The sequence below is a fragment of the Argopecten irradians genome, chromosome 2 (genome assembly GCF_041381155.1).
Source record: "Argopecten irradians isolate NY chromosome 2, Ai_NY, whole genome shotgun sequence".
Classification (NCBI taxonomy): domain Eukaryota; kingdom Metazoa; phylum Mollusca; class Bivalvia; order Pectinida; family Pectinidae; genus Argopecten; species Argopecten irradians.
This window is the reverse complement of record NC_091135.1, coordinates 57592646-57704249: the sequence shown is the minus strand read 5'-3', so window position 1 is coordinate 57704249 and position 111604 is coordinate 57592646. Positions and strand designations below refer to the sequence as shown.

At 36.2% G+C, this 111604-nt stretch overlaps 3 protein-coding genes and 1 long non-coding RNA gene across 8 annotated transcripts; 3 read left to right on the top strand and 1 right to left on the bottom strand.

The window, feature by feature from the left end:
• Positions 1 to 359: 359 nt before the first annotated feature.
• On the top strand, positions 360 to 11014 carry LOC138316047 (uncharacterized). Its single transcript, XM_069257518.1, has 11 exons — positions 360 to 751; positions 1212 to 1354; positions 4960 to 5132; positions 5451 to 5601; positions 6312 to 6478; positions 6759 to 6901; positions 7120 to 7325; positions 7633 to 7724; positions 8427 to 8622; positions 9009 to 9116; positions 10126 to 11014. Exons 2-11 carry the CDS (start codon positions 1268 to 1270, stop codon positions 10381 to 10383), a joined length of 1581 nt encoding a protein of 526 aa, XP_069113619.1. The 5' UTR covers positions 360 to 751; positions 1212 to 1267; the 3' UTR covers positions 10384 to 11014.
• A 2-nt stretch (positions 11015 to 11016) lies between these two features.
• Positions 11017 to 111344, bottom strand: LOC138316048 (uncharacterized). 5 transcript variants are annotated; one of them, XM_069257523.1, is made up of 9 exons: positions 111273 to 111344; positions 98031 to 98195; positions 20032 to 20252; positions 17647 to 17746; positions 16704 to 16849; positions 16057 to 16153; positions 15474 to 15638; positions 14865 to 14935; positions 11017 to 11340 (listed from the first exon to the last, which is right to left on the bottom strand). In XM_069257523.1, the coding sequence occupies exons 3-9, from the start codon at positions 20223 to 20225 to the stop codon at positions 11301 to 11303; spliced, it is 813 nt and encodes a 270-aa protein (XP_069113624.1). In that variant the 5' UTR covers positions 20226 to 20252; positions 98031 to 98195; positions 111273 to 111344; the 3' UTR covers positions 11017 to 11300. The 5 variants fall into 5 exon arrangements, with proteins under 5 accessions (XP_069113624.1, XP_069113625.1, XP_069113623.1 ...); XM_069257524.1 differs by lacking the exons at positions 98031 to 98195; positions 111273 to 111344 and adding an exon at positions 33760 to 33782; XM_069257522.1 differs by lacking the exons at positions 98031 to 98195; positions 111273 to 111344 and adding an exon at positions 33764 to 33782.
• Positions 34010 to 41268, top strand: LOC138316049 (cytosolic iron-sulfur assembly component 2B-like). Its single transcript, XM_069257525.1, has 5 exons — positions 34010 to 34169; positions 37855 to 37934; positions 38961 to 39086; positions 39602 to 39647; positions 40178 to 41268. The coding sequence occupies exons 1-5, from the start codon at positions 34049 to 34051 to the stop codon at positions 40276 to 40278; spliced, it is 474 nt and encodes a 157-aa protein (XP_069113626.1). The 5' UTR covers positions 34010 to 34048; the 3' UTR covers positions 40279 to 41268.
• On the top strand, positions 55344 to 56558 carry LOC138316046 (uncharacterized). The gene is made up of 2 exons (XR_011207588.1): positions 55344 to 55804; positions 56480 to 56558. It is a non-coding gene; the product is annotated as an uncharacterized lncRNA (long non-coding RNA).
• Positions 111345 to 111604: the final 260 nt, after the last annotated feature.

The window sequence follows — 111604 nt, the reverse complement described above, 5'->3', positions numbered from 1 at the left end:
TATGTAAACAAAAAGAACATCATTGAGCATCCGGAAGTATTCGTTCCTTCACAGAACCGGATATATAGAACAGCCTGCCATCGGAGGCCGTAACATCACAAACAGTCAGATCATTTGAAAATAGGCTTGACCGCCATTGGAAGCAGAATCCATCAAAGTATTTCATACATACCCGTAATTGGGATCAAACTCTTACGGAATTTATCAAATCTTAAAATAATTTAAAACAAATACCGTATATAACAGATAATTAATTTATCATATCCAATGTCTGATGTATGTACAACAGTGCAGCTATCTACAGAGAACTTGATAAATAACCAGAACTCGTATTGGTAACATTTCCAACAATTTAACTTTTTAGCAATTTAAAGTGTGTGTATGTTCTATTGCTTGTAACTTTAACAATAGAACTGACTGCTGAGGAAATATAAAATCTGTGTACCTGTGTATAGTTTATTTGTGGCAATTTACTTTTCCTGGTTATAGTGAAATATCAAAACGGTACAGGTCACATGGGTCTCTTGTTTGTACCAAGCATCTATTGTTATTATTTACGTAATAAAGAAATCGGTCACGATAGAGATGATTGATGTGATCACAGGTTTTCATCCTACACGTGGGCTACAACAATTATCGTGAAGGTCGGGTATTATCAGATATAATACAGATTGGGTCTATGCTCTAGAAGACAAAGATAAAGACAGCTCGGATAATAATTCACTGATATCCGTATTGTTACATCCACAAGGTAAGTACGGTATATAAAGTAAATGTTTTACATTAAATGTCTAACAATAGTATAGCATCATCTTCGTTCCTAACACATCAAATGTTCGGTGTATTAAATGTATTACCCGTTATAGAACTTCATATACAATGTATCTTAGATATTAAACGAAATACGCAAAACATAAATATTTGCGGATATACTTCTTTTAGATGATCCTCGATAGCGACGATTAGATTATGTAGATCAATCTGTGTAGTAACGTGAAAGTGACATTTTCTAAGAAACTTATTATTATAACTTCAAGCTTATTGTTAAAATGACGCAATGAAATATCAATTAATTACGCTATATTGAGTTAAAAATCATGTGACCGCAAGGCATATAAGACTAAAAAATATATAATACTTGTATAGAATAAACAAATGTAGTTCGGCTTGTGATGGAACAAAATATTGTTTTTTCCCATATTTTGTTCCAGCACAAGGATAGTTTTGCAAGTCAGAAAGAGTACAGTTTTACAGGTCAGAAAGAAACATGACGCTTGTCGAGTCGTTCCTTTGGCTGCCTCTAACAGTGCTTGGACAGTTAGCCAAGGTCATTGAAGTCTTCTTGTTTCTGATGGTAAGTAAAACACCATTACATAACCGTATGTTTAGTATCTTTGCTGACTGAAGTTGAATCCATCTCCTATGTCTTTTTGTAGAGTTATATTTCAAATTTAACTTTTTTGCTTTCTTGCATCCATACAAAAGAATCGATAGCAAAAGCATACAGTAGATTAAAACAACAACTTATAATGTAAACGTTTATTAAGCTAGCTTTCGACAAGTCAAAGACTTTTTTAATAAAAATGCCTAAATCCCGTAGCAGTTGTAGATTATTAGAAGACAAGAGTATCGTTCTCAAATTGTTAGATGATGGTTGATTACATCTTTATGTCTATTAAATAAAAATGTTCTCATGGTAGAGTTAACGGAACACTTAAAAATGAAATGGGGTTCATCCTCAATGTTGTTACAAAATTTTCATAACCGCAGAGGACGGGAATTCTATTATACCCTACCCGCAACGATTTATAAACTGTGGTTGCTAATTAGCAGTTTTGCGCGCAATTTTCTTAATTAAAAATCCTTTATAGAAAGCTTGGTTTCTTCCTGGTACATGTATTTAAGTTAAGTTTACAAGAAAAAACAAGGACATAGTCATTCAGATCCCCCGCCAATGGAGATATCAAAGCTGAAATAAGTTTGATTGTGGAGACTTATGTGTATGAAAAAAAAACCAGGAAAAAGGAAGTTGAGCTAAAGAAAGATGGAGTATAATTCAAGTAGAGCGGGGCTACAATTGTTGAATCAGGTATACAGCCTTGACATTTATATTAGACTATATACACAAAGATGGGTGGAGTTTTGCAAAGTAACATTTACCATTTACCATGATATTTTCAGCAATGTTTCCAAGGTAACGGAAAAAGTGCAAAAATGAAAACCTAAAAATAGCAAAAGGTACTACTAGACCATAAAAAGAATGTGTTTATGAAGTTTCGTGGAAATATCTCTGCTGGTTTTAGAGTTGTGCTCCGGAAACGATTCTTACACAAAAATTTGCCATTTTCAGCAATGTTTCCATGGTTTCAGAAAAAAGTACAAAAAGTGAAAACCTTAAAATAGCAAAAGGCACTACTAGACCATAAGACCAATGTGTCTATGAAGTTTCGTGGAAATATCTCTTCTGGTTTTAGAGTTATGCTGCGGAAACGAGCCTGGTACAAAAATATGATATTTTCAGCAATGTTTCCATGGTTACGGAAAAAATGCATAAAATGAAAACCTAAAAATAGCAAAAGGCACTACTAGACCATAAGACCAATGTATGTATGAAGTTTCGTGGAAATATCTCTGCTTGTTTTAGAGTTATGCTCCGGAAATGAACCTGCTACATAAATATGATATTTTCAGCAATGTTTCTATGGTTACAGAAAAAAAGCACAAAAAGTGAAAACCTAAAAATAGCAAAAGGCACTACTAGACCATAAGAACGATGTGTCTATGAAGTTTCATGGAAATATCTCTGCTGGTTTTAGAGTTGTGCTCCGGGAACGATTCTTACACAAAAATCTGCCATTTTCAGCAATGTTTCCATGGTTACAGAAAAAAGTACAAAAAGTGAAAACCTTAAAATAGCAAAAGGCACTACTAGACCATAAGACCAATGTGTCTATGAAGTTTCGTGGAAATATCTCTTCTGGTTTTAGAGTTATGCTGCGGAAACGAGCCTGGTACAAAAATATGATATTTTCAGCAATGTTTCCATGGTTACGGAAAAAATGCATAAAATGAAAACCTAAAAATAGCAAAAGGCACTACTAGACCATAAGACCAATGTGTGTATGAAGTTTCGTGGAAATATCTCTACTGGTTTTAGAGTTATGCTCTGGAAACCATTCGTACGGACGGACGGACGGACGGACGGAACCCATTTGTATATCCCCCGCCAACTTCGTTGGGCGGGGGATAAAAATACTATTGTTATCTGACTGATTTATCTTGGTTGTAAAAATGGCTTTGAACGTACCTTGTATCGATTCCTCAAATAATCGTTTCTGACTACATTTCAACGTCCTACTAGGGTTGTCATTTAAAAGTTTTAAGAAATCTTATTTTCCTTAATAATATTCGAAACATAGGAATACCAAGAATACGTTCCATTTGCATGTATATTTTTACTGACAGTCAGTGCTTCTTTCACCAGGACATAGATGTCTTTTTGTGAAGTCCTTCTTAAATAGCATAAAGCTTGTGTATTTATGAAACAATCTAAAGTAAACTGTCCTAATTAAGTCCTAGAAGCTATATTCACTGCATACTGTCCAACACTCAAAGCCATTTTGCAGAATTTCAAATTAATTTGCTCGAATGGTGTTTTATCAATTATGGAAAATGGATCAAACCGTGTCGTGTTCGAGCAAGCTCTTTTACTAATATTCGCTATCTTCATATAATAATCTGCATACCAAATTTCAGAGGTTTTTTTTAGTTTCTCACAAAGTTCCTTAACAGCAAGCGAACATTTTCCGTCATCACATAATTTTGAAGCCAAATATTTATACTCATTGACTTATTCACTCATTGACTTATTCACTCATTGACTTAATCACTCTTATTCACTCATTGACTTATTCACTCATTGACTTATTCACTCATTGACCTATTCACTCATTGACTTATTCACTCATTGACTTATTCACTAATTGACTTATTCACTCATTGACTTATTCACTAATTGACTTATTCACTCATTGACTTATTCACACATTGACTTATTCACTCATTGACTTATTCACTCATTGACCTATTCACTCATTGACTTATTCACTCATTGACTTATTCACTCATTGACCTATTCACTCATTGACCTATTCACTCATTGACTTATTCACTCATTGACCTATTCACTCATTGACTTATTCACTCATTGACCTATTCACTCATTGACTTATTCACTCATTGACTTCACTCATTGACTTATTCACTCATTGACCTATTCACTCATTGACTTATTCACTCATTGACCTAATCACTCATTGACTATTCACTCATTGACTTATTCACTCATTGACCTATTCACTCATTGACCTATTCACTCATTGACTTATTCACTCATTGACCTATTCACTCATTGACCTATTCACTCATTGACCTATTCACTCATTGACCTATTCACTCATTGACTTATTCAATTTCTTTACCATTAATCAGAAAGGGGCTAACTTTAATTCATTTGTTTTTAGTGGTGCTTCTCGTTCGGAAAATCATCGTTTTCGTTTTTGTTGTAGTTATTGATAGCTACCACTATGCATGGTAGATTTCATATACTAGTAAGTGATAAGGTGAGAACTGTGCATTGATGGGTCTATCTAATCCATCGTTTTCATGTTCACGATATTTTTTTAGTCTTGATAGTTTTATATCAATGTTTGCATAATAATGGTCCGATATACATATAGTCTATACTGATCATTTTCCACCACCATTGGTAACTGTGATTATGGCTTTGTCGTTTGAGGCAATGATCATTATTTATCACCATCTAATAGATATAGTCTACATAAAAGGTAGTACAAACAAAAATATTCACTTTATGTAGCGGGAAACACACGCTATTTATTATTTAAAATTGTACACGATGTTTCCTTTAAGATACAAAACACCATTTTTTATTTTCAGATAGATTGTTACGACATCTATGTATACTCACCATTACAAAGATGGCTCTCGCCAGTGGTTGCTACAATACCTCGTTCCTTGACCATAAATGGACGTGTCTGCGATGTTTTCACGGCTAATATTGTATCATGGTCGCGCACAGTTTTGGTTATCCCAATAGCTGTTAGTCTCAAGTGAGTATGATGTTTAGACATATCCATAGCCTCAAGTAAGTCTCCAGTAAGCAAGTTATATGCCCATAATGTTCATTATAATGGTCACCCTCAAAATATTCCTTTCGCTAAATTCTTAGACGTATTTTATGAAAAATACCAGTACAAATGACACATCGTTATCTTGAAAAAAATGGTTGTTGTATTCGAAATATGACATGATTTATCTCTACTTCTGATACGCTTAAAGCCATTGGCTTTGTTAGACACGACGGCATGTTTAAAAAGTGTCTGTGCTGTACCTCAAACATTGTTGATTAAGTTCCCGTCTCCTCACAGGTACCAGTACTCGGTTATAGGCTTCCTGTTGGTAGTGGTGCACGACTTTCTGGATCATGTAGACGGTATTGTGGCGAAACAGCACAGGAAAATGTTCGGCCAGGTGGACGATCCTTTATTGGGAGGTTTCATGGACGCTTTCTGTGACAAGGTAAGACAGAGCAAATACCATAAGGACTATAACACGTAATGGGAGTAACACCATATCCTCATTACATTAGATTAGAGCCCTATTGTACCATCGATTCTGCCAGTCTCTCTCAGAGCTCTTTCTCCTCCCCTAGAGACGATAATGAACTACGATTCTGTATAATTATATCCATGCTACCGTTACTTAAAATGAAATACATGCTATAGAATACATTGCATTACTAATACTAAATGTAAGGATCATTAATCACCATCTAAAATCAAAAGTCAAAACATCGACATATAAAGTTACGAGTTAGTAATTATTTTGGTCACCTTGTTCTTATTGTTTTTGCTAGCCTTTAGTATTAATTATTTTGGTCAGCTTATTCTTGTTGTTTTTGCTAGCCTTTGTCATTATTTTGGTCACCTTGTTCTTGTTGTTTTGCTAGCCTTAAATCATGACATAATTAAGGAATTGATTGTTATCAATGATGTCCCCTAATCCACACTTTATACTTCCTTCATTCCGCAATTTGTTCTCCAAGTTATATTATATATAAGAAAAGTTTTGTGCTTCTTTGATTTTCATCCAATGATTATTGATATTCTTTATCCTCTATGCAATAGGTTGGAAATACCTCGAATCGTTTTGTCATCTGCCGTTTGTTCCATATCTCCCGTTACCTTAGGCATGTGTCCAGCCTTTCCCTTTTTTTGTCCTCCCAATAGATCGTGAATGTTCTGAGCCTCTGGACGATACTGATGGTCACCGATTTCGCCACTATGACTTTCCAAGAGTCGCTGTTATTGCTTTTCTCCTGCGTCGTCATCATGGGATACGAGTTCGTCATAGGCGTTGTACGTGTACAGGACTACTTTAGGGCCTATTATCAAAGGTATGAATTACTTAAAAACGTGCAAAAGTCCTTGTTAGATCAGGAAACCCAAAGGAGTTAAATGATACCACAAGTGCTATACCGCAGCTTATACCATTTAGAAGCGAAATGACCGTAATCGTAACATTTGACCTTCTTAGGGTTTGCATTGGATTGTATATAAACCAAACGAGATACTGCGTGCATTCATGGTCACTGAATTCGACCCAATTTTGACACAAAAACGTATAAAAGATAATTATGAATTGCATTTATCTTTAGGTGCTTTGCCTTATTTCAGAGAACACAGTATACCAACAACCAGCGATCACACCGCCAGCACAACGTCTGTCATGGAGGGGAAACTGAAGGAAAAACTTGAGTCCATGGGGATCGCCTTTCTTTGTCTGGGTCAGAGTTCACACAACACAACGACATCTTTCTGTAAGTGTTTGTTAATGACCTAGAATTTCCAAAATACCCCAAATCAATAGCTTGCCGACGAAATACTTTATGTACTTTATGTGGGTGACATTTAATATATCCAAGTTGATGAAAAAGTACCTTGTTTAAGAGTAACTATATATAACATAGGCGAGTTTTGATATACTCTTAAATGTTATTTGCGTGATAATATTACGAATACAATACTTTATTTATAGCTGGAATTGTAGGAATCGCCTGCCTTCTTCTGTCGGTTCGCCTCGCACATGCGTCATTATGTCAGAAACTGAATGCCAGGAAAAATCCCAAGAAAAGTCTAGATGGGTCAGATTCTACCGTTCAAGCGGAAGGTAAAAGACGAACAAGGAAAATTTCACAATCAGACGATAGAAAGAAACGGACAGATCAGAAATACAGTCAAACCGTGAGTTATATATACATCATGCATGTTCAATCACATACGCATTCTTTATAGATATTGAATTGATCAGCTAATTTTCTTTGTTCTTTTGCTTTCTAAACAAATACGACATACGCAGGACGTCTCTAATCAGCTAACTAACACATTGTTCAAATGTGACTTTGCTAAAGATGATACATTTTTAATGTGAACTACTTATTTACATGTGAATGTTATGTTCTAGCTAAACTTACATGTAGTATAGTTCATCATACTACTGCATGTATTATGAACCAGATTTTCATTACATTCAGTGTAATCTGTTCAACAGGAAGAAATCAAACTGGATACAGCTCCCCCACAGACGGAAATACCGGTCAAATTCGACAGGAAACTCTCTTACGAGGACTTTGGGAATGACAGGTAGGGTTGGGCAATTCATCCCAAATGAACATAAATTAATGCTTACTTCTCTATAGGTTGTTTATGGTAAATTCTTTGACGACGATTAAAACCGTCCTAGGATACTACTCCACCATACTAGATGCCCTGCTCGATACAGGCGACTTGTCAAACAGTAAAAGGAAGACTACAAAACTGTTTTTCAGAGCTTGTATAATTGAAGATCCTGTTTCCTGTATTTACCCTGGTGTCTACAAATGCAAAAAAACCTACATTCTTTAGCTTTTCCTTGTAACGACAATTGTCCAGGATATCATCTGGTACCGCCGACAATCTTCCAGCGCGTCTTCTTATAATGATGTCGACTACTTTTTAAAATGTCTTCATGTATATTCATGAATAAACATGTTCATCGTCCTCGTTGCTTTGACTCCAAATTCAATCTTCTATGGCGAAAAACCACACAAATTACAAGCTCCAATACCGATAAAGGCTAGCGATATTATAAACAAGCACATTTTTGTGTCACTGTCATCTTCGTAATATCTTAATCAAAACCGTGCAATCTACTACAGGGAGACAAGTCATTGTTCGTCTATTTGTGACACATTATCTGTCGTGCTCCTGTTTTAGTCACCTCTAAAAAAATGTTACTGTTACACAATTTATCGTATTTTCTCTTATCCATCTTTTCATAATCAGTACTTTCTCTTTTTCGCAAAGTTCCAGGTCGTATGAGGATATTTTAGAAAATGATCCTCATTTAAAGGACATGCTCCACCGTCTGGTTCGACAGAACTCTGTGCCCACTATAGGTCTTGACGGACGTGTAGACAAAGTGTATACGGTGGGATGTTTCGACCTGTTTCACGACGGTCATCGCCGTCTGCTGCATCGCTTGAAAGCCATCGGTAAACATGTAAGTTTGTGGTAAATGTGGATACTTCAAAATAACGAAGAACCTTTACACGTGTGCGAGGGGAGAGAAAAATTACGCTTTTGTAAATTTTGTACATATTTGTTTTATCCTTCAAGTGTATCTAGCTTGCTCTACACATGGAAAAAAAACTTGCACGGCGGTCACAATACTTTATCAAAAATTTTCGCAAAATTTCTTTGATTACTGATGGTGCATATCACTACATGAAAACTATGTCGATGAATTTCGTTATTATGACCGAAAATTTTGAGCTCGACAGGTTTAAGCTTCGAAAATGAACTAGCTAGTTATCGCATAAAATGGAATTATTCGAGATACCTTATAGCAATGAATGTTTTATAAGTTGACTCTCTCGTGCTGTGTAGGTGATTGTGGGAGTCCACGACAGCAGAAGTATCTTCAAACTGAAGAAGCGAGTGCCAATTGATAGTACGGAGAGACGGATGTTCAACGTGAAAGAGATAGCAGATGTCGTAAGTCAAATGTCAATGAAATGGATAAAACTCATTACAAGTGTGTGCGTTAACATCGCATAGAAAACATGGCATAAGCGTTCGTTCTTACCGACTCCAACATGTACATCAGTTCATATTTAATGGCATACGAATTTTAGGTAGGACATGTATGTAAGGACAAATCCATTTTGATGATAAATATTGAAAAGCATCAGTTCTGAATCTGCATGAGCTATCATTAAAAGAAATGTTTAAAAATATTGAACTGAAAGCAAAATACTTCTTTTCCTCAATAATGGATACATAATCTGTACGTCATCTATCCCATAATTATATAATTTCCTCACGCTAACAAATCAAACTGTAACTCTGAAGAGGTTTTCCCTTCTTTTTTTCCCACGTGTACTCTATTGCTGGATCTGTAGATATGTCACCTCTTTTCCCAGGTGTACTGTATCGCCGCGACAGATCTACTAGCCTATATAAAATCTGTAGATATGTCACCTCTTTTCCCAGGTGTACTGTATCGCCGCGACAGATCTGCTAGCCTATATAAGATCTGTAGATATGTCACCTCTTTTTCCCAGGTGAACTCTATCGCCGGGACATATCTACTAGCCTATATAAGATCTGTAGATATGTTACCTCTTTTCCCAGGTGAACTCTATCGCCGGGACATATTCCATTATCGTAACTTTCGCTATTACTAGCTATATAAATCTGTAGATATGTCACCTCTTTTCCCAGGTGTACTGTATCGCCGCGACAGATCTGCTAGCCTATATAAGATCTGTAGATATGTCACCTCTTTTCCCAGGTGAACTCTATCGCCGCGACATATCTACTAGCCTATATAAGATCTGTAGATATGTCACCTCTTTTCCCAGGTGTACTGTATCGCCGCGACAGATCTGCTAGCCTATATAAGATCTGTAGATATGTCACCTCTTTTCCCAGGTGAACTCTATCGCCGGGACATATCTACTAGCCTATATAAGATCTGTAGATATGTTACCTCTTTTCCCAGGTGTACTGTATTGCCGGGACTGATCCCACGCCGTTCTTATCGTGTATCATCAACACCAACGACCAATGTTCCAGTGTCTACGTCCGAGGTGATGATATGGAGAAGTTCCCTGCACGAGAATTTTGTGAGAAGTTGATGCCAGTCACATTCCTGCCTTATTCTACAGGAGTTTCCTCGACCAAGATTCGCAAAGAACAACATAGCTCGTCCAGTTTCGGGCCTCACGTCAAAGCAGACCATGAAGATATTCTATACTGAAATACTGGTACTAAATTGACGTTCTAAGGCTATATTAACATGGAAACATGAAGTTGGTTGGAACTAGGAACTCGCACAAACTTAATGTTCTCTATTTTAAATGTCCAAGTCCTCATGAATTATCTACTGGCCAAAAGTGTCACTAATCAACACAAAAAGTATAAAGAACAGACAATCTTTGTTTACGCTACATCCAGTTCCCTTACCATTAGGTAATAATCGACTTTGTGGTATGTTCAGAATGTCAACACTTTTTTTCCACGGTGCCTGTTAATTATTAAGTTTTACTGTAGACATTTCGAAAGTGTTGACCTAGTAGCTTCAAATAACATTAAGATGGTGTTAAAATCTCTAATAGTCACTTCAATTTGGTACATCGGTAAGCATACTGAAATATTTAATTATCATGGTAGAAGGTATAGGTTTCGGCATAAGTGATCAATATTTGGCAATTAAAAACAAATTGTGTTCATCTCAGCTTATGTTTCAAAATATGTTATTTCATAATAGAAACAGCAACAAAATAGTTCCGATGTGACCTTATTAAAACCATGGTAAACCAAGATCAAAAGACAAACGTTGTAATATAAGACAGGAAGTATATGGAATTAAAATTTTAAATGCAATATGATCCTTATTTTGCAAACTTTTATTTATAACAAATTTTTATATTACATGTATAACAATTAAAACGAAGAAGGGTCCGGAATGTCTTGTACTGTGGTCCTTGTCATATATACACTCCCGTCATACTGTTGGTGGTAACATTTTGTATATACATCAGGTACTGCACTATCGTGTACTTTGTATCTCTGCAGGCCAGACGCGACCCCTTTAGGTTTGCTCAGACTAGCCTTTAATGGATGGCTTCTTATCACCAGAACAGCTGCGTAATATTGTCAACCAGCATCCGACTTCTAATGTGCCAATTTGAGAGCTGATATTTCTTCCCTTAATCTGAAACATCCAATGAACACCAATGAATAAGTTTTAAAGTATTCAGCAGAGTTTATACATACATGTATTGGTTTGTTGATACTTTGCTCACCATAATCAGATGGTTGGCTATTCAAATCGCTTATCGCCTTTACCCTTCGTCCGTCGGTCCGTTAGTCCTTCCGTTCGGTAACGTTTCTTGTTACCGCTATTTCTCAGAAAGTGCTGAAGAGGTCCGTCTCAAATTCATATTTAGGTTCCCCTAGGGCCCTAGTTGTGCATATTGCAATTTGAGACTGATTGGTCAATAGATGGCCGACCGGCCGCCATCTTGGATTTTGGTAGTTGAAATTTGTTACCACTATTTCTCAGAAAGTCTTAGAAAAAGCTGAAGGGATCTCTCTATATTGCAATTTAGAACTGATCGGTCAAAAAGATAGCCGACAGTCCGCCATCTTGGATTTAGATAATTAAAGTTTGTTACCGCTATTTCTCATAAAGTACTGAAGGGATCTGTCTCAAATTTCATATGTAGGTTCCCCTTGGGCCCTAGTTGTGCATATTGCATACTGTAACTGATCGTTCAACAAGATGGCCGACTGGCCGCCATCTTTGACTTTGATTGATACCTTCATTTCTCAGAAATTACTGAAGAGATCTCTCTCAAATTCCATACGTAGGTTCTCCTTGGGCCCTTTTTGTACATAATGCCTTTTGTGACTGATCAGTTAAAAAGATGGCCAACCGGCCGTCATCTTTGATTTCATCGTTGAATTTTGTTACTGCGATTTCTCAGAAAGTACTCAAGAGATCAGTCTCAAATTTTATATGTAGTTTGTTTGAAAAAGTTTCAAAAGCAGGTAAAAGGTCCCTCTTTCCTTTGTCGGACATAAATCATTCTTTGGTGGGCGACAAGATCCCTCCGGTTTAGCTTTCCATTTAGTCCAAATATACCGTATATCTATATAGTATATCTAGGTCCAATCAGTGCTTTGTAAGCAACAGCAGTTATAAGCTTTGATTGGCACATTACAAAATTGTCTTCTATAGGAGATTATCAAATTGTCTTCTGAATGGTATACTTAACTAGGATCAAGGGAAACAACAATACCTACATACACTACATAATGGTAAGTTTTAAATTGTCTATTTAGAAAAGCAACTACAGATCAGGATCAAGACACAATTTGAATCGCATCCCATCAAATGATGATGACTTCAAAACTTGACGCCTGGTTGCTTAAAAAGGTTATTTTAATAGCACATATTAGTGAAATTTACATCATATTTGCTGCAAAATCTTTGATTATATAATCTCAAAAGTTAGCAAGTACAAAACTTAAGGTAAACAAGAGGCCCATGGGCCTTAACGGTCATCTGACTCATGGCACAAAACAACAAAGTCACAGTATAAAGTATTGGTTAACGATTAATATAAACAATACAAGGAACTCCTTAGTTGAATATGTAAGTTTCTGAAATAGGTAAATGTCATTTGTTGAACAAACTTGGTAGCCCTTCATCCATATATGGTTGTAACCCATTCAAGGATTAATATAAGGAGGAGTCAGATTTTAAAGCCAAATTTCAGCAGAGCTCCCATTTTGGACCTCGGTCATACTATCCCCATGGGTCTTACCTCGGTCCTTTATAAAATATGATTGTCCTTACCTAAAGTACCCCCTTCTGAATCAATTAAAACCACTATAGACCAATTTTCATTGAGATCGGAGACTGAAACCTTAAAACAGGAAATGGGCCAGCGGCCATCTTGGAATACCAAAATCTTTACGAAAATGTTTGCATGTTGTTTGGCATCAATTAAAACCCCTACAGACCAATTTTCATTGAGATCGGAGACTGAAACCTTAAAACAGGGAGTGGGCCAGCGGCCATCTTGGAATACCAAAATCTTTACAAAATGTTTGCATGTTGTTCGGCATCAATTATAACCCCTATAGACTAATTTTCATTGAGATCGGAGACTGAAACCTTAAAACAGGGAGTGGGTCAGCAGCCATCTTGGAATACCAAAATCTTTACAAAATGTTTGCATGCTGTTCGGCATCAATTAAAACCCCTATAGACCAATTTTCATTGAGATCGGAGACTGAAACCTTAAAACAGGAAGTGGGCCAGCTAAAATTAAGAAAATTTGCCCTTTTGGGGCCCCACCCCTCAGTTCCTAGGGTTCGGACCAGACTCATTTATATAAAATATAATTGTGTTTCCCCAATGATGTTTCACACCAAATATGGATAAAATTCATCCAAGGATGGAGGAGGAGTAAGATTTTAAAGCTAAAATTAAGAAAATTTCCCAATTTGGGGCCCCACCCCTCAGCCCCTAGGGGTCGGACCAGGCTCATTTATATAAAATATGATTGTCCGTCCCCAATGATGTTTTACACCAAATATAGATGAAATCCATCCAAGGAATGTGGAGGAGTAGGGTTTTAAAGCTAAAATTAAGAAAATTTGCCCTTTGGGGGCCCCACCCCTCAGCCCCTAGGGTTTGACCATGCTCATTTATATAAAATATGATTGTCCGTCCCCAATGATGTTTCACACCAAATATGGATGAAATCCATTCAAGGATGAAGGAGGAGTAGGATTTTAAAGCTAAAATTAAGAAAATTTGCCTTTTTGGGGCCCCACCCCTCAGCCCCTAGGGGTCGGACCAGGCTCATTTATATAAAATATGATTGTCCGTCCCAAATGATGTTTCACACCAAATATGGATGAAATCCATCCAAGGATGAAGGAGGAGTAGGTTTTTAAAGCTAAAATTAAGAAAATTTGCCTTTTTGGGGCCCCACCCCTCAGCCCCTAGGGGTCGGACCAAGCTCATTTATACGAAATATGATTGTCCTTCCCCAATAATTTCACACCAAATATTGATGACATCTGCTTAGCGGTTAAGGAGGAGTAGCGTTTTAAAGGGAAAAGTTTACGCACGACGGACTGCGCACGGTAACAGACAAATCACGATGACTATAGGTCATCTGACCCTTCGGGTCAGATGACCTAAAAATGAAGTTCTTAAAAATATATCAGTTTTATCAGGTTATCTTTAACAGAAATTATTTGATCTTGATTTGAAAATGTTCGTTTAAATGACTAAAGCTTATCCCTTTTTAAAGAACTGGGCCAAGGTGATGGTTAAAGATGCTCCATCGCTGACAAAAAAATATTTTTTTCCTTCAAAAACAGGAACAGAAAAATTGGTATTTTTCTTCAGGTAAAAAAGTTCTTTACTTTACACCATTACCACCACTGAAAAGTTTGAGCTTCTCATTTTACTTATATATAAAAATATCAAAAATAATTACCGGTAATTTAATTGCATCCCGTAAAAAAACTGTGCTACTATATCCTAAATGGAATGAAGTACTGCTTGTGCATGCAACAAAGGCAAAATAAATTATTTTATATTATTTTTGTGTTGATTAGACATATATATATACAGAATTAAACACAAATTATTGTTCAAATTATCAGAATGGTTTTTTTTGCTCCGTTGGAAAATCTTTAATAAATACAAACCTTTTAATTGTTTCTTCACACCTTTCTCTGGCTTCTTGTTTAGTAAGCATTGCCATTTCTGTCATAGTATACTGAAACACACCATAACAGTTAAACTTAAACTGTTATTGTACAAGGAAAGCAATCAAACTAAACTACAGAGAAACATATTTACAACGAACATGATTACAGCAATTTCATAATAATAACATTCTTTTCATTCTCATTGCCAATGTTCCTTTTAGTTGTAAAATGAACTAACTTTAAAACAAAGAATCTCTGATGGTTCTCACAAGTTCATTATAACTATTTTGCTGCATGTATACTGATATTTAGGAGACACACAGGTCACAGTATACTGAAGCAGACCATAACCAGTTACCGGTAAACTTATATCAATGAGATATCTATTCTGGTAAAATTTAAAAGGCTGTAACTGCTATACTGATATCAACTCTCACAGTACAAGTTTATTGAAACACTATTATTGTAAAATTTTCCACCCGACATTACTAAAATTTTACTCGCTTTTGAGACCACAGTTGTGCTATCATGATTGCATTCTTGAGGAAGACTTCTATATCTTATATGACATGACATGTTCGTGTAAACAGTATATGATGTACTCACTCTAGCCAGACTAGCTTGACGTCGAAAGTAAAGATGTCCTTCCTCATCTTCATGATACGGGTGAAGACATGAAAAGGATCCACATCCATCGTCATGGTTACGTGGGTCTAAAGAATCCCATGGTTTAATAGATATCTCGATGACATAATCCGTTGGAATAATGCCCTAAACACATTAGACATAACTTTAATCTACTGAATGTTATTTCATATATTCATCTAGACCATAAATTCACCACTTGGTAATCAGCATTCAAAATTCTGCCACAAAAACAAGAATATGATAATTTCTATATCAATAGAGAGTAAGACGTCATATAAATATAAATTAGCTCTAGATATTTATTAACAAACTGGAAACCACTCAAAATTCAAACAGTGATACAACACAAATCATTTGTTTCTGCTTTTTTTCTTTCTCTTATCACTTGATAACATGGGTAACAAAATCAAATTTCATTATGGCAAATTGAAACTTTTATCCTTTCTCGCAAGCTCCAAAATTCAATATGAAAAACTTGCAGACTTCCTTGGCCTTCTAATTGGACAAAACACATGTATATAACACCTTGGTAAGTACTTACACAGTTATATTGGGCCCTCAGATCTTTGTCACACCAACAGTATTTGTGGGAGCGGAACTGATGAGGTCTTTGTCTCTCTTCTAAAACGCTTAAGTCACTGCAATAACAGAGAGAAGGGTAAAACTCGCAGTCAGATATCTGTGTAATAACATTCAATAGGTACAGTGCCTAAAACATGTTTATAATGAACATGCTTACCGGAAATTCATAGTTATGACAGTGATTTCTATTCAATGTCAACTTAGTGTCAAGGTCCATATCGGCATTAACTGTATAACAATTAAACTATGTTTATAATAAAGTGATTTGGTTGATCCATAGAGGTTCATTATAACCATGTTTTACTGTATACTGAATATGAGTGAACCAGTCAAACTTCAAATGCTGTATGCCTGAGCAAAAATGGTTATAGATAGTTTTATAGGGGCCTAAGGTCTCCATCTACCACAGAGCCCAAATTCTAGATTCCTGCAAAAGAGCAACAAAAAAGCTAGAATAGAGGTCAACCCAAGGAAGATATTAGAGAGGGAAAAGAGGTATTATGCATATTAACGCTGGGAAAGAGATACACCCAAGGAAGATATTAGAGAGGGAAAAGAGGTATTATGCATATTAACGCTGGGAAAGAGATAATGCCAGAGACATACCCGTCATTCTGTGATTGTTGTAGTATTTCAGCTTCTGTAGCATCCTGATCCACCACTGGTACAAACCGTACTTTGTAGCGGTGCCGCTTCACCGGTGGATTGTACCTATTCATCAGGTCGTCAAGGTCACCAACCACATGGTCCTTCTGTATAACAGTACATGTAATTCAATAGGTCAGATATACAAGACTTACTCTAAAACCAGAAGGATCTTGGCGCCGACCAAAGACTGATCTACTTCTGACAATGGAAAGAGGGATCTTTTCTCTGCTTTTCAAACTTTTACTACATATAACATATGAAATTTAGTACTTGCAGTAGAGATATATGTAGCAGTAACAAACAACTGTCAAAATCCATGATGGCTACTTGTCAGCCATCTTGTTGACCGATTGGTCCTTAAATGCAATATGCACAACTAGGGCAACCTACAAATGAAATTTGAGAAAGATCCCTTTAGTTCTTTCTGAGAAATAGTGTTAACAAACTTTAACTATCAAAATCCAAGATGGCTGCCGATCGGCCATTTTGTTGACTGATTGGTCCTCAAATGCAATATGCACAACTAGGTCCCTAGGGGAACCTACATATGAAGTTTGAGAAAGATCCTTTCTGTACTTTCTGAGAAATAGCTGTAACAAACTTCAGTTGTGAAAATCCAAGATGGCTGCCTGGCGGCTGTCTTGTTGACCGATCAGTCCCAAAATGCAATATGCACAACTAGGGTCCTAGACGAACCTACATATCAAATTTGAGAAAGGTCCCTTTAGTAATTTCTGAGAAATAGGGGTAACAAGAATTGTTTGTGGGCGGCAAGCCGCACGACGGACCAATGACGAAAGGTGATTTGAATCAGATGGTGGGCTAAAAACGGCAAAACTCCTCCAAGTCATATAACAAACTCTAAAATAATAATAAAAATATGACCAACAGTTAGACATACCTGATATCCTGTGAGTTTGAGTCCATGAACCACACCTTTGTCTGTCACTCCGAGGTAGCATGTTCCACCTCGACCAGTGTTCAGGAAGCCATTCAGAGCCCTGCAATTAATTCAGCATAGTGCTTTTAGCATTTTTGTCAAAAAATTTAAACTTTTATCCCAAATGGCAATATATCATCTAGCTACTAGCTAGTATAAGATATTTTATTTTTCAAAGATTTGCAATTGGTTTCCAGGACTGTTGTATGCAAAATTTCATTTTTGTTTTGAGGGTCAGACATTTTTATTCATTTTAAAGGGACAATTCAGTGAGGATACTTCTGTTGCATAACAGCAAAGCAAAATATAACTGTATTGTTCTACATTCCTAATGAAACATATAACAAGAAATATTGACAAATTTCATTACAATGTATAAGTATTTTGATTGATACCATTGAAATTCCAAATTGTTGATCAATACAATCAAGCAGGTATAACATATATACGTACCTTGTACCCATACTCGAGTCAAAGTCACGCACGTTAAACAAATGAAATTCATAAGCACTGAAGAGTTGATGAAATTATTTTTAAACAAAAACATGCATCTAATAAGGTAAACACACTAATGTAAGAGCAACTTAAGTAGTTCTGGATAAAAATTCCTAGAGTTCGGCATACAAGACCTCCGACCACTATATGTGTAATGTGAGTGAGTTTGAACATTTCACATACATTTCACTACAGTGGGGTTTTCTGGCATATTACAGTAAAACCAACTAATCTAATTTCTATAAGAACTGGTATACCGGAATATATATAAATTTTAAGGTACTCTTAGACTGATTTGTTCCTTTAATGTCCATAGGAACCCTATCATTTTATCCTATTCCTAAATATTGGAACAACCACACTACTTTATGTAAACATTACACCAATTTTAATTCTTTCTTTAATAATTCAGATATTGAATCAATAATGTATGTATGCAATTTATCCTATTCCTAAATATTGGAACAACCAAACTACTTTATGTAAGCATTACAGCAATTTTAATTCTTCCTTTAACAAGAGGCCCATGGGCCTTAACGGTCATCTGACTCATGGCACAAAACAACAAAGTCACAGTATAAAGTATTGGTTAACGATTAATATAAACAATACAAGGAACTCCTTAGTTGAATATGTAAGTTTCTGAAATAGGTAAATGTCATTTGTTGAACAAACTTGGTAGCCCTTCATCCATATATGGTTGTAACCCATTCAAGGATTAATATAAGGAGGAGTCAGATTTTAAAGCCAAATTTCAGCAAAGCTCCTATTTTGGTCCTCCACCATACTATCCCCATGGGTCTTAGCTCGGTCCTTTATAAAATATGATTGTTCTCACCTAAAGTTCCCCCTTCTGAATCAATTAAAACCCCTATAGACCAATATTTATTGAGATCGGAGACTGAACCCGAAAACAGGAAGTGGGCCAGCGGCGATCGTGGAATACCAAAATCTTTACGAAAATGTTTGCATGTTGTTCGGCATCAATTAAAACCCCTATAGACCAATTTTCATTGAGATCGGAGACCGAAACCTGAAATCAGGAAATGGGCCAGCTAAAATTAAGAAAATTAGCCCTTTTGGGGCCCCAACCCTCAGCCTCTAGGGGTCGGACCAGGCTCATTTATACAAAATATGACTGTCCTTCCCCAATAATTTCACACCAAATATGGATGAAATCCATCCAAGGATGAAGGAGGAGTAGGATTTTAAAGCTAAAATTAAGAAAATTTGCCCTTTTGGGGCCCCACCCCTCAGCCCCTAGGGGTCGGACCAGGCTCATTTATACAAAATATGACTGTCCTTCCCCAATAATTTCACACCAAATATGGATGAAATCCATCCAAGGATGAAGGAGGAGAAGGATTTTAAAGCTAAAATAAGAAAATTTGCCCATTTGGGCCTCCACCCCTCAGCCCCTAGGGGTCGGACCAGGCTCATTTATATAAAATATGATTGTCCTTCCCCAATAATTTCACACCAAATATGGATGACATCCATTCAAGGATGAAGGAGGAGTAGAATTTTAAAGCTAAAATTAAGAAAATTTGCCCTTTTGGGGCCCAACCCCTCAGCCCCTAGGAATCGGACCAGGCTCATTTATATAAAATATGATTATCCTTCCCCAATGATGTTTCAAACCAAATATGGATGAAATCCATCCAAGGATGAAGGAGGAGTAGGCTTTTGTATAAATAGTCTTACGCACGACGCACGACGACAGACTAAACATGATGACAATAGGTCATCCTGACCTTTGGTCAGATGACCTAATAATTTAAATATTTAATCAATAACGTGTGTATGTGTACACAAAATATGTCTAATAATCTGTATAACAGACAAACTAACCTTGATACTGCCCGTCTGGATGCACGGTCTGAACTGGTCCTGCGTTCCTGTGTCCATGGAGGCAAATCCTCAACACTTATATCTCTATGTCCCTTGAATTCATGATATGCATCCTCTTCAAATGGCATGATGGATCCATTTTTGTAGTACAAGTGCACTTTTGCTTTTGTTGGAGAAACTTGGTTTTCTGTCATTCCCTAAAATCCAAATCTACATTACACCTATAAGTAGACAAATAAATAAAGTATAACTAGAAGGTAACAGCAATGAAATGATACATCAGTTAGGAATTTTTTTTAGCTTGCATTTGTAAAAAGGCCAAAAGGTATGAAGTGATAATGGTGCATGGCTAAACAGGAAGCAGTCTCACCTGGATAGCATATACAGAAGTGTTCTGTCAATAATATTTAACATAATTATATAAAAAATATAGTTTATAGGGGTAGTTTTTTCTATACTGATGTTATATATTATTGTCAGAACATCCTGTGATTATAGATACAGCAATAATTTGGACATATATACATATGACTGTAATTACTAGTCTTCAATGGGTGAAGATTATGTAATGTCAGATTGGAATCGCAATGACAATCTGCTAGCTATCTGGTCCAGCATTTTAACAAAACTCAACATATTTTGATGGTGATTGATAGCAAATCTGGCAGCTTATATTAATTATCATTTACCAATTGACCTGATCTACATTTTTTTTTTGAGATGGGGATTCCATACTAAGCTCAGTGAGCTATATATATAGATGTATTCCAATGTATCAAGGGCTAAATAGGTCACTTCCTCAATCATATATGAGGTCCCCACCTTCCCAAGTGGATAGAAATTTGTCTTGGTCATGATCATTTTACAAGGAAATTACGTACATCACAGGTGAATGTATGCAAGATACACAATAGTATCATCAGTAAAGAGCCTGACTGAGGAAGATTGAAATACTGTCAACAATGTCATTGATATAGAAAAGAAACAAGCTGGATCCAAGGAATGATCCTTGAGGAATGCCATATATATACGGTATATACATTGTAGAGTAAAAAGTGGAATAGTGTTAAGATTCACTATCCAGGACAGCTGTTTCTGATCTACCTTTGAGAAAGTATTTTCATTGCAGGTATTTGTTTCACCTGAACACCATAATGATTTAGCTCATGGACCAAAAGTAGGTGACATGGTATACAGTAAGTATTAGTTTTTCACCCAAATCTAATTTTTGAACACATGTATTGAGGAGGTGGTAAACTGATAATATTAATATAATTGGCATATGATAAGTCATTGTACAGTACATGTATGCGTAATTCACATGTAGATACATAACATATTGTACAGTGTATGTCAGAAACACAAAATGTTAACAGTAACTCAGTGTTGCCCTAAATAAAGCGCCAATACTAAATTAAAGGTTAAATAACTATGTACAAAACATATTGTATACATAATTTGTAAACACATGCTAAACCATCTAGAACATCCAAACATCTTAACATTGTCAGTGTCAGATGAGAGTAGCCCTTGAAGGAGATTATCTCAAGAAGCCTGAGTAGATTCAGGGAGTCCTTTTGGGAACTGTACTACTCCAACCGCTATTGCTTTTCTGTCACATCAATGATCTACCTGACTGTGTTAGTTCAAAGGTACAAATCTTTGCAGATGACCTTCTCCTATACCGGGAAATCCACCAATACCTAGACTACAGTTGGTAGTAGACTAAAGGTACACCCTTGTGTACACAGAGTGCACAAGGTTTAGACTACAGGTAGACACGGAGTGCACAAGATTTAGACTACAGGTAGATACGGAGTGCACAAGATTTAAACTACAGGTAGACACGGAGTGCACCACGTGTGAACACAGTGTCCACGACGAGTGGACATGGTGTCCAGGTACATTAAGACCTAGACAGACATGGTGATGTGCTACAGCTAGGGATCGGGGGAAGAATACATTCTTCAATTTGAAATAATACATAATTATAATTTTTTAGTGTTTAATTTTTTTAATTACAACATCTACAAGTAAGTGCACAGTACATATAACTATACGGTATTTTTCTTACTAAATACATCCCTGCTACATACATAAAACCTTTTCACTGCAAAAATAACAAAGATTAGTTTATTTTCATTAAGTAAATGTCTATTTAATTTTATATCAGTAGTTTCTATTTCAAATCTAAAATATTTGGTTTTCAAAAGTCAATGTCTTATGGGTAGATTGCATTAAATATATATATCATTTACATGAAATAAATGCATTTCCATAAGTCACAACAACTTTGAATTGCAGCAAAAACCAGTCTTATTGTGCTTTTGAAACACTTTTTATTTCATTTTTATTTCATAATAAGCTATCAGTAATATATACATTCATATACCGGATAAGACATCAGTTTTTAAATAAAAAGATTTGATGCATATCAATCAGTTATCTAGCACTTGTAGATCGTCTTTGATTAAAATATATACACTTGTATATTATTTTTCTTTGCAAGTTTAAGTTCTAAAAGTAGTGTACGTAAAATAGCTTGATTACGTATCCTTCATTAACAAGAGGCCCATGGGCCTTAACGGTCATCTGACTGATGGAAATGTAATCCATTCAAGGATGAAGGAGGAGAAGGATTTTAAAGCTAAAATTAAGAAAATTTCCCCATTTGGGGCCCCACCTCTCAGCCCCTAGGGGTCGGACCAGGCTCATTTATATAAAATATGATTGTCCGTCCCCAATGATGTTCCACATCAAATATGGATGAAATCCATCCAAGGATGAAGGAGGAGTAGGATTTTAAAGCTAAAATTAAGAAAATTTGCCCATTTGGGGCCCCACCCCTCAGCCCCTAGGGGTCGGACCAAGCTCATTTTTATAAAATATGATTGTCTTTCCCCAATAATGTTTCACACCAAATATGGATGAAATCCATCCAAGGATGAAGGAGGAGTAGGATTTTAAAGCTTAAAATAAGAAAATTCGCCCTTTTGGGGCCCCACCCCTCAGCCCCTAGGGGTCGGACCAAGCTCATTTATATAAAATATGATTGTCGTTCCCCAATAATGTTTCACACCAAATATGGATGACATCTGCTAGCGGTTAAGGAGGAGTAGCGTTTTAAAGGAAAAAGTTTACGCTCGACGGACGGCGCACGGCGGACGACGACGGACAAATCATGATGACTATAGGTCATCCTGACCCTTCGGGTCAAATGACCTAAAAACTGAACGTCTATAAAAGATCATGCAAAATTAAATCCACTTCAAACTATGTGACGTCTTCCACTTATTGTAGGCTATTTGTTTTGATTCTTAATCACTGGTAAATACAAAATATTTATGATCCCAACCCCGGTAGGCTTTCTTGACCGTATATTGCGTAATGGTCCAATAATCACAATTTGTCAAACATATAGGTAAGCCACAGTATCCAGATATATTCAGGGACCTCAAGGTGACCTTCGATAGATGGCCAGAGGGCAGAATTGTTGCCTTCTGTGTTTGTACGGCTTTATCTGAATGGGGGCAGTATCTTTGTACATGTGATTTTTTAATTGTTTCAATGGAAGTTTGTTAAGACCAACAAATATACTTTACTGTTTAAAAACCATATATGTAAGGCCAAAAAAATGTCTGTTTAGGGTTACCTGACCGACCCTAATTTTTTACCCTCGACCCTATTTTTTTTTCCACTTTTCTACAAAAAAAAAAAAAAGTCGGGATTTCGATCTCAGACTACGGTTCCGGCCATCATTTTTGAGTGAAAGACACTAAAACAAATAGAAGAAAAAAATCCTCTCGACCGACCGACCCTAGTTTTTAGGTCACTTGAGACGAAGAGTCTCAGGTGACCTATTCTAATCGCCTTTTGTCCGTTGTCGTGCGTTGTCCGTCGTATGTCTGTAAACAATTTACATTTTCGACTTCTGCTCCAAAACTGCTGAAGCAATTTCAGTGAAATTTTGCACAAACCTTCTAAGGCATAAGGCCAATCAAAATTGTGAATTATATGGTCCCCACCCCCCAGGGAGCTATGGGAGGTGGAAAAAAAGGGTAAAATTGACTAAAATTTCAAAAATCTTCTTCTCCACTCACAGATGTGATGGAATTAAATACTATTCATAGATAGAAAGGTCGTAACGTCCTTTACAAAAATTGTAAATTATATGAACCTGGGGTCTCAGGTTTCCCCCTGGGGAGGGTTTTTAGTTTACTATAGTTTATATAGGGAAAACACATTTTTGAGTATTATTTGACCATTTGTAATAGGAAATGAGTCAAATATTGTCAGAATTATCAGTATGAGATGGCCATTGAATCCTATTACGGTAAACCTTCGGTTAGTGCGAACAAAATTAAATAAATATTGATGGACCAGTTCGAATTATCCGAAATTAAGCTTCAGGAAAAAATCGTGAGTTCGAACTTTCCGAGTTGAAGTCGGTAAAAATCAGTTTTTAGTACCGATGTACCTGGCATAAGCAATGTAAGGCAGAAAATCTATATGAAAAGTATTTAGTTTCCTGAAGATAATATATTCAATCATTTTCTCATAATCATGAGCATTTAATTTTGTGAATTTATAAGTATTATGTGCACGTGGACAAGGCCCAAAACAGAGACGTACAGCACCGTTCACGAATGTGGCCTAGAATTTACATCGACGTCCGTTAAAGATGCTCCACCGCTGACAAATGGTATTTTTTCACCATCAAAAACAGGAGCAGACGATTTAGTATTTTTCTTCAGTTACAAAAGTTACTTACTTTACACCATTGCCACCATTGAAAAGTTTGAGCTTCTCATTTTACTTCAAGTAAAAATTACAAAAAAGAATTAATTGCATCCCGAAAAATTTCCGTGGCACTATATCCTATATGGAATGAAGTACTGATTGCGCATGGACCAAAGGCAAAATAAATTATTTCATATTATTTCTTGTGTTAATTAGACATATATATACACGATTAAACACTGATTATTGTTCAAATGATGGATATTATTTATGCTCTGTCGGCGGTGGAGCAACTTTAACTGAGATAGAAACTTTATTTAAACCACAGAAAATCTAGTTAGGAGATCTTTTTTATATTTCGTAAAAAACGTAAATTTATTTATCTGCTTTTATAGTTAAAGAAAGTCCGGTTGCATTTACGAAACTGCTGTTGAAAATATTTGTTTACATTTAGTTCGTAAAATTAGGTCAAAATCGCACTGTGACTGTCAGATTGTCCAAAACCCGATTGCATATTGTCTGCTTCTAAAATTATGTAACTAGTTTTAACCTGATGAAAAGCTACGTATCTATTGTTTAATTACCCAACACGTGGATTGTTTTGGCTGGAGGTGAATATGTAATCACACCCACTTGCTGTGACCCAGCGGCTGGCTTTTGATGCTCGCTATGACACCTCGTAACTGGTCTGTCCAAGCCAGCATGAGGCACATGTTTACAGGTAATTTAACACCTTGATCGGCTGAGTAAAGATAGATTAAATGCATATTTTAATGTCGACTTAAACTGATATCTGTATCTAGATTGGACTTAACAAACGTTGGCGATTTCTTCCATGTGTTTCCATCAGGTACAGCAAATTTAAATATACATTGTCGGGGCCTAAGATAAAACATTTGGCCTTGCTGCTTTGTGTACGATATATCGGCATAAATAATTTTTATTTCTGACTTAAAATGTTCATTACTTATCTGTCGTATGGTCATTATAATGATTATTTATACAATTTTTATTCCAAACATCAAAACTGTAGCAATATGCAAAATATATCACTATTTTTGGGGATCCCATTGCGCCGATTTGCCGACAAAAATCTTACTTTTACGTTCATAATTTGATGTGTTTGAACTATCCGAAATAGGATTGATTATAAAAAGTCAGTGTTCGAACTATCACTAGCTAAAAAATTACCGTTTTTCTGGAAAAAAATTGCGTGTTCAAACTGTCTGGCGGTTCGAATTAACCGGAGGTTTACCGTAACCTCGGGGCAGAGTGGTGGGGCCAAAAGGGGCAAATAGGCTAAAACTTTAAAAATCATCTTCTTAAATACTGGAAATGGTAGAATCAAATACTCTTCATAGATGGACAGGTCTTAAGGTGTTTTATGAAAATTGTGAATTATATGACCCTGAGGTCTCACGTTTCCCCCTGGGAATGGGGTCAAGTTTACTGTAGTTTATATAGGGAAAACACATTTTTGAGCATTATTTAGTCATTAAAATTGGAAATTAGTCAATTGTAGTCAGAATTATCCCTATGTGATGGCCATTGTATCTAATTACCAAATTTTCCATGACTGATCCCCAGGGGCCTTAGGGGCGGGGCCAAAACGGGTCAAATAGACTAAAACTTCAATCAAAGTACTGAAAGTACTAAATGGCTCGGTCTCGAGGATAGGAGGAATATATTTCTAAGGTCAATACTACTGTAGTTTTGTACAATAAGAAATAAATTTGGCTGGTGTTCCTTCCAGTTTGGACTTTTGAGGATTCCTTGGACACCAAGGTGTAAAATAAGAGACACATACTAAAATCTTGGAAGCCCATTCTAATATTTCCTATGATGTTATATGTCAAATGATTTTATAACACCTTTAGCATTTTCCTTGTTAATTTGATGTTAATGAAAATATCCATTCTTAATGACTATTGTCATCAAGTTCCTGGGACCACAGTATCAGTTAACAAGTCTTGTTTTGCAGCAGAGAAAGACGAGGCAAACTTTTCTATGTCAAAATGTCTGTCCTCTTGAAGACTTATCAATATCACCATGTGATTTTTGAATAAATTGGTCAATTGGTCTACTCTTAACAAGTTTTGTAATTATTCTTTTGTAAAACAGCAAGTTGATTGATATACATTGTATCCGAACTTCAATTCAAACCGAATAACTTGTTTGCTCACCATAGACCATGAAATTGTTTGTACACTTTCTTAACTTCAGGATTGTTTTACAAAATTACAAATGAATTTTTCTACATTTTTTATTTTCAAATCCCCAAACCTCTGATGAGTATAATAAAACTGTCATTACAAGTGAATCAAATATTTTCAGTTTAAAATGAACAGGAAGAGATACATTCCTTTATTTCTTATAAATAGCAAACACCGATTTAATTGTTTGTTCAGCAGGTTTTTTCCCTTTCTTTAAAAACGCTACCATTAACATTATTTTCTGTACCTAGATATGTAAACAATTCTTATAAATCTAATTCTGTATTCCATAACATCAATTGGTGTTTTTGTACCGATTTACGTCTTGAGAATATCACAATTTTTTTCTTTCTGATATTAAGTTCTAATTTCCATGTTATGCAATATTGTTAAAATTCATGTAACATTTGTTGTAGACCATCAGATATTTCTGATATCATAACAGTGTTATTGGCAAATAAAATGATAAAAAGTTTGGGATATATTCCAATATCATATAACGTAAAAACTGGTATAATTTGCGCAGGTACTTTTTAGGGCTGAAAATGCTTAAAAAATCTACTATCAGTATATTTAGCGCATCAAAAATATGTTGTATTTAGAAGAAATAACATATGAAAACCGAATTGTGTTTGTTTTCTTTTATTGGCCACCGTAACCTGAAACTGAAATATCTAGCAGATGTCCAAAACATCGACGGTCTGGTCCGCCGTACTCCGTGCACATGTCAATGTTTTAAGATATTACACATGAATAGTAATCAGGAATATTTGAAAAGAGTAGAATATATTTTCTTAAATTGGCACAATAAGTAATTAGTGTGTTTGAGATCATTAACAATCAACAGCAATCAGCTAGCGGATACGTAGTTTAGCTTGCAACAATCATAGTGTGCATAATTTGTCAAGATTTGTAAGACAAAATATTCTTTTCCACCAGGTAAGATTCTAAGTCATAAAGGTAGATTGAAAATAGGAAGGGAGATAAAATAACCAGATAAATATTTGTAGCGGGATCAGACTGGGTTGATTATCGGTGATCAGGTAGCTCAGTCGGAAGAGCTACATTTTCTTCTCTCCTACCAACGGCTGTGGTGTTTGAAAGGGTCTCGTATGTATTCAAAAAAGGAGGGAGGGGTGTAGCCGGACTGGACTGGGTCGATTATCGATGACCAGGAAGTTCAGTCGGTAGAGCACTCAGCTAGTGTTCGGAGAGCCCCGGGATCGAATCCCGGTCTTGCCGCTACATTTTCTCCTCTCCTGTTACATATGGTACCATACTGTGCATGTAGATATTCAAGGTAAATCAACAATGTTCGCTGATCTTGCAGAATTGCCTTACAGTGTTATAATGAATGTAGTAAATGTATGTCTCATTGGTGTGATTGATTTAAAGGCAGTTCATGTGGTGACCGAAAAAAAAGGTAAAATCAATACTTTCAGAGTGATCAGGGAACATTGATAGTCAAGGCGGGGAAAACATAAGACGACCTGTGTTATACAAATTAATGTTTAATTGATTTTCATTAAATTGTCTCGAAGGTGATGATTAGTGTGTTATGAACGATAATTAAGCTTAATATGTTTTTGACAAAAAATATAAACAGCTAATGTCATATTGTGTTTTAAATTTAAATAATCTTTTATTTATTCATTTCATTTCAAGCATGTGCATGTCAAAGAATATAAACAAATATCAGGTATATGCTTAAATCATATTACAGTTAAATTCACAATAAGGAATTTGAAGATGATGATAGTAATTATTTTCGGATTGAAAATGATTACAATATTAAGCTTCCACAGTTGAAAATTACTTCTTTTTGTTCACACAATTCTTCTCCTAGACTGATTCCAGTTGAAATGATACATGCATGCTGACATTCTGTAAAACATAAGGAAACAATAAATGTATTAACAGAGTAATTACTGAAATTACATTGCTCACACCCTAAGATGTAATCGCACTAAAAACAGTGATCATGTGGGCTTTTGTACGATTGCATTTGTAAGACTGTGCCAGGTGGTAGAGATTAGTTCCGCTCGAGTGATCACACAATGCAAGTGAGAGTCGGGAATATGTTTATGTAAGTTTTAATTGCTAATCTCTGATGCTTGTTGGTAAAATATAACTCAGGATAATTGCTAAACAATTAACAGTTTTCTCTACATTTCTACAAATTGAAACAGCTTTTTAAGTGCTGTTTTACGGAGGTTTTACGGAAGAATTATGAAAAAGAAATTGACATTTTCGTCGATCTAGTAGTTCAAAAAATATCACTTCGAGTTATATGAACATTCCATATATGATTTATGTCATTCGGCCAAAATTTTACTTCGTATTACCTAGTTTAATGAATATGCTGTATGTATATGATCAGAACATCAAGCTCCTGCGGTGAAAATAACTAAAATGTTTTAAAAGTATGGTTTAGTGGTAATCTCTGAACGTGCTTTTACATGTGCTTATGAAATTATCGATAATTATGGATGTGGTAAATATTCATACCTTATTAACTGCCTTTAGTTTCAAGATTACGCCACCTTGGACATTTACAAAATGTACACCGTCTGTCACGTGCTATTTTATCAGTAGACCAAGTTTGTCCAAAATTTTGTTAGAGTTGTCTTTCTTCCATTGTAGTAAGGCCATGTGCCATAACACAGCCGTGATAAATGCATCTCCATTTCGCCATGGAATGTATTTGCTCCGAGACAAATTTGATTCAAATTACAAAATTCATTATGGTATCAATTTTGATGTTCGAGGTGAAATATTGATTTCATTTTTTTCCGTTGCGGAATAACCGTCTCTAATAGGGAGTAAACGTCTGGGGGGGGAACCAGCTTCGGAGCGAAGCATTTTTGGGACGAAACGTCTTCATTCATTGTAAACGACCATTTTGGGGACGAAAAGTCTAGATACTTTGTAAACAATCAGGTGAAAATTTTCAAACAGAAGATCTTTTGGATAGTGTATATAGTAAGGATATGAAAGCCGTAATATACTATTCCTATTTCAACGTTACAGATATGCTTATTTCAGTAACTTTCATATTCAAAATTTGCTATTTAAAATTCCCGGTAAAATCAAAGTTGTTGAATACACTGCCGCTAGGAGCGCTAGTATCTGCGAGCAATTTCTAAGCCAATCATATTGAGGAAATTGACTGTGTGAGAATTTTGCAACCACGATCACAATGGCGAGGTGACCCTCGCCAAAAATCTTCTTCTGAAATTCTGGAACTGGTTGAATCAAATACTCTGCATAGATGGAAAGGTCTTTTAAAGTCCTTTACAAAACTTGTGAATAATATGACCCTGGGGTCTCATGTTTCCCTCTGGGGAGGGGGTCAAGTTTACTTTAGTTTATATAGGAAAAACACATTTATGAACATTAATGAACCGGACAACTCTGAATTTAACAGAACACGATGAATATAATCGGACACTGAGTTTACGATTTTCACACTGAATGTAATTGAACATGCTGAATTTAATCTGACACGCTGAATATAATCTTCCACTCTGAGTTTTCGATCTTCCCTCTGAATATAACCAAACATGCTGAGTTTAATCTGACACGCTGACTATAATCGGACACGCTGAGATTACGATTTTCATACTGAAAACATGTATAACCGAACATGCTGAGTTTAATCTGACACGCTGAATTTAATCTTCCACTCTGAGTTTTCGGTCTTCACTCTGAATATAATATAACGCGCTGAGTTTTCGGTTACAATTCTGAATATAACCTGACCATACTGAATATAACCTCACCACTCTGAATATAATCGTGACACGCTGAAAAACTCAGAGTTGTTGGTTAAAACTACCCAAAAACGAGGAAATTCGTAGTTTTATATTCACTAGTGAAACCTGTACGCATGCAGTTAATTTGCTATGCAGTTAATTTGCTTTTATAACTTCTACTCAACATCCTTATATAAATTAAATTGTATGATGATATGTATTGAAACATTATACTTTATATGTATCAATTCAAATAAACATTACAGTACGAATGATTTCCAGTAATTAATGGCAATTTTATGTTGCAATAAATAGTATGTTTCTGATCGCAATAAATATTTCCATTTAGTCCATATAGACAATCTCTGTAACACATCATCTAGTCTGTCTGTGGTCTGAATGTAGTGGACATATTATCTGGACACGATGTCCAACTGTAGTGGACACCGTGTTCACACATAGTGCACTCCGTGTCTACCTGTAGTCGAAATCTTGTGCACTCCGTGTCTACCTGTAGTCTAAATCTTGTGCACTCCGTGTCTACCTGTAGTCTAAATCTTGTGCACTCCATGTCTACCTGTAGTCTAAACCTCGTGCACTCCGTGTCTACCTGTAGTCTAAATCTCGTGCACTCCGTGTCCACTCGTAGTTCACACCGTGTGCACAATGTGTAACCTTTAGTCTACTACCAACTGTATCAATTATTACAAGATTACCTACATGATCTGGTAAAATGGGCAAACAATTAATTGGGGAATGGAATTTAATGCAAAAAAATGCTACATCATGAACATAAAAAGAAAAATCATGGAGCAAATAAATAAACATTCTATATCTTGGTCTTACTATTTCGGAAGATTTGAAATGGGACACTCATATAACAACAAGAGGTCACCACTAGATGTCATTGTAGGGCAAGTCCTACTCAGTCCTACACATCAATAATAAACCGGATAGCATTAATACAAATGCTAGTCGCGTTGTATCAAAAATTGCAAAAAAAAGCTATCTCAACATATTGGGCTTTCTGAAACAGAACCTGAAACACTGCCCAACTACCTGCTAAAAATAACATATTTTTTCCTGGTGTGCTTCGGTAAAAGGAGCGGGTCGGTGTGACTTGTAAAAAGCGTTAAATATGGTCTCTGTCACTCAGCTGACGGAGCATGCTTCTTTGGCTCAGTCAGTAGAGCCGTAGATTTCCACTCCGGAGACCCGGGTTCAATTCCTGGTCGGGGCACTCGACAGGAATGTGTATTTTCCCTGTTCTTCTACACTTAATTCTAGAGTATAGTGCAATAATTTGGGACCCTAAGAATACAAAGACTGGCAGCCAGATTCATTATCAACAACTTCAATGCAAGGGAGGGAGGATGCATCTACATCTACATCTATATTATATTGACCACCTTCATCAAGCTGAAGTTTATGTCAAATTGGAGTGAGTTTAAAAAAAAAAGAAGTTTAATAGGCAGAAAAGATTGCTGATTTGAATGCTGTAGTTGAAGGGTTTGAGAGAATTTGTGGTTGTAAGGAATTCCAGTCTGTTATGGTTCTAGGAAAAAATGAATATTTACGTGTTTGTGTTCTGCATGAGGAAGTCTGATATGTGTACGGATGTGCATGTCTTATGTTGCGTAATGGAGGAACGAGTAAGTCTTTTCTAATGTTTATTTTATCATGTGTTATTTTATGAAGCATGGTTAGTCGCTACTCCCATAACATGAGAGTCGACTGGTCAGCCGGTTTTTTTGTCGGACGTTATTTTGCTGACTGTCGACTCTCATTTTAGCAGATTAGATATGATGAATCCCTTCCGTAACATTTTGACCTAGTTTTAAATATGGCGGCTGGTTACTACAAAAAACGGAACGTGAATTCAAGCGGGCAGAATACAAGTAAAAGTAAAGGCAGATCAAGCATTTTGGGGACTTTGCAATTCGTTTTTTCTGTTTACCGGGCGGATCGCTTTCATCATGAAGTTTTGTCTGGGTCATGAAAGTTTACGTTAGGAGATGTAAATATTTGTTTTAGATGGATTTTACGGCTGATTTTGTCAAAAGAAATGTTGATTTATGAAAAAGAGGTAGGTATTTGACATTGATGACAATTTAAATATGATTTAAACGTTTTATATTGTCACAATCCAAACTTTGAAAATGTTACCCTCAGCATCAGGTAAATGGCCTATCGGAAGTTAGAGGTTAGACACGACGTAATGTTCCAAAAGTGTCTCGTCGTGCTATACCTCTAACATTGTTGGAGTAGGTTAGTCGCATGTCTTTCCTACGGTGTTCTAGAGAGCGCCAGTTTAAATGTTGTATATACAATGTATATCATGTCACCAACACTGGAGGTGTTTCTTTGTTTGTTGGTGACAAATCTTGCTGCTCTTCTTTGTACCATTTCAATTTTACTGATGTCTGATTATTTCAAGGGTCCCATACTGAGCAGACGTACTCTAGTGATGGTTAATTTAATAACAAGGGTCTTATAGGCCTGTTCTTTAATATAGGTAGAGCGAACTTGAGGTTTCTACAGAGAAAGCCCAGGGTGGAGTTGGCTTTTCCACAGATGTTGGATATATGGGATTCCCATTTCAGGTTTGATTGAATTGTAATGCCTAGGTATTTGGCTTTGTCTACATGTTTTAATTCTTTTTGGTGCATCAGAAGAATGCTAGAGGATCTGAAACTACCATCACTTCAGACCATACGTGAACAACAGAGCCTCCCTATATTAAGTAGTGGAGGGGTGTTACCATCAATACCCCCAGAGATGAGTACCTAACAAAACAACGACCCAAAAGAAACATTAAAGCGAAGTATTACAAAAATCACATCACAACAAAAAAATGTCACCAGAAATTCAAAACCCCTCACGGTAACGACACACACCTGTGAGCCTTCTTTGTGCGTACAGTCATTGACTGGAACCATTTAGAGGATAAGGTAGTATGTGCCCCAGGAGGTTGTAAAAAGCATGCACTGTAAGATCCTCAGTCATAGATAGTATCGTACCTACTTTCACTTTGTTCCCGCGATGTTCCCGCGAGTTTATCCAATATTACATTTCGTAATATAATAAAACGAAACGATTCCATGTGTGTTACACCTCTTAATTGGAAGAGTACAGAGAATTATACGAGTTTTTGTTAATATGAATCAGTTAAAATGAAATATATAAGCTTGTATACAAGGCTAAATAGGCTTTACTTATTATTTATATTAATATAAATTACCTATTGTTAACCAAGGAATTTTATATGTACCACAAGTATAACTTCCTGTACCACTTCCGGTTGAAAAAATGACTGGCACGTTAGACAATGCGAATCCGACTGTTTATGAGGCAACTAAGGAAAGACATGTCACCCCAGACGAAGAAGATGACGATATAGTGGACAAGTTTGATGACAGAGAAGTATTCGGTAAAATATGATGTGTTGTAAATTTTAGAATGATCGAATAATGTAAGTGCATTAGGAAACCACTGACACAACATCAGGGCCGTTTTCGATTATACCACAGGAGTTTGACGTTCTGTAACCACTGACACAACATCAGGGCCTTTTTCGATTATACCACAGGAGTTTGACGTTCTGTCAATAATATAGACCTATAGTATAAATATGATGTGTTGTAAATTTTGGAATGATCGAATAATGTAAGTGCATTAGGAAACCACTGACACAACATCAGGGCCTTTTTCGATTATACCACAGGAGTTTGACTTTCTGTCAATAATATAGACCTATATAGTATAATGTATAGAATAAATATATAAAATACCCCTATATACCATATAAAAACAAAATTTGGCCAGCAATGCATTTCATTCCTGGTGTCTTTATATACATGTAGTATATAGGTGTATTTTCATATACCCTTGAAGGACCAATATTCGTCAGGGTAATCAAATCTTCCGTATATCGACAAACCAGCAAGAAATAAAATGTACCAATTTTATCAACACAAATATATAATATTTTGTCTTACTTGTACAACAAGTTGTCTATCAATTCGTTATTTATCTATCGCGATACGGAAGATTTCTACCTGCCGGTCGCTGGGTGATGGTCGACACAATAGGGACCTATTTTCGTCAGGGGGGGGGCTGTTTGGCTTATTATGAAAATTGAGGTAATTCCATATAAATGTTGAGCAGCAGGGGCTTGTGAAATCGTGTTTAAGCTGAAAATTTCTTGTTGTTACACCAGTTTTAAGTCTTTTAACCTCTTGGTCATGGAAAGTGGCGAACACCTCTGTTGATAATATAAAATAACGTTATGTTTTCAACAGTACCGCACCAAAAATTTCGGGTAAGTTGAATCGCCAAAATAATTTGTAATAACCCAAAATCTGAGCTACGAATCACATGATCAGACATGTGATTTCCGGTACTTTGTTGACATTCTGCTGATCAGTGCACATGGACAGTCAAACGTTGATGGCAGGGTTTTAAAATTTCATTGAAAATGGACTTAAGAAAATACCTTCATTTTGGGGTATATTGCTACATCGTTTTTATAAAATCACTTGGTTATAGCACACAATCTTTATTAAGCAAGACAAATCTTCCTTGATCAAATCTGCTTTGGCAGACGACACTCTTTATGAAATCACGCGATAGTTCATGAGATATAAGCAAAATTGTAAACATGACGAAAACAGGTCCCTGACGAATTTAGGGCACTTGACCATATTTATACTATATATATGTTATTGACAGAACATCAAACTCCTGTGATTATACAGTTTGACTGGTTGTTCCTAGTTGTTCGTTTATTAATTAAAGACAGACAAGGTGATATTACATTGCTTTCAGACAAGCCTTGACAAAGCCCTCACAAGCCTGTATCAAAAACTGTAGGTCAGTCAGAATTTATACTTGAAAAATGACTTTTACAATTTTACTTTAACAGTTTGGGGACATTGCCAGGATAGTCCTGCATTTGAGTAACAATCCTATATTTGAGGGATAATTTTGTTAAACAAATGCAGTATGCTGTGAAATGAAAAATGATGAAGTTGTTTTGAAAAAAGGGTGTGATGATTTTTACATGACATCATCACTAATACAACTTTCCACATTATTACTCAAATGGAAACAAATTTCATTATCTAAATGTTTGTAAAAGTCACAAACAAAATCACCTCTATTGCTTACTATGGGGCTAAAAATAGAATGCAGATAAAAGTCAATCAACCATGACATTTGCACTAAATTTCCCTGATGGTTATACACTCTAGTCTATGAAGAGCACATAAATTGTTAGCTGCAATATTGTAGCTCAAAAAACTTTTATTCCAATAATGGTGTCAACTTTAGAGCTACAATTGGTGCCTACATGTATTGCTGCTAATGGAGCAAAGAAATGCTTGTGCAAACCATTATTAAAATGTCTGTATGTATTTTATCTTACTTGTTTGATATCACTTACCCACGAGGCAATAAAACTGAACCATATCAAATATCAAATTCACAGCGAGAAATATTTTTCTCACATACCGTATTTTCCCTATTAAGAGCGCCTCCTCTAATAAGGGCGCCCCCACGTTTTTTGCTGAAAAAAATCAACTAATTTCATACAATTTTTGTGCCAGATTGTGACGATTTGTCTCTGCAGACGCTAATGAAATATAGTTTTACGTCAATCTGATGCCTAACAGATATCTAATCAGCTTGTATAAACAATAAATTTATTGCACTGAATAACTTGCCAAGTATTTACACATAGAAATAGCTAGAACGCCATGTTCAAAACAAAACGTGTCACTTGAATGTCCCACACACGTGTATGGATGAAGACTAACTGGCATCAACATTTTAGCGATGTCTGTACAGGTTTTATGAATACTTACTGTATATCTATGATAAAGGTTCCTAACTAACAGTAATATTATCATTTATAAGCATTTTATTGTGTGCTCTTGTCGGTATTCCCCATCTGCCACAAAACGAAAGTAGCGATCGAAAGCACCGTCCGCCATTTTGTGTACGCAAGGTAAACAAACAGGCTAGCATGAAATACAAAAATTCCGTGAAACAGACATATTTAACCAATGTTTAATACTTCTAGTGCATACATTTCTTCATTATTATGTAATTTCAATACTTACTTGACTTCAAAACGAAAGTTGGTTATCATAAGTTTCAGAAAAATACGAAACTAAAAGCAAGATGACTATAGTCTGTTTCAGAAAAAAACATCTAAAAATGGTCTCAAATAACCGCGCCCCCCTCAGTCATTTACCCGCGCCCGGCGCCCTCATTAGGGAAAATACGGTTTATATGATGGTCCTTTCGAAGGAAAACTATACGGAAAGTCTACAAATTATGAATTTGACGTCTTATGATCCACTACCACACATAGGTACCAATTCGTACCCGGCCGAAAGGTATAGTAGGCCAGGTACGTATATTCATTCTAATAAATTGTCACTTTCTAACAAAGGGAGATAATAGAATTCAATAGTTCATACACAAAAATACAAAGTCTTCAATCAGTTATATGGCTATCTGAAAATTATGATGCCCTTATTTGATACAATTTTTAAAACAACTTTTTCCATTTTCATTTCACAGAATCCTGCATTTGTGTAACAAAATAGGGGTACCTGCAAGTACAATTCTAACACCCTACTTGTAGGACCATATATTACACAAGCAATTATCTTTTTACAATTAGCTTTCTTGAGAGCGCCAGACAGGATACTCTTACACTCTGAACACAAATAAAAATGGGGTTTTATTTTACAGCTAGATATATCTAAAAATTAATTATGTATGTGATTGAGATCAGGTTATCTCAGTCTCGACTAAGATTTTGTCCCATCCCAAATTATAATACCTCAGTTTGGATTATGTTACAAAATCTTGCCCTCGACTGAGATAATCCTGGCATCTTGATCACATACAGGTTATAGATTTTATTTATGTGGATAATTAGTTTTCATTTAATTGTGTGTAAACCAGTCAATCAGTATTTTACTATCTTAAGATATAGATAAATAAATGAAAGTGGGCTGTTTGAGCTGTGCTGTCTATTATCCTTTAATCAGTGTACATATGTGGTCATTTTGAGTTGTTGTAATGTTTTGTTTTCCTTCTAGACATGATTCGAAACATCAATGATCCAGAGCACCCCCTGACTTTAGAAGAGCTAAATGTTGTGGAAAACTCCAAAGTAAAGGTGAGAGATAAAGTTTTTTTTTAGCTTACATGAAGGATGTTGTCTACTATCGTACTGTCAAACTTTGTTTACATGATGTCAACGGGACCAGGGTGAAATTTGAAAAAAAAAAAACTATTATAGTGAGTGCTTCTTGAAAGATCTGGTGAGACATTCAAATTGTTTCTAAAACTGGATCAAATAATGTTTCTCAGTAATATAAGTAATAAGTATGGATTGACAAAGTTCAGCTGTAATTAACAATAAAACAGTTGTTAGATATTTTTATTGTCGATGCACATTCAGTCTGTTCGATAGAAGAGTGTGTGCATGCTGTTCAATGCCTTTTAAGACTTTGACGCCAGTGTTAAAATACTGCTATTGTAACAACTGACTTAATCTACATTGATATAGGATTATATGTGTTGTTTTGAGTATGTGCAATCAATTTGATAGAGAAAACAAGGAAATTTGAGAATTCCAAGAGACATTTTGGGCCGAAATAGTATAATACAGTACTATTGGTAAGGTTTTATTGCAAGTTTGTGTCGGATTTTGATGGTTTATAATTGCTACCATATTTCTAGGAAAGCATTGCAGGCATCTTTCTCACAGAATACCTAAGGGATAGTTCTCATTATTGCACATATGAGTTCTTTTTGGTCCTTATTGGTGGAAAAGCAGAAATTGAAAAAAATTATTAGTATTTAGTATGTTATCAAAGGTTTAATGAAAAAGTAAAGAAGAGAAAAGCAGAGAAAGGATCCAGCTTTCATCAGTGGTGGCTGTCAGGATCTTGTTATTCACTTAGTGACATGTTTTTGACATAAAAGATGTTTCATTATTTTTATGTATGTTAGTTTTCTAGGCTACAGTCATACTTTTACCAAACCAGCCCATATGAACAATGCTATAACAATTACTATGATTTTGAGTATTTTTTTTAATAAAGTAGCATTATAATCAAGAGATCTTTATATTAATGTAGATAGAAGATCTGATCAATCTATTCCAGAGAGTAGACTATAGGACTATATTGTTTTGTAGGTTGACGATGAAAACAATCTCGTCCAGATAGAGTTTACTCCCACAATTCCACACTGCAGTATGGCAACACTGATTGGTCTGTCTATCAGGGTGAAACTCCTTCGTGCTTTACCATCACGATTCAAGGTACAGAAGTTTATTGGAATAAGAAATTCTGTCTTTGTTAATTTTACAGACAAATGATTCCTACATATTTACTTATTCAGATTCACAGGAAAAAATCAATTCCTTACTTTCTTATTAAGTTTCATAAGTATGTTAAAACCCCTCCCCCTCTTATTAATTAGTTAATAGACAAAAGCCCTTGACCTTTTGGTTTCGAATTTGCATCTCATATGGAGCAGTCCAGGTACTAACTATATATAGGTCAGTGTTTTTTCTCTGGGTACTCCTACTTTCCTCCATTTAAACCTGGCACATTTTAAAAGATCCTGTCTGTTAAAAGAACATAAAACAGTAAATAAATGAACACAATTATATGATATATGATATTGCAATAAATTGTTTATAACTCAATCCTATCTTTCACTGATGAAGTGACACGATATACAAATAAAGCACATTGACTTATATTGATGTGAATGATTAATGATGTATGGTAAATTATATAAGTTATAAAACTAAGAATCTTTCTGTTTAAGGTTGATGTGACGATTACACCTGGCAGTCATGCATCAGAGGAAGCAGGTAGGATTGTTACAGTAAGACACAGATGTAAAGAAAGTCTGGGGACAATCAGAATAACTTCAATATATGCATAGTTTGTTTTACATATAGTACAGACATCTTATAGGAATATTGATGGGGAACCAAAGTTACTGAACCATGAATTTGTTGTAAGCGGGGCGTTTGTTATAAACATGTTTTATTGTTATGTAGATAAATCCAAGCTCAAAATCCTGTGCCCGTTTTGTTCTTCTTATGAGTAATGTTTGAATTTTTTTTTAACTTAAGAGATTTCCAAAATGTTGATGGAACATAATGGAAATTGTTGTTTAGACCATTCATTTGTTGTTGGTTATGTCCCTTTAATAGTATAAGGCTGTCCCTACACACCTACCCACTCTCTGTTTATAATATACCTGGGATGAGTGAAGTTTTACAGTTTTGTTCTCGTGACTATGATAATTCTGATTCTAGTTTCTAACAAAGGAAAGATTTTATGGGTACCTATATTTGTAATGATTTATATGACTTATTTTAATTTTCTGTTTCAGTTAATAAACAGCTAGCAGATAAAGAGAGAGTGACAGCTGCCTTAGAAAACAGTCATCTTTTGGAGGTGGTCAATCAGTGTTTGGCCACAAAAAAGATATGACCACAACTGGACATTGTCGTTAATCTCGGACGTATCTGTAGTCGTCAATTATGTGCGACCTATCATATTTGTGGTGCTCAGATTCAATTTGGTCATATTGGAAGATTCTTCAAACAAAGCATTATTATGAACTTATTTGTGAAGATTGCCATATTGACATGTAGCTCCAAGAGTAGAATCATATACCCAATAGATTATTGCTATTGGTTCAGATGTTACCTGTAGCCCTGGCCTCCTCCTCTAAATTATAATTTAGAGACAATAAGGGATAGTTACTATAGTTACTAGTCATAGGTCTGGTTGTGTAGCTCTCTAATTGGTCCAGTTACATAACCCAGCATACTGGATTATCATTCCACATCTGTCCAACAACAATTCACTTATTGTAACTACTGTTTTAGATAATGTAACTGATCACAATGTGGGGAGGCCCAGGGTTTAAAATGGTACAAATGGTAGAACTCACATCAGGGAATTGATAAATGCTCTCTCCTGGATGATTTTATTTCCATTGGGACCATCACTTTCTCCCTTCTCCTCCACTGCAGCCTTACCTGTCCATAGTAAACATGCAGAAGTAGCAAACTGGATGTAAAACAAAAACTAAAGTACTTAGTGTGTAACAAATTGTGAATTATTACCTGTGTAGGATCATTTTAGAAGGCTGACAGGCCACCATCATGGATTTGATAGTTAAACTTTGTTACTGATATTTCCTAGAAAAACACTGAAGGAACAAACCAAAACAGATGTTGGACAGTAGCCATATTGAATTTGACAATACAAATGTGTTGCAGACTTTATGTGAAGGTTCCCTGTGTGAATTCAGTATCAATATTCATGTTGGAGGGTAAAACAGAAAAAAATAAATCCAAACTTTAATCATAATCACTCTTTGGTGGGTGCCAAGATCCCTCTGGGATCTCCTGTTAACTACGCTGTGTGACATTTTTGTTCCATTACATGTTTATTATTCAACATTTTCACTAATGCTTGTGTTTCCTTCTTCTTCTTCTTCTTTATTTCTCCATAAATGAAGAGTTTAATATACAAAACTTTAAAACAAAAAATTACAAAAAGAAATTATTATAAGAAAATTGAGAGGAAAACATATATAATAGAGGGATAAAAGATTCAATACATCAACAAGAAAAAATGATTAAATAAAATCTGACATCTTCAAAGACATAATGATATAAATGTAAAAATGTACACATATTTACTGAAACGGGAATTCAGCAGCTTTCACAGAAAAGCAAACAACAAACGTAAGCAAATCTTATAGAATACCCATCATCCGGTAATAGTTCCTGTATATAATTAGGGATGTACAATGTACCCTAATAGGACACAAATTCATCACGTAGATCAAATAGATCATAATTTTTACAATCAAGTATGCAATGGGCTAAAGCATCATGAGATATCACATTATCTTTCTCACAAAACAGCTTACAACACGTGGGCTTAACAACCACAGACCTGCTACGTATACTCTACTGCAAATATTAGCATGAAAAGAAGATAAGCGTTTCCAAAGAAACTAAGAGACGACGGACGAAGTGATCCATGCAAACATTTAAATCGACTAAAATTATCACAATTGCTAAGGCGCACATGCCATTCAAATTGTTCTTTCCAATAAATAGCATTTTTAACAAACAATTTCCAAGACTATTTGGAAGGGAAAAATCCGTCTTCGAGAAATATGTTCAAGATTTCTTCTAGGTCGTACTTAAAGATGATAACCCAGATGTCGCTAATGACACCTTTAGTACTTTTATGAACACCGAGGTGTTCTGGTATAACCTTAACAGCAGAAGCCGAAGATCTCAGACGACACATCGCACCAAAAAAATGAAGTTTAGACTGTTCGACTTTTGCCTTCAAAGAAATAAGGCCCAACATACCAAGTGCCATGTCCGATCTAGTTCTTAAAGGAAACCCCTGAATGACTTTGGCACTAAAATGTTGAATTATTTCAAGCCGGTGTAACGTTGAAAATGGACCTCTGTTGAAAACAGGCCCTCTGGGCCTCTTGTTCAACATTGAAAACGGACCCCGAATGGCGTTGAAAATTGAACATGCCTTTGAAAATTGACAGCGTCTAGGGTCAATTCTCAACAGCAGGTCTGTTGAAAAATGACCGTTGAAAAGTGACCTTGGCAAATTCTCAATGGATTGTCTGTTGAAAAATGACCTTAGTACAACACATATATAGCTGTTGCGCAAACATTCTCGAATTGAAATTTTGTATAAAATGTTATCATCGTAACAAATACCTCATTTAATTTATTGTTAGTGTTGTGTATTGTTGGGTTGTATGTTGTTTTTGTGTGATGTGTTGTAGTGTGTTGTTGGGTTTTGTGGTGTTTAATATTGTGTAGTGAGGTGTTGTAGTGTTGTGTTGTGTGTTTTGGTATGTTGTTGTGTCATGTGTTGTTTGTGTTTTATTGAATTGTGCGATGTGTGTTTGTGTGGTGTTGTCGTATTTTGTGTTGTGTGATGTTTTGTTGTGCTGTGTGATGTTGAGTTGTGCTGTTGTTTTGCTTTATGATGTTGTGTTGTATGTTGATGTGTTGTGTTGTGTCATTGTGTATTGCGTTGTTGTTGTGTGTTGTGGTTTTGTTGTGTTGTGTTGTGTATTGTTGTGTTGTGTGTTGTGGTGTTGTTGTGTGCTGTGTTGTTGTATAATGTTTTGTTGTGTTTTTGTATGATGTTGTGTTGTATGTTGATGTGTTGTGGTATGGTGTTGTTGTGTCATTGGGTATTGCATTGTTGTTGTGTGTTGTGGTGGTGGTGTTGTGTGTTGTTTTGTGTCGTGTTGTTGTGTGTTATTGTAAGTTTTGTTGTGTATGTGATATTGTTTGTTGTTGTTATTTTTATGTTGTGTTGTTGTATGATGTTGTGTTGTGTGTTGATGTGTTGTATTGTCGTATGATGTTGTTGTGTGTTGTGGTGTTGTTGTGTGTTGTGGTATTGTTGTGTGGTGTGTGGTGTGGTGTAGTGTGGTTTTTTTCTCTCCAGGTATTCTGGCTTTCCCCTACCTCATGAACCTGGCACATCCTGAAATGACCCTGACTGTTAATAGGACATTAAGCGAAAATAAACCAAACCAAACTAATGCATTTTTCCGACAACGTTTTGCTAATTTCTGCACTTATTTTCTCATAATATCGCAAAAAAAATCGATAAAAATGTACAAAAAAATCAATCTTGGCTTTCGATAAAAATAAAGACATGGAATTTTGACATTCATTTTTTCCAAAGCAAGATATCGGGAAAGTTTGGTTACGTAATAATAATAAAAACGAGTTCTTATGGGGTCACCTTTCAACGAGGTCCATTTTCAACGGGTCGGTTTGAAAAGTGCGCTTAATGTTCCGTTTTCAACGATTTTTTGGGTCATTTTTCAACGTTGAAAAACGACCCGAGGTCAGTTTTCAATGATCGCGAGGGTCCACCGGCGACCAATATTTCGAACTTAATGAAAACTATAACTCCGAGCCAAATAAACTGCACGGAAGTGTGATAGAGCGAAATAGCTTCAAACCTATGAGAGGGTTTATCGAATTACCGATTAAGCCTCCATCTAAAAACAAGAGGCCCAGAGGGCCTGTATCGCTCACCTGGTTTTTTGTTAGTAATTATCACAAGACTCTGACAATTAGAAAAATAAGCAAAATTGACTCCCAAAGTTTAATTTTGAATCACAACCATACAATGATGCTATTGATACCATACAAATATGCTATCCTATACATAGGTTCAGAGACAAAGTAATTTATATGAAAATAGTAACCTAATTGACCTTTTGACCTCGCATCTATTGCCGTCTAAGGCCCCGGGGGTCAGCCCTATTCATTTGTACAATTTCAAATCCCAACCCTATAAGGATGCTACCATTGCACTATAAGTGCTCTTCCATTCTTAGTTGCAGAGAAGAAGTCGTTTATATGGAATTAGCTAAATTGACCCCTTTTGACCCCACCCTTCAGGCTCCTGGGGGGGTCAGCCCCATCATTTGCAAAATTTTGAATCCAAACCCTATAAGGATGTAACCATTGCATTATGAGCGTAATCCCATGTTAAGTTGCAGAGAAAAAGTCATTTATATGGAAATTGACCACTTTTGACCCCGCCCCTCAGGCCCCCGGGGGGTCAGCCCTACCATTTGCACAATTTTGAATCCCCACACTATAAGGATACTACCATTGTATTATGGGTGCTATACCGTGCTTAGTTTCAGAGAAGAAGTCATTTAAATGGAAATAGCCAAATTGGCCACTTTCGACCCCGCCCCTCAGGCCCCCTGGGGGTCAGCCACATCATTTGCACAATTTTGAATCCCCACCCTATAAAGATGCCACCATTGCATTATGGGTGCTATACCATGCTTAGTTTCAGAGAAGAAGTCGTTTATATGGAAATAGCCAAATTGGCCCCTTTTGACCCCGCCCCTCAGGCCCCCGGGGGGTCAGCCCCATCATTTGTACAATTTTGAATCCCCAACCTATAAAGATACTACCATTGCATTATGAGTGCTATCTCATGCTTAGTTTCAGAGAAGAAGTCGTTTATATGGAAATAGCCAAATTGACCCCATTTGACCCCGCCCCTCAGGCCCCCGGGGGGTCAGCCCCATCATTTGTACAATTTTGAATTCCCCACCCTATAAGGATGCTACCATTGCATTATGGGTGCTATCCCATGCTTGTTTCAGAGAAGAAGTCGTTTATATGGAAATAGCCAAATTGACCCCTTTTGACCCCGCCCCTCAGGCCCCCCGGGGGGTCAGCCACATCATTTGTACAATTTTTAATCCCCACCCTATAACGATACTACCATTGCATTATGAGTGCTATCTCATGCTTAGTTTCAGAGAAGAAGTCGTTTATATGGAAATAGCCAAATTGACCCCATTTGACCCCGCCCCTCAGGCCCCCGGGGGGTCAGCCCCATCATTTGTACAATTTTGAATCCCCACCCTATAAGGATGCTACCATTGCATTATGGATGCTATCCCATGCTTGGTTTCAGAGAAGAAGTCGTTTATATGGAAATAGCCAAATTGACCCCTTTGGCCCCGCCCCTCAGGCCCCTGGGGGTCAGCCCCATCATTTGTACATTTTGAATCCCCACCCTATAAGAATGCTACCATTGCATTATGGGTGCTATCCCATGCTTGGTTTCAGAGAAGAAGTCGTTTATATGGAAATAGCCAAATTGACCCCTTTTGGCCCCGCCCCTCAGGCCCCTGGGGGTCAGCCCCATCATTTGTACAATTTTCAGTTAGTAGCCCATAAGGATGCTACCAGTCAAATTTTGTTGAAATCCGACCAGCGGTTATGGAGAAGAAGTCGATTGTTGACGGACGGACGGACGGACGGACGACGGACGACGGACGACGGACGACGGACGACGGACGCCGGACGCCACGGTTATGGCATAAGCTCACCTTGGTCCTTCGGACCAGGTGAGCTAACGAGAAGCAAATGCTTCTTAATTTGTGAAGTACATTTTCAATATCAGGACTACCATGTTTATATTTGTCTAAGAATTTCAACATGTGTCGTATGTTCCGACTCTTTCACAATTTTACCACTCAAACTCCAGTTGCGTGTGGATCTTGCAAAACAGGTTTTCGATTCATTAAAAAAAACTACAATGCATGTGTAGCGGGATTGGACTGGGTCGGTCATCGGTGACCAGGTAGCTATAGCTCAGTCGGTAGAGCACTCGGCTAGTGTTCAGAGGGTCCCGCGTTCGAATCCCAGCCTGGCCGCTACATTTTCTCCTCTCCCGTTACAAAATTGGCGCCCAACTAAATAACCCATGGTAGGTGGTTAAAGAGTCTCGGGTTGAGATTTAGGTAATCTCAAGAAAAACAGGGGGAGTAGTGTAAAAGGAGCGGGTCGGTGTGACTTGTACATCTCTGTCACTCAGCTGACGGAGCATGCTTCTTTGGCTCAGTCGGTATAGCCGTAGATTTCCACGCCGGAGACCCGGATTCGATTCCTGGTCGGGGTTCTCGACAGGAATGTGTATTTTCCTTGTTCTTCTACACATGTTTTGGAAGCATTATACGTAAACCTCTATTTACAAAACATTTAGATTACATTTATCATAAGATAAAAGTATCGTCAATATCGCCAGCCTGAGTGGGATAGGTAACGTTAACATATCTTCTATGTTATGGAGAGAAGCCAAAAAAGTGTCCATTACCTCGGAGAATGGATTGACCGAGGTCCCACATAATGGGCACTTTTGAGTCTTAGATATAGAAAAGGTTCATTTAAATTTTTGTAAAAAAATACTAGGGGTAAAAAAGAGCACTTGTAATAATTTAGTATATTGTGAACTCGAAAGATTGCCATTGTCAACATTAAGAAAATTACGTATAATTAAATACTGGCTTAAAATTCGTAACTCAAATAACTGTGTATTAAGAGCTTGCTACGAAGACAGAATACGCTCTGATGACAGTTGGATTTTAAATATACGAGGGGAATTAAATAAATTAGGATTAACATATCTCTGGAATAATACGACAGTAGATGATACAGTTATTTATAAAATTATTGAGAATAGATTTTACGATGTTTATAGACAAGAACTAATTTCAAATGTACAAACGATATCAAAGGGGTTTCTTTATAGACATATTGTAGATAAATTCACTTTTCAATTTTACTTAACAAAATCAATTAATGATTCACATATGAAGAATATTGCACGTATAAGACTTAGTTCACATAATTTAAATATTGAACAAGGGAGGTATAGGAATCGTCAGAGAATTCAAAGATTGTGTGAGGTATGTAATGCTAATGACATTGAAGATGAATTTCACTTTATACTTATATGTAATTGTTACTCTGAATTAAGAAAAAAATATATTAAATCATATAGAGATTGAACAGTGTTTTGATTGCGTTAAAGGTGGTATGAACGCAATGGGATACAGACATATTCAATGTAGCGCGTTAGCGCTACATGTAGAATATGTCTGTATCCCATTGCGTTCATACCACCTTTAACGCAATCAAAACACTGTTCAATCTATATATTTACATAAATAAATCTACCTTTACGTACAATTTAAAACGGTGATGGTTGCTAAGTTGGGTAACTACGGTAGTCAGGATGACCGAAGATATAGTTCCGATTGTGAATGTTATAGCTTTAGTTTGGTTTGAAATACAACAATGACACTTTTCAATTATTTCCAACATAATTTTTTTTTTCAATTTGATAATATATAGGGATTGGATTTCGTTTTTATGTTAACCATGCTTGTATGGAGCAATTCCTCTAAGAATATATTCAATATGGGGCGCGTTAACGCCCCATATTGAATATATTCTTAGAGGAATTGCTCCATACAAGCATGGTTAACATAAAAACGAAATCCAATCCCTATATTTACACTCACACGACTTTTTATTTATATTTTATGCAATAAAATCGTCATTTGAAAGTGACGTAATTATTCAATAAAAGTCGGTCAAAAGTGGGAGGAGCTTACTCATTTGAACAGCGAATGGTGACGCTTCACGTAAGATAGAATTATTCATCCGCGACGACAAAAAAGTTCAATATTTTAGTGTAAAATAAACATGACAAACAAAGTAAATTTCGGAGATAATTTTATTTAATCAGATCAGAACTTTAAATATATATAGCATAATAACATAAAGAATTTGTACACGGCCACATGTGTGAACTCGGTGACCGTTATTGTGCAGCGAGGCGAAGCTGACGCACGCTACACTTTAGTTTGCCGAAGTTGGCAAAACACCGATTTTCAAGTAGCTCAATGTGTTTGAGATGTCGTCTGACTTGACGGTATTACATCCTTGGGAGCCATGTGATTATATAATCTACGCTTAGATCCATATCGCCATCGATAGATGAAACAAATTCACTTGTGTTCGAGGGATACAATGTATTTGTGGTGACGCGGAACTATCAACACGTGGATTATTAGCGGTGCATGTTTTATAATACACATGATTAAATACTCAAAGAACAAAGACAAGAGGATATGTTTATAACTGACCTCTATCAGAGGGTCTCACACCCGTCCACCCCAAAGGCTCGATCGTAGGACGAACATAGGCACAGAGGTAATGTTTACATTTGACACCCATCATTTTTAACAAAAATGAAAGCACGTCGCCCCGGTCGGGATATTTTTCCGTTTCTTTATACAATTGTTAATTTAAAAATTGTTTGAATCATATACAAATATAAAACATGTATATATTGTTTACAGTTTTCCAAAATTATATGAAAAACAACAATATATACGTAATGTGTTGCGTCAAAATGTAAACAAAGCCATGTGTTTCTTTTTTAAAAAAAAGTAGTCCTTTTACGTTGCACAGAACATTTCCTTACGCAAGTTCAAAGTTCAATGTTACCATGCAGTTATGGTAAACAAAATCGGCTAGTATTAGCGTATAGTGACCAAGCCTAGCAAGTGTAAATATATACTAAATGAAATGAATATTCGAATAAAAATTGAGATAACCAAGGCGGAACGACTACCGGTATGTATCGTTGTCAGGGTAGTGATGCGGTCCGAAGTGAAGCGAGCCGCCATATTTGATTTTCAACCGAGGAAAGTGACTGTGATAAAGCCTATTGATGGTATGACCGTTGAGCTGCTGAATGTTTGTCATGTATGTATCGGTCTAAGAACGCGATATACACTAAATTCTTCGCAGTCATGACTTTTATTTTATTGTACGGAGGATAGACAAGTGTTTGCGTGTGTGTAGGCCTATTTTGAATACGAAGACGGGGCCATTTAAACTGATGATACTGTTTCGGATAGGCTACCTGTAATGTTTTTTTTCTGGAAACCTGTATATGATCTGTTAACCTATTGTTCGCGTAGACGCTCCCAGAATTATTCACCGACAATCAGATGTTCTGTATATTTAGGTGAGATGAGTGACCGTACACACATGTACATCTGACGTAACTATGGGATTCCTCGAACATTCCTGAGGAAAGCCCCCCGGTTGTAGCCCCGACCAGCGATTCATTTTGTAGTTTATTACCGTTACAATGCTTGAACACATATTTTGTTTTGATGTCAAATACATATTTAATTGGATCTAATAAAAAACTCTTTATTGTTATTTTAAAATCCGTCAACTTATGACGCAAAATCTTATCGAAGCGTGAACTAGAAGTAGTCCGAACCTGCACTGCGTTTGTATTCATACGTCATTGCGTTTATGCTAATTTGAACGCAACTCCCCTCCCGTTGATTATATAGGGGCATATGTAAATATAATAATATTAATAAAACGTCCTAGTGTGTTTAACAAACCAAACCAAGTTGGTACTCTTATTATCAACCCAGAATATAGGGGAATTAAACAGGTTAGGAAAATATATAGATTTGGCTTTAAAGCTACGAGATAATTTAATTTCTAATTTAAGTTAATTAATATTTCAAGGTTTTGAAATGTGCATTATAAATCATTGATCTTATGTTTTATGAAATAGTATATATACATAACCAATCATACAATGTACATGTTTTGCCATGCAAAATGTAGTTATATGTTTGTCCAGCACTGTCTGCATTGTTATATTGTATATGTTTATGTCAACTCTCCGATGTTGTAAAAAACAAGGAAATAAAAGAATCTGAATCTGAGGCTTCTCTCTAACTTAAAACATAACACAGTCTGACAAGTGTTTCATTTTCGGGTACCTGCTTTTTATACCTTTTGTGTGCAGTCATGCATAGCATGTATAGGTACCCTCTGCACTCTTTCATAACTTATTGGACAGTTTGTGAACTGTTCACTAATTATATAACTGTCCATGCTTTACATATTTTCTGTGCGCTCATGCATAGCATGTACATGTAAAGCAACAACAGTTTCAAACATGTCGTCAGACGGAGAGGATATGTTTTTGACCTAGTCAACATTTTCAAATAACATGTCTTGATTTAGAGGAAGAAATTTCACTTGCCTGAAAGAAAAACACAATGCCCAATTTCAATGTAAAATCAGATTTTTTCCCGATATCAGTGACGAAGACAAATCCCAAAAGCCATTAAAGGAATCAGATTTAGATAACTTAACGAAGGAGCGACTTTCAAAACAAGAGGATAAATCAAGATTGGCCCTGAATGTGTTCGCAACCTGGCAAACAGAAGGGAAAAATATTGGATATGTTCAACGTGACTCAAAATAAGGCATTGGAGTTTTGAAATTTCATGAAATGCAAGGATATGTACCTAACATTGAAATTATGAAGGAATTCTACGTATAACAATATTACGGAAGCGTATTAGGCTCACGTACGAAAATATTTTTCAGGATAACGAAAATGTTTTATTTGGCGGCCGCCACTTAATTTATCTGGCGGTCACCAGATAATTATTTGGCGGCCGCCAGATAAATAAGTGGCGGCCGCCATATAATTATATATTTCCATTCTACTTTCAGTTTCCCGTTTAATCTATGTTAAACCAGATGGGCAATATCTGGCTATGAACTCCAATCTGGTCAAGCGTATGAATATTTAACGTTTCCGCCGCGTCACTAACAATGTATTCAATGTATACTTACGCCTATACATCACGGTCAAATAATTTCAAAAGTGGTTTTAAAGTTGCGCAGTTTATGAAATCTAATAGTACTATCGTGTTAACAAAATCACTTGTATTAAAAAACGTCATCGCATAATTTTCATTTGTTCGCTTGTTTCAAACCGTTTTGTGTTGAACTATATTCAGAAGCTGATGTTATGGCTGTTCCGTCTATTGAACTTGGTGACGTCAACACTAGCGCAAGCGGGAAATTTAAAGAATATACGTGTATAGTTTTGAATTCGAATGATCGTAATGGAAATATAAGTAATAAACTGTTACCAGATTGTACATACAGTTGATATGAAGCCCATCCGTCCGAAAGATAAATATTTATGGCGCCCGTTATCTTCCTTCTGGATGGGCTTCATATCAAATGTATGTCCAATCTGGTAACAGTTTATTGCTTAAATGGCGGCCGCCAGATAATTATATGCCAGAAATTTAAGTGGCGGCCGCCAAATAAAACATTTTCGCTATCCTAAAAAATATTTTCGCACGTGAGCCGTACAATATAGATTATACTGAGGTTATAATATACAAATATGCATTGTTTCCTTCAAACAAAATTGTTGAATTCATGTTTGTGTTGGGCATTTTGATTCCATCCGCTAGTTTGTTTCTGGTCACTAACTGTCCAGTAAGTGACCAAGAACTGTCCATTAAGTTGTTTCTTATTGGACAGTTCAGTTCACTTAATGGACAATTAGTGATTACCAAAGTACTTTCTTACAGATATTGGACTAATTATTAAACAAATTATGATATCACAACTATGTTTTAACATTAGTGAAGCCTTTGATTTACACAATTCTTTCAAAAGATCGTTGATAAACAATGTCTACAGCCAGGGTAAAATACCACCTTGCCTAGTACCTTGTTCAATAGAGAACATGTTAGAAACAAAACCTTTATAAACAACCGCACTTTGCACGAAGCTATAATTTTGATATTTTATATCATACATTTTCATAAATAATCCGTAGTGCCAAACACAATCAAAAGCTTTAGCGGCATCAAGAAAACATGTTAATAACTTATTACTTTGCTCATTTGCATATGTAACCGCTTCATGTACCAAAACGAGGTCATCGTGCTGCTTACATGAGGCTGAAAGCCATTTTGTACCGGATTTACGACAAACAGTTTAGTGGACTCGAGTCTCTTAAGAAGTTTTTCAAAGACTTTTAGATTGACATGAAGTAAAGATATCGCTTGATAACTGTTTGGATCATTCTTAGGTATATTGCTGCCCTTATGCAGCGTACTTGTGATACTTTTTTCAATCTTACAGGGAAAAACTCCCGAGATACAAAAGCATTAAATAACCTTGTTAAGCAATAATGCAAACAATCACCCCATATATAAAGTGTTCATAGACTAATGAATCATGACCCGGTGCTTAACCTAAAGGCAATTCCTTACAAACGTTAGAGATTTCAAACATTGTAAAATCATTAAAGTTAAAATTAAACATTGTAGAAGGCTGATCAAGTAGATCTTTCACTTTAGAGTCAACAAATTCTTTAAAATCATTATCGTAATCTGTACATTCAGATTGTTTATAAAAAATTGAGAAATATTTCCCCAAGTGAACTGCAATTTGCTGTGGATTTCTAACTGTTTTGCCGTCAAAAGTTAATTCAGCACTAGCTGTTCCACTGTTACGTTGACTTTGATTTTTAATGATTTTCCAAAAGGTCCCCTGATCTACCTCAGCTGCTTCTACAATGTCATCATTCAGTTTTTGTAGATGTTGTAGATTTTGTAGATGACAAAGGACGATGAGCACATCGAAACTCACGCTTTGCCTCTTTATATAGACGACTGAGATCTTATTATTTGGAGCTCGTGGTCGTCCAAGTCTAATCCAATTACAGCGAAGATTCCACATCAGTTTATGGAGGTCCTTGAGATGACCATTTCATTATGATTTAAGAAGAGTGCGGAGTCTCTTTCGAGGCAAAGAAATAAGACACGAGACTCTAAAGTTACTGACCAGGTCAGTCTTTCCTGAATCTATTATGATATAATCCACTAACGAACCGGCTCCACCGTCGCCGTGAACAAATGAATTTTCGGGGCCGTTGCAGGAAGAGAGAGTATTAACGGGAGTTAACTGGTTCAGCTCCAAAAAAACAATGCAACAAGATGCACTGAGGATTTAGACCGGTAATGACGCAAGGACCATCCAGGTGTGCATTAAAATTGCCCATAACAATAACGATTCCAACCGAAGAAAACTTTGTGTAGAGTTCGTCGAGCTTGTCTTCATAAGAGCGGAACAGCTCCATTCCATATCGCATAGTTGGAAGATACACTTGCATGATATAAAAGACGGTATCGTAAAGTACAAATTTTAATAATCGCAATTCTATCGTTTTCGGAATCGACGACAACTTTCTGGTTAGAGAGGCGCTTGTGCAACATCAATGCAACGCCACCTTTACGTGTTCCCCTGTCAGCATGAGGATGTAAAGAAAAATCACATATGACATGCGAATTGTAGGAATGGTGGATGCTTTGGAATAAATGGCTATTTTCCTGAAACAGCCAGTGTTCTGAAATACCACATATATCTTTATTATTAAGATTCAGTGGATTGTGGAGAGTTAGTCCAGATGACATAATTCCTGTCACATTCCATGTCATTATACGGAGATGCTCCATACAAAAGAGAGTTAAAAGACAGATGAAGGATCCAATCACAGTGTACTTATACATAATTATCAGATTCTTCTGAACTCTGGGCATTCTCGCCATAGAACTGGGCTTGACTTACCCATTTACGACAACGGACTCCTCATGGCCAGAAACCACGTGCTTTTGTTTTAGAGATGTCACTTGACAAAATGTTGACCCACGCGAATACGCAGTCACGCATCCACCTTTTTAGAAGCCGTAAGAAAGTAATTACCTGTATACCTCTGTCTTCAAGGTACGACCTTAAGTCATCTAATGTACAGGTATCTGACATGCTACATAAAATAGACGTGAAGTCTTTTTCCGCGTGATCCCAATAAAACCACTTGGAGCGTAACGTGGGCGCGCTCTCGTTCCCAGAAATGTTCGAACGGGCGAGAGGGTGAGAATTAGCAGCACTAACATGCGATATTACAGATTCAGCGTATGATGGTTTTGGGGCGGGAGTTGGCGTATCAACACATGCTGAATGGTGTGCTTGGGAGACATGTATATCATCCGTTTCACTATTACGACGCAACAAAACGCGCGAAGAACTAGTAGTAGAAACAGGAGTGTCGGTTTGTAATTCGAGAGAAGTAACAGGCTTCCGTATCTTTACAGACTCCTAAACATACCTACGAACACCAGTTATCTCATTCCCTAGTAGTCCGCTAAACCTGCCTATATTATTAGGATTTTTTTTTTGCCTAATATATAGTCAGCTCGCGGTACCTCTTAAAAATGTGAAATCGTAGGCCACATTTGGCCTACGCTACGTCAGCGGCATATTTCTAATATATCGTCCATGCAATGCCGGGAAAACGTACACATACCTATATATTGGGATCTTATGTACTCCACTGCCCCCATATACATCCCATTTATGAAATTAAACAACTCTGCACAATGAAATACTTCCGAGACCCTTCTATTTCACACATTTGTAATGGCCGCCGTATACACATTTAGTAGAGCAAACGGCAGCCAATCAACTTCGCTTCCGGTTTTATTTTAAAAAAAAACCACGTGTAGTTGAAAGATATGCTACATGTACATGTGTGTATATGCAACGTGAATATCGCGAAAGTGATGCGGTACCAGCAATAGTCGTGTTCAATTTGAATATTTGACAACATGTCGTGTATGTCGACCATAATTTCACTATAAAAACTCTAACTGGCTAGCATTTTGTTTATCTTTCAACTACACGTGGTTTTTTAAAAATAAAACCGGAAGCGAAGTTGATTGGTTGCCGTTTGCTCTACTAAATGTGTATACGGCGGCCATTACAAATGTGTGAAATAGAAGAGTCTCGGAAGTATTTCATTGTGCAGAGTTGTTTAATTTCATAAATGGGATGTAACATGGGGGCAGTGGCGTACATAAGATCCCAATATATAGGTAGGTGTACGTTTTCCCGGCATTGCATGGACGACATATTAGAAATATGCCGCTGACGTAGCGTAGGCCAAATCTGGCCTACGATTTCACATTTTGAAGAGATACCGCGAGCTGACTATATATTAGGCAAAAAAAAAAAAAATAATAAAAAGCCTAATAATATAGGCAGGTTTAGCGGACCAATTCCCTAGCTCCTCGGCAAACATTGTGATTGCAGCATCAGCACAGGCCTTGGCTCTAACTGGAGCGTCGGCAACAGATTGTTCCATGTCGCGAACACGCGATTTTAACGAAGATATCCTTGGATAGAGTTCACAACTGACCTATGAGAGGCGAGGTCTCGTTCCAGACAATAGATGATTTGCATTTCTCAATGATATAAGCGGCAAATTTGTAATGACGTAAGGAACACCTGACAAAATCGCGTGCCTGACAGCTGTTGTCAAAATGGCGAAGCACTGTCGTTTGGACAACTTACGAAGCGACAATCGCTTGAAGAATTTGGATTTTATGTAAAGCGTGATATTACATATTTTCCTCGGTGTAAAATATATGAAGATTGATGCAGATATGCATGGATATTCTTATACGGGCGAAAAAACTAGTGTTGGCAATGTAAACAATCGCACGTTCAACAGGTCAATGTACAGCTGATACGTCTGCAGCATGCATGTTGTCTGTTGGTTCATCGAATAACTACATTAACCCTTTGTCAGCAACATGTTCAGCTTTTAGGACTTGAAAGGAATTGAGTAAGACCACATCCGAAGAATGCTATACAGAACCAGTGACGAAGAAACGTAATATAATGTACATGTAAGTTACTGTACTGTATACATGTATACAGTATGTATTTAGTGCTAACATGGCGGAGACGTCAAGCATAGACGTTTATAACCAGATAAAGGAAAAAGTTTGCTGTTTCACAAATGACTTGAAATATGATAAATGAAGTAAATTATGCATGTAGGCAAGCATATACTGTCAAATTTGTATTAGGCATAGAATTTTATTAAATCATTAACTATTTCTTAGAAATCATCTGATTATCATTTAGGTTCAAACAATTATCATAAAAATTCCAGGTAAATATAAGATACTGCCACCTCCAAACAATTACTTTGACCAGTGTAAATTCCAAACTTTTCTTAGAGTAATGAGAAGTATCCAATATTATACATGTAGTCAATAGTAATTATTTAAAATTAAAAAAAAAATATGCATGTAATTGTGACAGAAATATTTTATATTGTTACAGATGAAACATAAAAGCACCTTCAAGAGTATAAGACAAGTTAAAGCTTTTAAAGTTTAATATTTTGTGTAGATTGTCAAGTCCAGTTTTTATCAATAACAATAATATTATATTTACATGTATACTACAGAACTAAAGATCATTTGTATTAAATGACAAATGATCTTCTGTCAATAAATGACATATTACCTTAGTCAAAGTGTAACAATAAATCACATGCTTATTTTTAATTACAGGAAGCTAATCATGGAAAACTTTGACTGATAGCAGTTCTTAAATCAAAAGGACATACATGCATATGAGGAAAGGACTGGATTAAAAGAATGGACATCATAACTTATGGACAGAGAGAAATTTTATACAAATGCATTGTAGAACACTACAAATGTAATCCAGTATTTTTATTAAAATGTGTTTAAAGTGAAAAATACAAGTTATGACAGCACTTTGTTGTTTTATTTGTATTCCAAACTTTATCAGCTACATGTAGCCAGTATTCCCTTCATTTGAGTCAGTCGAAATGTCCCGGATTCCAGCTCCTTGTCCCTTTCCTACCCAAGAAATGGAAACAGTGTCCATTGACACTGATAGTGATAGTGATAATATTGTCTTTATGTAGTTCCCTTGCATCAGATGTGTATACAGTAATAACTGAACAGTCTTTAAACAGAAATGCAATGTTCAGGGTTTCTTTCAAAAGAATAATATGGACAGTCTATACAAATGTATATGCATCTGTTAAAGGTATTATTGAAAGTTACACCCTGCCACCCTCGATACTCCAGGGTTTAAGACACAGACATCCTATCCACCCCTGAACTATCCCATTATAAACAGGAGGCAGTTCATGAGAATAAAACTGGCCAATCACAGGTCTGCAGAGAAATCCTTTTAGATTTCAGAGAGTGAGCGATGTCCAACTTCAAAGCCACAGTCAACCAGAGTGTACCATTATTAGATTATTTTGATGTACAAGATCATCAAAGGATCAAATTACCTGTGTCTTCTGTTGCCTTCATTTTTGCTATGCCATAGCCCAAGGGTGGATATAATGTCAGTAGATAGTAACCCCTGGAGTATTGAGGATACAACTCTGCAGGATCATTAATTTTGTAAACTTAGATTAAAATATGGTGGTACAAAATATATTTCATATTAAGATAATTTAAGATAACTAATAACAGATTTCTATGAAGTGGCACACATGCTTTTGAGAGCAACATTGAACATGCAACCATTGATAGTGGGGTTTTTATTCAGTTTTTATAATGGTAAAATTACTGCCATAACCTTTATTCTCTTCTTGAGAATAAATTATTAATAAATAGATTTAACACACATATTCTAATAATTTTATTTGCTCAAAGTTTTCAATTTTGCAGAGTGCAGCACTGCAGGACAAAAGCACTCACAGTCTGACCTGCAAACACAAGAGTTTCTTCAATATTCTGATTATTCTCTAGATGCAAAAATATATTTTGAGATTAATGAAATATCATTTAAATTTCTTGTCATAATTTTCCATTCAGCTTTAAGTGTTCAACAGTTTCTAGTGGATATAATGACAGTGAAAATAACCTCTGGAGTATCAAGGATGCAGTCTCCCATGTTATGAATATGTCATTGTTCTGTAGTAGAAGGGGAAATATACATGGCTAGTAAGAGGCTGAACTGAATACATCTACCACCTCAGTTAAGGTTCACTGATCTGGACCTGGACCATCCAAAAACACACAATCATTTTTATTACAATAAAAAGAATAGTGATGATGCATTTGTGTTTCTTCAGATGTGAAAAGGTAACAAGACATTCAAACCTAATACAGGTGAAGATCTGATTTAATGTAAAGTATTTACATGTAACATGTGTATATACAAAAAAGTCTGGAGTTATTCTTGTTTTATTGCACTGTTTAAATATTAGAGTTAAATTCTATCTTTTTTACCTCATTTAATAAATATGTTATTCACAAATAAATTTTGTTATAGGTTGACTGCTTTTGCAATCTTAAGATTTAGTGGTAACTATTTTATCAAACAGCTGCAATGATATCAAAAGTCAAGTTCTGACATCTTATTCTTAATCTCTGTTAAATCTTAAAATCTTTGAAAAGAGAGTATGAAATTGCACAAAATATTAAATAAATGAAAAGCCTGAATGTAACTAGAATGACTGTTTGTTTCAATGTTAGCATATTAAAGCTTTGATCATACTCTATTGCTTTCTTATCGAAATCCAAAAAGGAAGGGATTGATCATTACATGTATTTTGCCTTATGTTTGTTTACAGATTTACATGGAGAAAACTGAATATACAGTATATTATTTGGTTTGTTAATAAAATTGAATATTTAATCTCAAATAAATCCATCAGTATTTCAAATTCAATAAATGTTATTGACTCATAGATATTAGACATTGGCCTATGGCTGTCAAGAAAAAGCTTTATCCTCTCCAATTTGTATAATTGTGGTTTTCTTTTTCATTGCTGCTCACAAGAAACATTTGAATGGATCATCAAATAGACAACCAGAAGACTGATTTCTCTTCTTAAAACATTTGAAGTGTCATCATAATTGTCCCAAGTAAACCAAATAAGATTCATGTATATTTACATGTACATACATTCTATATACATGGTACATGTATAAATATTTAATGTTTCATAAAATGAAAGGAAGACAAGTAGATTTCTTCAAATATCTACTGAAGTAATACTCCCTCTCATTCTACAGAGTACTCTTAATGTGAAACTCATGTGTAACTCACCAGAGCAAACTTAGTACACTTTACTTATACTGACTAAAGTAGACCTAGTGCATTAGCAATCTGTTTCTATTTGCAAAGAAATGTTCATCATATTTAAATTGACTGTGTTGTCAAAACATGTACTTAATGTTTCTGGTGTTAAATAGGTATTAAATATACCGGACATGTACATTATGTATAATTTTAATGTGCATACGTATACATGTACATTGCCTCCCGTAATGTAGGGGGCCTACAAGTGTACGTGTTGTACATGTACTTTTGATCAATGAATTTATTATTTTTATTTCAATGGCGGTAACTACAGACACAGAGATTGGTCCACAATTATTTCTCAATAATCTTTCATATATAAACTGTCAGTATAATCAGGTTTCATAATTCATATGGAAAATTGAGGATTTTTAACATTTTTCAATCTGCGTTCCGTACAAACAGCTGACAAATGGATGATCAGAGTGTGTAATATAACATTGCATTGAAGCGACGAGTTACCCTTATATTTCATCTTTGACTGTTTCATAAATAAGAAAATAGTATAAAAATACCTTATTCAAGCACTTATTATCTTATCATGAGTTGTCACGCCGATATTTACACCAAAAACAACGCGTTTCGTCGTGTTGACATCGGTAACAAATGTGTCAGGTAATAGACAGGAAGTGCCGTTTTTGTCAGGTGTTCCTTACGTCATTACAAAATATGCCGCTTACATCACCTATGAGAGGCGAGGTCTCGTTCCAGACAATTGAGTTTCTCTTGGAATGTTCGAATCTCATTGTGAACAGAGCTTCCACTTCAAAACTTCGGATCATTGACGCGGTCCAGACCCAAACTTACGTCACTGATAGACTGAGTAAGATTTGTTAACTCAGTCATAGTAGTTTTCCGAAACTTCTCGAAAGAATGCGTTTTGGAAGAAACTATATGTAACCTATCAGCAAAGGACTTCGGAGCTGCACCGTTATTAATGTCTTCCGCCACCATATTGTATCACATAACATATAGTTGTAGTGTTAGTAGCATTAGTGTATAATAGTGGCGGTGTGTGACCTTAGTTAATTTAGTACAAGTAGAGTTATCACCCTTGGCGGAAGTCTCGCTCTCGTTGTATATTAACCATGTGCGTTTGGATAAAGTTGTTTACCGAAGATTGTCTGGCGTATGTCATCTTTTATACTGGCGTGGTGGCAGCGGTTATCCTACCTACGTCTCAAGGACATTATTAATGAGCAAAGGAAATTATTAAACGACAATTTCGCCACGCTAAAAGCCGCTAAGATAGTCATAGTTCGTGCTAAAACGGTTGTAATCGGTAACATAAACATTGTATATACGCGTGAATAACACATCATTCACACAGTCATGGCCGTAAATAGGGCCCCAAAACAATGGCCCCTCACAAAACAGGAAACAATTACATCATTTGAAGCATGGAGACAGAATCTCCAGTACACATTGTCCCTTGACAGGAGCTTTGCTCCATTTCTCGTTGAAGGTGTCACGTGGGGAAGGAAAAGCAAGGACAATCCGTTGCGGGGTATGGTTGACGACGCCAATCCTATCCCTGAAGCAAATCGCCTATCAGCAGCACAAAAGGTAACTCACCTTGAGCTTATTCTCGGACAGATAGCTAATTTTTGCCTGGTTATATCAAGAAATACTATCGTTTCAAACTCCATATCAATGATGACAATTTGGCAATCTATCCGAATGCACTATGGGTTTCAGTCAACAGGTCACACTTTTTGGACTTCAATAACATCTACCTTGAGCCTGGCGAGCGACCTTTTTCAACGATTGAATAGTTTTATAGAAGACAACCTGTTGCGTTCTGATGGAAACATTTGGCATAATGGGGGAAATCCCGGAGGCAGATGAAGAAATGTCGCCTACTGTGGAAAACATAATTGTTCTCACCTGGTTCAGACTAATCCACAAAGACCTACCAGCCCTTGTTAAACAGCGCTATGGCATAGTTTTACGTTCGCAATCACTCACAACCCTAAAACTTGAAATATCGCAAGCCCTCAATAGATGAAATTCACGCAACAGCAGAATCCAAGGTACTACGGACAGTATTTAGAAACAAACCAAATCCTAGACCTCCAAACACAGTGCACCGTACCACGTCATTCCCTCCGAAACGCCCAAACAAAGTGTGCGCTCTTTGTAAACAAGCAGGACGCGCCAACACTAACCATTTCCTGAGTGCGTGCAAATTCCTCCCCGAAGAGGATCGCCGCTTTATGACAAGAGCTCGTCAAGCGTACGCTGAAGACACATACGAATATGATCGTGACTGTGTTGAGGATGAGGATAATGAGTATGAGATCAGCACTAAGAGCGACACAGGCCTCGCCTATAATCAACGTGCAATAACGATAGCCCGCCGCGTGAGTACTGAGCAGTCACCCCACATGAAAGTATTCCACCAACATAGTTCCATTCAAATCATTTTCGACACTGGTGCCGAAGTTAACATGATAAAAACACCTGTCGCCAAACAAACAGACACGGCCATCAAAAAGAGCAACCAAACTGCCTTTCAAGCGGATGGAGTTACCTCACTTAATGTAGTTGGGGAAACCCATATCACCGTGACAAGGGATGGCCTAGACTTACATCTCGAGGCCTTAGTTGTAGATGACATAGAAGTAGATGTTCTGGCAGGTATGCCTTTCATGATTATTAATGACATATCAGTGAGACCATCAAAGAAGAAAATCACAATAGGTGAGTCAATCATTGTTCAATATGGGCTACTACCTGTTGAAAAGACCCAAGGCACCAATCATCGAGTCAGAGCTCAGGTTTTGAGAGTTGGAACAGCTTTAACAGTCGTTGGCCAGGGTCATACTTAGAAATTGGCATCCCTGAAGATTTGCCGCCTTAAAGTAGCCTTAGAACTGCGTACTGACAACACCATTCCCTCTCGGACTTGGCCACGCCCTGCTATCGTGGTGGCAGTCGGCGGTATGATTAGTATACCCAACAACACTTTAGAACCACAAATGCTCCGAAAACATGAACATATCTGTCAAGTCAGCTCTACAGTGATCAAACACACCAGCACCACTTCTGATCCGCCTATAGACGTTCATCGCGACAAACTTGTAACCAGCGCGTATAACACAGACTCCGTACAACTTGATCCCGACAATATCTTACCAGATAATATTATACAAGCATTCCGCAACAAGCTTCATCTTTTTCACAATCTCTTTGACCCTAACTTCAGAGGATATAACGGTGCTGCAGGGAAGTTTGAGACACATATCAACATGGGCCCTGTCCAATCTCCCCAAAGAAAAGGCAGAATCCCCCAATAATCGCGCGATAAGCTTGTCATCTTGCAACAAAAGTTTGATGAGTTAGAGAAACAAGGAGTGTTTAGTAAACCCGAGGACATTGGTGTCACTGTAGAATACCTAAACCCTTCTTTTCTTGTCAAAAAGTCCAACGTTGGATTCCGACTAGTGACAGCATTTTAGGACGTCGGGCGTTACAGCAAACTGCAACCGTCATTGATGCCAGACGTCGACTCCACACTACGCACTATTGCTCAGTGGAAGTATATTATAGTAACTGACCTCACAAGTGCATTTTATCAAGTTCCTCTCTCAAAGGCATCCATGAAGTATTGCGGTGTAGCGACACCATTTCGAGGTGTTCGTGTGTATAGACGGTATCGTAGCCAAATTAGCGGACGATCTATACTGCGGTGGAGACACACCAGAATAGCTACTGGGGAACTGGTCATGGAATGCTTACAACGCTGTAACCTTCGCTTATCCTCCTCGAAAAACGTTGTTTATCCTCGGTCCACCACCATACTTGGATGGATATGGTCACAAGGACACATTTCGGCTAGTCCCCACAGGGTTGTCGTGTTAGCAACCTGTAAGCGACCAGAGTGTGTTACCTTAGTTAATTTAGTACAAGTAGAGTTTTCGCCCTTGGCGGAAGTCTCGCTCTCTTTAAAGTTGTTTACCGAAAACTGTCTGGCGTATGTCATCTATTATACTGGCGTTCCGTAAACACCTTGTCGATTGTTTTACATGGTGTTTTAACATCAGAGACTAATTTCTCAATATCGGATTCAACACTTACTGATCACGTATAACCGAGTCCAGGCGGGTAATGATGTTGTCTTTCAACTCGTACATTTGCTTACGTAGTAGTGCGATTTCGGCGCGTATCGTGTCTAAATAGTACTACAATCACATGAGGGTTTGAAAATAGAACTGTCTGTATGTTTATGTGAGAATACTTAATTGATTTCTTCGTCATAATCACCGTTCAGAAATTGCTGGTTTGACCTCTGTTGCTATTGCTGGCTATACCTTCCATGGCAGACCAGAGATTTACATGGTTTTGTACTCACAATAGAACTTTACTCTCGTGCTCTGATGAGCCTTAAAGCATGTTTTTTAGGATAATTTTAGCACGATGGAGCGTAGCATAGCTCCATCGTAGCTTATCGCATGTGAACAGGATATCTCAAGTTATACATCATTAACAACAATGAACTTTGGCAGAGACATGTAGGTATAGATAAGGACGGAACTGATAAAATTGACGACAAACACACCCTCTGTTATATATTTTTAAACGACGAGAAACGCAATGCATTATGGGAAACATATATGGTTGACAGTACCACTTCATACTAAATAAATATAATTTAAGAAAAGATTAAGGCAATTAAGAGATATTCACTATTTTTCTATTCTTAAAGATGTTACTCAAAGTCTCATGACATCATAATTACCTGTGTTGAATATTCTTTATTCTCCTTATATTGTCACAAGCAGGGGCGTTTGTTTGTTTGTTTGTTTGTTTGATTAATTAACGTCCTATTAACAGCTAAGGTTATGTAAGGACAATGCGGTGTGTTGCGTGTATGTTGTTGGAGGTGCGTGTTTTGGGAGACTGCGGTATATTCATGTTGTGTCATCTTGTATAGCGGAACTGTTGCCCATTTTATAGTGCTATATCACTGAAGCACGCCGCCGAAGACACCAAGCAACACACCCCACCCGGTCACATTATACTGACAACGGGTGAACCAGTCGTCCCACTCCATGTATGCTGAGCGCTAAGCAGGAGCAGAAACTACCACTTTTACAGACTTTGGTGTGTCTCGGCCAGGGGACGGAACCCAGAGCCTTCCTCACAGGGGCGAACGCTCAACTCGAGGCCAAAAGTGAGGCGGTGCCAAGGGAGGCATTAGGAAAGGTAAAGTCGGTTAGGAAAAGAGAAAAGATAATATCCTAAATTTAGTCGCCTTTTACGATAATGCAATAGGGGCAGCAGGTACAACTCTAACGCCCTACCTGCAGGGCCAAGCAGGGGCGTAGCTAGGGTTAAAACAATATGGATGCAATGACATAATTATGTTTTTTTTCTTTGTGCCGAATAGGGACACCCCTTCTAGTATGGATCCTATCTGCTGTAGCGATTTTCAGGTATTCGGAGATTAAATTACGTATTATTTGAACATATACTTAGTATGAAATCGGATAATTCCAAGTTAAAACGATTGGATTATTCTAAATGGAAACGCCACCATTTCCAGGTAAATTCAATTGAACTCGGAATATGCATGATATGTATGTATCAATGAGAAATCGATTCACAATTTTAAAATTTTGTAATAGCGATGTCTCAAAAAAGGGTGCATATGTCAGTTACAAGTATGGACCTATACTTTGTTGAGGTTAATACTACCAAGGCAGTATAACACCATATTAACCGAATCAAGGTCCCTAATTCACATTAGATATGGTATCTTCAAACAGGTGCATTACTTAAAAGGAAAAAAACCCGATGGCCATAGGACAACACCATATTGAACTCAACAATGGGACAGTGAAAATAGTTCATAATTATCATATTAACTCGAAGTCTTTAAAATAGGCAACACAGAGTCAATATGCTGTATCTACCTCCAAATGACAATGTATTAGGCAATGATAAAAGTGGAAAATCAGAGCATAGATAATATATATACAATTATGACCCTCTGTGGAGGGATACATCAAGAATTGTCTCGAGTGAAAATAACTCGTTTAATGGAGACAATTCTAGATGTATCCCGACACATAGGGACATATTTATTTTATCATACCGAACAAAATTCAAATGAATTCATTAATATATTATTTGTCTGGTTAAAGAATTCATAAAGATGTTTCCAACACCGGAAATGAACGTCGTCTGCAACGTCAGCCAACAATGGCAACGCCGTTGCTTATTTTTTGCAATCTGACGAATTTAGTAACGTTATTGGGAAATATCTTTATGAGTTCTTTAGCCAGACAAATAACAAATTTATGAATTCATTTGAATTTTGTTCGGTATAATAAAATAAATATATTTTATATCTATTTTCCTATGTGATCACTCGTTTTATATCTAATTACATGTGTGATCACTCGTTTATATGTAATTACCTGTTTGATCACTCGTTTTATATGTAATTACCTATGTGATCACTCGTTTTATATGTAATTACCTGTGTGATCACTCGTTTTATATGTAATTACCTGTTTGATCACTCGTTTTATATGTAATTACCTATGTGATCACTCGTTTTATATGTAATTACCTGTGTGACCACTCGTTTTATATGTAATTACCTGTGTGATCACTCGTTTTATATCTAATTACCTGTGTGATCACTCGTTTTATATGTAATTACCTGTGTGATCACTCGTTTTATATGTAATTACCTGTGTGATCACTCGTTTTATATGTAATTACCTGTGTGATCACTCGTTTTATATGTAATTACCTGTGTGATCACTCGTTTTATATGTAATTACCTGTGTGATTACTCGTTTTATATGCAATTACCTGTGTGATCACTCGTTTTATATGTAATTACCTGTGTGATCACTCGTTTTATATGTAATTACCTGTGTGATCACTCGTTTTATATGTTATTACCTGTGTGATCACTCGTTTTATATGCAATTACCTGTGTGATCACTCGTTTTATATCTAATTACCTGTGTGATCACTCGTTTTATATATAATTACCTGTGTGATCACTCGTTTTATATATAATTACCTGTGTGATCACTCGTTTTATATCTAATTACCTGTTTGATCACTCGTTTTATATATAATTACCTGTGTGATCACTCGTTTTATATATAATTACCTGTGTGATCACTCGTTTTATATCTAATTACCTGTTTGATCACTCGTTTTACATATAATTACCTGTGTGATCACTCGTTTTACATATAATTACCTGTGTGATCACTCGTTTTATATGTAATTACCTGTGTGATCACTCGTTTTACATGTAATTACCTGTGTGATCACTCGTTTTACATGTAATTACCTGTGTGATCACTCGTTTTATATGTAATTACCTGTGTGATCACTCGTTTTATATGTAATTACCTGTGTGATCACTCGTTTTATATATAATTACCTGTGTGATCACTCGTTTTACATATAATTACCTGCGTGATCTTCGAAAAGCCAAATCATTTGTCCAGTGTTTATATAAAATCTATAAAAAAATAGTTGTCTGATAAGTATGAATATTCGCAAAATTGACAAAACTAGTGTTCTCTTTAAGAAAATAATAATATCACACAGTCAACTAATATTTTACAAAACAAAAAACAAAAAACCATCGAAAATAGTCTTTATAAAATAACAGGATTTACACTAAAGTATATATTGTTCATTATCTAGCCATGTATTTAGAAATTGGTCTCAATATCACTAATAATCGTGCATATGCTGTGTCTTAAATATTTACCGTCGTGCATAACGATGGTATGTATTTATCGATAATGTGTATAAAAGTCATCGATCTGTTCTGTATTTGCATTTTTAGCCCACCATCATCAACCATCTTCGTTTTTGATAGTTAAAGTTTGTTTCCGCTTTTTCTCAGAAAGTACTGCATGAAGGGATCTTTCTCAAATTTCATATGTAGGTTCCCCCTAGAGCACTAGTTGTGCATATTGCATTTTGGGACCAATCGGAAGAAATCTGTCTCAAATTTCATCTGCAGGGCTTTAGTTGTGCATAATGGAAAACGCGGTCTTGCCTTCTTGATCACCTGTCTATTCCTGATCAGGTTTACTACAGTGTTAATTATTGCACGAAAAATTTCAAAAATGTTCTCTTTGAAGGATCTATGTTGACATAGGAAATTGTTATCTTTTATCTTTATCAGTTTTTATGGTCGTATCATGTTTAATAAACAGGTAAACAGACTTTTCTGGAAAAAAGGATGTACACTATATATATATATAATTAAAAAAAAAAAAAAAAAAAAAAAATCAGCGAAAGGATGCACATAACAAATATATCAATTATCAAATAATATTGAATTTCTAACTTCATTAGCCTTGTGAACAAAGATAGCTAAATTTTTAACAATGCTACTATTTTCTGAAGTCAAGAGATCTATAAATTTAGTCATATTAGGCCTCAACCAAAATTTCTTTTTTAACAGTTTTGATCTAATATCTACATAAATAGGACATTCCAAGATAAAATGATATTCATCTTCAATTTTTGCACAATTAAAACAATATCTCAAATCGACTGGAATTGGATTAGGCTTGTGCCACCGACCTGTTTCTATGTACAATCTATGTGATGATGTTCTAATCTTCGTTAGAGCTTTTCTATATTTTTCAATATTTACAGTATCGAGATAACTCTTATATCCAAATTCATTTGTAAACAATAAATAACATCTTGCCCTTGGCGAATCTACCAGCTCACTATGCCAGTTTTGTATAAAAATATCTTTAACTCTAGTTTGGAATAACTCTAAAAATACCTTTTCGTTTCCAACTTGTTGTTCTAACCAAACATAACCAAAACCATACGTACATAATAATTGTTTTACTAATTTTGCCCAGTTAATTATTCTATATGATTCAGCTTGTTGATAAAGTTCATCATAGACTGACTTCACCAATACATTTTTCTTATGATGGACAATCTGTAGCCAATACTTAATTATCTTAAAATATCTCTTGAGTTTTAGTGGCAAACATCCTAATTCTCCGTAAATAAAGTTGTTCTGTGTCGAAGTTTTCACTCCAAGCAGTCTTTTACAAAACCTTAAATGAACCTTTTCTACTGCCAACCCAGAGTGAAAACCCCACACTTCACACCCATAACTCATTACGGGACATACTATTTTTTCAAATAAATTATATGCATGTTTAGGTGAAAGGTTAATAAATTTTTGCAATTGTTTTTCCAGCTGAAAAAGTGATTTATTTCCTTGTCCTGCTAGAGTTAATTGGGCATCGGAAAATGACCCACTGGATGAGAGTACTATGCCCAAAAAATGAAAACTTTTTAACTATCTGCACCTCCTCCTCAACCAAATAGAATTTTAAATCTTCTGGTAATCGACCACCGTTTCTGAAAATCATGACCTTGGTTTTCTCAACATTTACTTTTAATTTCCATCTATCACAATAACCGTGCAGAATATCCAGACCCTTTTGTAATCCAGTACTAGTGCAGGCCATCAAAGTGATGTCATCTGCATAAAGTAATATAAATAATTTCACAAAATTTATTGACACCCCTTTAAAGCCTTTTAAAATTAGCTCTTCTTCAAGATCATTTACATACATTGCAAAAAGAAATGGGGACAAACTTTCCCCTTGTTTTACCCCGGTTACACATTCGTACTCATCAGAAAGTTCATTATTAACTTTCACCCTAGCTTTAACTGATTGATACATTGACTTGACAATATCAAACATCTTACCTCGAATTCCCAATTTCGATAACTTTAACTATAAGTTTTCCCTCACAACATAATCAAAGGCCTTCGAAAAATCAATAAAAGTACAATACAAAGTTTCTCTATTATTAATAAAACATGATATTATGCCATGTAAAATAAAAATGTTATCAATCGTACTATGACCAGCTCTAAAACCGGCCTGGGCTTCTACATAAACACTGTATTTTTCGGCCCAGGTAGTTAACCTATTATTCAAAAAACCGTGCAGAATATCCAGACCCTTTTGTAATCCAGTACTAGTGCAGGCCATCAAAGTGATGTCATCTGCATAAAGTAATATAAATAATTTCACAAAATTTATTGACACCCCTTCAAAGCCTTTTAAAATTAGCTCTTCTTCAAGATCATTTACATACATTGCAAAAAGAAATGGGGACAAACTTTCCCCTTGTTTTACCCCGGTTACACATTCGTACTCATCAGAAAGTTCATTATTAACTTTCACCCTAGCTTTAACTGATTGATACATTGACTTGACAATATCAAACATCTTACCTCGAATTCCCAATTTCGATAACTTTAACTATAAGTTTTCCCTCACAACATAATCAAAGGCCTTCGAAAAATCAATAAAAGTACAATACAAAGTTTCTCTATTATTAATAAAACATGATATTATGCCATGTAAAATAAAAATGTTATCAATCGTACTATGACCAGCTCTAAAACCGGCCTGGGCTTCTACATAAACACTGTATTTTTCGGCCCAGGTAGTTAACCTATTATTCAAAATTTTCGTAAAAAGCTTACCAACCACACTTAATAAAGTAACACCTCTATAATTACGAACATCTGATTTGCTTCCCTTTTTATGAATGGGTATCACGCAACTCTCTGACCAAATAGTGGGGAATTCCCCCTTTCTAAAAATAGCATTGAATAACGCTTCGGGGTATGGGGTAAGCTCGTTTATCACCAAATCAAGCCCTGCACTTTTCCCGTTTTTAAGCCGACTTAAAGCATCTGTGATTTCCTTTTGGTCTATGTTTTGATTTAGTTCATTAAACATTACTTGCAATTCACTATTTTAGTACCTATCAACATAATTTACTACATCTTCGTCGGGTGTAAAAAAAAGGGTCGTCCGGATTATTAATTGAACTGAAAAAATTCGCAAACTCGTCGGCATCAATGTTGATATTGTTATTTGCAGATGATGACTCTTTTAACAACGACCAATATTTTTTGGGATTGCTAGTTCTAAAATTCACTAATTTTGAAGTTTTATCAGCGTCGTAACTTAAACGACATTTCCTTGCTTCCTTTTTAAACTCATTTCTTGCTTTCACCATGTTAACTCGATTCTCATTAGTACTCTCTCTCCTGTATAGATTTAATTTTTCAAAAAATACTGACCTGATTTCCTCACACTTTTTACTATACCAGGGAATAGTATACTTCCTGCTATTACCTGTACTTATGACCTCACCGTGCGACCTAACTCGACTGACTTTTGACATAATTGGATCCGCTGCTTTACACAGAGCTTCATTAATTTTTTTTTAAATTTAATTATTTAAGTTACTGGTTTCTACTCCGACATTTTCAATTAAAGTTGTCATTTCGGACAACAGTAGTTGACAATCCTCGCCAAGCAAATTTTGAATATACGCGTCACACATTTCCGGTTTCCATTTGTAATATTTTGAATACATTTCATTTGACTGCAGATTGCTCACATTTTCGGTATCAGTTTGTAACGAGAACGAAATAGTCACATGATCACTGTATATGTTTGGTTGGCCAACCTGAAAATTAGTAAACAAAGGGAAAATACTCTGTGTTGACAACACATAATCAACTAGACTTTTTCCTCGCTCATTTATAGAAGTAAAATTGCCAATTCCAGCGTCGTTTCCAAATCTACCATTCAAAATCCTTAACCTTGACCTTTTACAGATATTAATGAGTTTGTGACCGTTTTCATTCGTACTAGCTATATCTAATGAGTGACGAGGTATATTTATATCTGTAATGTAATCTTCACCCAAAGGAACATAATCATTTTCATCAACTTCTATGTAATCTTGACACTTGCTAGTCCTAGCATTCATGTCACCTACAACTATAAAATCTATGGGATCTACATTATTATTCAATATATTTAAATAATGATCGTTTAATCGGTCAAGAGTATCCGCATTCGTCAGCGCTCTTCTACCAGAATTAACAGGCAGTACGTAACATAAACATAGGAAAATATCTCTCTCAAAACCAAAGTAATCTTTTGAAAGTTGCATAATGATAATATCATCAGAATCCTTGTTAACAATTTTGATACCCTGTGAGATTGTATCTCTTACATATACAATAAGGCCACCAGAGTCTCTTTTAGTATTTTTAACATATTCAGTTCTATGCAAGGGAAAACATGTAAAATTTTCAACCTCAATATCCCGCAATGGAGACGTCCACGTCTCGGTAAACAAAAGAATGTCATTAACATCAATAAGTTTTTTAAAGAAATCGCTGTTCAGTTTTTACTTCTTTTAGTAACTAACCCTTGACAGTTCAGGTAAACAAGTCTAATGCTGTCCTTACCCGCGTCCGTGTACGTGCAACCTTCGCTAACCTAGTCACTGTCCGAGTCTCCGCCCCTTGCCGCTTACATTGGCTCGCTTCGCTGCCTTCCGGACCAATCAGTAGACGCCCGTCTCTGTAGAATTTTGTCCCATTCACGTAACGCGTTCTTGACTTCCTTGCCCTTCACGATCAGCTTAGCTGGAAAAACTATCTTTGCGTCTTCATTATTCCTTCTTGCCGTCCTTAGATCCTTCAGCAGTTTCTTACGCGCGGTTTGAACTTTCTTTGGGTAGTCTCTACCAATCCCGAAACCTGTATCTTTGAGGCATTTCACTTCAGACATAATTTTTTAGTGTCGGTATAGTCACGGAAACCCGCGATTAGTGGGCGTGGTTTAACCTGTCCATCATTTTCTCCACGTGCTCGGCCGGGATTCCCTACACGATGAACATGTCTTCACCTTCACTGATATTCAGCTTTGTTTTAATAAAGTTTTTAACAACATCTATTCCCCTTTCACCTGCTGAATACGGAATACCGTAAAACAACAAATTGTTGCGACGACTTCTTGCCTCCAAATCAATTGCTCTATATTCCAGATATTTCATTCTGTCTTCTAAACTATCAATATTTTCCTGTATGCTTTCATGTCCTCTACGGCTATATCAACTTGTTTACTGACCTTGTTCAGGGCGACTTCAATACCATCGAGCTTCATAAGCTTTCCCATCATAACACTCAGTTTCTCATCTACAGACATAGATTCAAACTTTGATAAGTCCAGACCAGTGTCCACTTTACTGCCCCCTGTACTGTGCCGTTGCCGTTTTGAGGTGACCTTGACGAACTCGTCGTGGCCATTTTGATCTTCGTCGCTTGATGTGTCCTAGCCTTATACAGAAAATCCACATTTCCTTGCTCTAGAACTGTTCAAAGCACCTCTACCGCTACTTCCTCCTCTCGTTCGACAACCTCTTCTTCCAACAGTCATTTTTTTTAGCAAATTTAAGCCACTTTAGCACCATAGATTAGCAATATTTCACCAGAGGTAATTTAACGTGTGACCACTGTCGTGTCACGTGTCATATGTAAATTAATTATTTGGAACAGATCTCCATCGGATATTTGTAGAGATTTCCCCCATGAGCTCATTTGATGGCATACATGGCTGTATTCAAAACAGAATAAGTCGATCCTTTATCCAACAAATTGTTCATATACAGCGCGACATGTAAGGGACTGGCGGGTAGGGCGGGAAATCCGTGTGAAGATATAAAAGTTTCCCATCGCTTGAAAGCACCATACTATTTACAGTTAGTGTTGTCGCTTTTGCTCAGCAAAATACGATCGGCCATACTCGTGGATAGAATGTCCAGAGAAGACCCCTCCTTCACTCCGGAACCTTGGACAGCATTCTGGACGGCCTGACGAAGTCCTAAGCCTGTCGGTGAAAAACATCAACGCCAGTAAAAAAATCTATCTTAGCGCGATCATGGCGAATGCCAATACTACGGTGGCTGATTTATGCCATTTCGTCTTTTCGTCTTTTCGCCCCGAAAAGACGAAAACTAAATATCTTAATTCTCGTCTTTTCGTCTTTTCGCCCCGAAAAGACGAAAATTAACAAATTTAAATTTCGTCTTTTCGCGGCGAAAAGACGAAAAGACGAAAAGTCAAACACGAAAAGACGAAAGTGAAGCACGCTAATTAGCGCCTTTAATTTTCGTCTTTTCGCCTTCAAAAATCTCGTCTTTTCGTCTTTTCGCCCCGAAAAGACGAAAATTACAAACCTTAAATTTCGTCTTTTCGTCTTTTCGCCCCGAAAAGACGAAATTTAACAAACCTTAATTTTCGTCTTTTCGTCTTTTCGCCCCGAAAAGACGAAATTTAACAAACTTTAATTTTCGTCTTGTCGTCTTTTCGCCCCGAAAAGACGAAAATTAACAAATCTTAATTTTCGTCTTTTCGTTTTTTCGTCATTTCGCCTTTTCGCCCCGAAAAAAAATACAAATTACAGATATACTTTGTCATCTATCATATACGACGGAGATTATAATGTAATTTCTAATGTACAATTATGATGAAGACCATGTCATGTATGTAGTCAAAATGTCTTTTCAAATAATACACAGTACATTGTACCTACTGTTTGACTGTTATAATTTACTGTATTTGAGCAATTTCTTGGTACAAGTCCTTCCTTTAAACTCAAAGTCTTCACGAGTTGTCTTTCATAAATTATTTTGTTAACAAGTTTATCCGTGGTTCAAACGCTTTCAAATATTACCCGCCGACAACTTTTTTTTTTCCAGTTGTGTAGGGGAGGCAACTCCTGTAAGTGCTATGTTTAGCATCTTAAGTTCATTATGGTCCTAACATATACACAGCAATGTTTTGATAAGCGTAATTGCTAAAGAGTGCGATTAGAACACAAAAATAAGATATTAATGAATTTTAAAAAATGTATCAATCACGCTCAAGGATTTGCGGAATGATGAATCTGTTAGTGGCACGTGGCATATGCCACGTGTGAGAAATCTACGTAACTGCTGTAAACAAACAGGTTGACTTCTGTTTTAAAACTTCTAATCTTAGTTATTGATGACGATACTTGTAATACTATCAATTTAATAAATCGATTGTTATCATAAACTACTTTGATGCTTCCAAATTGAACAATTAAGTCAATATTAAGATAAAAAGATTTCAAAATGACTTCCACACCGGACCGATAGGCGAAAAGACGAAAAGACGAAAATTAAGGTTTGTTAATTTTCGTCTTTTCGGGGCGAAAAGACGAAAAGACGAAAAGACGAAATTTAAGGTTTGTTAATTTTCGTCTTTTCGGGGCGAAAAGACGAAAACACGAAAATTAAGGTTTGTTAAATTTCGTCTTTTCGGGGCGAAAAGACGAAATTTAAGGTTTGTTAATTTTCGTCTTTTCGGGGCGAAAAGACGAAAAGACGAAAATTAAGGTTTGTTAAATTTCGTCTTTTCGCCCCGAAAAGACGAAAAGACGAAATTTAAGGTTTGTTAATTTTCGTCTTTTCGGGGCGAAAAGACGAAATTTAAGGTTTGTTAATTTTCGTCTTTTCGGGGCGAAAAGACGAAAAGACGAAAATTAAGGTTTGTTAAATTTCGTCTTTTCGCCCCGAAAAGACGAAAAGACGAAATTTAAGGTTTGTTAATTTTCGTCTTTTCGCCCCGAAAAGGCGAAAAGACGAGAATCAAAGTCGCTAATTGGCGTGTATCACTTTCGTCTTTTCGTGTTTGACTTTTCGTCTTTTCGTCTTTTCGCCGCGAAAAGACGAAATTTAAATTTGTTAAATTTCGTCTTTTCGGGGCGAAAAGACGAAAAGACGAAAATTAAGGTTTCTTAATTCTCGTCTATTCGGGGCGAAAAGACGAAAAGACGAAAAGACGAAATGGCACAAATCAGCCACCGTACAATACGGATGACCCAAAACATCCGTTATTACCTCTACCCCTCATCGTAACGTTACTGTTAGATAGCAAACGATGATCTCTCACATACCCCTGAAAACCACCCTGTTTACAAATAATAGGCCAAAATGGCGCTGACTTCCATGCAGGAACTACCAGAGTGCCATACCCGTTTTCGTTCCCCATTTTTTCGATAATCTTACAGACCAACCTAGGAGGCGGGACTAACCAATTGTTGTCCGTGCCCCAGAAAACAGAAAAAGCGTCAATTGCCTCTGTACCCGTACACCACCATCTAGAATTGAACCGTAAACATTTACGATTGCAATCTGTCGCAAACCTGTCCACTACGTGTGGACCCCATAAATCTTCACATAATTCAAACACCCAGTGTTGAACTGACCAATCATCACAGTCCATACACCTACTGAGATAATCAGCGGCCCCGTTTACGGACCTAGGTATCCATTGAGCACTGAGACTTACCTGTCTGGATTCGCAAAAACTATTAAGTTCATGTGCAATTTTTTGTAAATTTTCTACCCTGCTGCCTACGTTCACAATAGAACAAACGTTTTGTTGTCTAGCAGTAACTTTACGTTTTTACCTTTTACCTGATCAACTGTGCTGTACAATACCCTTTTTGCAGCCTCGAGCTCCCTCCATGTTGAGCTGAGTGACATTTCGTTTTCATTCCACGTACCTACCACATTTGTAGTTTGATTCAATAGATCACTGTTCACCGCCTCCCTATTGGAAGACTTACCTGAAACCTCATCAGCTACAAAATCTACTGTAGACAGACCTACGCTTGATATACAATCGCCCGTCAGAGGGCTACCTTCACATGAGGACGAGCACCTGCTGTCCAGTAGAGCAACAGTGACAGGAATGTTACCCGGAAAATTCCAATGCTCGTAAGGGATATCGATACAGGAGGAAACAAAACCTCCAAAACCAACACCAGAAGCATCGGTGCACACTACCGCGGTGCATGTACGGGTTTCCTTCAGTCTGTATTTAACAACCAAAACTCTATCTCAACTCTATCTCATCTAGAGCTTCCAGCTCGCTCTGGATAGTAAACAGTTGTACAACTCACGTGTACTCAGTCTGGCCTGACAGCCAATCACAGTCTGCATTGAAATAATCCTACCCTCGATACCCGCTATGTACCTGGCACTGAACAATAATTTCAGTTCAAAATATTTTATTGTATATATAAATTATACACAATGGGATTAGGTAACAGGCAGTGCCTATATCAACCCTTTCCCTCTTCCAGTAATGTACAACATGTTTTAAATACAATTTAAACATCAAATTACAATTTAATTAGTATACACATCCTTGCACTCTCTCACACACATCCTCACGTTCCTATCCTTAGAATTATATTAATGAATCAGGGAGCATTTAAATTTGAGTAAAGATAATAAATTAAATGGGAAGATGTATAAATAATTTGCAATTAAATGTGCTTATTAATTAATAGTTAAATATATGTCTGAATATATCATCATTTAAGTTATATCACAACAGTCTTTTTGTTTGTATTATATATTTAGACACATTATCTAGGATATATTTGTTATCATCATCAGAAAGTAGAAGACTACCTTTAGTTAGAATGTCAGCTGAGATATAGCCAATTCTGTTAAGATCAAGTACAAAAAAATGTCTACAGAAATTAAAAAGTGGGCAAGAGAAGAAAAAATAGTTAATGACTTCAGTTTGATTACCACAATCACATTGAGCACTGTCAATTAAATTATCACTAAATCTATCATAATTAAGTTTACTAACTCCTTGTCGGAGTTGACACAGTACTATGTTAATAGATCGGGGGGAACAATATGTAAAACCCACACTAACAACAGACAGAGTTGAAGTGAGTTTATCAACTTTATTTTTAAATATTGATATAGATTGTGAATTAATAATATGTTAATCTAACTGATTCCATACGTTCATTGTGCTAGGAAAAAAGCTATTTTTATAACAGTTAGTACGTGCGAACGGGACATTAAAATATCCATGAGCACGCAATCTATAATTGTTGGACATTAAAATATCTATGGGCACGCAATCTATAATTGTTGGACATTAAAATATCTATGGGCACACAATCTATAATTGTTGTTATTGTTGTTTATATAAGGTGAAATTATTTCATATAGATAGTCAGGAGTCATGCGGTTGATAATTTTATATAGTTGGATCAAACAGTGTTTGTTTCTTCTATTAATTAGAGAGTCAATAATTGTTTCAGAGTATAGTTTATAATGAGATGTACCTCTCCTCATACCGGTGATTATTCTAAGTGCTTCGATCTGTATTTTTTCAATTTCATTGGAGAGATACATTGTACAATTGTTCCATACTATATCAGCGTATTCCAAAATAGGTCGTATAAAACTTTTATATATAATTTCGAGGGATTTGCGATCAATTTTATGCTTAAGCATTCGAAGTATATTTAATCTTTGATAGGCTTTGTTTTGAATATAATGAATATGGTTATCCCATGTTCCTGTTTTATTAAAGTTTAAGCCCAGGTGCCTATGGCAGTCATGTTCATTAATGATAAAATTATTAAATATGACATCAGGATGATTAAGATTCCTTCTTGTAACATTGAGACCTACTGTTTTATTAGCATTAAAATTAATTTGCCATGTTTTAGCCCATTCATTTATTGAGTTGAGGTCATCATTTAGCTGATCAGCTGCAGTGACTGGGTCATTATCAATAATAACATATAGTGATGTGTCATCTGCAAATAACTTAATGTTTGAAAAAACTTCATTTGTAATATCATTTATAAATAACAAAAAGAGGAATGGCCCCAAGACTGAGCCTTGGGGTACACCAGCTGATATATGTTTGAAAGAAGAACTATAACCTTCTAACACTACTCTTTGAGATCTATCAGTTAGATAACTTTCAAACCAATTATAGACATTATCAGATATTCCGTATTTTCTAAGTTTATATAGGAGGCCTTTATGCCAAACGGTGTCAAAGGCTTTACTAATATCTAAAAATACAAATCTAATATCTTTACCATTATCAAGGTTTTTTGTTATTGTATCATAAATGGATAAAAGTTGATTGACTGTCGAATCGCCTCGCTGAAACCCTGATTGGTGTTTACTTATGACCTGATGTTTAGTGATGAAATTAAAGACATATTTAAAAATAATTTTTTCTATAATCTTGGAGAATACTTAGGTTATTGGCCTGTAATTAGTTGTATTGGAGGCATCACCTTTACCTTTATAAATAGCTGTAACATTTGATCTCTTCCAAGTAATAGGAATGCTGCCAGTAGTAATAGTTTTATTAAAAAGAATATTTAAGGGTCTAATTATGGAAGGGCATATATATTTTATAAATTTGGGGGCTATTCCATCTGGACCAGCTGGTTTATTTTTATTAATGTTTTGAATCTGGTCTATAATGTCAGTGTCAGTAATTGTAATATCAGACAGTTTTACATGACTAAGGGGAGGTAAATCTTGTTGATGAGTATCATCTATATAGTTAGATATTGAGGTGAAAAAATTATTAAAGGCATCAGCTTTCTCTAATGGATGGATTAAAATTTTATTATTAACTTTTAAAGGTGGTGACTTTTTAACTTTATTATTTAGTGAAGAAATTGATTTGGTTATTCTCCACCACTTACCTGGAGGGATGGATTTATCAATTAGAGAGTTTTGTAGTTTAGTAATATAAGCAGTTTTAGCTTTTCTTATAAGATCGATAGATTTATTCCGAATTTCCCTAAATGCTTCCCAGTCCTGAACTTGATTTCTATTACATGCTTTCCTGTGAATTCTATTTTTTTTTTCCTAAGACATAGCCTAATTTCATTAGTTATCCACGGTTTATCAGATGGGCGAACTGTAACGGTTTTGCAAGGAATATATTTGTCAATAACATCATTAAGAATTTGAAGAAATTTTTCATTTATGTCATTAACATCATTTGAATGGCCAATTAGAGTGTCCCAGTCTATTAATTGTAATTAGTTATTAATGAAATCCCAGTTGGCACTTTCAAATTGATAAAAAAAAAATTTGTAAGATTTTTCACGCAGTGTTTTGAAAACAAGATTTAAAAGAATAGTACAGTGGTCACTACAAGTTGGAGGTAGTACCTCAGTGTTACTAACAATGTTAGATTTGTTTGTAAAAAAATATATCAATACTTTTGGCAGATGTGTCAGTTATGCGTGTTGGTGTTTGGATTAGGCTGTCTAGTTGGTATTTTGTTAAAATAGTGTGAAGATGTGAATTGTTGGGGAGTCTCATCATGTCCTGATTGATGTCACCAGTAATTAGATTTATTCTATAAGGAATAAATCAATTTATAAACGGGACAGCTTATGGGCTACTTAGGTGTTGAATTTTATATCTCGGTATATTCCGGATTGGTGTTGCCGTGACATAATTTACAATGACCCGGAAGTTGGAAGTTTTTTGAGCGGGCATGCGTAAACGTCCTTTCTTGTCACGGCTCTGAGAAAAGAATTCATAAGAAATTCTCACGTCTTAGAAAAAAGTAAGTAATCCAATATTCACATGAAATACGGCGTTAAAATTATGGATTAGGCATAAGAAGTAGTTGTATTATGTTTAACAGTTATTCATTTTAATTGATGTCGTGAATATATGACGATTTAAATGGATTGAGTTTGTTGAGACGAAAACTGTGATTCGACCACGCCGGTCGAATCAATGTTTGGAATTTCTAGTCATTACTTGCTAATTTGAACTCTAGGCTTAATTAGCAATGATGGTATATATAGTATATGGTAAAGTCATCGTATTTATTTATAAAAAATAAATAAATAAATAAATGTCATAATATACCATGCATGTTGTTTCAAGTTATACATGTGTTGCAGGGGTGTTGGTTAATACAAGAAACACTGATCAACCATGCAAGTTCTTTTATTCCATATATCGACGGATATTTAAATATTATGACGCACCCTGTAACAATATTAAAACACTAGTTTAGAGAATGAAATACACATACATAATATGGCTAATGAAAGTATAACCATCTGACATACATTACTGATAATACTTATTACATTATATATGATAGGTACGTACATATTACATACGAACAGTTATATAATTATCTTAACGAACAGGTTGATATATCACACTGTTTATGGATTTCAATATACAAAAGATATAATGTAAGAGTGTATACACTATCTATTAGAACATTACGTATATAACATAACGGTTAACTATTTGTACAATAAAACATATCTCACCTGTGTGTGACACAGGGCGCTTTGCCTGGGGCACGAACTCGATACAACTTGTATGTGCCGATACCATATAAAATATTGGTTCGAATAGATCTAACAAGGACAAAACAAGAACATTCTATTACATAAGTTAAAAGATATACAAGGGTTACGTTATCGAATAAATAACGTGATAATGGCAGTCAGGTGAGTACGCCTGATGGCCGATTACATATTTCTGAATATACTGAATAATTTATAAAATATAATAAATATATACGTAGATCGTTTTATATTAACGTGGAATGAAATCAGTGGTCAGAGAAATAGTGCCAAAATGAATTAAGGGGATATGTATGGTTAATACTTACATGCAGGCTTCTAAAAGATGCTACTGGCTAGTTCTAGTCTGTTTGTCTAATTTCAAAATGTCTGTTGTATCGCGTGCAGAATCGGTCAACTGTCACGTGTCTAAGTGACCAGTGTGACGTCAAAGGGGCACATATAAAGGGTATTAGTAAATCGTATAACACATAACTAAAATACTATAATATATTCTTAATTAAAACTATGAATACAAGTATGTGACTATCCAGGACGTACACTCTGAAAATGAAATATATTATTATACTATGTATAAATACATTGTAACTATACTAAGATAAAGTTTATACAATATTAACAAATATAATATTGACGTCATAAAAATGACCCTGCTACATCCTCCTCTGGTTTCAAGAAGGTCGTCCTCGACTTCCTAAAAATAGAAGCTTGAAAACCTATGATTGATTCAAAATACAAGTATTGTCTACGAACTGGAATAGAAATAAATTAATTATACATGCACAAGATAGTCACAAGGAATGTCCAAGAATAATAATTATCACTCCACTATGGGAACGTATACTAAGCACTGAAAGGAAACGATTAAAAACAAAAGACATAATGCATCAATAAGTTATAGGATAAAAGTGCGCACAAGTAATAAAGTAATTCACTACGGTATCATCTGTCCGGTGGTAGTCTACGTTGATTTTCTTACTATTTCAAGGATTGTCGTAGCTACGTCATTTCTTCTGTCTCGCAAAACTGGCGAATCGGAATGCTGCAATGAAAAGTTGACTGTTCTAGTCCACTCTGGTACAGCTTCCTGGCGTGCACAACAGAATTCACTTCCTCGCATCCAATGTGGGAGTGTCCTATCGCGGAATGACCTTCTTCGTGCAGGTGAAGAATTCTGCTCCTCGGAATGCGTAGATTCACTTTCTGTTTCTTCTGTGCCTTGCTGTTCTGATGCAGAGTCTTCTAGGGCGTCCCCATGCTCTGTCTCATTGCCGTCGACGGAGTTAGTCTCTTCAGTATTCTCCATGTCATCGGAAATTACTTCTGACTCGTCTTCTGGTGTCTGGACCAGGTACACTTCTTCCGATGACACACTGCTAGATTCGTCTGGCAAGATATCCTTGTTCCGTGTTACGTCAGCGTTAGCTCTGGCGTCAGGAGTCGGGTTACGAGCCTTCCTTCTAGGTGCAGGCACAGGTTTTGGGCGTAGATAACCAATGGGTAAGAGGTGGTTTCGATGAAGTGTCCGAACTCGTCCGGTTCCATCTTCCTTCTTCACCACATACACCGGGATGTCCTTATTGAGCTGGTCCGACACGATATATGGATCTTCTTCCCACTTGTCTGACAGCTTGTGCTTACCATCGAACGCTAGAATCCGTACAAGCACTCTGTCACCAATCTCGGGAACTCCACCTCTTACTCTCTTGTTGTAGTTGTCCTCTTGATGGTCTTGGGCTGAGGTAATGTGTCTTGCTGCAGAATCATATGCATTCCTTAACCGTTGTCTAAGGTCTTTCACATAGCGGGTAAGAGGAACTGCATCCTTCGACGATCCAATCCCAAAGGCTATGTCGACTGGTAGCCGTGGCTCACGTCCAAACATAAGGAAGTACGGAGACTGCCCTGTGGTGTCCTGCTTAGTGCAGTTATATGCGTGGACTAGTGCTGCGACATGGGCTTTCCAGTTCCGCTTTTGGTCCTTCTCCAATGTTCCGAGCATTCCCAGGAGAGTTCTGTTGAAGCGCTCACATAATCCATTACCCATTGGATGATAGCTGGTGGTGTGAGATTTGGCGATGCCGGTGATGTTACACAGCTCCTTCAACAAGTTACTCTCGAAGTTCGGACCCTGATCCGTGTGTATCTGTTTAGGAAGGCCATAATTGACAACGAAGTTGTTAAAGAAGGTTTCCGCAGTTGTTTTCGCAAGTTGGTTTTTCGTGGGAGCGGCGACAGCATAGCGCGTGAAATGGTCGGTCATGACGAGGATGTGACTCATCCCTCCGGCTGATGTCTCTAAAGTCAGAAAGTCCAGGCACACCATTTCAAGCGGCTGACTTGACTTGATGCTTACTACTGGTGCTCTTCCTGGAGTGGCTTTCCTGAGTACACATCGCTGACACCTCATCCTGGTATATGAAGCATATCGTGGTGTTGTAGTCGCTGAGAATCTCCTCCATCAGGCGCTGGTAAGTAGCTGGTGAATTTGCTAAAGGGCATACGCACGTACTCGTAAAATCCGAGGGGGCCTACGGTAAACGCTGTGCGTTCCTTGTGATTGTCATGAATCTCAACTTGATGATATCCAGACTTCATGTCGACAACAGTAAAGAACTTGTTACCAGCAAGTGAATCCAATATTTCCTCGATCCTTGAGAGAGCATAGGCGTCTTTTACTGTTCTCTGGTTTAGTTGGCGATAGTCGACACACATTCTTAATGATCCATCATTCTTCCTGACAAGAACGATGTTTGAGGACCAAGGAGAACGAGATCTTCTTATTACTCCTGCTGCCAGCAAATGTTGTAGATGATCTCGCACTTCCTTTAACATCAGTGGTGGAATTCTCCTATAGGACTGCTTGAATGGCGTGGGATCCGTCAGCTCAATTCGATGGGCATAGATGTCTGTGTGGCCCAGGTCCTCATCAGATGTGGCAAATATCGGCCTAAACTGTCGTATCAGATCCTTACCTTCAGCAATCTGATCTTCTGTAAGTCCGTCTGTGCAGATCTCTACCAAATCTAATGGGTCATCTCCATTGGACGGAAGATCATCAAGATCCTCAACAGAGACCGGCTGTAATTCGCATAGGATGGAGCTTGGTTGCAAGGTGACTGTCCTCGTTGAGATATTGGAGATAGTTATGTCCACAGGTCCGGTGTTCTTGTACTTGTACGCTACCATGGTAGGAGCTATGTCCAAGTCGGTGGGTACCATAGAGTGGCATATGGGCTGAACTCAGGCACAGACAGGTGGGTATGGTGTCTCCTTGTCCAAGAAACCTTGCAAGACCGTCTCGCTGTTGGGTCCTATGGTGATGGGCGAGTGGCCTGCTAACTTCACTATGGCTAGCTGTCCGTTCTTCTTCATTCTCTCTGAATGCTAAATACCACGTTCTTCTTCATTCTCTGAATGCTAAATACCACGGTGTCGTCAATGGAGCCATGTGGAGAAAAGTAGTTCCATGCTTCTGTCGTGTTTGTTGCATAAGGATGTTCATTACATTGGTGCCCAATAGAATCGGTATATTGCTGTTGTATTTGCTCGCAGGAACGACTAAGAATAATGCCTTCACCGTGTTAGCTTCTGTTCCTGAAAGGCCTGTGACAGACGTCTCGATCTCCACTGTTCCATCATAGAGAAGTAATTGTCCATCGGCACAGTCCACTTTGAGGATAGAGTCCAGTGGTTTAATAGGTAAATGGCTAAGACAATCCTCCCAGAATGTATGGCTGACAGTAGAAACGGTGGATCCTGTGTCTAACAGCGCTGTAGCAGTGTGACCTTCCACAGTAACAGAAGCCTCGGTTGGTGTCCCAACTAGATCTGCTGTAGGTTTGTTCTTTTTATCATCCATGGGGCTATCTATCCTAAAACAGCCTAACGTCTGCCCGCGCGAAAGGCCTTCTGTCGTTTAAAGGACGTCTGTTGGAGGATCCTCTGGAGTTGTCCAACTTAGCACGACAGCCTAATGCTATGTGACCACTCTGTCCACAGCGGTAGCATGCCGGCTCCTCATAGTCTGGGTTGTCTCCTCCTTCCAAATATTCTGGGTTCCAGCTGGCCTCAGCATAACCGGTACTCTGACGCTGGTAGCCTTGCTGGTGGTGGTTCCCTCTTTGTCCTCTATTTCTTGGACCTCTATGGCTGAGGTCCTTTTTTGTAAGATCCAGAGCCTTGATGTGGTGACTGGTTCCTAGAATCTTGACCCTGTTGTTTCTTGTCAAAGTCATGTTGCCATTTACAAACTGACTCAAGGGTAGCTCCCATCTGCTGTATCATACCTCGTAAGTCATCGTCGGCTGTAACTGCGGACTTGGCGGTGATAGTGTTCTTGGAGGCAGTAGACTTTGGCTTCTTCTCTTGCTCTACTCTTCGGACAGCTTTAAGTAGCTCATCAAAGTCATGGTAGGTCTCGAAGAGGTGTCCTGTAATATCCTTTAAAGGTTCACGAAGTCCACTCCAGAAGATAGTCCTAAGTGTTTCTGTTCCCTCAGAGGTGTTACCCATGGCCTCGTCAAACAATTCCTGTAGTCTACAACTCCAAGTGGCGACATCCTCAGAGTCAGCTTGGGTAGCATTATAAAACTTCTTCAGAAGAATATTCTTAGGTTGCACTATGCCATAAACACAGTCCATCTTCTGAAGAATGGATTCAGTGGAGGCATTACTGACAACTTTACTTCTGACCTTCAGGGCAGCTCCTTTCAGTGAACTGCGTATAGCCTGTCTTATGGTGTTTTCTGAATGTCCTTCCGCTTTCAAGCACCGTACTTCCTGTTTCCATAAATCGTATGTTACACCTGACTTACCATCTCCAGAAAATATGGAAATCTTTGGAAAATGGTGTCGGACTGATACAGGTAGTGGGCCCGGTAGAACTTCTTCTGTTTTCTTTGAAGCATCTTGCTTCACTCCCTCTTCTTCTTCATGATCATCCTGTAATTCTTGCTTCAGCTTTTCAGATGTGCCAGTCATCCATGCCAGAAAATCTTCCTCTTTTGCTAACTTAGGCTTCATCTTAAACTTCTTCATGTACTGTACAAGCTTCCTTACTTCCTCTTCTGGTATATCCTCATCCGACATGTCGAGTGTGTACTGTAATATAAGTACAAGAAAATACAAGAGTAACAAAAGTCAATACACTAAGCTGAATAGTGACACAACACCTACATAAATTATCCAACTGATGATATTATATTTCCTGAGAGCTGGAAAAAATGTACTAAATGGATACAATGCAAATAAGTCAATCTGGAAAAAAATGTTTGTGCAACAGAAAATGCACTAGTAAATGTTCAAGAAAAATGAAAAAAAAAAATATTAGCCGTATAAATAATGTTATAAGAGAATCAAAACACAATAACAAAATTGCAATATAAGGAAAATATGATTACTGAAAAAAATAAATAGATCAGATTTGAAAATACAAACCAGATATGTTGATCGCAAATTCCGATTACTAAAATTGCAAAAAAAACTTATATAAAGATTAAACAAAAGATCTGAAAAAGAAAGAAAAAAAATCCAATATGTGAGTCTGAAAGTCTAATATGAAATAGTACGAAAATAAACAAAGTACGAAACAAAACACATGTAAATACCAGATCAAAATACACTATGCTCACCCTCTGGAAAAGAAAAATGTGTATATAATATAAGTATATACAAATGTATTCAGTCCCTGAAATATAAAGTTAAATAAGATGGAAAATATGAAATAATTCTGTAAATATTAGACAACACTACACACTCTAGAGGAAAATTAATTAGAAAAAGAAAACGCGCATGGGAAATGGGAATGTCATCAAACAAAAGTCATCTACTATGTCAAGTCAGTGTCTGTTAGTAAATACAAGTGACCTTGACCTCAGTGCACGTGGACTTCCGGTTTGGGATAATGGAGGTAGGAATGGGGGCGCAAAAAAATACGCATGGTTATTGTACATGTACTGTAAAAAATATATGTATCACCTTTTTCAAAAAAATAATGTCAGCTTTACACACAATATCATTATCTGTATGGCAGTGTACAAACAAACCTGCCTTGGGAATACGAATAAGTGACAACACACTACTAGTATACATGAAGTGACATTTCAGCATCAATCTATACTGGCTATAACTACCTGAATATAAAGAAAAAAGTTTCAAGAGTCAAAATTGTCAATATAAATAACATGCAATCACACCAAACATGTTTCTTTCATTGCATGGGTATAAATTGTCAATGTATATTACATATAAGAAACACAGGAGTCTGGTCATGTATTATTTTACCGTGAAAATGATCCAAGGGCGCAGACATGTTGGTTCACGATCGGGGTCGTTGAAGCGCTTGTTGTCTATAAGTGTAAAGAGCTCTGGAAAGTCTGTGTCTCGAAGACGCTTTACACACACGTAACACACTAGTTAGGCCTAGTACTCAACACGTACGCGAGTGAAATAATATGCACACAATAATCCTTCAAGTGAATCGATAGGTCGTTACGAATCATCACTGTCGTTGGTTCTCATCGTCGTCAATTAGGAATATTACTGGGGGCTCCAATGTTGCAGGGGTGTTGGTTAATACAAGAAACACTGATCAACCATGCAAGTTCTTTTATTCCATATATCGACGGATATTTAAATATTATGACGCACCCTGTAACAATATTAAAACACTAGTTTAGAGAATGAAATACACATACATAATATGGCTAATGAAAGTATAACCATCTGACACACATTACTGACAATACTTAATACATTATACATGATAGGTACGTACATATTACATACGAACAGTTATATAATTATCTTAACGAACAGGTTGATATATCACACTGTTTATGGATTTCAATATACAAAAGATATAATGTAAGAGTGTATACACTATCTATTAGAACATTACGTATATAACATAACGGTTAACTATTTGTACAATAAAACATATCTCACCTGTGTGTGACACAGGGCGCTTTGCCTGGGGCACGAACTCGATACAACTTGTATGTGCCGATACCATATAAAATGTTGGTTCGAATAGATCTAACAAGGACAAAACTAGTCCGCTAAACCTGCCTTTATTATTAGGCTTTTTTAATTTTAATGGCAGTCAGGTGAGTACGCCTGATGGCCGATTACATATTTCTGAATATACTGAATAATTTATAAAATATAATAAATATATACGTAGATCGTTTTATATTAACGTGGAATGAAATCAGTGGTCAGAGAAATAGTGCCAAAATGAATTAAGGGGATATGTATGGTTAATACTTACATGCAGGCTTCTAAAAGATGCTACTGGCTAGTTCTAGTCTGTTTGTCTAATTTCAAAATGTCTGTTGTATCGCGCGCAGAATCGGTCAGCTGTCACGTGTCTAAGTGACCAGTGTGACGTCAAAGGGGCACAGATAAAGGGTGTTAGTAAATCGTATAACACATAACTAAAATACTATTATATATTCTTAATTAAAACTATGAATACAAGTATGTGACTATCCAGGACGTACACTCTGAAAATGAAATATATTATTATACAATGTATAAATACATTGTAACTATACTAAGATAAAGTTTATACGATATTAACAAATATAATATTGACGTCATAAAAATGACCCTGCTACACATGCGCCAAGTCTTTTTTAAGTTTATTATGACAGTAGTCTTAGTAATACAAGTGTATGCATCAATCATTGAGATAGATCGCGGGCCCTTTACTTGGATCCGGAATATTTATCCTCCCCGTTTGTTTATTAGAATAGTCATAATATCAAAGCGCTCCAATGACCATGATTAGGTGTGCTTCGAATTCGACTTGCAGTGATGTGGTAAGCAAAACAAACGAAATGTGAGTTAGAATTTGGATTATACAAGACAAAATAGATGGAAAGCAAACATGTATCGGTTAATTTGAATCTAATCAATAGAAATTCTCTACCTTAATGTATATATATATTGTCGAGATCTTTTATTGTGTAAATCGATCCCCGATTTTGTTTTCGGTCATGGATTGGGTATTTACGATAGTATGTGCACAACTATTGGTCAACGAGTTGTCAAACTTAATTATAAGTTATGATAATTTGGATAAGAAGTTGCTTGTTCTCTTAACCTTTTTCTCTCATTCCATGCGAGATCATGCCCAGAACCAGTAAACGGTTACAAGACAAAACGGCCCGTGGGACAACTCATCCATATGCCCCTTCAGTACGGAGTCTACCTCAACCCTCCGGTCCTGAGGAGATGAGTCTACCTACACCCTCCGGTCCTGAAGAGAGGAACTTACATACATCCTCTGGCCCAGCAGAGAGGAGTCTACCTCCACCTCCAGCACAGAGCTTTCAGAGCAATCCGCAGATTGCTAATACAGGTACTAATATCGGTACTCCAATATCTCAGGGTTATCATGGTATATCCTGTGAGGAGGTTATAAACCCCTCACCACTACTTAGTGTATGTAACCAGCTTGGAGCTAATGTTCCTTTGTCAGTTAAGGATAAAATATGGAATGGCGAATTTATCGAGCTAGGAACTTTGCTGGTAACAGATCCTGAAAAGTTTAATAACCAGTCTTTGATCATTAAGAATGGTATCATCCAGGTTAAAAACTCAATCAAGAAAAAAATTGAGTCAATTGACGAATGGACTGATGCTATTATTATTTTCGTTAGCCTTCTGTTGGTCAGATCACCTGAAAAGGCTCAGGAGTTATTGAAGTATGTGAACACTGTGAGGTCAGCTCACTCTACTTTTGGAGGTATGGGTTGGTTAACTTATGACACTCAGTTCAGATTGCGTCAAGCGAGGGACCCATCCCGATCTTGGGGAAGCATTGATGCAGAGTTATGGCTTACTTGTCTAGGCACTGGCCTTTCTACTGTTCCTCAGAATAAAGGTTTCCAAAATACACCTCAGATTAACCCAAGGGTGTGTTATCCATATCAGCAAGGGATCTGTCAGCGTAGGCCTTGTAATTTTGCACATATTTGTATGCGTTGCGGGGGTTTGCATCCCAGTTCAAACTGTTACAAGTCTAATCAAACATTAGCTAGGGGCACAGAGAATTTTGTTTTCTCTCGTCCTCAAAACCCAATGAGTTTTCGCCCCTCCAATCAGAATTCATTCAGAGGTAGAAACCCGCAGCAATTTAGGGGAGCTAGATTTAGGCCAAATCGACCATCAATGTAACAATTCCAGCCTTTCCATGCTAGGTGTTACTCCAGTGAAAGTTGAAGTTTTGAAGCAAAAAATATCATTGTTAATGTATCCTTTGCAAGAAGTAGCAGAGGAATTAGTCAGAGGTTTTGAGGAAGGTTTTCATTTGCATTATGAAGGTCCTAGAGAAGCTTTTGAATGTAAAAATCTTAAATCAGCATTCACTAACCCTGAACAACTTAGGGATAAGCTTCAGTCTGAAATTGACTTGGGCCGGATAGCAGGCCCCTTTAATGAGAGAACATTTTCAAATCTTAGAGTGTCCCCTATCGGTTTGGTTCTTGATAAAGCAATAGAAACTGTTCAGAGGCTAGGGGTAGGTGCCTGGCTAGGTAAGAAAGATATAAAATCAGCATTTCGTCTCTTGCCTATACAGATGATTATGTTTTGCTTGGTATGAAGTTTCAAAATAAGTATTATATAGACAAATACTTGCCTATGGGATGTAGTATTTCTTGCTCTCTTTTTGAAAAATTATCATCTTTCTTGGAATGGTTAGTCATCAAAGAATCTGGGCCTGACACTGTGGAACATTACCTAGATGATTTTTTAGTTGCGGGGATAGAGGCTGAGAATATGTCTGAGATCCCTGGTTCTGTATGTTAATCTTTGATGAATGATTTTGATAGACTATGTTTTGAACTTGGTGTTCCTGTTGCTGAAGACAAGACAAGGTCCCACACATAATTTGATATTCCTTGGCCTAGAAATTGACACTATTGAGATGGTAATTCGAGTACCGAGAGTGAAAGTGGAAGAGGTTGTTCGGTCAATAAGGTCTGTACTCCCTAAATCGAAGGTCAAATTAAAAGAATTGCAGTTTTTAGTCGGTAGTCTTGCCTTTTGTGCCAGGGCAATGCCAGGTGCTAGGGCCTTCTGTAGAAGGATGTATGGAGCCATGTCTGGAGTTACTCAACCATTTTATTACATTCGCATTACTCATGGGATAAAAGAAGATCTTAAAATGTGGTTAGAGTTCTTTAGTCAATTTAATGGTGTCTGCTACATATCAGAATCTAGTTGGTTGACAAATTCTGACTTGCAGTTATACACTGATAGCGCAGGAAATGCGAACTTGGGTTGTGGAGCTATTCTAGGTAAACAATGGCTTGTTTTAGCATGGCCTTTGGAATGGAAAGGCTGTGATATTATGCGTGATATCACATTTTTGGAATTGGTGCCAATAGTTCTGGCCTTGTATGTGTGGTCTGATGTGTTACGCAACAAAAGAGTGGTTTTTCATTGTGACAATTTAGCCTTAGTGAATGTGTTGAACAACAAAAGGCCCTTCATGTACAGGGGGTCTGTAATTCTGTTGCTGATGCTTTGTCTCGATTTCAGTGGTGCAGATTCCGACAACTGGCACCTTGGTCCTGCCCAGAGCCTTGTACAGTTCCTCAGGAGTTTTGGAACAGTTTCAAGTTGAATTCGATACTTTAGTTTCGGCATCCTTAGCGGAAAATACAAAATTTGTTTATGAAAATGCAAAGCGAGTTTTTGAGGACTTTCGTGTTCAATTTGAGTTTAATAGTGTATGGCCACCACCTCTAGCTCATTTGGTTAATTTTGCCTTGCATTTGTCAAACAAAAAGATAGCCCCTTCGACAGTTAGGACATATATGGCTGGTCTCAGTTTTTATAGCAAATGTTTTGGAGGTGAGGATCACACCCATAACTTTTTGTTAAAGAAAATTTTGGAAGGCATGAGACGTACTGTGTCATCAAAAGATACTAGGGCCCCCATAACATTGGATATGCTTAAGAAAGTGCCATTTGCTTTGCAGTAAATCTGTAGTTCACATTTTGAATCCAAGTTGTTTTTGGCTTCATTTTTATTAGCATTTTTTGGTTTATTACGGGTCAGCGAAATTATAGTAGTGTGCAGGGGAAATAGTGAAAGAGTCTTACAAATTGAGGACATTTCTTTGAATTCTAACTCAGTAGAAATTAACATCCGTTTTTCAAAAACGGACCAGTTGGGTCGTTCAACAAAACTGTCCATAGCTGCAACGGGTGCATCAATATGTCCTGTACAGGCAATTAAACAATATTTAGCTATCCGTCCTAGTACAGCGAAAGGTCCGTTATTCTGTCACTTCAATGGAAAGGCAGTTACTCGTTTTCAGTTTGCCACAGTTCTTCATAAGGCTCTAAAGTTTGCTGATTATGATGTTTCATCCTACAAAACTCACTCGTTTAGAATAGGCGGGGCAACACAAGCGGCTATTAAGGGTTTAAGTAGTGATACCATTCAAAGATTGGGAAGGTGGAAATCTGATGTCTATAAACGATATATTCGCTTACCTGTGTCAAATTAGAAATACCAGGTAATCATTGTACATACCATAGTTTTACTTATAGTAACTGAGATTGTTTCAGATCCTATCAAGATTTTCATTGTTGGCTCCTCCATTGTGAAACGTGCCCAAAACCACGCCATGCTTAGTTCCTTTGGGGAAGATTTAGGTTTGTATCATGATAGAGGGGTTAAAGTTTATTGGAGAGCTCAAGGGGGCTTAACAACGGACAACTTGGTTTTTCAAGTGTCCGAGTTGGTGAAAGAAGCAGGTAGGCCTCATATGTCATTGAAAGAAGCAGGTAGGCCTCATATGTCATTGCTGCATTGTGGAGGAACTGACATAGGTCAAGGAGCCAATACCTTCGAATTAGGGGTTTCCATTAACAGCAATTTGGAATTCTTAAAAAATTCTTATCCAGGAAGTTTACTAATTTGGTCACAAATTCTCCCTAGGTTCAATTGGAGAGTTTGGTCACCTTGGGGCCATCATTGGTGTGATAGGGCCCGTTCCCGTGTGAACAGATCGGCAGCATCATATATGTTACAATATTGTCATGGTGCATACATCAGATACCCAGAGTTAACATTAAGCAATCCAAACATGTTCAACAAGGATGATGGTGTGCACTTGTCTGATATTGGAAATGAGGTTTTTGGGCACAATCAAAGCTGCACTATGGTCATTTATGGATTCAGAAAATAAAGCGTTCCCCCTTTAAAAATAGAATTTGGCATTAGGTAGCTAGGGTATACAGATCAATTAACATTCCATCACCTCCCCCACATCCCCTTTATGGCACGGCTTTGTTTATCGTTGTTAGGCGCCTCTCGTGTTATCACGTTGGCGGTGGTTTCCTTTCCTTGGTTCATGAAAATGAAACCATTTGGCGGAACTTCGACAAACTAGAATCATGGTATTCAGATTATGGCCTGTTGTGGAGAGCCTCGGGCATATCAGTATTGCACTATTTGTGATAAAGGGCCAGTGTGGAGAGCCTCGGGCATACCATTATTTGAAGTATTTGTGATAAAGGGCCTGTTGGGAAGAGCCTCAGGCATATCAATAGTGAACTATTTGTGATAAATGGCCTGTTGGAGAGCCTCGGCCACACCAAAAAACATAGATAATTAAAGATAAGAAATGATATCTGATTATTCTGAAATTAAAATCTAGGAACTTTTCTGAAACCGGAAGTTGATGAAACCGGAAGTGACATTATGCCGGAAGTGAAGTGATATTCCGGAAGTAGTTTGAGAATGAATTGTTGTATATATTTGGACATTGCCATTAATGCCTTTATGGCGTGCATTGTCAATAAAGCCGTGGCCTTGTATTGTCTATTTGTGTGTCTGTTATCTTTTATAATTAGATTTATTCTATAAGGAATAAATCAATTTATAAATGGGACAGCTTATGGGCTACTTAGGTGTTGAATTTTATATCTCGGTATATTCCGGATCGGGGTTGCCGTGACATAATTTACAATGACCCGGAAGTTGGAAGTTTTTTGAGCGAGCATGCGTAAACGTCCTTTCTTGTCACGGCTCTGAGAAAAGAATTCATAAGCCCTCCCTCCCTCCCAAAGCATTATTATTTGTTGTATAGATATTTCTTTGTGAAATGTTTGCTGCCTGGCTTGTTTTTTCTTCTTTTCCAGAATTTCCGCTGATAAACTCTCAGTATGTGGGAACTTCGACAAACCAGAATCATGGTATTCAGATTATGGCCTGTTGTGGAGAGCCTCGGGCATATCAGTATTGCACTATTTGTGATAAAGGGCCAGTGTGGAGAGCCTCGGGCATACCATTATTTGAAGTATTTGTGATAAAGGGCCTGTTGGGAAGAGCCTCAGGCATATCAATAGTGAACTATTTGTGATAAATGGCCTGTTGGAGAGTCTCGGCCACACCAAAAACATAGATAATTAAAGATAAGAAATGATATCTGATTATTCTGAAATTAAAATCTAGGAACTTTTCTGAAACCGGAAGTTGATGAAACCGGAAGTTGATGAAACCGGAAGTGACATTATGCCGGAAGTGATATTCCGGAAGTAGTTTGAGAATGAATTGTTGTATATATTTGGACATTGCCATTAATGCCTTTATGGCGTGCATTGTCAATAAAGCCGTGGCCTTGTATTGTTTATTTGTGTGTCTGTTATCTTTTATAATGATTACATTAGTGTTCAAGTTAATAAAGTTTTCTATAAGATCATCAAATGTTGCCAATAGTTAACTCTGGAATTAGGTGGACGATAGATGCAACACAAAAGAATTTTTTTATATTAGAGTTTTGCACTTCTACAACTAAATTTTCAATATTGGGGTTTTCCAGATCAATAGCTGACCCCTTTGAGAGACGAGTGTCAGCGTATGGTCTAACAAAAGCAGCAAGCATTCTACCCTGCCATTGGCTACCTTGACCACGCCTTCGTTCATCGACCACGTGTACCCGAGCCACGTGGCGAACTGTGTCGGCTCCCATTGACATTTGTCCTAGGCAATGATGAAACCGTAATCAGCCAATGACTGTTGTACATACCTGCTGGCCTCGTTGGCCCCGCCTTCTGTCACCTGACCTCCAATACCGTCATCTAAATACATGACTAGTTTGTAACCTTTTGAGCGCACGTGCTTTACAACCTCCCTCAACACTTTTGTAAACACATACCCCGCTGTTGCGATCCCGAAAGGTAGTACGTTGAATACATAATAACACATTTTACCATTGACCACATATGAGAAACCTGAATATGTACGGTGCTCAGGGAAAATTTCTATATGGTGATATGCCGATTTTAGGGCAAAAACATACAGGTAATCACCAACCTCAAACATGTCTCGAGCTACTTTTACGTCTTCGTATTTGAATTTGAATTTATGCAAATACAAATTTATGTGTCTACAATCCAAAACTAGGCGTGGTTTATCAGCCTTGTTGTACGCAACAGTGAGCGGGTTGACAACATTAGGGGCCGACGTGACTTCCGATATACATTTCAAACGTAACAGCTTTTGTATTTCTGATTGGACGAACTCGGGATTTTCCCTTGCCGATTTATTATTGTCTCGAAAGGGGATTCTATAACCTTCGCTAATAATAGTCAGGACTGCATTGCACGTACCTTGTTCTGCCCAATGAGTGAACTTACATTTCAGCCTGCCAACGGGCAACAAATCGCCTCAAGATCGTAGCGAAAATGGACAATTATTGGAGCCCACCTCTTTAGACCTACATTTTAATAGATAAATCATCTGATGCAAACAGACATGAAAAATACATGCAGATTAAAAGGAAAAAATCAATAATTTATAAGTTGTGTCTTTTTCTCACCCATTTTCGTCGACTGAAATGTTCTCAAAATGCGTATTAAAAATAAAAGAGGTCCTTCTGCACATTTTTCATACTTCATTTTAGGGATTTTCATATTTATTTTGGGTTACACAACAATGTGCCGGTGGTGTGAAACCGGTATGTTCAGATCTAGTCCGCTAAACCTGCCTATATTATTAGGCTTTTTTAATTATTTTTTTTTTTTGCCTGATATATAGGCAAAAAAAAAAAAAAAAAAAAAAAGCCTAATAATATAGGCAGGTTTAGCGGACTAGTTCAGATCGAGCAGGGTTGCATAATGATATGACGACTTTCACAGTTATCATTATTTAAATGCAGGAATTTAAATTAGAAAAAATACCATGTTAAGAACGCTCTAAAGTCATCAAAATACATCGTAAAACTCATCTCAGCAATCGTAAATACATTTAGTAATATTTTTCCTTCTCGGGGGAGACCTTAGGACCCCCAAAAAACAAAATCTCTCGCCCTAAGCCCTCGAAAAATCATCAAAATACATCGTGAAACTCATATCTCAGTCATTCTAAATTGTGATATCTTTATCGGGGTCTCCCCCGAACCCCCAAAACACCACAATGCTCGCAAATTTGGCCAATTTTTGTACTCATTAATTTCCTGTTATATTCTACATAGTACACTTGCGTATATATATGTAGAATGCGAATTTTACCGATTTTTTTTATTTAGACCCCTAAATCGTCTCATAATGGTCAATAGGCTATCTAGTGTGCTGTGGTCTGTGCGTATACTTTAAAATTTAGTAAGGTCGACAGGTTTCTTATTTCCAAAACTGCGCACGGTTAGAAAATATAATGAAGCGGGTGTTTTATAAGAAATATATGTTGTTTCATGGTCCTGTGTTAGTTGAACTATTACATGTGTATCTTGTCCACGAGTACATGTCATCCATATTAGGTCATTGTATCTAGTATCTGTGTTTTGTGTCCCGTCTTTTTTATCGGCCGTGCGTGTATTGTTACTACTGTACATCTTATTCTATTTCGTACACATCCGTAAAACTCATTATAGAACTTTAAGAAAATAAATAAGTCTAGCCCTTTCTGTGCGGTGTTCTGAAGGATTAAGCTTCAAATAGGAAATATAGAGGTGTGCAGTACGTACATAAGGCGGGATAGGGGCATCGTGGTATCATAGGGTTTTGGATAGGGTATGAAGGGTGGCGGTTTTTTTTTATAAATATGCATTATATGTACATGTATGTGCATGTAGCATGTAGTCTCATTGTAATTTAGGTCCATTTTCTTGTAAAGTTATATTTTTTCTTGTTAGTTTAACTTTAAAGTCTATGTTTTGAGTTTTAAGTTACAGACAAAAGTCAAGCGCAACCCCCTTGAACCTGAGTCAGTGACACACATGCACACGTACACGGTGTCAAATGGCTTTTAAAGATGCTCCACCGCCGACAGAGCATAAATGATATTCATCATTTGAACAATAATTGGTGTTTAATCGTGTATATATATGTCTAATTAACACAAACAATAATATAGAATAATTTATTTCGCCTTTGGTGCATGCGCAATCAGTACTTCATTCCATATAGGATATAGTAACATGGATTTTTTTCGGGATGCATTAATTATATTTCATGTTTTTCACTTGAAGTAAAAGTAGAAGCTCACAAACTGTTCAATGGTGGTAATGGTGTAAAGTAAGTAACTTTTGTAACTGAAGAAAAATACTAAATCGTCTGCTCCTGTTTTTGATAGTTAAAATTTACCATTTGTCAGCGGTGGAGCATCTTTAACATACTGAACATAACAATTTTATAGCCCAGAATATGACGATAAGAATGAGTAAGCTATCGTTTTTATTATATCATTGAATGTTATAGATTATATATTATATACGGATTCATTTCCACTATTCAATATAGCAACTACACGTAGCGCGACTGTTTTAAATATCTATAATCGCCAATACCGCAACACTGCCCCATTGAGTTTCCCGGCTCTTGTCACAGCTGTTGGTCTCAGATGACGTCACGAATCTACGGCCACCTGGTGATATCAGGGGCGATAAGCGATGCGATCGTTCTAGACAAGGGTCGTTGTGGACTTCGTTTCAAGCACATTTTATGGAAATTACGTCAAATACAACCTGTATTTTTTGTTGGAAATCATAAAGTGCACCACAATAAACAAATATCAACACAAAAATAGCATATTTAAAATCTGTTTTTATCACCTTTAAATTTGTGTTGATCCTCACAACTCTTTTTTGTAAATTTGTGAGCTCGGCGCACAAAATGCTTTGTTGTAAACGGCACAATTGAGCTTCAGAACTGTCACAAAGTCTACTCTCCAAATTACCAAGTCGAGCAGACATAACTGAGCCAACTGATTTAGAATCTGGCTCTGTGACGACTCTACGGCCGATTTTACTTGGTTTGAAATACACATTTCAACTTCAGGATCCATGACGGCTAGCAAAATAGTATGACCGCTCTGTATGGGACGCGTACGACGGCTAGAAATGACCCAACTCGCATTTACTGCGCGACGCTTTAGCGCACCGCACGTGCTACCCTAGCTATACGTTCCGGACCAGACAAATTATTCCCGCTATACTAGCGAAACGCGGGAATATTTTATTCCATAGACATGATTTTGATTTTACTTTGAATTTATTTTGGCCTTTTATTTCGGATTATTAATATACTAGCTTTATACCGTTTTTACCTCATTATCATCACTGTATTGTACACTACATTGACGTTTTTTTTGTATCATGACCTCTTTCCTTGATTTACCTATCCTTACTTCCTGTTACTGACGTAAAGTATGTGAGATTAGGTGAGAAGAAGGTCAGCGATACGACAATAGCTACGTGTACCTGATCCCAGAGCTCACCATACGTACATAGCTTTATATATTAATATATATATATATATGTAAGTGCGTTCATAATTAGACCAAAAACAATTAACTCAGCATTTACTTTTCCGAAAACAAAAGAAAAAAATATCACAAAAGCGTTAGCTTAAGTTTATTAGTTATTTAACTTACTTCTAGACAAAACCCGATGTAAAGGCCCTTTCCTATTGATGGAGTTGAATTCGAGGAACTTTTCATCACCATCGTTTTAAACGGCGCACCATCCCAGCCGGATTTCAAACGCTGTAAACAATCGTGTCCATGGATTTACATTGTCTTAATCTTATCGCTTCCTGTCTGAAATAAAAACCAATAGCTGACCAAAATAATGTTAACATAAGAAATGTGATATCGATAACCTTCGAGGATGTTATAACACCAAAGAAATGTGATATCGATAACCTTAGAGGATGTTACAACACCAAAGAAATGTGATATCGATAACCTTAGAGGATGTTATAACACCAAAGAAATGTGATATCGATAACCTTAGAGGATGTTATAACACCAAAGAAATGTGATATCGATAACCTTAGAGGATGTTATAACACCAAAGAAATGTGATATCGATAACCTTAGAGGATGTTATAACACCAAAGAAATGTGATATCGATAACCTTAGAGGATGTTATAACACCAAAGAAATGTGATATCGATAACCTTAGAGGACCAAAATAATGTTAACATAAGAAATGTGATATCGATAACCTTCGAGGATGTTATAACACCAAAGAAATGTGATATCGATAACCTTAGAGGATGTTACAACACCAAAGAAATGTGATATCGATAACCTTAGAGGATGTTATAACACCAAAGAAATGTGATATCGATAACCTTAGAGGATGTTATAACACCAAAGAAATGTGATATCGATAACCTTAGAGGATGTTATAACACCAAAGAAATGTGATATCGATAACCTTAGAGGATGTTATAACACCAAAGAAATGTGATATCGATAACCTTAGAGGATGTTATCAACACCAAAGAAATGTGATATCGATAACCTTAGAGGATGTTACAACACCAAAGAAATGTGATATCGATAACCTTAGAGGATGTTTTAAACACCAAAGAAATGTGATATCGATAACCTTAGAGGATGTTACAACACCAAAGAAATGTGATATCGATAACCTTAGAGGATGTTACAACACCAAAGAAATGTGATATCGATAACCTTAGAGGATGTTACAACACCAAAGAAATGTGATATCGATAACCTTAGAGGATGTTACAACACCAAAGAAATGTGATATCGATAACCTTAGAGGATGTTACAACCAAAGAAATGTGATATCGATAACCTTAGAGGATGTTACAACACCAAAGAAATGTGATATCGATAACCTTAGAGGATGTTACAACACCAAAGAAATGTGATATCGATAACCTTAGAGGATGTTACAACACCAAAGAAATGTGATATCGATAACCTTAGAGGATGTTACAACACCAAAGAAATGTGATATCGATAACCTTAGAGGATGTTACAACACCAAAGAAATGTGATATCGATAACCTTAGAGGATGTTACAACACCAAAGAAATGTGATATCGATAACCTTAGAGGATGTTACAACACCAAAGAAATGTGATATCGATAACCTTAGAGGATGTTACAACACCAAAGAAATGTGATATCGATAACCTTAGAGGATGTTATAACACCAAAGAAATGTGATATCGATAACCTTAGAGGATGTTATAACACCAAAGAAATGTGATATCGATAACCTTAGAGGATGTTATAACACCAAAGAAATGTGATATCGATAACCTTAGAGGATGTTATAACACCAAAGAAATGTGATATCGATAACCTTAGAGGATGTTATAACACCAAAGAAATGTGATATCGATAACCTTAGAGGATGTTACAACACCAAAGAAATGTGATATCGATAACCTTAGAGGATGTTATAACACCAAAGAAATGTGATATCGATAACCTTAGAGGATGTTATAACACCAAAGAAATGTGATATCGATAACCTTAGAGGATGTTATAACACCAAAGAAATGTGATATCGATAACCTTAGAGGATGTTACAACACCAAAGAAATGTGATATCGATAACCGTAGAGGATGTTACAACACCAAAGAAATGTGATATCAATAACCTTAGAGGATGTTACAGTTCAATTCTCTGTGTTATCAATGTTAACATTGAAGGTGCAGTGATGGAGAACTAACACGCGGTAGTTAGGACATACTACTACCCGGGTAATGGGATTTAACATTCTATTTATTTTAATCAAATTGTTCAGAAGTATAGTAAAATTAAGGACACAGCTTCAAGAATATCACAAATGAATGCATATGCAATATTATGCCCATGTTTTCGGCGACCAAAACAACATAAGCTACACACAAAATACAAATGACTTATGGTCATTTATTTATCAAAACAGCAGGGAATATAAAAAGAGATGTCTAAATCTGATGAAAACTCCGGAAAAAAAACATATCTCTAGGGGATCGGCAGTAGTCTGGCCGAATGTAAAACCCTTGTCATCAAAGCTGAGAGTTTGACCGTAAATTATTTCTGATAAAACAAGACATGTGATTTAAATTTGTTTATCGTCAGAAATGTATGTATTCTGTGTGTAGAACAAAAAAATGTATAAATGTTAGTGCTCTATGTGTAGAATAAACAACAGATAGATGTGAGTGTTCTGCGTGTATAATAAACAGCAGATACGCGTTAGTGTCAAGTGTATATGATAAACAAAAGATAGATGTGGGTGTTCTGTGTGTAGAATAAACAGAAGATAGATCTAAGTGTTCTGTGTGTATAGTAAAAAACAAATAATTTTAAGTGTTTTATGTTTATGATAAACAACAGATAAATGAGTGTGTTCTGTGTGTATGATAAACAATAGATACATGTAAGTGTTCTGTATGTTGAATAAACAACTGATGCGTGTAAGTGTTATGTGTGTAGAATAAACAATAGATACACGAAAATGTTCTGTGTGTATAATAAACAACAGATAAATGGAAGTGTTCTGTGTGTATAATAAACAACAAATAAATGTAAGTGTTCTGTGTGTATAATAAACAAAAGATAGATGTAAGTGTTCTGTGCGTATAATAAACAACTGATAAATGTAAGTGTTCTGTGTATAATAAACAAAAGATAGATGTAAGTGTTCCGTGTGTGGAATAACAACAGATAGATGTAAGTGTTCTTTGTGTGGAATAAACAAAAGATATATATAAGTGTTCTGTGTGTGGAATAAACAACAGATAAATGTAAGTGTTCTGTGTGTATAATAAACAACAAATAAATGTAAAAGTTCTGTGTGTATAATAAACAACAGATAAATGGAAGTGTTCTGTGTGTATGATAAACAATAGATACATGAAAATGTTCTGTGTGTATGATTAACAATAGAGAGATGAAAATGTTCTGTGTGAATGATAAACAATAGATACATGAAAGTGTTCTGTGTGTATAATAAACAAAAGATAGATGTAAGTGTTCTGTGTGTATAATAAACAAAAGATAGATGTAAGTGTTCTGTGTGTATAATAAAAAAAAGATAGATGTAAGTGTTCTGTGTGTAGAATAAACAATTGATAGATGTAAGTGTTCTGTATGTATAATAAACAACAGATATATGTGGGTGTTCTGTGTGTAGAATAAACAACATATAGATGTGGGTGTTCTTTGTGTATAATAAACAAAAGATAGATGTAAGTGGTCTGTATGTAGAATAAACAACAGATAGATGTGGGTGTTCTGTGTGTAGAATAAACAACTTATAGATGTGGGTGTTCTGTGTGTAGAATAAACAACTGATAGATGTAAGTGGTCTGTATTTAGAATAAACAACTGATAGATGTAAGTGGGTCCCACATGCACCCCCCCCAAACCTCCAAACCAATATTTTTCTGAACCCTTATGACCCACTGATCACAAATCAAAATGTTAACATTGCATAAGTTGGGATGAACTTCCGGTTATGACGTCATCAAGATGGCCGCCATCTCGAATTTCACTAAAAATTGAAAAATAGTCATAACATTAACATTTTTCAACCGAAGTAGACAAATGAGGTATCAAAATGACCACAATAGAACAACAAATACATATCAGGACCAAAAAATCCAATATATGTAGTGATTTCTACGCAGGAAATGAAAAAAAATCGGATTTAAAGCTCAAAAATGGTGATTTTTCAGCAAATTTTTCATATTTTGTTTGACGCAGCAAAAATGTTTCCCAACAGCAATCTATTATTTCTAATAAGGTTTTTGACCACTTGTCAATCAGTTTAAGCAACAAAAACAACCAAAACCAATGTTAACATCGTAGAAGTTCCGGTTATGACGTCATCAAGATGGCCACCATCTCGAATTTCACTGAAAAATGAAAAATAGTCATAACATTGACATTTTTCAACTGAAGTAGACAAATGAGGTATCAAAATGACCACAATAGAACAACAAATACATGTCAGGACCAAATAATCCAATATATGTAGTGATTTGAACGCAGGAAATGAAAAAAAAAAATATTTCAAGCTCAAAAATGGTAATTTTTCAGCATTTTTTCATATTTGGCTTGACGCAGCAAAATTGTTTCCCAACAACAAATTATTATTCACAATCAGTTATTTGACCTCTTATCAATCGGTTAAAACAACAACAACAAAAATATATAGAAATGCAAAAGAGAATTGTTATACCATCATTTGGTTTACAAAACATCACCGGATGCGGCATATGATTGTTATTTTTTCCAAACCGCTAACACTACAGTTTCCTGGTGTCTTGGAATTTCCTGAATATAACATTGGCTATTGACGATTTATATCTTAACAAATTTGAATTTAAAGTTGGCTGAATATCTAAGTGGGACTTCAAAATAATCCATTTTCATGTTCGAAATTTTGTAGACTAGTAGCCTCTCAAACTGAATTATTACAGCAAAACGCCATAAATACCATGACACTTTTCGAAACATATTGTGTCTTTTAGAATGAGCACATCCATTGTTTATTTCCTGTGTATAACGCAAGGAAATATAAGATGGTTACTACAGTGTCACATATTTCTTTCACTAGTTCTTAATGCTAATCATTTTCGTTATGCGTGCTTTCTCGCCAGAGTGTCGTCTTCGACCTCGGTGACCTGATGTGACATTACATTACCGGGTTACCATCGTGGTTCTAACTTGTCAACTGTCCATGGTCAGAGTTAAGATCAGAAACATCGGCTTCAGGGATGTGGGAGCTCTTCCTGTTTCCAACCTAGTTTCACCTAGATTCACATATCGTATATGATGTTCCAGACTTCCCCGGCATGATGGAAAAGACACCAGATCAACATTCTGCGGAGGGTTGAGTTGGTTCCTTAATTCGTATGAAGCACAATTCCTCATTCTTGTGGACCTCAGTGACCATAGGTGGCACAGGTGGATTCTTTGAGGTCATAAATGAAGTCTGCAGTGGAGTTTCACTCTTTGCCAAGTCTGGAAAGCACTTTAGAGAACTTTTTACTGGAGAGTCTTCAATGGTCTCTTTGCGCATACACCAGATGTGACACAAGTTAAACAACCAGCACCTTCAAGGGAATGGGGAAAGTCAGACCAATGAAAAACATTTAACATTTATGCCCTCATTAATGACCTCGATGATATCATCTGTGCCATTTATGGTTGCACGAGGGTCCACAAGATTGATGAATAGTACTTCATACGAATTATGGAGTTATGTGCTAAGGAGAACCAATTCCACCATTGGAAGAATGTGCATCTGGTGTAATTTCCATTATGCCGGAGAAGTCTGAAACAGCATATACGTACGATATGTTAGAATCTGAAAGAGATCCCACATCCCTGAACCTGTTGTTCCTGATATGAACTCTGGCCATGGATGGGTCATAAAAGGCTAGAACAACACTGGTAATGCAGTGTCACATGAGCTCATCGACATCGAAGACGTCGATCTGGCTTTCGACGAATTGGATACTGATATCTCGAGTACTCTGATTCAGACTGCATGTACCAGCTACCAGATATGCCGAATCGCTTCAGTGGATAGGTCAGTGAGGCGAGAAAGCACGCACAATGATAAAGGTTATCATTGAGAACCAGTGAAAGACATATTAGTTACATTGTAGTAACCATCTGGCATTTTGCTTATGCTATGCATAGGAAATAAACAATGAATGTGCTCATTTTCAAAGACACAAACGCTTTGGGAACTGTTAATGATATTAACGGAAACACAGGCTTAGCTTAGGTTACATTTGTTACGCTATCAGTAGGTGTTGTGTTATTTTTGAGACGCTGCTAATCTACAAAATTGAGGGTATAACAATAATTCTTTTTTTGCATTTCTATATATTTTTGTTGTTGTTTTTGTTTTTACTGATTGATAGGAGTTTAAATAACTGATTACGAGTAATATTTTGTTGTTGGGAAATATTTCTGCTACGTCAAGCCAAGTATAAAAAATTTGCTGAAAAATCACCATTTTTGAGCTTAAAAGCTTATTTTTTTATTTCCTCCGTACAAATCACTACACATATTGGACTTTTTGGTCCTGATATGTATTTGTCGTTCTATTGTGGTCATTTTGATACCACATTTGTCTAATTTAGTTGAAAAATATCAGTGTTATGACTATTCTTCATTTTTTAGTGAAATTCGAGATGGTGGCCATCTTGATGACGTCATAACCGGAACTTATACAATGTTAACATTGGTTTTTGTTGTTGTTGTTGTTTAAACTGATTGATAAGTGGTCAAAAAACTTATTAGAAATAATAGATTGTTGTTGGGAAACATTTTTGCTGCGTCAAACAAAATATGAAAAATTTGCTGAAAAATCACCATTTTTGAGCTTTAAATCCGATTTTTTCATTTCCTGCGTAGAAATCACTACATATATTGGATTTTTTTGGTCCTGATATGTATTTGTTGTTCTATTGTGGTCATTTTGATACCTCATTTGTCTACTTCGGTTGAAAAATGTTAATGTTATGACTATTTTTCAATTTTTAGTGAAATTCGAGATGGCGGCCATCTTGATGACGTCATAACCGGAAGTTCATCCCAACTTATGCAATGTTAACATTTTGATTTGTGATCAGTGGGTCATAAGGGTTCAGAAAAATATTGGTTCGGAGGTTTGGGGGGGGGGGTTGCATGTGGGACCCTCCTAGCCCATGGCCTAGAATAAACAACTGATAGATGTAAGTGGTCTGTGTGTAGAATAAACAACTGATAGATGTAAGTGTTCTGTGTGTAGAATAAACAACAGATAGAGGTGGGTGTTCTGTGAGTAGAATAAACAACATATTGATGTGGGTGTTCTGTGTGTATAATAAACAAAAGATAGATGTAAGTGGTCTGTGTGTATACTAAACAATAGATAGAGGTAAGTGTTCTGTGTGTGGAATAAACAACAGATAAATGTAAGTGTTCTGTGTGTGGAATAAACAACAGATAAATGGAAGTGTTCTGTGTGTATGATAAACAACAGATAAATGTAAGTTTTCTGTGTGTATGATAAACAAAAGATAGATGTAAGTGTTCTGTTTGTATAATAAACAAAAGATAGATGTAAGTGTTCTGTGTGTAGAATAGTGTGTATAATAAAAAAACAGATAATTGAAAGTGTTTTATGTGTATGATAAACAACAGATAAATGTAAGTGTTCGCTGTGTAGAATAAACAATAGATACATGAAAGTGTTCTGTGTGTATAATAAACAACAGATAAATGGAAGTGTTCTGTGTGTATAATAAACAACAGATAAATGGAAGTGTTCTGTGTGTATAATAAACAACAGATAAATGTAAGTGTTCTGTGTGTATAGTAAAAAACAAATAATTTTAAGTGTTTTATGTTTATGATAAAACAACAGATAAATGGAAGTGTTCTGTGTGTATGATAAACAATAGATACATGTAAGTGTTCTGTATGTTGAATAAACAACTGATGCGTGTAAGTGTTATGTGTGTAGAATAAAAACAATAGATACACGAAAATGTTCTGTGTGTATAATAAACAAACAGATAAATGGAAGTGTTCTGTGTGCATAATAAACAACAAATAAATGTAAGTGTTCTGTGTGTATAATAAACAAAAGATAGATGTAAGTGTTCTGTGCGTATAATAAACAACTGATAAATGTAAGTGTTCTGTGTATAATAAACAAAAGATAGATGTAAGTGTTCCGTGTGTGGAATAACAACAGATAGATGTAAGTGTTCCGTGTGTGGAATAACAACAGATAGATGTAAGTGTTCTTTGTGTGGAATAAACAAAAGATATATATAAGTGTTCTGTGTGTGGAATAAACAACAGATAAATGTAAGTGTTTTGTGTGTAGAATAAACAACTGATACGTGTAAGTGTCATGTGTTTATAATAAACAACAGATAGATGTAAGTGCTCTGTGTGTATAATAAACAAAAAAATAGATGTAAGTGTTCTGTGTGTATAATAAGCAACATATAGATGTAAGTGTTATGTGTGTAATATTAACAACAGATAGATGTAAGTGGTCTGTGATTAGAATAAACAACATATAGATGTGGGTGTTCTGTGTGTAGAATAAACAACTTATAGATGTGGGTGTTCTGTGTGTGGAATAAACAACAGATAAATGTAAGTGTTTTATGTGTAGAATAAACAACTGATACATGTTAGTGTCATGTGTTTATATATAATAAACAACAGATACATGTGGGTGCTCTGTGTGTATAATAAACAAAAGGTAGATGTAAGTGTTTTGTGTGTGGAATAAACAACAGATAAATGTAAGTGTTCTGTGTGTATAATAAACAACAGATAAATGTAAGTGTTCTGTGTGTATAATAAACAACAGATAGATGTAAGTGTTCTGTGTATAATAAACAACAAATAGATGTAAGTGTTCTGTGTGTGGAATAAACAAAAGATAAATGGAAGTGTTCTGTGTGTATAATAAACAACAGATAGATGTAAGTGTTCTGTGTGTATAATAACCAAAAGATAAATGTAAGTGTTCTGTGTGTATAATAAACAAAAGATATATATAAGTGCTCTGTGTGTGGAATAAACAACAGATAAATGTAAGTGTTTTGTGTGTAGAATAAACAAATGATACGTGTAAGTGTCATGTGTTTATAATAAACAACAGATAGATGTAGGTGCTCTGTGTGTATGATAAACAAAAAATAGATGTAAGTGGTCTGTGTGTAGAATAAACAACTGATAGATGTAAGTGTTCTGTGTGTAGAATAAACAACAGATAGATGTGGGTGTTCTGTGTGTATGATAGAATAGAATAAACAACATATAGATGTGGGTGTTCTGTGTGTATAATAAACAAAAGATAGATGTAAGTGGTCTGTGTGTATACTAAACAATAGATAGAGGTAAGTGGTCTGTGTGTGGAATAAACAACAGATAAATGTAAGTGTTCTGTGTGTGGAATAAACAACAGATAAATGGAAGTATTCTGTGTGTATATAAACAACAGATAAATGTAAGTGTTCTGTGTGTATGATAAACAAAAGATAGATGTAAGTGTTCTGTTTGTATAATAAACAATAGATTCATGAAAGTGTTTTGTGTGTATAATAAAAAACAGATAATTGTAAGTGTTCTGTGTGTATACCAAAAACATATAATTGTAAGTGTTTTATGTGTATGATAAAAAACAGATAAATGTAAGTGTTCTGTGTGTAGAATAAACAATAGATACATGAAAGTGTTCTGTGTGTAATAATAAACAACAGTTAACTTCTGTGTGTATAATAAACAACAGATAAATGTAAGTGTTCTGTGTGTATAATAAACAAAAGATAGATGTAAGTGTTCTGTGTGTATAATAAACAAAAGATAAATGTAAGCGTTCTGTGTATAATAAACAAAAGATAGATGTAAGTGTTCTGTGTGTGGAATAAACAACAGATAGATGTAAGTGTTCTGTGTGTGGAATAAACAAAAGATAAATGGAAGTGTTCTGTGTGTATAATAAACAACAGATAGATGTAAGTGTTCTGTGTGTATAATAAACAAAAGATAGATGTAAGTGTTCTGTGTGTATAATAAACAACAGATAGATGTAAGTGTTCTGTGTGTGGAATAAGCAAAAGATAAATGGAAGTGTTCTGTGTGTATAATAAACAACAGATAGATGTAAGTGTTCTGTGTGTATAATAAACAAAAGATATATATAAGTGCTCTGTGTGTGGAATAAACAACAGATAAATGTAAGTGTTTTGTGTGTAGAATAAACAAATGATACGTGTAAGTGTCATGTGTTTATAATAAACAACAGATAGATGTAGGTGCTCTGTGTGTATGATAAACAAAAAATAGATGTAAGTGGTCTGTGTGTAGAATAAACAAGTGATAGATGTAAGTGTTCTGTGTGTAGAATAAACAACAGATAGATGTGGGTGTTCTGTGAGTAGAATAAACAACATATAGATGTGGGTGTTCTGTGTGTATAATAAACAAAAGATAGATGTAAGTGGTCTGTGTGTATACTAAACAATAGATAGAGGTAAGTGGTCTGTGTGTGGAATAAACAACAGATAAATGTAAGTGTTCTGTGTGTGGAATAAACAACAGATAAATGGAAGTATTCTGTGTGTATATAAACAACAGATAAATGTAAGTGTTCTGTGTGTATGATAAACAAAAGATAGATGTAAGTGTTCTGTTTGTATAATAAACAATAGATTCATGAAAGTGTTTGGTGTGTATAATAAAAAACAGATAATTGTAAGTGTTCTGTGTGTATACCAAAAACAGATAATTGTAAGTGTTTTATGTGTATGATAAAAAACAGATAAATGTAAGTGTTCTGTGTGTAGAATAAACAATAGATACATGAAAGTGTTCTGTGTGTATAATAAACAACAGATAAATGGAAGTGTTCTGTGTGTATAATAAACAACAGATAAATGTAAGTGTTCTGTGTGTATAATAAACAAAAGATAAATGTAAGTGTTCTGTGTGTATAATAAACAAAAGATAGATGTAAGTGTTCCGTGTGTGGAATAAACAACAGATATATGTAAGTGTTCTGTATGTGGAATAAACAAAAGATAAATGGAAGTGTTCTGTGTGTATAATAAACAACAGATAGATGTAAGTGTTCTGTGTGTGTAATAAACAAAAGATAGATGTAAGTGTTCTGTGTGTATAATAAACAACAGATAGATGTAAGTGTTCTGTGTGTATAATAAACAACAGATAGATGTAAGTGTTCTGTGTGTGGAATAAGCAAAAGATAAATGGAAGTGTTCTGTGTGTATAATAAACAACAGATAGATGTAAGTGTTCTGTGTGTATAATAAACAAAAGATAGATGTAAGTGTTCTGTGTGTATAATAAACAAAAGATAGACGTAAGTGTTCCGTGTGTATAATAAACAACAGATACGTGTAAGGATCATGTGTGTATAATAAACAACAGATAGAAGTGAGTGTTCTGTGTGTGTAATAAACAACAGATAGATGTGGGTGTTCTGTGTGTATAATAAACAACAGATAGATGTGGGTGTTCTGTGTGTATAATAAACAACAGATAAATGTAAGTGTTCTGTGTGTATAATAAACAAAAGATAGATGTAAGTGGTCTGTGTGTGTAATAAACAAAAGATAGACATAAGTGTTCTGTGTGTATAATAAACAACAGATAAATGGAAGTGTTCTGTGTGTATAATAAACAACAGATAGATGTAAGTGTTCTGTGTGTATAATAAACAACAGATAAATGTAAGTGTTCTGTGTGTATAATAAACAACAGATAAATGTAAGTGTTCTGTGTGTATAATAAACAAAAGATAAATGTAAGTGTTTTGTGTGTATGATAAACAACAGATAAATGTAAGTGTTCTGTGTGTATAATAAACAAAAGATAGACGTTAGTATTCTGTGTGTATAATAAACAAAAGATAAATGTAAATCTTCTGTGTGTATAATAAACAACAGATAAATATAAGTGTTTTGTGTGTAGAATAAACAACCGATATGTGTTAGTGTCATGTGTTTATAATAAACAACAGATAGATGTAAGTGCTCTGTGTGTATAATAAACAAAAGATAGATGTAAGTGCTCTGTGTGTATAATAAACAAAAGATAGATGTAAGTGTTTTGTGTGTATAATAAACAACAGATAGATGTAAGTGCTCTGTGTGTATAATAAACAACAGATAGATGTAAGTGTTTTGTGTGTGGAATAAACAATAGATAAATGTAAGTGTTCTGTGAGTGGAATAAACAACAGATAAATGTAAGTGTTCTGTGTGTATAATAAACAACAGATAGATGTAAGTGTTCTGTGTGTATAATAAACAACAGATAGATGTAAGTGTTCTGTGTGTATAATAAACAAAAGATAGATGTAAGTGTTTTGTGTGTGGAATAAACAATAGATAAATGTAAGTGTTCTGTGAGTGGAATAAACAACAGATAAATGTAAGTGTTCTGTGTGTGGAATAAACAACAGATAAATGTAAGTGTTTTGTGTGTATAATAAACAACAGATAGATGTAAGTGTTCTGTGTGTATAAAAACATAATAAACAAGATAGATTAAGTGTTTTGTGTGTGGAATAAACAACAGATAAATGTAAGTGTTCTGTGTGTGGAATAAACAACAGATAAATGTAAGTGTTCTGTGTGTGGAATAAACAACAGATAAATGTAAGTGTTCTGTGTGTATAATAAACAAAAGATAGATGTAAGTGTTCTGTGTGTATAATAAACAACAGATAAATGTAAGTGTTCTGTGTGTATAATAAACAAAAGATAGATGTAAGTGTTCTGTGTGTATGATAAACAAAAGATAGACGTAAGTGTTCTGTGTGTAGAATAAACAATAGATACATGAAAGTGTTCTGTGTGTGGAATAAACAATAGATCATTGTTAGTGTTTCTTTGTATGACCATTCAGTAATTTATAAAATAAACAGTGTATACTTGAGACATAAATGCGCCATGTGCATTCTTTTTTTGAATGATAGCAATAATTTACGATAATTTCTTGCACACGGTACCAATTTTGTTAAAAGTTGATGGTAAATGTTATGATGACGTCGGGTTTATTTTAAGGGATAACGTGATGATTTAAAACATCCTCATTCGCACATAGTGTTGTATATTTTAAGTCTTAGAAAGTTCTTGCTGGCAGGTGTTGTCTGTTGGATCTCACATTTAATCTGTACAAATTTTACTTAATATTTAAATACTTATATCCAATGCATCTGATATTAGATGTGACATGGCGTATATTGGGTGTAAGCTTAACGGAAATACAATCTGAAAATATATATAGTAGTATGGTAGATTTATCAAAGGTACCCTTGTGATATCCTACTCAAATACTCCAAACGATATTTCAAGCCTACCATTATCAGTTCTCATCAGTTAGTGGGTTATTCAAATCACTCGTCGTCCATGATCCGTCGGTCCTGGTCTTTTGTCCGTCTTTCAGTGCCGGTGTAACGTTGAAAATGGACCCCCGTTGAAAACTGACCTCGTGTCATTTTTCAACGTTGAAAAATGACCCCGAAAACCGTTGAAACTGAACTTTAAGCACACTTTTCACACCTATCCGTTGAAAATGGACCCCGTTGAAAAGTGACCCTTCTCAGGAGAAGACTAAGATAGGTTATGCATGATGTTTAATCCTATTGACACATAACATCTTTTGTACAACAACACCACACAACACAACAAC

Coding starts and splice junctions, on each gene's coding strand:
- LOC138316047 (XM_069257518.1), top strand. CDS start 1,268: ATGACGCTTGTCGAGTCGTTCCTTTGGCTGCCTCTAACAGTGCTTGGA. Junction 5,602..6,311: donor TGGACGCTTTCTGTGACAAG/GTAAGACAGAGC, acceptor TCCTCCCAATAG/ATCGTGAATGTTCTGAGCCT. Junction 6,902..7,119: donor CAACACAACGACATCTTTCT/GTAAGTGTTTGT, acceptor CTTTATTTATAG/CTGGAATTGTAGGAATCGCC.
- LOC138316049 (XM_069257525.1), top strand. CDS start 34,049: ATGACTGGCACGTTAGACAATGCGAATCCGACTGTTTATGAGGCAACT. Junction 37,935..38,960: donor TGGAAAACTCCAAAGTAAAG/GTGAGAGATAAA, acceptor ATTGTTTTGTAG/GTTGACGATGAAAACAATCT. Junction 39,648..40,177: donor TCATGCATCAGAGGAAGCAG/GTAGGATTGTTA, acceptor TTTCTGTTTCAG/TTAATAAACAGCTAGCAGAT.
- LOC138316048 (XM_069257519.1), bottom strand. CDS start 33,678: ATGGTTCCAGTCAATGACTGTACGCACAAAGAAGGCTCACAG. Junction 20,229..33,636: donor CGCACAAAGAAGGCTCACAG/GTGTGTGTCGTT, acceptor TTTGGATTTTAG/GGAATGACAGAAAACCAAGT. Junction 15,639..16,056: donor TGAGGGCCCAATATAACTGT/GTAAGTACTTAC, acceptor TAATGTGTTTAG/GGCATTATTCCAACGGATTA.